Source organism: Lactuca saligna, chromosome 7, assembly GCF_052625555.1.
Source record: "Lactuca saligna cultivar CGN05327 chromosome 7, ASM5262555v1, whole genome shotgun sequence".
Classification (NCBI taxonomy): domain Eukaryota; kingdom Viridiplantae; phylum Streptophyta; class Magnoliopsida; order Asterales; family Asteraceae; genus Lactuca; species Lactuca saligna.
Genome location: NC_136423.1, coordinates 53,689,907 through 53,834,085, shown reverse-complemented (window position 1 = coordinate 53,834,085; position 144,179 = coordinate 53,689,907). Strand labels below are relative to the sequence as shown.

The window sequence follows — 144,179 nt, the reverse complement described above, 5'->3', positions numbered from 1 at the left end:
TACCAAAAACAATAGGTAGTTTGAAGAAAATAACCAAGGAAAAACACATTTCAGAAAATGATCAAAGGATCCGCAGACCACCCTCTGCGGATCTATTAAGCCCTCTGCGGATCCGCTACATCTCTGCGGAATGTAGTTTTTTTTTTTGTTTTTTTTTTTAATTTTTGACCAAAGGATCCGCAGAGCACCCTCTGCGGATCTATTAAGCCCTCTGCGGATTTGCTATACTTCTGCAGAATGTAGTTTTTTTAAATTTTTTTCATTTTTTTTTTCATTTTTTTGCGTTAATTTTAGTTTATTAATATTATTATTATTATTTTAAATACACTAATACATTATGTTATTATTATGTAAAAAATTTGACAAAAAAAGGTTTTTTTTCCGTTTTTTTGCGTTAATTTTAGTTTATTTATATTAATTTTTCTTTTAAATACACTAATACAAACAAAATACATATAAATAACGTAATAAAAACCGGTGCATATAAATAACCTAATTAAAATTATACAAATATTCCATGTTTTTTATAGGTTAGAAAACATACCTTAAAAAAATATAAACATACAACCCTCATAATAAACATACTTTTAAATAAACTTTATTCATTCAAATCGAACCACGGAAACTTTGATCTGTTTCGTATTCTGTCCATGGGTTATCTGTTGCTTGTGTCCCTAGGTTTACTGTCTCTTGCGTCCATTGGTTATCTGGCTCTTGTTGCCATTGGTACTCGGTGTAACCCTGCCATTGGTGCTGTGGCTCTTCCTGCGGTTAGTATTCGGTCTCTTACGCCCATTGGTTATGTAGCTCCTGCTGCCATTGATGTTCGGTCTGTTGTGTCCATTGGTTGTCTGGATGCTGCTGCCATTGATGTTCGGTCTGTTGTGTCCATTGGTTGTCTGGCTGTTGCTGCCATTGTTGTTCGGTATATTGTGTCCATTGGTTCTCTGGCTCATTCTGCCATTGGTTTTTGGTCGCTTGCGTATGTTCCTCTTCTGTCGCTTTTGTCCCACTCCCTGAAGCCCCAGCACGTTTTTTAGTTTCACTTTGGTTCTTTGGAACGATTTCCTTACACGTCCTTGCATTATGAGTTGTGCTATGGCATCTAGTACACCTTTTTATTTTTGGTTCCTCACCTTGAGATGGAATATGATTGGTGTTTTTTGGTCTACCGGCTTGACGTATTTCCATCACAGGAGGGTTAACAACCATAAGGTCATCCAGAACCTCCCAATCACTAAGTTCTGAAAGAGGGTATACGGTCTGCTCGTACGTTCTTCGATATGTTTCAATTTTATAAGCATCTATAGCCACATGCCCACAATGATCATTTTTCAAGTGCATTAAAACCATTATCACATGACCACATGGCAAACCAGTTAGTTGCCAATATCAGCAAGAACAAGTCTTTTCCCTCAAATTCACTATGCCACCACTTTTGAAGTCATGCACTTGATATGTTGTATTGTCAACACCGGATACCGACCATCCTTCAATCCCCTCTTTATTTTTTTTAACCATATCTTCAGCCCACTTCGTAAGTATTGTTGTACGTTTTTCTATTAAAACAAACATATATTATTATATATGACATTTATCATATAATTTAAAATTAAACATAATCATACCTGCAACCATCCACCGCTTGTAAAACCATTTCTGCATAAGTGCACGAAAGAACTCAAGAAGTGGTAATAAAGGTAACTTCTTTGCTTTATTTGATATAGCATTCATGGACTCCACACTATTTGAGGTCATATAATCATACCTCGTGGTAGGGCAATACGCTCTGGTCCGTTTCTCACGTGGAATTTGACTAAGATATGTCGCTACATCATCTCTTATATTACGAAGTCTCCCCCAATAGAATTCAAACTCAATGGTTTTGTAAGCTCTTACCAGCTTCCAAAACAAAATTGCTGTTTTTTTTTTCCCAAAGGTTTGGACTATGTTTCCTATTATATGAAAACCACACAATCCTTGTTGAGCATTTGGAAAAACATTTTGAATACTTACAGCAATTACAGGTGCTCTATCTGTGACCATTGACAGACCTTGCACATCACCAATGCATTCATGTAGTTTTTCAAGAAACCATGTCTAAGAATTTGTAGTCTCTTTTGGGCAAATTCCATACCTAATAGGCAAGATCTGATTGTTGCCATCCATGGCTACTGCATGCAAGATGGTGCCTTTGTACTTTCCCTTAAAATGAGCACCATCCATAATAATAACTTTTCTACAACACTCTCTGAAAGCACGTATCTGCGACAACAATATAAAAACCATTAATATATCAACAATATAAATTTTTTATAAACATTTAAGATAATAGCAAATATATTTAAAAATATATTACCGCGCATCCAATAGCAAAAAAGCAATACTCAAAACGATCATCCGAATCAGTTTTTATGTACGCCACAGTACCGGGATTATGTTTCTTCAGATTGTGAAAATAAATTGGAAGTTTGGAGAAACTTTCTTCGGGGGTCCCCATCATCAATCCCAAAGCAAATCCAGTAGCATGCTACGCTTGTGAATAACTCAAACTTCCTTGACCTATAATGTTATGTATTATGGTTCCCACAACTTCGCTATTTACTTGCCTATGATTTGGGTGTATAAGCAATGAAGAACATGTATGCTCGTCATTAAACGTCTTAATTTCAAACATTTTTGTTCCCTTAATGACACATGCGTATAAACGCCAATGACAGTTTTCTTGCATACAAACAACCTAGTACCGAGATTTTGAAGATTTTTCAACCTTTATCTGAAACTTTTCTCTAGCGGCTTTGAATTTAACAGCAAATGCTAGCTCTTTTTTGGTGTTATAGGTTTGATTGACAATTAATTTATCATTCGGACCTAAACTGTGAAATGGTCCAGGTTCAAGAATAGGTTATGGACAATCAGGAATAGAAGGAATACAATACCATGGATTAAAAGTAGTTTTTCATTGCGTGTACTCATCATCCGACCACCCTTCATTTGATTTTTCCTCACATCTTCGATCATCAATTTCAGGAACTTCTCCAAACTCGAACAAACTTTCACGTTGTAATTCAGTCATGCCCACTTTTGGTTCTTTATCATTATCTGATAGAAAAGTTTCATTTCCTCTTCCCCTTATACGGTTTCCATCACATTGGCTTTCTCTACGACCTCTATTAGTTTTTGTTGGATTAAACTGGTTGTTAACCACTGCTTGTTCTTCATCTACCACCGTTAAATAGAAATGCACCGTCTTCTTTGATTCAGACATTACATGTCTCAATTGAAATACATCAGTTTTATCTCCAAGCTCCATGACATATCCTAACTTCGGGTGTTTAAAAGACAAACATATATGACTATTTAACACACCCGCCTTACTTCTAATCATTTGTAATAACATTTCATGGTCAATGTTAGGAGGAAGATTTAAACCATAGTTTTTCACATTATTTCTAACGTAAACCTCAACTCCATTAACTAACTGCCACGACCCTCCCGTACACAAAATAACAAAACTTATTTTACAAATCACTCTTACAAACACAACGAAAAAACAACTTCTACTAGTAATTGAAACTCACAAACTTACAAATAACCACTTAAATACGTCTATAACTTCTATAACTGATCCGCAGAGGTGTACACTGATCCTTAGAGGTGTGCACTGATCTGCATAGGTGTACACTGATCTGCAGAGGTGTGCACTGATCCGCAGAGGTGTATACTGATCCTTAGAGGTGTGCACTGATCCTTAGAGGTGTACACCGATCCTTAGAGGTGTGCACTGATCTGCAAAGGTGTACACTGATTATGTATTACGTTATTTATATGTATTTTTTTTGTATTGGGTTATTTAGAAAACCAGTTGAGTTAACTGTTACTTTATTCCATAAAACATAAAATACAAAACAATACAAATACATGAAAAACATACATTAGCAGCAAACGTATTACATAAAATATTTCATTATTTTTAACCTTTTTTTGGTCAAATTTTTTACATAATAATCACATAAAGTATAAGTGTATTTAAAAAAATAATATTAATAAATGAAAATGAACGCAAAAAAAACAAAAAAAATATTAAAAAAATTAAAAAACCAACATTCCGCAGAGTTGTAGCTAGATTCACACAGGCTTTAATGGATCCGCTGAGGGTGGATTCCCAAAGAGTTCTGTGGACTGATATCAAACATAAGTTTATTATTTTTAACTTTTTCTTGTCAAATTATTTACATAATCACATAAGGTATTAGTGTATTAAAAAAAATTAATATTAATAAACAAAAAAAAACGAAAAAACGAAAAGAAAAATAAAAAAACAGCAATTCCGCTAAGCTGTAGAGGATCCTCAGAGCATTTAATGGTTCCGCAGAGGGTGTACACTGATCTGTAGAGGTGTGCACTGATCCGATGATAATGGTTCTGTGGATTCCTAAAGAGCTACGCGGACTGATATCGATCATAAGTTCATTATTTTTAACATTTTTTTTGTCAAATTATTTATATAATCACATAAGGTATTAGTGTATTTAAAAAAATATATTAATAAACAAAAATGAACGAAAAAAAAAACAAAAAAACGAAAAAATAAATAAAAAAAGAGCAATACCGCAGAGGTGTAGCGGATCCGCAGAGCAGCTAATAGATCCGCAGAGGGTGCTCTGCGGATCCTATGGTCATTTTCCAAAATCCATTTTTCTTTGGTCATTTTCTTCAAATAGCCTTTTCTTTTTTGTTATATCACAAATTTTCTCAATTTATAATCCTATATTTACATATGCATGTTTTATAATATTACTAAATTTTATTTCACAATTTGAATACACATAAAAAGAAAAAATTAAATAATTACAGATTTTTTTAAATAACTAAATTTTATTAGCTAGCAAGATGCATGGACAAAAAATAATTACAAAAGAATAATAGCCAGAAATGATTTTATAACTAGAGAAATCCAATTGAATCTTAGTTAGAGTTTTAATTCATAAACCAAAAAATAATGTTTGGAAACTATTTTATCAAACACACTAACACAGTATCTTTCATTCGTTTTTTGCGACCCAAAGACCAAAGACTATATTTATGCTCCACAATATTCGTAAATTTGTTAAAACAGCAGCCTCAAACACCGATCTCTTACATATTGTACATATTTGCCATTTTCACCCAAGACAGCCACTTTATGACATTCACATTACAAGAATATGACAAGAATATGAAGCAGCCTTCAACGACAAATCATAGACCAAATATCCAATGCCGCCTCACACTGAATCACCACATGATTTTGACAAATTGGACACATAAAATATGTCCAATTAATTTCACATGAAACCATGATTACATCCGATTATTGTTTGAAAAAACCCAAAGTTTGAGTAGATTATAAACATGTAATTTATGTTCTTGAACATTAATTTTAAATATATTTTCTAAAACATAAATCGATTTAAAATGTCATTTTTTTATATGCAATTCACTTAAAAATTATATTTTTTGGGATTTTATTAATTTATTTAAAATAAGGATGATCAATTTGTTTAAGCAATCTCTATTTTCAATTAGTAGGTCTAATATTTGATGAGTCACAAAGTCAAAGATCTATATCGTACCAAGCTAAATTGATCGAGTTTAATAAAGTTAAACCTTGAAATCAAGAAAAGGTCATCTTTGTCCCTTACACAAAAGGTAACCCCTAATACCAACTCAAGGATCCACATCAGACGATATAGATGCATTTGACACCCTAACATACATGAATGGATATAATTCTAACTCCTAAGATATTCTTTTATTTCTCTTATTTTATTAGTTGTAAGACATATATTATATGAATTAATAAAAAAAAAATATAAAGATCAACATATTTGAAAACTTTGAATTTATAAGAAAATAAGAAAAATAATGAATTATTATAATGAAAATGCTTTTTATCTTTTAAATTTAAACAAATAATTTAAATAAAGAAAAAAAATTAATAAGCTTTAATTTTATGAATTTTGAAATTAAAAGCTAATTTTATTAATGAAATTGATATTCATTTATTAATACATTTATTGCAATTATTATATTAAAATATATTGTGAAATTTAATAAAATAAAAAAACTTATAAAATGACATGTGAAGAAAAAAAAAATTCAAAATAACCACAAAATAACATTTAACAAATTGAATGAGAGTGTGACAAATGAATAAAAACATTTATTTATTAGAGAGAATTTTTAAAACACAACCTGAATATATATATATATATATATATATATATATATATATATATATATATATATATATATATATATATATATATATATATATATATATATATATCATTCTCTAGAAAATATAATATGAGGTTTTCTATAAGTATCCTCTCATTTTTCAATCTCACTATGTGATTTGATTTTTTGTTTTTTTATTGTTTTTTATTTCTATTTCGTTTTTTGTTGTTTTTAATTCTTTTTTTTAATTATTATTATTATTATTATTATTATTATTATTATTATAAATTTCACGCATAATTTTAACATTCGGATGACATTATAAATTCGAACGCCTATATAGAATCCGTTTTATATATTTTTTAGATTTTAATATTAATATAATATTAATATTATTATTATTCTTATTGTTATAAATTTCGAACAACATTTATAAATCGGACATTATAAATTCGAACGACTATATAAAATTGGAACAAAAACAACGTTTGTCCCTATTAATCACAAATATTAATTGGTACGGTATTACAATTGTGTGGTGGGTTATACGGATTGAAAATATTTGGTCGAACACTATACAATGTTTTCTATGCAGCCGAATGTTCTAATTCGTAATTAATAGGGACAAACTTAGCTTTTGTTCTGCTCTTTAAAAAAAAACCTTAGCTTTTGTTCCAATTTTATATAATCATTCGAATTTATAATGTCCAATTTATAAAATGTTATTCGAAAATTATAACAATAATAACAATAATAATATTAATATTAAAATATAAAAAATATTTTAAAACCGATTTTATATAACCGTTCGAATTTATAATATCGTTTGAATGTTAAAACTTTGTGTGGAATTTATAACAACAATAATAATAATAATGATAATAATATTAATAATAATAATATGTGTTAAAAAACAAAAAAAAAAATGACGTATATGGATAAAGTGGGACTTATAACACAACTCATATGATATACCCACATTGTTATGTGTACAGTCAATGCTATTAATAGCGTGCTATAGCGGTGCTGTTGCGGCGCTATAGTTTTTTGCGGTGTTACTGAACCGTTATTTTGGAATAACGTTTATAAATAGGGGTGACGCTATTAGCAGCACTATTGACCGCTATTATCGCGAACCTCATCAGCGCTATAGCGACGCTACACCCGCTTTTACAATTTCGTACATATCAGGCTACTTTGACAAAGAAAATAACGATTGTGTGTTATTGCAATTGTAAATCTTTATTTTCTTAACTAGTCCACTACATTTTTTTGTCTTAATAAGTCAAAATAATAAATATAAATTAATTGCATTCTTGTATGTTTCAATACTTAAAAACCACGAATGACTTGAGATGCGATGACAATTTTGATATTTTTTAGTTTCCATATTACTATATTAGAATATTATATGTAGATTATGTTTTGTTTTTATATGATTTTTATGATATTAATTCTATATAGTATTAATAATCTAATATATAAATTTTATATAAATATATAATATAAATTATATATAATATTAAAAACCAATATACCAATATTATATACTACCACGATAACTGCGATTTAAAATAGCGGCATGTGACCACGATAAGGCTATCCGGTATGGGACGTTTTTCACGCGTCTTGGGTTGAGGTGGCAGCCTCTCCCACGCGTGAACACCGCCCCCAAAGCCAGTGGGCTGCGTGTGAAGTGGATGGGAAGACGGGTGAAGACGACCAATAGAAATAAAGAGCAGCAGTAACGGTGGTCCCTTTCATTCATTTTCTATTTTACTGAAGTTACAAAAATGGTCCCTGAAAATGTTTCCTTTTATCTCAATTAGACAAAATTGCAAAAACGATCCTTGTGGTATGTCAAAACTAGCATGTTTGGGCCAAAACGATTTTGGCTAGCATCAATGTTCCAAAAGTTTCATTTTCTTGCAAGTTTGGTCCAATTTGGTTTGAATTTTTTGGAAAGACGATTTTGCCCTTATTATTTAATTTTTCATTTTTGTTTTTTTACCAACAATTAAAAATAAGTAAAAATAAAATACCCTCTCTCTCATACCCTCTCTCTCTCTCTCTCTATTCTCTCTCTCTCTCTCTATTCTCTCTCTCTCGTTTCTTGCTTACTACTGTCCAAAGAAGAAGAATGAGTGGTTGTCACCAGCCTAGGCTGCCCTTCCGCCTCCCTTCGATCAGGTAGCACCACCCCAAACACCTGATTCGATCATTGCTACCCTCCCTTTGAACCTAGACAGATGCCAACGAGAGAAAGGAGATCGAGATCTGAAGTTTGGGTTTCTTGACGATTAGGGTTTCTTGGCGGCTAGGGTTTTCAGATGGAGGGTTTCGCGATTGGAAATCGAGGGGAAGACACCTCAGATCGATTTTCCTCGGCTGTTAAGACTCCGACGAGATGGTTATCATCGATCAAGGGGGTCATCGATATGGGTTACATCTCCACACTACCGCCGGATCCTCTAGCTACAGACTGAGCATATTTGAAGGCGACGAGGATGGTGATGGGGTGTAGCAGTGACGAGAAGAACAAGAGAGAGGGATATGATTGGCATTTGATTCAAACATCGATTCAGAGAAGAGCAAGAAAGAGGGACATGATTGGCATTTGATTCAATAATTGGAAAGAACGCAAAAATTTATTGGTTGTAAATCGTAACCCCTTTCATCTGTAAATCGTAATCTCTTTAACCTGTACTGATTTAGGGTATACGGTGTCTGCGATTCAGGGAGGGGGATAAAAGGAGTGCAATTTACCTTCATCTTTATGTTTATTGAGTTGTTTGTGTGTTTATGGGTTTGAGTTGGGCAATTCATAGAAGCAATTGATTCCGATGGTGGTGATGGCAGTTCTTCAGAAATCGATTTCTTAGTTCGTGAATATGATGTTCTTGTTCTTGAACTCAGGAAAAACCGAGTGTTCTTGAGATTCATTTGCATATATGAGTGTGTATGTGTTTAGTCCATTCGACTTCATACAATGAATTGAAAAAAATTAATAAAAGTTAGGGTTCTTCATTTTACAAATCCACTACCAGATATGTATTAATTTTGTTTGTATATAGAGAGAGAGAGAGATAAAGAGAGAGAAAGAGGAAGAGAGAGAGAGGGAGAGAGAGTATTTATTTTTGTTTTATTTTTAATTGTTTTTTAATTACTGATAATAAAATAAAATGGAAAATTAAAATATAAGAGCAAATCTGCATTATAAAAAAGTTCATAGGAAATTGGACCAAACTTGTAACAAAACGAAACTATTAGACCATCCTTGCAAGCTAAACCCATTTTGGATCATAGGTGCTAGTTTTGACATACCACAGGAACCATTCTTGCAATTTTGTCTCTCAAGTAACCCTCAGCTATATATATATATATATATATATATATATATATATATATATATATATATATATAAAAGAAATATGATTTTATTATTCTATGTTTTTAAAATGTATATATTTATATTATAAGTTATGTTTTTTAAATAACTTAATGCTACAAAAATAAAAAAATAAAAAAAGAGAATATTGTGGGGTGGTTTTATTTTTCTATGTTTTTAAAATGTATATATATTTATGTTATAAATTATGTTTTTTAATTAATTTAATGCTATAAAAATAAAAATAAAAATAAAATAGAATATTGTGGAGTGGTAACCATTTCCAATGTTTAGTGGGGTGGTGGTAGGTTGGTTGTGAAGCTGATGTGGCACACATGTGGCAGCACTTTTCTGGTGGAATGGGTGTCATCACTCCCCGTAGCCTAACCGCTTAGTGTACAGTTGAGATGACAATAGAGCATATAGTATGGGTGTTGCTAAAATATAGAATAAAGTTTCGTAGCCAAAAAAGACACGTAATGCCATTGGAAAATTTCCAAGTCTAATTTAAGATGCTTCTGAAAGTCAAGCTGACTTTCTTATAATAAATTAAAAGATTTTGTTTTGAAACTGAACAATGGAATATTTGAATTTTCAAAATCTATTAATAAAATGTTTTATTTGAGAGTTTCCCTCACGTTTTGACAAAATTATTATAGATTATATTATATTTTCAAGTAAAATTAAATCATTATCCTATCATAAAAATACTACATACACAACCTGCTGTTTTGTTTTACTCTTATCTTATATGTAAATATTCACATATTACAATGTGACATATATACCCAGTATATATGCACATTTTTCTGCCACATTATGAATTTATTATCTAAACTCAACTCACAAAGTATAGCAATCGCTGAAAAAAAAAAGTATGGAACGTTTCTCCGACGATAATTTCGGTCAAACGTAATGAGCCTACACAAATTTTTAAAAACTAGTATCCAGATGATAATTGCATATTTGCATCCAAAATACTTTTATAAAATTTACTTTTTAAATTTATCACATAATATTTAAATTTATTTATATTTAAACATTGTTTGACCGACATTGTATACTTTGAATTTTGAAAGTCAACATATAGATTGAAAAACTTATTAGAAACTGTATATCAACAATGCATGATGGCATTGACAATAAATCCTACCTTACAAAGTTGTAATCCTATTGATACACCTTAGAAATGTCAACTTTAATATTTGTATAATCTTGATACTTTTAATACTCAAATTTTTTTAGATATTAGATGCTGGTTAAACTATTCAACTTTTTATTAAATTAACTAGTTGTGAAATCTATAATATATAAGTTTATTAAAAAAATAAATATGAAGGTCTAAAAACTTAGAATATTTGAATTTATAAAGAAAATTAATATATATATATATATATATATATATATATATATATATATATATATATATATATATATATATATATAGGTAAAGGTTCAAATGAGAACCAAAAAAGATTAAGAAACCGTAAGAACTTCTAATTTTAAATGTTTATAAAGGGTTTAGGGTTTAAGGTTTAGAGTTTAGGTGTTTATAAAGGGTTTACGGTTTAGGGGTTAGGGTTTAGAGTTTAAGGTTTAGGGTTTAGGGTTTATGGTTTAGGGTTACCCTAAACCTTTTATAAACATCCTAAGTTAGAGGTTCTTATAGTTCTTAACATTTTTTGGTTCTTATTTGAATCACTCTATATATATATATATATATATATATATATATATATATATATATATATATATATATATATATATATATATATTAAATAAATGAGAACCTTTTTTGGTTCTCATTTGAATCACTCCTTATTGAAATTGAAATGTATATTTTTCTATTAAATATAAACAAATAATTTAAATAAATAAATAATAGTTAATAACTAAAAAACACTGTATTTTACAATTATTTCCAGTTTAACCATCCATTTTTCAATAGTGTTATACAAACTATCCAATTTTTTATAAAAATTCTATTGCGAATATTGTAAATTTATTTGTGTTACAAAGCACTCATTTTAATTTTGTGCTAAAAATCACTCATAAATTGATGGTTAAATTGAACTTTTGAAAAAATATAGTGTTTTTTTGTAATAAATAATCGATTCTAGTAGGTAATAGTAGTCTGGCAAAAATGTTTTACTAAAACTTGTGGTTTTTTTGAACTTAATAGAAATTGATGGTTAAACTGAACTTTTGAAAACTATAGTGTTTTATTTTCATAATTAGTCCAATAAACAAAGAAAATAATTTGCTTCAATTTAGAAATTTTGAAAGTAGAAAGAAGGTTTCATTCATGAAATTGATATCAATTTGTTATTATATTTATTACAATTATTATATTTAAATACTATGTAAAATTTAATAAAATAGAAAAAAAAAACCATAAAATAACATTTGAAAAAAAAATTATAATAACCATAAAATAACATGTGGCAAAATAAGTGAGAGTTTGACATGGAGCAAAAAAATTTATTTATTAAAGTAGATCATTTAGAAAAATAAGTGTTCAATTAATGAAATAATAACTACCCTTTATATTAAGATATATAACAAGTCATATTTTTTTAACAATAAAGAACATAATTTAAATAAAAATCGCTTCATGCACTGTAGGGTTATTAATATTCAGATGATTATTAGTCAAATGATTAACAATTGGGTGTTTAAACATAACGAGTAATTTAATTTTATTCTATAATTAAATTAAAATTACTAAAATTAAGTTGCTATTAATAACCTAATTAAGCTAAAGTTGTAATGACTAACATTAAGTCACTAGCAAAATTGAAAAAAAAAAACACAATAAGCACTTTACAAACAATAGCATCTAAATACAAAAACTATAACTTATCAATTAAGAACTTTATCACTTCATCTTATATACACCAAACTATTAAACCCAAATATCACACAATCATACATGTATTTAACAACCCATTGAGCAATAACCATAAGACAACGGCCTGACAATTAGATTGAGTTGGGTTCGGGTTGACGGGTTGGCGGATCAGAAAACATAAACTCAACATAACCCATATAATATATGGGTTGATGGGTTGGTGGGTCACGGGTTGTTTGTTGGCAAATTTAGGGTTTGTGGTGGAGATCTGGATACCAGCTTGGATCGTGATATCACTTTCCGAACTGATATTGCTGCCCTATGTCTAGGTTACAAGAAATTCAGTATAGGATAATCCAAGCGGACACTTACGTTTCTAGGCACAGAAAACGTAAGCCAATATGCTAAAGAGTCTGTGAATGTATGATGAAAAAGCGAGAGATAAGAACGTAACCCCCTTATGGAAAGGAAGAGTTGTTTATATATTAAACACGATTAGGGTTTCATTAGGGTTGGGACGTCATTAGTTGCTTTGCATGCAAGTAATATTAATCTGGATTAGGGTTACCAAAACTAACGAGTTTAGTTAGTTTTACCATAATCACCCTCAAGAAATTGAGTTTTCCATTATGTTCCCACATGCAAAATTTGGCCCCTTGGACCCCAGCCAGTAATATTAATATTAATCCAAGCGGGACCCCAATCAGGAGCTCTCCCCCTTGGACCCCGTTAGGGGTGCCGCCCCTAGACCCCACCAAAGGGTCGTTGCCCCTTTGGAAACCCTGGACCCCCGACTAGTCGTTGATCCGGCTTCTGACTCGATCTTATACATGTGTGCACTCCGCACAACCCTGTACATAGATTAGAGTACAAATCATGAAGCCCCTTAGCTCACATGTTAGTTCTAGTTACTTAAAATGACATGGTGACACTAAAATCACCAACATTGTTGGGATGAAAACTTCTACCCAACCCAACCCATATAACCCGTTTAAGTATATGGGTTCGCAGGTTCACAAGTTAATGGGTTAAACTCAAACCATATAACCTGTTTAATAAATAAGCAACACATTTTTAAAAAATGAGGTTTTTTCAGCATAAATTCATAAAATGATTAAAATAATTAACATAAAAAAAATGTTTTCAACATAAATTCATAAAGTTAATAACATGCAAATAAAAATGAAAAATGAAAACATTCATAGAAAAGGGATGTGTTCTTCGTTCGTAACTCGTGAAAATAACGACATGTATTTTTTTTTTCTTTTTCTGATTAACGAACCGCAAATACAGATCAGTTACATACAAATACGGAAGGAATACACTGATACAGAATATTACGAATACAGATGGAAATCAAATTTCATTAATAATTAAATATCGTTTTATTAAATGTAATATATATATATATATATATATATATATATATATATATATATATATATATATATATATATATATATATATATACATATACACGGGTTGGCGGGTTGACCCGCGAACCCAAATAGAAAACTCAACCCAACCCATGAAATAAACGGGTTGGTGGGTCAAAAATATCAACCCAAACCCATCTATTTTCGGGTTGGATCACTGTCGGGTTATGAGTTGGATCGAGAGTTGACACGCCTAAGCATCTATCTAAATTTTTCATTCTTTTAAAAAAACATAAAATTTATCAAAGTATGTTTAACATCTTGCAACCACCATCTATCTAAACTTTTCATTCTTGTAAAAATACATAAAATTTATAAAAATATGTTTAACATCTTGCTCATTCTTACATTGACAAGATTACACTTGCGGTTGAATCCTTCAGTTCCTGGCTTGGAGATTTCTTCTATTATGTGTCCAATTTGTGAAAGTGTCACAGATTCTTCTTCTCATTTTTCTTTTCAGTGCACGCTTGCACGGCAGCTTTTAGACTTGTTTTGCCGTTGGTGGGACATTTCAAGACCCTCCTGGTGACTCTTTCCAGCATTGGACATTGGTCGGATTGGTTATTGGCTTTAAAGGCTAACTCCACGGTGAAAGATTATTTGGATGCCACTTTTTTCACATTTTGGTGATTGATTTGGCGTTTTAGAAGCTCTATTATTTTTAATACTCACAAGTTGTTTAAACATGAGTTGTTTATAAAATTACTACCCACTCCTTTATATGGATTAGTAATAGGAGTAGGATCTCTATATAAACTGAATTGGATGGGTTGGTTTCATAACCCCATCCTCTCTATTAATTCTTTGTAATCTCCTTTTTGTTTTGTTCCCTAATCATGCATAAGACTAGTTTAGCATAGTGTTTTTTTAAACTAACTTTGGTCAAACTTATAACATGTTAATCGGATCTTCTTGTATAATCGATATATGCAATAAAAAAAGAGTTAACATATATGGTTAATCATATATGAACATGTAATATACAAAACGCAATGGAGAAATGAAATAATAATATGTTTATATATTACAAGTACTATTTCTTATTAATCGGAAGAAATAAATAATAAAAGTTATTTTTTAAAATAAATAAAAGAGTTTATCTAGTAATTTTGTTATTGGAAATGCACGTTCCATGGTGAACATTTATAACAAGCAAAATCAATGTTATTTTCATTATATATACTAGGTGATGTATTACATGTGTTTATTTTAAAAAATATATATATATAAAATTCTAAACATTTAAAAAGTTTGAATTTATAATAAAAAAATAAAAAAATATTAAATTATTAAAATTAAATTGTTTGTTTTTCTTTTAAATTAAACAAATAATTTAGATAAATAAAAAAGGAAACTAATGAAACTTTAATTTAGAAATTTAGAAATTAAAATGAAGTCAATTAATGAAATTGATATGCATTTATTATTACATTTAAATATTATTTGCAAATTAATAAAATAAAAAAAACCACAAAATATTGTGTGAAAAAAATTAATTAAAAATAACCACAAAATAACATGTGTAAAATCAATAAGAATGTGATATGTTACAAAAAATTCTTTATTTATTAAGAATGATTGTATTTTTGTTTATTTTTACTATCATTTCTGTATAGTTGTCAATTAATTCTGTGTAAGTTATTAAATAGTTCATGTTTACATATAGGGGTGTAAGTGAGCCGAGCTACTCGTGAGCTACTCGGGATCGACTCGTTAAAAGCTCGAATCGAGATCGAATTAAACGAGCCCGAGCCGAGCTCGAGCCTAAATATGAGGCTCGTTTATTAAATGAGCTCGAGCCGAGCTTCAATTAATGGGCTCGCGAGCCTAAACGAGCTTAAACGAGCCTCTATATATATATATATACACACACACACACACACACATATATATATACACACACACACACACACACACACACACATAGAGGCTCGTTTAGGCTCGCGAGCCCACTAAATTATTCATGAGCCGAGCTCGAGCTTCATATTAAGGCTCGAATCGAGCTCGAGCTTCCTCAAATTAAACGAGCCGAGCTCGAGCTTTGTCAGGCTCGGGCTCAGCTCGGCTCGTTTACACCCCTATTTACATACATCCAAAATCTAATTTTAAATATCTTCAATAAATGCTCCAGTTGTATTGAAAATACGTTAATATAAAATTCAACCATAGTTCATCTACATGCTTTAAAATGATTATTTGAGAACAAATGTGGCATATAAAAAATAAGGTCATAGTACCATTTGCTTTATTAAAGTTATTGTTAATCTCTTGAAGTTAAATACATCAAGTTTGTAGTGGTGAAAATAGTTGATCTATAAACTAAATAGATGAACTTTTTAAAGGTTAATCGGGAAAACTAAGAAAAAATATAAACTTTGTAATTGTTAACCTATGAAAAATTCCAAAGACTTATTCCATTGTATTGTGAATCTTTCATATTCAAAAGGGGTCGGCTTAGCAGGAGGCCAACGATGATCGACCTCAGCATTAGCGGAGGCTAGAAAGGCTAAGAAACACGAACGACGCTGGAGGTTGAAGAATTAAATTAAGAGAATTTGATCACAACAATTAGTTTGTCTTAGTGGGTATTGAGAAACAACTATATATGAAGCTATTACATTTTATTTAATAGAGTAATTTACATGAATCATCCATTTATTGTGGAAAGAGAAATTAAATATCATCCTACTTTTTGTTACTATGAATCCTCATACCTAATTACATAGTGACATATATAACATTTAATAGTCATTTAATGAAATTTTAATATATGCCTCTAGTCTTTATATCTGTTTCACTAAGGGCATTTATGTGTTATTCGTTTTATCAGGTTTTTCGTTCATATGAGATATTAAATGGTTATATTTCCTTTACCCATTTCCTATTATATTTATTTATTATTATGGTTTACTAGAAAATTTTATATAATAGAAAGAAGAATTTGGGTCCCACCGGCCACCATCGCAAACACACCCCTAATCTCTTCCCCCATTACTCGTATAATAGATCAATCAAGTCTTCTTCCCCTGGTCAATCCCTCTTAGCCTACTCAAGTCATATTCTCCGATCACCCTATTTATTTGTATGAAAACTTGTTGTTGCCTCACCTATAGACTTCACTTTTCCATCGACACAATTACCTATCCATAATTTTAACCTTATCCATCATCATAAAATCGTAATATTAACCCTATCCATCATCGTAAAACCATTGAACAACTCATCGTCAAAATATCTCTCTAACCCTAGATCTACGCACCCTTCCATTTCGTCATCTCTTTCTAACTCTATATACACCTACTTTGGATACTTAATCATCACCATAAACGAAGCCACTAAACCCAACTCTCATCACTCCATCAAGTTGCATCCATCTTTAAGCCCAGCACCATTGATACCCTCCATCTTCAACCCATCATCAAAATGGTTAAATTTCCTAATTTTTATGTGCTTGGATTAATTCCTAAGTAAGGTCTGGTTATGATTTTAGTTACTTATTTATTACAGATTTATATGATTCATTTTGATCTCATATATATTGTTTCATATGAATCTTATATTTGTAGATTTATTTTTAAATTAATTTAATATCATCCGGTTTAGTTCTTGATTGATTTTGGTTATGGGTTTCAACAACTTGCATTTGGTTTTGGTTTGGTTCGGGAGCAAATCTATTTTTGTTCAGGAGTAATTAATTTGATTTCTATCAATATTTCATTTGTTCACCAGAGGTGAAGAAGTGTAGGTCACCAGAGCTTTGAATAAGGGGGAACGAGAACAGATAAAGCGGTAGGGTTAGAGTCCGATTTGATTTCGACTCAGATTTGATTATGTTTTTTTTGGATATTGATGTGGATGTAGGATTACATGTTGCATGTTCGTCATTTAACGTTAGGAAAATGGATTGGCGAAGATTTCACCATAATTTGATGAAGAACAAGGGTGGGTATGTTTCAGGAAATGGCAACGATAAGAAGGGTTGTGATCAACATGGGTGTGACTAGAGGGGTGGAGACATATTTATAAATAATATGAATAATCAAAATAAAACAAATAAATCATAAAAATCAATCATGTAACGTCCGCGGATTCGGACTCGTCAATTTAGAGACAATAAGTATTAAAAAATGACTTTTTGATAGAATATTATCTAGCAATCTTAATCAAAGTATAAATACGTCACAAGGATTCCATACATATAAAGAATGCTGAAATCCGACTTATAACAAAAAAATTATGACCCGTCGAGCTTTTGCGACAAAATCGACACATCGTCGAGTATCATAAAAAGTGAATTTTTGATAAACTACTTTTAAACCTTAGCGATCTAAACAAAAGTCGTAGTAAATGTTAAACCGAAATTGTGCATATAGAGAACATCCAAATCTAACTTCGTATGAAGAAGCTATGATTTTTATAAGATTTTGCATAGTAGTACATAACCCGGAAATCGAATTTTAGATCAATCGATTATTAGCCGACACAACCTAAATGAGAATCAAAAATACTGTTAATAGGAGCTCAACGGTATAAATACAGGGGAAAAAAGACATCGGATGACAAAATTATGAATTTTTAACGGACTTTAACTTGCTAAGTCTGTTAAAATATAACGTTAAAAATAAATTCAAAAATACCCAACAGAGTCTAAACAAAAGTTGCATATCACGTCGTCACCGACGCGTGGATATAAAAAAACGTCAAAAACGGAACGCGTATGCGAAAGCTACCGATTTTAGAAGATAATTAATGTTTAGGATTAACAAGTGAGTGACACATGGAAAGATCTGGGCCACACCTTCCTCCTCACGGCTTCACATGCGATGATGACACATGGACGAAATATCCCCTGCGTAGCACTTGGTAAACCTCATGTACTGCATACACCCATTGTACAGCTTAGTTACGCCTAACGTAACCCGATCCTTCATCTTATAAATAGAGGCGTAAATCACCTCATTTTCTCACAACTTTCTCAAACCTTCTCACGCAAACACCCCAACCCTTCTAAAATTTTCCCTAGCACTTCCTAAGTGTTAGATGCGAGTCCCGGAGCACCAGAAGGCCCCAAGAAGAATAGCTTTTAGTTTAGAAGTTCTTCCCCTGCAGAGCCTAGCTCCTAGCTAAACTCCCTTGTAAGTGAGTTATGCTTACCCTACTTTATGTATAACTTATGGTTAAGTTCATTATCTTTATTATGAACCTATAAAAACTATTTATTAGTGATTCAAAGTTGTTACACATATTGATCTACATAAGAAAGAGGTGTCTAGAATGGTCATGTTGGCTTGGTTGTTGAATTTCAGAAAAGCTATATGCCAACATGGTCTTGCCTTCCAACGAGGAACCTAGCTGATAATTACTTGATAGATCATGATGTAGACCTTGAGTTAATGATAAATCTAGACTAATAATTAGTCATAATAAATATTAGACTAAAATCTAGTAATAATGATACTAGGTTTTGTCGAAGCAAAAGAAAATTAATAGAAGGGAAGCGTTACGCGGATTTCAAATCGTCTCTTAAAAAAGTGAGTACATAATCTCTTTCATGAACATAATTTTAATACAAGTATTAATTATGTTTATGTATGAAATATTCAATATTGCCTGAAATACGTGTTAGGTGCATATATGACAATATATTATGATTTAGGATACAGAGTAAATCTAAATTAATGAAGATGAATATTCGGTAGTATCTTCATATGAGTATGAGTGAGATATACACGGAGGGTAGAACTTTAAAATTTATCATAGATATGAAAACATGGATTAGACATAGTCATTCATCTTTAGTCCTAAAGTATGGAGAGGGCATAGTCATTTGTCATTAATCTGAGAGCATGAATTAGACAGTCATTCCAAGAGTATGTAGTGTGCATACTCATTTATCATTGATCTGAGAGCATGGATTAGACATACCTGATCCGGGAGTATGGATTAGGTAAAGCTGTTAATTTTAGATCCGAGAGTATGGATCAAGTCGTTATGAGGATCGATGGGGGATGGGGTGGGGTAAAATTGCTTATATGATGTGAAATTGTATATACTGTGAGTTCTAATATACACACACACACACATATATATATATATATATATATATATATATATATATATATATATATATAACATAGTTGGATTGAAATCCCTATGTACTCACCAAGTTTCCCAACCTGACCCACTTTGTTTATTTGTATCACATGTGTTGATGCAAAGATCCATTACACTGAGAGATTAAAGGATATATAAATCATTATTGTAAATAAATGTAAGGTATGTTTATTCTTATGTTTCTGTATTGACAATGACATCCTAATGTTTTAACATAAACAAAAATATGTTTTGTGTCATCCCCAAATTTGCGGTCATTTAAAAAATTATTTATGCTTATTTGAAAATTAGGGTATTCATTTTTAAGAATAATATTGCGGAATTTGTTCCCAAAAAAACATGATAATAATATTATCAAAGCATTTCCGAAGAAATGTATTTTGTTTATATAAAAACTTTGTGATGTCATCATCAATACAGTAACAGAAGCATAAACAGACCTGACATTCATTGATATTAGTGATATTTTAATCTCTCAGTGTAATGTAGCTTCTTATCGACACCTATAATACAAATAAACTAAGTGGGTTAGATTGGGAAACCTGGTGAGTACATAGGGTTTTCAACCCACAATAATAAAGTTATCGTCAAACAATTAACCTAATTATCCATCCCCATTAACTTCTTTATTTCATAAGGGTCTACCCTAATAATCATCTATCATTCACTCATTCCTAAGGATTGTCCTAAGGAATAGGATCGAAGTCCATCACTGCCAATGGCACAACTGCCAATGTTATCTATTAGGCACATCTGCCCATATTATCATTTAGGCACAACTGCCAGGATTATGATGTTCTCTATTAGGCACAGCTACCGATATTATTATATAGGTGCAACTTCCAGGATTATGATGTTCCCTATTAGGCGCAACTGCCAATATTATCATTTAGGTGTAGCTATCAGGATTATGATGTTCTCTATTAGGCGTAGCTGCCGATATCATCCTTTAGGCGCAGCTGCTAGGATGGTTAGAGTACATCGTAGTTCAAAAACATCTACAGGTTGTGGCATAGTTGCCAATATTCATCTATATCATCTTTCATCCCTCATCATTCATCTACCCATGTTCTACCCAACATATTCGTAGATATAAAATACATATACAGTTTAAATCATTTAAAACATGTATAAATCGTTCATCCAGCATAGATATTAGGAACCCAAATAATAAGCACACATAGCATGTAATTTATATTAAATACCTCATATCTATGTGTAAGATGAAAGTAGCCATGCACTTACTTGTAAAAGAGATGATTCCAAACTCGGGCAGCGCTTCGCTTCTAACAATTCTATTTTCCTTTGACGAAACCTAGTATCATTACCACTAGATTTTAGTCTAATATTGATTGTGACTATTTACGAGCGATATTGTTTTATAAGTGTTAAACAATACTTTTCAACCACTATGTACAAACATGGGTCAGACATGAAACACCGGAGGGCATGACCATTTTAGCATTTAAGTCGTCCTGAAATCCAACAACCCTATGCGGCCCTTCATACCAGATTCACTATATCGCAAGTAGTTAAAATATATTATAATAACACTTTTTATATTATATTTTTATAGTATATATTGCTTATAAGTTCATAATAACGATGTTGAACTTAAACATACGCTATACTTAAAGTAGGGTAAGCATATCTAACTTACCGGGAGGTTTGGCTAGGAACCAACTTTGTGGGGGCATAACATCCAAGCCGAAAAGCTCTTTTTCTCGAAGCATGCGGGCACTCCGGGGCTTGCCACTAGCAATTAGAAGTTACTAGGGATTTAGGAGGGCTTACAGAGAAGTTAGAGAGAGAGAGAGAGAGAGAGAGAGAGAGAGAGAAAGAAAGAAAGAAAGAAAGAAAGAAAGAAAGAGAGAGAGAGAGATAGAGAGAGAGAGAGAGAGGCTTAAGGTGTGAGAAAAATAGGGTGCTCTCGCATCCTATTTATAGGCTGGAAAATGGCATAACTCATCGAGTTGAGTGCGAAGTGTCACCATCTGGTGGCAAGGCTTGGGGAGGAAGCAATGGTCCAAATTAAGCCACGTCAGCCCCTTCGCAGCAGAACCCTTCCGTCTTCTAAATTCTGTAAATTTCGCATACGAGCTTCATTTTTGACGTTTTTTTATTTCCACGTGTAAGTGATAACGTACTCTACGACTTTCCTTTTGACCCCATCGGCTAATTCTCGACCAATTTTAAATTTAACAGTATGAGAAGATTACACTGTTAACGACCACATAGAATTCATAACTTCTACATACGGAATCCGTTTTCGACTGTCTTTTTATCGTTGAACTCCTATTAATGAGATCCTCAATTCTCATTTAGGTTGTGTCGGCTAAACATTGATTGATCTAAAATTCGAATTTTGGGATGTACACTGCTATGCTAAATCTTAGAAAAATAATAACTTTCTCATACAAAGTCAGATTTGGACGTTCTTTTTATGCATGTTCTTGGTTAACGTATAATCTGACTTTTGTTTATATCGCTAAGGCTACAAATCAATTTATCAAAAATTCACTTTTTACGTTATGCGGTATCGTTCCGGTTTCGCCGTAAAACTTTTACGGGTCATAACTTCTTCATTATAACTCGGATTTCAGCATTCTTTATATGCACAGAACCCTTGAGACACCTACTAACTTAGTTAATATTATTTATTCTAAATAATCTTCTATAAATTAGTCATTTTTGACGCTTATTGTCTCCAACTTGACTAGTATGAATCTGCGGGCGTTACACATTTCTTCGGAAATGCTTTGATAATATTTTTATCATGTTTTCTGGGAACAAATTCTACAATATTATTCTTTAAAATGGATACTTTTATTTTAAAATAAAGCATAAATACAATTTTTAAAATGATAGTGAATTTGGGGATGTCATAGTTGGTATCACAACATTAGTTTAAGCGACCTAGGAGTAATGATTTATTTCTAGACTTAAACTTAGAATGCTAAGCGATGATCATGAGGATTGTGTCTAATATATTTTATCTAGTACACCTGAATACACACAAGCACTTGCTTATTTAGGGAAGATGCCTAAATTGATTTTATGTGCTAGATGATTTATGATGATTTATGATGCCATTATTTGATCTGATCTATGGTCTGTTGCCGACCAAATCTATAAATTTTATGTGAGAAGATTTCTAAACGTTTAATTACGATATTATAACTGGCATGTAACTTTTCAGAGTAATAAGGAGGATTACGCGTCTAAACCTTCTTTATCTTAAATTTTTTTGTCTTGAACAGTTATTACTGTGTATGGAACTTCATGATAAGGACTCGTACCAGATAGATCAAATAGAGGAAATAAGAAAGCTGGGGATAGTGAATGATACCTATCGAAAGATATCGTAAGATGGGTATCTTGCCTTTAGAATGCGTCTCATAAATAATACGTATAGCACAGAAGAAGTACACTTTCGATTTGTAGAAAGAAAGATTTTTGGTATAATCTATGAATATATCCCATCATCTGGAATTTCCTCCACCAACCGAGTTGAAGCAGAATTGATGATTGAAGATACGCATGGAACAAGTCCTAGTAGAGTCTAGGGAAAAAATTTCATGATTATTTGGACATATTCGTATGTGTTAAATGACTATGTGAAATTCTTGATTGGTGACTTGGAGAAATGAGAGGCAATACCTGGGATGAATATGAGTAGGTGTGAAAGGTAGTAGAGGCCTATACTACTAGAAGCGCATGACTCGTAATTGGATCAGGGAAAGTCACAAGGTTACCAAGGCACTAGTAACTGATTCTATTTTGTTCATGTCGGTCGTTACCATCGTTTTGATAATGAATAAGAAGATGATTATTATTATGACCCTAGTGGTCATATCATACCGAGTCCGACTAAGATATGTATTCTACGTGGTTCAGAGAACCAAGTTCGATGTAACATCCGACTTAATCCAGAAGACTGAAGTGAAAGATAGCCGAAGCGATCAATAGAAGTATCACGATCGTTGTTAAAGTAAGAACCTTGTAGCTAGAAGTGATACATGCTATAATGTGAGTATATCACATTAGAACATGAAGGAAGGTATATTCTATTCTGGAATCCGACCCAATAAGACCTGAGTCTAAGCGTTGCATCATACAATGAGAGGTCATTAGAACATGACCCATCGGTCTGTTACGATAATCGAAGTAAATAATTTATATTAAGTTAAGTCTGTTTAAGTAGAAGTAGCATTCTCCAGTAAGGATTGATTTTGTAACTTGAAGGTTACGATTGAAAGTCCAACATAGCATAAAGAATGGGTGCAATATAGCGCACTGCCAACAGTCAAGAAGGTTAAGAGTTAGTTACTCATTTGACAGGACAAAGGAGTTACGATTATTGCTTAGGATGAAAAGATAACACATGGAGTCATTATATAAGCCCTGTTTCATTGATGATTATGGGACGTAATCATCCTATGGGGGAGATAATTGCAATGTCTGTGGATTCGGACTGGTCAATTTAGAGATAATAAACATTAAAAAGGGCTATTTGATAGAATATTATTTAGAATAAATTACATTAACCAAAGTATAGTATATGTCATAAGGATTTCGTACATATAAAGAACGCTGAAATCCGACTTATAACGAAAAAGTTATGTCACGTTGAGTTTTGCGATAAAATCGACTTATAGCGATCTAAACAAAAGTCATAGTAGACTTTAAACCAAAATCGTGCATATAGATAACGTCCAAATCTGACTTCGTATGAGGAAGTTATTATTTTTCTAAGATTTTGCATAGCATCACACAGCTCGGAAATCGAATTTTAGATCGATCGATTTTTAGCCGACACAACCTAAACAAGAATCTAATATCTCATTAATAAGAGATCAATGGTATAAAGACAGACGAAAACATACTTCGGATGACAAAGTTATGAATTTTTAACGGACTTTAACTGTCTAAGCCTGTTAAAATATAACTTTAAAAAATAAAGTCAAAATTAGCCGATGGAGTCTAAACGAAAGTTGTAGATCACTTCGCTACCTATGCGTGGATATAAAGAACATAAAAACGGAGCCTGTATGTGAAAGTTACGAAGAAGATAATTAATGCTTAGGATTAACCAACGATTGACACGTGGCAAGATCCGGGCCACACCTTCCTCATCGCGGATTCACATGTGATGATGACACGTGGCCAAAGTACACCCCGTGTAGTGCTTGGTACGCCCCGCATACTGCATACGCCCAACGTAACTCAATCCTCCAGCCTATAAATAGAGGCGTAAATCACCTCATTTTCTCACAACTTTCTCAAACATTCTCTCCCACACACCCCAACCCTTCTAAATTTTTCCCTACCACTTCCTAAGTGTTAGAGGTAAGTCCCGAAGCGACAAAATGCCCCAATAAGAAGAGCTTTTAGCTCAGAAGTTTTGTCCCTGTAGAGCCCGACTCCTAGCTAAACTCTCATGTAAGTAAGTTATGCTTACTCTACTTTAAGTATAACTTATTTTTAAGTTCATTATCATTATTATGAACCTATAAACATGATTTATTAGTGATTCAAAGTCGTTATACCGATTGTGGGAGAGGTGTCTAGAATGGTCATCTTGGCTTGGTTATCGGATTTCAAAAGAGTTATATGCCGAAATGGTCCTACCTCACAACTATCCTGCCTGGCTGATCCTTACTTGATAGATCTGTTGGATTAGGTGTCTAAGCCCATAACTATTTTGGTATGTACTTGACCCGATTGTGAGCATGGTCCTTTTGGGTTGCCTTCACCATTGCAACTGATAGGATGAATCAAGGAGAAAGAGGATTAATTATGATTTATTAATATATTATATGAATAATATATTAAAAGAGAAATCATATTGTTCCATTATTATTAGTCAAGAATTAATTAAGAATTAACTTTGTGACTAAAGGGGATTAATTAAACATGGGGGACAAATATTGTAATTATAAGATAATTACATTGTGGGCTATGGATTCCTAATGGAAAGGGGATTGGATGAAATCTATAGGAAGCCCATATGGATTTCGTCTAAGGGCTTTCTAAAGGGACTCCATGGGTTACTTAAGGCCTAAGCAGAGAATTAGGGTTTCACCCAAAATCCTAGCAGCCCACACAAGTATAAAAGGAACCCTAGGGCTCCAAAAAGCATGGATAAGCATTCCTTGGAGTATCTTGGACGTTTGTGGTGCCTCCTCTGTAACGCCCGCAGATCCGTGTTAGTCAATTTAGAGGCAATAGGGGTCGAAAATGACTTTTCGACAAAAGATTATTTAGAATAAATAATCTTAACAAAGTTGGAGAATATGTCACAAGGTTTCCGTACATATAAAGAATGCCAAAATCCGAGTTATAACGAAGAAGTTATGGCCCGTCGAAGTTTTATGGCAAAACCGGCACGGCACCGGGAAGCGTAAATAGTGAATTTACGATAGAGCGAGATTTATCCTTAGCAATCTAAACGAAATTCATAGAATATGTTAAACTAAGAGCGTCGATAAAAAGAACGCCCAAATCTGACTTCGTATGAGGAAGTTATGATTTTTCTAAGATTCGGCTTAGCAGTGCACGGCCCGAAACTCGAATTTTAGTTCGAGCGGTTTTTGGCTTATGCGACCAAAATGAGAGTTGAAGATCTCATTAATAGGAACTCAACGGTAAAAAGACAGACGAAAACAGAGTCCGTATGAAGAAGTTATGAATTTTTCACGGTCATTTAACAGTCTAAACGCCTCCTACTGTTAAATTTGAGATCGGTCGAGAATTAGCCGACAGAATCTAAACGAAAGTTGTAGATCTTGAATTTACCTACGCGTGGATATAAAGAACGTCGAAAACGGAGCTCGTATGCGAAAGTTATGATTTTTCTAAGTTTGAAGGCTGATACGCGATAGGGGGTGACGTGGCACCACCAGAATTGGACACGTGGCACCACCAGAAGGCCACCACATGGACCAACTCGGTGAGTCATGACTCAGACTCAGCGAGTCCACCAGTCAGGCCTCCTATAAATAGAGGTGTCGGGCATTCACTTCTCTTCACACCTCAACCCTCTTCTTTCTCTCTCTAAACTCTCTCTCTAAGCCCCCTAACCCCCCTAAAAGCCTAGGTAAACCCCCTAGCACCCGAAGGAAGCCCCGAGGCTCCCGGAGTCCCGCGAAAAGAGCCTTTCGGCTCGGGAACGCTGCTCCAGCGAAGCCCGGTTTTCGAGAAAAAACCGCTGTAAGTGAGCTGTACCTATCCTATCTTTAGTTTAGCTTATGTTTTAATATAGGAATGTTATTAGGTCCTTAAAATAATTATTTGGGCTATTATTATGAGTTATATTGAGTGTTATTTAACGCTTATATAATAATAATAATAATAATAGCTAGACTATTAATTAGTCACGATTATCGTTAGACTAAACCCTAGTGGTATTGGTACTAGGTTTTATCGAAGGAATTTGCTTTGAGAGTATCGAAGTGCTGTCCGAGTGTTGAGTCACCACCTATTAGGTGAGTGCATAGTTACTTTCATCTTACACATAGATATGAAGTATTTTATATAAACTACGTGCTATGTGTGCATATTATCTGAATACTTGCTGTCTATGCTGGATGAACGTTTTATACATGTTTTAAAGGATTTAAACTGTATACGTATTTTATATAAACGAATATGTTGGGTATGATGATGGGTAGATGAATGATGAGAGATAGAAGATGACGTGAGTATACATTGGCAGCTATAGACTTAGTACCTATGGGACAAACACCGGTAGCTATGGACTTAGTACCTGTTAGACGTTAGTAGCTATGGATTTAGTACCTGTTGGGAATTGGTAGCTATGGACTTAGTACCTATTAGTTAGACACTGGCAGCTATGGACTTAGTACCTGTAGGAATTGGTAGCTATGGACTTAGTACCTGTTGAGCACTGGTAGCTATGAATTTAGTACTCGATAAGTAAGATATAGCAGCTATGGAATTAGTGCTTTATGAACGAATATCGACAGCTATGGATTTAGTGCCAGTCCTATAACCCTGGAAGTAAGGGACTTTGGAATAAACGAATGCAGGATAGATGACTCTTAGGAGTAAAGAAGATAACGGGGATGGGTAATTGGGTTAATTGTTTGATGATTGAACATAACAATTATATTATTGTGGGTTGAAAACCCTATGTACTCACCAGGTTTCCCAACCTGACCCACTCAGTTTATTTACATCACAGGTGGCGATATGAAGTGACATTACACTGAGAGATTTAAAGAGATATAGATCACTAGTGTAAATAATTGTAAGTTCTGTTTATGCTTATGTTTCTGTATTAATGATAACATCCCAAACGTTTTAAGATGAATAAAAATACGTTTCTTCGAAAATGTTTTAATAACGTATTTATCGTGTTTTTCTGGGAACAAATTCCGCAACCTTTTTATAAAATGAAGTACTCTGATTTTTATAAAGCATAAACAAAATCGGTCTTTTCTGGCCGTGATTTTGGGGATGTTACATCCTCCCTCTCTCCTTGTTCATCTTGTTGCTCATGGTGTTTGTGACTCCATTAGAGGTGCAACATTTGAGGCGCTAAGCTTTCAGATGTCAAGATCAAGAGGAATTGAGATTGTTATTGCTACATAGCAATCAAGGTAAGATCTAAACCCTAATTCATATGTTAATATCGATTACTGTATGCTAGATCTAGGGTTTATGAGCTTTGGATGATTATTGCATGTTCATTAGACAAACTAGATCCAAAGCTTGAGGGTTTGCATGTACACCATATGATTGATGTTCTTCTTAAAACTCATCAGTGGTATCAGAGCCTAGACTGTTTGTTTGATGTATTTGATGCTTGTATGATCATTCTTTGCCTGAAAAACCAATTTTTTTCCCTCTGCCTGACTGACTCGGCGAGTTAGTGGATGAACTCGGCGAGTCAGCCTAACACGGCGAGTCCAATCCTTAACTCGGCGAGTCCAAGGGTTAGATAGAGGAAACTTCGGGATTTTTGCTGATTTGGCTTGAGAGAATTACAAAAAAAATGTTTTTTAACTGTTAAAATCCGATTTTTTAAGTTTGGTATTGATTATCCTAATCCAAATAGTAGATAATTGTCAAAATTGAGATAATTACTTGTTTTATAAGGTAAATATTAATTATTTTTGGTTTTGATTTGAATTATCTTGCAAGAAATTGAATTAGGTCATATTTAGATAATCACCAATTATTTGATTAATTTATTGTTTATAATTTGATCTACATAGTTTTGAAAAGTTTCAAAACTTGCCCTCAAGTTTTGGAATTTAAAATTTTGATCAAAAGTTTAATTTTGAAATATTTAAATTCTAAACCCTAATGTTTTGAAAAGTTCAAAACTTACCCTCAGGTTTTGGAATTTAAATTTTTAATTAAAGGTATTAATTTTGAAAATATTAAATTCTAAAACCCTAGTATTTTGAAAAGTTGAAATTACACCCTTATGGTCTTATTAAATTAATTAAGTGCTTAATCAAAGGAGATAATTAATAAATCCATAATAATATGGTTTAAGTTAATTAAATTAAAAGTTTAATTTATTCATAGATTAAACCATATAGTATTTTAAAAGTGTAAAATACACCCTTATACTATATAGAATTAAAAGTTTAATATTATATATGTATGAGAAAAAGGTCAGTCTTATCGTTAGTAGGCCTCATTCACGAAGCTGGTTTCTAAGGGGTGTTTAAGGAAATTGTCTATAAAATGGCGATTGAATGGGTATCCACTCTTACCCACCGCACTCTTGACTAGTGGAGGGTCGTTAGTCGAATGGGTAGGATAGGACACAACTTTCCATTATAATTATAATGAAATATGAAGTAACTAAACATTTTTATAAATTCCCAAATCTTAGTTACTTTAGGAAAATGTGGATTTGGTGCTAATCCATAAAATTACACATTGCACCTTTATTGTTTGTTAGTGGAGTGTGTGTGGTTAACTGACACACTAATATGGGACCAATGAAGGATGGAAATGGGCAGCTTAATGTTTATCATAGATCGATGGAGCGTGTGTGGTTAACGGACACATTGATTAGGTGATTTGTAACATTGAGAGTACCAAGCTAATTTGCATGGTTATCCACACCTTCTTTGTGATCCTCGGCATCCTAGTCACAAATGAAGGGCACAATCGAGATTTAAACATGCCATTGAAAAGTTCAGTAAATATCAAAAGATCTAGGAGTTTCAATTTATTTAAAATTTAATTTTCCTTTTCGTTTTTCATGATGGAAATTGGTAAATCATCATTTACCTACCTTCAAATGTTCTGCGATTTGGATTACGGCATCCATCTTCCAAATTGTAGAATATTGTGTTGGGTTCTAGCCTTAATATCTCATTTGGGTATTTTATTAAGGACTCAATCAACTAACTTGAATTTTCTCCTGTTTTGTAGATGTCAAAGTTTAACAACTATGGTCTTCCTGAATCCTGTGGAAAAAGTTTTCCGCTTGAAGATGATGTTCCACGATTGGATTGTGGAAATGGAAATCATTTTCACTTCCTCCACCTCCTCTAATAATTCTCCTGGTCCACGTGTTTGAAAACTTGAAAAGTTCAAGGTCACTCAAGCCCTATTGACGAAAAGACACGAATATGGAAAGTCGGTATGCGCTCATGTCTTAGATATGAAGTTGCATATTGATAGGTTGGAATGTTTGGCGTTGATGTATTAGAGAAGTTGGGTGTTAAATTGGTTCTTCACTCACTTCCCGATTCATATGGTAAGTTCGTTAGAGAATACTATATGATGGAACACGATTTGATCATCATTGATTTGACTTATTTGCTTATTGTTGCTGAAACTAAATTGATTTGGCGCACTGGTCGAGCAAATTTGTCTGGTAAATCAATATCCCAACCTTTAATGGCAATGGCAACATTGGAAGTCCAGAAATTTTTTCTCTACACAAGAGAAAGGTTGAGTATGAGATAGTCATGTGTACCATTCCAGAAGAATTCATATGTTTCTACTGCCAAAAGAGGGGGCATTGGTTACGAAGCTACCCTAACTACCTGAGAGATCTAAGAGATGGGAGAGTCAAGATGTATGACTCCACTTCAGGTAAAATCCACTATCTAATTCTATTAAGCTCCTATTTGGAGATTCTAAATACATGATGTGATAAGATTACATTTGGTGTTTTGTAGGATTGAAGAAAAGAAAGGAAGCTAAAAGGAAGAAACGTGATGAGTCTGATCACAAAGAAATGGATTTCGATCGCATGATTCGATGATTGGATTTTTGGAGCAGCTACTTTTAGAGTTATGATAGATTGCTTGAGGATATATAGCATAGTTTTCATTTGAATTGCAATGTAAGGACAAGTTTTTCCGCACCTTTTATAAATAAAATAAATTTTGGTTTATGTCTTATGTATATATTTCGTTGCAATGGCATGTATGAAAATTGATGTCTGTGTATTTCTATTTTTAGCAATGTTGAAATGGATGTGATTCTTGGTTATGTTATTTGTGGTAATGTCGAAAATTTACCAAATAAGGAAAGATTCTTGTCGCCCGAGTTTCAATTGGATAGAAACTTGAAATCATACAACTTGTATTGTATGATGAATGAAAACCTTCATATTTGGAAAATTAAGACTAATTTCTTGACAAAGAGTCAAATGAAGGACTAGGAGAATTGGTACACAATGTTGTGCACTAGTCAAGTCCACCACAAAGAGCAATAAGATTATTCGTCATGATTTACTAAAAGTCTAGTAACTGTGGTTATGCTTACAAGATTAAGTATAATTCCGAATCATTGAAAAGTTTCAATGAATGGCATAATGAATAAGAAGAATCAAATAGGCAGAAAGATAAAAGTTTTTCCAATCTGAAAAAGATGGGAGAGTACTTTAGTATCGTGTTTTATAATCGTTTTGTTGATTATGAAACCATATCACAATTAATCATCTAAGGACACCGTAGTGCACTAGTATGGATAAGAATAGGAATCGGAAATTGTTGAAATGGTTAAATCAAAATGATAAATCATACTTTGTTCAAAAAATCAAGTCTTAGAGTCATGTTCCAAGATTGTGACGTGAGTGACACGTCTTAAGAAGTGTTAACAGACTCATCAAATGTGAAGTAAAAATTGTTTTTCTCACTCTTACACATTTGAAATTGGTAAATTGTGATGTCTTGGATAAGACAAAGACCAAATAAGACCAGTTGAGTGTAGTGTTTGTCTTGATAATAATCCTCACTAACTCTTGAATATTTGTTTGTCAAGAAATGTTTCTTGACAAAGGAATTTTATATGTCAAGAGGCCAGTGGGAGTCTAAATGTTCTTGAAAAGTTTCAAGAACTAATCAAGAGTAAACCTATTATTAGACACTAGCACACGACTTGAGGTTTGTAACCTATCGTGTTGACATATTCTTGTTTCTATGCTATTCCAGTTTGGTCAACTATGCATATGAGTTTTATGAGTTCTCAATTGATTGCATAGAGGCAAGACATCCTGATCAATGGAAAGTACATTGATAGGTAGGTGTGAGCTGCTAAATAACTTAGAAGCAATGGTGGGACCCTTGATGACAAGAAATTAAGAATGAACAAGTTATGTCCATAAGTGTTTGGATTTGTCACAAACATTGTCTTATAATGATGGTTATGACAAATTCACATGGATAGAAACACATACACCATAAAATCTAAGTGTCATAAGGTTTTTCTCCATCATGAAAATGAATTGTGAGGAAACACTTTCACTAAGGGAGATTTTAAGGAGATAACGATTGTGTAAATTTCATTCTCAAATTCGATTATGATTACAACATCCTTCTTCATAGTTTGAATTGTGAGATTTGGCAATTAGTTTAAACATTTAAGACTTATTGCAATAAGTGCTGAAATTGTTTAGACACACATATGAGCTATTTAAGGAAGGTGTATGACTTTGAGAAGATTAGATAAAGGCTTATCAAAGCATATTGTATTAGAAATATGAACTTTATAAGTCAATAAGTATTGCTTTCTAGAAGTCCAACTTTTTTCTGAATACTTATCAAAGCTAGTGGGAGCATAAATGCTATGTTGGTATAGATATAATTATCATTTTAGTAGGAGCATGATTATTATTTTAAAGTATTGCAAGTTAGCAATACTAATTATAGAAAACAAAAGTTTCACTTTGGAAAGTTACATGGGTTGAAAAGTTGTTTTGCTATAATTAATGGAGAGAATATTGTACTTTGTTTCAAAATCTAAAAGCTTAGATCGAGAAATTCTAATTAAATTTAGTCAAGGCTATATATTATTTGCATTCTCAAAATTCGATTATGATTACGACATCCCTCTTCATAGTTCGAATTGTGAGAACATGACAAATAGAAATATTATAGCAAGAAACTGGTAAAATATCATGTTTTTCATTATGGATCATGTCTTGTACGCTTCGGGTATAGGATAATTACATATGCTATAATATTCGACCATTCTAAATTTTCCAAAAGCCTAGGGCATTAAGAGAGAAAAGGGACTAGAACCAGATTTGACTAAAGTAATTAAACAACTGTCAAGGACAATCTAAGGTTCGCCAATGATTGGTCGCTTGTGGACAACTGGAAGTATAGTAATGGATGGACCGTATTGATATTATTATGAATAGATAAGACTCTATTTAGAATGAGTTATAAGTTGGGAAATATGGAAATGTTTCCATATTAGTAGTTGGATGTTAAGAATTTATGTCTAGATTAGGAACTTTTAAGCAAGAAGGATGTTCAAATAAATGTACTTTAAATGTGAGACTTCACATCTATGGAATTTTCTTCTCCAATAGAGTACTTTGTAATTTCATTGGCAAAGTCTTTGTGATTTTGGTACTGTGACATTACAAAAGGATCGTTGCATAAAATGTTAGAATCTAACATATTCTAATAGTGGGAAGAATTTGGTATTCTTATACTAGTGATAAGGATTAGGAATTGTGAAATGAGCATCATTGGAAATGTTTTCAATTGATCTATTTCATAAAGTAAAAATCATAGGTAAACATAGTGTGCATGCTTGGCGCATGGGACAACCGTGGTTATAATTCAAGTAATAAGTTGATTACCCAAAACAACAAATAATGAGTAATCAATATGGTGATTAAATAAAGGTGTCTTATTATACTCAAAAGTTTGGGGCCGAATAATAAGATTATTCAAACCCTCCACAGTTGACAATAATAAGATTATAGGATTAGTATTATTCTTATGTTTCACTTTGCATGTTTTGATATCCCGAATAATAAGATTATTCAAACCCTCCACAGTTGACAATACTTTGGAAGTAAGTATGAAAGAAGACTGTCATGAATCTGACTGGAGATTGTCTAAAGTGTTTTAGACATAGCAAAAGTTTGTTGCAGGATTCATGAGTGCTGCTATAAGATTAGAGTATTGGATTAATCCCATACTCACTTGGATCACTTCATGGATTTAATCAGAGTAATTGGTGAGATGATAATATCTTATATTCTTGAAACCGAGATGTGTGAGTTGTATTCTGCAAGTCTGTTGCACATTGATAATATGTAAACACACTAGTAACTTGGTGTTATAAAACATATTATTGTGTGTGATTTGATGAGTAGGTACAAGCGGGCATTTGAGACGAAGTTTATCCTTTCCTTTTACCCAAAGTGGGATAAAAGCGATATTTGTAGGCCCCTCGATGATTTAGTGATGACACCCTAAGTGCTTGGCCAAGCCGGGACTAAGTTGATGTGTTCAATTGTAGTCTGTTGTCAGTCGTCATAAATCGAAAGTCGAGAAACAACATATAGACATAGAAAATGATCTAAATCCATGTCTCAATCTATTCGATATCTACAATGGATGAATATATGATCCCTTATCTAAAGGACGCATTACTAATAGCGGCTTTTGAAAGCTACGATTGTTGATCAGGTTTTGAAGTCATATGCAATATAGTTATTAGACTTATCCAAGTGGGAGATTATTAGATTAGGTATCTAAGCCCATAACTATGTTGGTAAGTACTTGACCCGATTATGAGCATGGTCCTTTTGGGCTGCCTTCACCATAGCAGCTGATAGGATGAATTAAGGAGAAAGATGATTAATTATGATTTATTAATATATTATATGAATAATATATTAAAATAGAAATCATATTGTTTAATTATTATTAGTCAAGAATTAATTAGGAATTAATTTTGTGACTAAAAGAGATTAATTAAACTTGGGGGACTAATATTGTAATTATAAGATAATTGCATTGTGGTCTATGGATTCCTAATGGAAAGGGGATTGGACTAAATCTATGAGAAACGCATATAGATTTCATCCAAGGGCTTTCTAAAGGGACTCCATGGGTTGCTTAAGGCCTAAGCAGAGAATTAGGGTTTCACCCAAAACCCTAGTAGCCCACATAAGTATAAAATGAACCCTAGGGCTCCCAAAAATGTGGCTAAGCATTCCTTGGAGTATCTTTGATGTTTTTGGTGCCTCCTCCCTCTCTCCTTGTTCATCTTGTTGCTCATGGCGTTTGTGACTCCATTTGAGGCACTAAGCTTTCAAAAGTCAAGATCAAGAGGAATTGAGATTGTTATTGCTACATAACAATCAAGGTAAGATCTAAACCCTAATTCGTATGTTAATATTGATTATTGTATCCGAGATCTAGGGTTTATGAGCTTTGGATGATAATTGCATGTACATTAGACAAACTAGATCCAAAGTTGTAGGGTTTGCATGTACACCATAAGATTGATGTACTACTTAAAACCCATCAAGAGCATGACATAAATCTTGAGGTAATGATAAATCTAGACTAATAATTAGTCGCCATAAAGATTAGACTAAAATCTAGTAATAATGATTCTAGGTTTCGTCGAAGAAAAAAAAATTAATAGAAGCGAAGCGCTACACGAATTTCGAGTTGTCACTTTAACAAGTGAGTGCATAGTCTTTTTCTTGAACATGATTTTAATACAAGTATTAGTTAAAGTATTAAATATGTTTGTGTGTGAAATATTTGATATTGCTTGAAATATGTGTTTGGAGCATATCTGACAATATATGATGACTTAGGATACAGAGTGAACCTAAATTAATTAAGATGAATATTGGGTAGTATCTTCTTTTGAGTACGGGTGAGATATACACATAGGTTAGACCTTTAAAAGTTTTCATAGATCTGAGAGCATAGATTAGACATAGTCGAATTCGTTCTTAGTCCAAGAGTATGGAGAGGGCATTGTCATTTGTCATTAATCCGAGGGCATGGATTAGACATAGTCATTCTGAGAGTATGGAGTGGGCATAGTCATTTTTCGTTGATTTGAGAGCTTGGATTAGACATACCTGATCCGGATGTATGAATTAGGTAAAGCTATTAGATCCGATAGTATGGATCAAGTCGTTGTAAGGATTAACGGGGTGGGGTAAATCATTAGTGTAAATGAGAGATTACACTGAGAGATTAAAGAAGATGTAAATCATTAGTGTTAATTAATATAATGCATGTTTATGCTTATGTTTCTGTATTGACGATGACATCCTAATGTTTTAATATAAACAAAAATGCATTTCTTCGGTAACGCTTTGATAATATGTTTATCATATTTTCTAGGAACAAATCCCGCAATATTATTCTTTAAAATGGAGACTCTGATTTTCAAGTAAAACATAAATAAAATTTTTAAAATGACCGTGAATTTGGTGATGTCACAATTTATATACGATAAAACTCACCGCATTCATTTGAAACCCCTAACTTATCAATTTTTTAAAAACGAATATATTAAACCATTTTTATTGTAATTTCGATATTAATTCTTTATTTTTAATATAATATATTTAATTTGTTAATCTAAATGATGTTAAATTCAAAACATAAATGTGATATTCTTAATTTGAAGTTAAAACCTTCACTTTATCAATATTAATATAATACATTTAGTTTGTTAATTTAAATATGATGTTAAATTTAAAATATAAATTAAAATTCCAAATAAAGGTTCAAAACCTATTTTTTCTAAACAATTAAAAAGTTTAAATATAATATACTTAAATCAAAATACCAAATTAATTAAAAAAAATTGAACAAAAACTACTTCTTATAAAAGAAAGATATTCAAAACCTATATTTTCTAAATAGTTCAAAATTTTAAATATAAGATGTAAATCAAAATATCATATTAACAAAAAGTTGATTAAAAACTATTTTTTATAATAATCAATTATTTTCTTCAAAAGAGATAGTTTAAAACTAATGAAAAGTTTAAATAAAAGATTAATATAAAACATACATTTAAAGATAGTTTTAAAATTATTTAAAAATAATTAAGGTTTAAATAATATTAAAAATAAAACCTATATCGGAATTTCAAATTCACACATAACCTGTAGATATATTTCATTGAAATAATATTATCAATTTATCAAAAAATATGTTTATCTAAGCAAAACTATTTTTATTTTCATGCACAATTTGCAAATAACGGCTATTAAGATGACGTAGCTTTAATATTTATATATGCTATTATTATTTTAAAATATTTAGAATAATTTATAATAAATTAGTGTAAGAATATATATTTTATTAGTTTATTTTAATGAATATAGACCAAAATGGAAAAGAAAAACATTACCAAATTAAATGGGTAGTGATCCAAATAAACACGCACAAATTAGATCATACTACAAAGACTATTCGTGTAATTTAATCTATTTAAAATTCCATACACGTTTTTTAGGGTGCGGAGATAATCATTTAATAAATTAAATTAAAATAAAGGAAGTAATAAACACCAATTTTGATAAGTAGTCTCTTGTAAATAGTTTATGTATTGAAAATAATGAATATCTAATTAAAATTCTACATAAAAATACTGCAGTTTTTTAAATAATTAAAAATAAAAAAATTATTCTCTTTATTTGAAATTTTATTATATATAGATCATGTGGTATGGTGTATAATTCCATATTTATCACAACAATGTCTCTTTTTGCATTAATCTTTATCTTCCTCTTTACCCAATCATTGGCAACCTCAAACAATGCCAATGAAAACTTTATCCGATGCCTACTCAATTCAACCGAGCTTACTTCTCCGATAGCCGGAGCAATCTACACTCCAGCCAACTCTACCTTTCCCGCCGTCTTGCAAGCTTACATTCGTAACCTCCGGTTCAATGAATCCACCACCCCAAAACCTGCAATAATCATCACCGCTTTAGACCTTTCTCATGTTCAGGCCTCCATAAAATGCGCTAAAAAGCACAAGTTATTGATGAAAACCAGAAGCGGTGGTCATGACTACGAGGGTCTATCGTACGTCGCCGACCAACCCTTCTTTATCCTCGACTTGTTCAACTTCCGATCAATCAACGTCTCCATTGAAGAAGAAACTGCATGGGTTCAAGCTGGTGCAACCCTCGGCGAACTTTTCTATAGAATCAACGAAAAAAGCAACACTCATGGCTTCCCCGCCGGAGTTTGCCCTACGGTTGGCGTTGGTGGTCATTTCAGTGGTGGAGGATACGGTAACATGATGAGAAAATACGGTCTTTCTGTTGATAATATCATCGACGCTGAGCTCGTTGACGTTAATGGAAAACTTCTGAATCGTGAATCAATGGGTGAAGATTTGTTTTGGGCTATCACCGGTGGCGGAGGAGTAAGCTTCGGAGTAGTTATTTCATACAAAATAAACCTAGTTCATGTTCCCAATAAAGTAACTGTCTTCCAAGTGAGGAGAATATCGGAACAAAACGTCACCGGAGTTGCCCACCGGTGGCTACAAGTCGCCGACAAATTAGACAACGATCTCTTCATCCGAATGGTTTTCGACGTTGTGAACAACACAAACGGGGAGAAAACAATACGTGCTTCATTCCCAAGTTTATATCTTGGAAACGCAACAAACCTAATAAATATAATGGATCAAAGCTTTCCCGAGCTAGGGTTACAAATATCAGACTGTCAAGAAATGAACTGGACTCAGTCAATTCTATGGTACTACAGCTTCCCACCTGGTTCACCTGACACGACTCTACTCAGTCGAATCCCTCGAACGCTGACTCATCTCAAGAGAAAATCCGATTACGTAAAGAACCCTATTTCAAAACAAGGATTAAGGCTCATCTTCAGAAAGATGATAGAGTTACAACTTCCAGTTTTAACTTTTAATCCTTATGGTGGACGAATGGCTGAGATTTCTGAGTTTGCTAAACCATTCCCTCATCGAGCTGGGAACATCGCGAAGATCCAATACGCAGCGGATTGGAGTGCAGATGGTGTTGACCTAGCGAACCGTAACGTAAACCTAACTAGGGTTTTGCATGAATTCATGACTCCATTTGTGTCGAAGTTTCCTAGAGAAGCTTTCTTGAATTATAGGGATTTGGATATTGGTGTCACTGATAATGGGAAGAATAGTTATCTCCAAGGAATGGTTTATGGAGTCAAGTATTTCAAAGAGACAAATTTTAGAAGGTTGGTGAAGGTGAAAACGATGGTGGATCCTGATAACTTCTTTAGAAATGAGCAAAGTATCCCAACTTTGCCGTCTTGGAGGAAGTAATTGAGTCATTATGTGATTCATGAATCATGATTGGCATGTAAAATATATATAGCTTGTAATTAGCTTCATAGAATCATAATGATTTGTATAATAATTCAGAATAAGACATGAAATTGTTTGGGTACTTACTTTCGTTCTAGGAATCGAAAAATATGCATGCCATGTACTTAACTGTTTATTATTAAACTGGTGATGATTGTTTCTCCTGAGATATATTTTTATTAATAAATTAAGAAAAATACATATAATAGATAAAATCAACGCTTTGATTAGTTTAAAGTCTAGAATTTTAAAATGGTTAACCAATAAACTGACCAAAAAAATCTCTAGATAGACATTTTATGTCGCAAAATAATTATTTATTTTAAAAATTACATTTTATAAATAAAAATTGCAAATTTGCTTAACGCTAGGTTGCAACTATTTTTTTTCGGAGCTATTTGATGGTCCCAAGTAGTTAAACACTTAGGGCAAACTTCTTTGTGCGCCGGTGTTAGAAAACTAGCCCTTTCGACGGCATATTCCATCAGTAACAATTTATATAAGCATATAAAATTAAGATGGTGGTGGAAATGTGTAGGTAGTTCTTAGTGAAAATTTTTCAATTGATTTTACTAACAAAATAAACTGTAAGTTGGCAATTAGTGATATATTTCAGACAGGTTAGTTTTAAGCAGTGTTTGGGATTTTATTTAAAAATAAATTATTTACTTGATTTTTTAAAAAATCAATAAATCTAAAAAGTGTTTGACCATATTAAAATGACTTTCAAAATAACTTTTTATTAACCTTTAAAAATTAAATTTCAGTTACGAGTTCTAATTTTTCAAAACTTTTTATAACTTTTTGGATTGTAAAAGACAAATAACTCTTAAAACATGTATAAGCTAAGACAAGCATGTTTTAAAAAACAACTTTTTGGTTTAGGTGTTGTTTGTTTTTCTGAAGCAAAAATTTATAAAGTTTGGGAACCACCTCTGCAGCAAAAAAGGTGGATTGAACGGCTGTAGACTGTAATAAGAAGTGTGTATCTTTTTGTTAACTTCTGCAGACATTAAAAAATTAAAATAAACTAATTTAATAAACCGAAAATAGTTTTTAAACACAGAAAATTTAATAATTGTAGTCTTAAAAGATTGAAATAAATTTCATACAACCAAATTAGTTTTACAATAACATTTTGCAATAAAGTTCATACAATCAAACTTTAATAATTCTCATTCGATATTTTGCATCAATTGCTCGACAATTTCATTCTGTAATTGGGTCCTATATTCACGGTCCGCTGTAGTACTATGTGTTGGAATCTCATCTTCATCATCATGAACGATTGCATTATTATTCCGAACTGATACATTTGGTTTATCATATCGTGCAAAATACTCATCACGTAGTCTCTCTCTTCTTATAAAATTATGAAACGCGAAACATGCAAGGGTAATATTTCGTTGTGTAACCAACGAGAATGGTGTCATCCTCTTCAATATAGGGAAACGTGCTTTCAAGACACCAAAAGCATGCTCAATAACGTTTTGAAGTTTTGCATGTGCATAGTTAAATTTTTCTTTATTCGTTAACGCACATCTTCGACGGAAATCTCCAAGCCAATACCTCACATTACGGTACAGTGCCATAAAACTTCGAATATTTGCATAGGCGACATCACAAAGATAATATTTATCTGTAAAAAAGAATAAATAAATAAATAAATAAAAATCATTTCTTTTTCAAACTAAGATAAAACTATTTAAATAACCATAAACTTACATGATGTTGGTATCAGGAATGGTGCATGTGGATTTGCTAATGCTTCTGATAATATTCTAGAATCGTGTGTTATCCCTTCCCAACCGGCCACAACGAACGTAAACATCATGTTAAAGTCACATATTGCCAATACGTTTTGGTAACAATTGCCTTTTCCCCTACTTCTATATAAATCTCGTTTGTTTGCATGGAAAACAACATGTATCAAAGTGTCAATAAGTGCACCAAGTGCTCCTTTGAATATCCGTCGTAGCCTCCTATTATGTCCCGGAATGTTTGGATCCGGATTAAAAGAAACTGGTACTATAATGTCATGTGTGAAAAGCAACATTTTGTCCAACACTTCATGAAAAAACTTATGAATCATTTGCTTTGAGTGTTGAAATCTCCGCTTGATAATCACATAACGTTGGTTATGACAGATCATCATCAAAAACATAGCCATCTTCTCCTCAACCGATACATGTTTTCTATCCTTTAACGTGTAGTTTACTCTATAATGGGCACATAGTTGGACAAATGATTCACGGGACATGTGTAGTACTTCAACACATTGTAGAGGATTATGGTAAAGTAACTCTAATGTAAATTCATGTCCCGTCATTTCCGAATCGTTGTCCTGCACTCGTTTGACACCCCTCTTCCAAAAGTAGCGGATGTACAAGTACATTAGAATGATAAGAAGTATCTTTTTGTCGTGATCCATTAAGAACCTATTAATCAACACAAGTACCAAATAGCATAAAATAAAACTTAAGTACCAACTAACATAACATAACATAAATCTTAAGTACCAAATAACATAAGATTCAAGTACCAAAAAACATAACATAAAAGTTAAATACCAAATAACATAAGATTCAAGTACCAAAAAACATAACATAGAACTCAAATACCAAATAACATAAGATTCAAGTACCAAATACGACAAATAATATCCTAGTAGCAAATAACCAAAAAAAACATAACCATATAGTTCCAAAACATGCAATTAAAACCTAAACAACTCAAACATATAAACTTAACGAACAATCTTTCTATCCTTTAAAACTCCTAAACTTGTAGTTGTCATCTCGATCCATCCTCTTAATATTTGTGGATCATTGGGCAAATTTACCCACAACTCTATTATATTCATGGTCCCTCCAAAATTTTGATACGCAAAAAATCGTAGAGGGTCTACTAGGCCTAACTCGAGCAACTCAAGCTTTTTTAAACATTGAGGAATTGTTGGACCTTGAGTCAAATGGCGTAGAGCTTTTTGCATTTCCAGTGCTGAATCATCAACAGTAATAGAAGCTTTAGGCGAGGCACACGAAGGTGGATCTGGTGAGGCACTAGGAGCTCGAGGTCTAAGAGTTGAGGGTTTAGCCCTTTTGTTGGGGTTACCAGAAGGTAAAGCGGCAGAAGGTGAATTAGCAGAAGATGAATCAGCAGAAGGTGAAGCAGCAGAAGGTGGTGGCTGAGTAAAATGCTCATTAGTATGATTGGAAAAGTAATCATCTTCATCTATGTTGATGGAAGGGGCGTCTATAAGCTTTACGTGTGAGACATGGAAACAAGATGATCCCTGTCCCGATGGTGTTTGGGATGTGGCATAGCTGAGATTACCAGATGCAATGTTTCCATCAAAGAGTTCTGCACAAAGCTCTAGAAATAATAATCGGACGGTTTTCAAAGAAGCGGCTTTCGGATGTCCCTAAACCCAATCAATGTAAAAAAAGTAATATAAGAATAAATGGCAACTATATATACAAAATACATATAAATATATGTTTGTGTGTCTATATATATATATATATATATATATATATATATATATATATATATATATATATATATATATATATATATATATATATATATATATATATATATATAAAGGGGTGTTTAGTTGTTTATATAACTATAAGGTCATTAAATAATTATGGATGGTAGTTTTTGTGAATTCAATTACTATAAATAAGAGGCTTGGGCTCTAATATTTCTTGCACCATTCTCTTGATTCAAGAGTCTTTCTCTCTTTATCCCCCGAGCATTTCGGTCCCTCGTGATTCGACTTCTCTTTTTGTAGTTTTAGTATAGTAAGGTGAGCGCTGAAGCGTTGTACGAATCTTTCTTAAAAAGATTCAGCGACGAAGTTCTGCCCCTTCAGAGCTCGACTCCTAGCTGAAATCCCCTTGTAAGTAAGTTATGATTACCCTATTTTAAATATAGTTTATATTTAAAATTAGTATTATTATTATAAATTTATAATATATATTTAAGCTATTATTATGACTTATATAAGTGTCGTTATAATATCTTTTTAACTACTCGCGGTATGGGGAATCTGGTTTAAAGGGCCGCATAGGGTTGTTGGATTTCAGAAGTGTTATACGCCATAATGGTCCTGCCCTCCGGTGTTTTATGTCTGGCCCCTGTCTGTACATAGTGGTTGGAAAGTATTGTTTAAACGTTTATATAATAATAAAAATAATAACACTAATAATTAGTCACGGTAAATATTAGACTAAAATCTAGTGGTGATAATACTAGGTTTCGTCGAAGGAAATTATTTTAAAGTAAACGAAGCGTTGTCTGAGTACCGAGTCACCACCTTCTCAAGTGAGTGCATAGTTACTTTCATCTTACACATAGATATGAAGTATTTTATATAAACTACGTGCTATGTGTGCATATAATCTGAATACTTGTTGTGTATGCTGGATGAACGTTTTTTATACATTTTTAAATGATTTGAACTATATACGTATTTTAAATATACAAGTATGTTGGGTATGAGATGGGTAGATGAATGATGAGAGATAAAAGATGATGTGAGTAAGCATTGGCAGCTATAGACTTAGTGCCTAACAAATAACATCGGCAACTATGGACTTAGCGCCTATTGGACAAACATTGGTAGCTATGGACTTAGTACTTGTTAGGAATTGGTAGCTATGGACTTAGTATCTATTAGATAAACACTGGTAGCTATGGATTTAGTACATGTTAGGAATTGGTAGCTATGGACTTAGTACCTATTAGTTAAACAGTGGTAGGTATGGACTTAGTACCTGTTAGGAATTGGTAGCTATGGACTTAGTACCTATTAGATAAATACTGGTAGCTATGGATTTAGTACCCAACAGCTATGGAATTAGTGCTTTACGAACGAGCATTGGCAGTTATGGATTTAGTGCCAGTCCTATAACTCTGGAAGAAAAAGACTTCAGAATGAACGAATGCGGGATAGATGACTCTTAGGATAGATCCTTAAGAGTAAAGAAGATAATGGGGATGGATAATTGGGTCGATTGTTTGATTATTTAAACATAATAATTATATTATTGTGGGTTGAAAACCCTATGTACTCACCAGGTTTCCCAACCTGACCCACTCAGTTTATTTATATCATATGTGTCGATATGAAGTGACATTACACTGAGAGATTAAGGAGATATAGATCACTAGTGTAAATGAATGTAAGTTATGTTTATGCTTATGTTTATGTATTGATGATGACATCCCAAATGTTTTAAAATGAATAAAATATGTTTCTTCGGAAATGCTTTGATAACGTATTTATCGTGTTTTTTTCTAGGAATAAATTCCGCAACATTTTTATTCAAAGATGTACTCTGATTTTCATAAAGCATAAACAAAATCGGTCTTTTCTGGCCGTGAAAATGGGGATGTCACAATTTGTATGATTCTAAGTTTCTATCAAATTGAAACTTGGGCAACAAGAAATCTTTCCTTATTTGGTAAATACGTTATCAAAACATTTTCGAAGACAAGTATTTTTATTCATTTTAATACATTTAGGATGTCATCGTCAATACAGAAACATAAGCATAAACATAACTTACATTCATTATCACTAGTGATTTAGATCTCCTTAATCTCTCAATTTAATGTGACTTCATATCAACACCTATGTTATAAATAAACTGAGTGGGTCAGGTTGGGAAACGTGGTGAGTACATAGGGTTTTCAACCCACAATAATATAATTATTATGTTTAAACATCAAACAATCAACCCAATTACCCGTCCCCATTATCTTCCTTACTCTTATGGTTCTACCATAAGAGTCATATATCCTGCATTCGTTCATTTCAAAGTCCCTTGCTTTCAGGGTTTATAAGACAGGCACTAATTCCATAGCTGCCAATGCACTAAATCCATAGCTACTGAAGTTCATTTATCAGGTACTAAATCCATAGCTACCTGTGTAGGTACTAAGTTGTGACATCCCCAAAATCTCGGCCAGAACAGACATGATAAAACAATGTTTACCCAAGCATTTCATAAAAGAAATGTATTTTCATTATATAATCAAAACTCGGGGTGTCATGTTCCGATACAGACCAATAAGCATAAACGATAACATTACAAGTCATTCAACAAATATATACATATGCAGACTTGTAAACAAAACAACTTGATGGTTCATCCATCTTACGCCCTTGCGCCACTTCCTGTAATACAAATAAAACTGAGTGGGTCGGGCTTGGGAGCCTGGTGAGCATATAGGGTTTTCAACCCACAATAAATAATTAAATTAATTATTATCAACCAACAATAACCCAATTACCCATTCCCGTTATTGTCACTTTATGTCCCTAAAATAACTCACACAAGGGACCTAGTCTAAGAATATTTCATCGGGGTGACAACACATGCTTCGGGGGTTCCTCAGCAATATAAGTCAAATAAGGCAACCATGAGGGGGATGGAATACAGCGAATGAACACCCAAGTTCATTAACACCTACAGGTTATGAGCCTGTTAGCGTTCCACTGGACTGTCTAGAAAAGTCTGTGGTCGTCATCTAAATTCCGCTAGATGACTGGATCAAAACAACATCGAGGCCTCTCATCTGTTTATTTTCTACCCAACATATTAGTAGATAAAACATACATTTTTATACATAGTTTCAAAACCTGTATAGCATACTAAATCAATACATTTCCACATAACAGATGAGGCACACACACATAACACGTATTTCATATAGAAATAATCAGATCTGTAAGATAGAAGACAATGAATATGCATTCACACACATAACAACAAAATATACACATAACACGTATCTCGTATAAAATACTTCATAATTATGCGTTAGAAGAAAGTAACCACACATTCACACATATAAACAACAATATACTTAATACACTCAAATCATACTTGTATTATTATCGTGTTTATGAAAGGTAGTATACACTCACTTGATCAGAAGATGATCGGACAACACTACGACTTGCAACAGTAGTAATCCTCAGCAGATATGGAAGATCTCTACAAAAATCGAACTTCTCGCGGGCAGAGCTTCGGCTCGGGAATCGCATTTCTCGGGATCTTCGGGATCTCGGAACTTGCTTCGGGACTCGGGAATATTACTGGGGCTTCGGGGTATTTATGGCACGCAAAACGATGCAAAACGGGAGAGAGAAGGGAGAAAAATAGCAAAGGAGTCGGTTGCCCTCGCATCCTATTTATAGGAGGCTGAGGCCTCGCCGTACGCGGGGCGTACTGCTCCGAAGTCGTCATGGCGCTTGTCATCCGAAGTGCCGACACTTCTCAGCGTACGCAGGTCGTACACGAGTACGCGGGGCGTACCTCAGATCATATCAGTGACTCCCCTTCGGATAAGGCCGGAATTAAAGATTAAATTTAAATACAAATTATTTAATAAACTTCGGAAATTCATATCTTCTTCATACAAACTCCGTTTTCGACGTTCTTTATATCCACACGAAGGTGAGACTACGCTCTACAACTTTCGTTTAGACTCCGTCGGCTAATTTTGATCTATTTTTATTATTTATTTTTAATAGGCCGGGATAGAAAATTTCGTTAAAAATTCATAACTTCTTCGTTTGACGTCCGTTCTCGCCTAACTTTTTATCGCTTCGATACTAACAACGAGATCTTCGAATCTCATTTAGATCAGTAAGGCTAAATATCGCTCTAACGTAAATTGCACTTTTTACGTCATTCAGCGTTGTCGGTTCTGTCACGAAACTTCGACATGTCATAACTTCTTCGTTATAACTCGGATTTCGGCATTCTTTATATCTTCGGAAACGTTTTTTCAACTACTACAACATTATCTAAAGATATCAAGTTTATTTTATACTTAAATTTTGACGCTTATTTTTATTCTTAATTAATTAAACCACATAATTAAGCAATTAAGCACAAAACACATAATACTCAAATAATACACTTCTATTATTTCAAAACGGGTTACAAAGGTTAACCTCGACTATTACATTGCTAAAAATGGCAAGCCCAGAAACACAGGCGTTACATAAGTCCATAGTTACCAATGTTTACCTAACAGGCACTAAGTCCATAGCTACCAGATACTAAGTTCATAGCCATCCGTGTTTACCCAATAGGTACTAAGTCCATAGTTACCAGTGTTTGTCCAATAGGCACTAAGTCTATAGTTGCCGATGTTATTTATTAGGAACTAAGTCTATAGCTGACAATGTTTACTCACATCATCTTCTATCTCTCAGTATTCATCTACCCATGTCATACCCAACATATTTTTAGATATAAAATACATATACAGTTTAAATCATTTTAAACATGTATAAAATCATTCATCCAGCATAGACTGCAAGTATTCAGATAGTATGCACACATAGCACGTAATTTATATAAAATACTTCATATTTATGTGTAAGATGAAAGTAACTATGCACTCACCAGAGAAGGTGGTGAATCAGCACTCGAACAACACTTCGTTACTATTAAAACAATTTTCCTCGGACAAAACCTAGTATCGTTACCACTAGAGTTTAGTCTAATGTTTGACAAGACTAACTAATAGTCTAGCTATTATTACTATTATGTAAGCATTATACAATACTTATATAACCCATAATAATAGCCCAAATACTCCTTATAAGGTCCTAATAACATTACTATATTGAAACATAAGCTATACTAAAGATAGAGTAGGCATAGCTCACTTACAGCGGGTTTTCTCAAAAATTGGGCTTCGTTGGAACAGTGTTTCCGAGCCGAAAGGCTCTTTTCTCTGGGCTTCCTTCGGGTGGTAGGGGGTTTACCTAGGCTCAGGGGTGGTTTTGGGGGCTAGAGAGAGAGTTTAGAGAGACAAAGAAAAGGTTGGAATGATGTGAAGAATGAGGGAACCCGACACCTCTATTTATAGGCAGGAAAACAGCTCTACTTGTTGAGTAGGTCCTCCTACTCATCGATTCCATGCCACATTTCACCTTCTGGTGGCTTGCCTTGGGGAGAAAGCCTTGGCCCATATTCAGCCACGTCACCCGATTTCGCACAGCACTCTGCCGAGTTCTAAACCCCGTAACTTTCACATACGAGCTCCGTTTTAGACGTTCTTTATATCCACGTGTAGGTAAAACCAATATATACAACTTTCATTTAGACTCCGTCGGCTAATTCTCAACCGATCTTAAATTTAACAGTATGAGGAGATTATAATGTTAAATGTGTTGGATTAGTGTCTAAGTCCATAACTATTTTGGTATGTACTTGACCCGATGGTGCATGGTCCTTTTGGGTTGCCTTCACCAAAGCAACTTGATTGGAGAAATAAATAAAGAGAGAGAGGTTATTATGATTTATTAATATGTTATAAGAATAATATATCAAAGGAGAAATCATATTTGTTTAATTGATATTGGTCAATAATTAATTATGAATTAATTTTGTGATCAAGTGTAATTAATTAAACTAGAGGGGCTGATTTGTAATTATGTGATAGTTGCAAAATAAGGTAAAGATTATCTTAAATATAGGGTGAACGAATTTAAAGAGATAATGCCTTAGAATTCGACTAGGATAAGGGTTTCTAAGACTTATCTTATGGTTACTTGGTGGGCAAGCAACTAGATAAGTATAAGGACTAAAACCCTAATCTTTACACCTATATAAACCCCCTAAGGCTCATGAATTCGTGTAAGCCTTCCCAAGAAGTCCTAAGGACGAATTCCTACCTCTCTCCTCTCTCTTTATACCTTCTCCATTTGCTCTTGGTGTTTGTAAGCCATTAGAGGAGTGACACTTGTGACTCTAAGCCTTCGAAAGTCAATTCAAGGAGGAATTAGGATTGTTATTGCTACATAACAATCAAGGTAATATCTTAAACCTAATTATATGTTAATATCGATTTCCATATACTAGAATTAGGGTTTATAGTCTTGGATTCAAAGCATGTACAATAGAGAAACCTAGATCCAAGCATTAGGGTTTGTATGAGCACATAGGATGTCTTATGACCAAAACCCATCAAAATATCTGTGTAAAATTCATAACTTCTACATACGGACTCCGTTTTCATCTGTATTTTTATCATTGAGTTCCTATTAATGAGATATTCAACTTTCATTTAGGTCGCATAGGCCAAAAACCACTCGAACTAAAATTCGAGTTTCAAGTCGTGCATTGCTATGTCAAATCTTAGAAAATTCATAACTTCCTCATACGAAGTCAGATTTGGGCGTTCTTTTTTGCATGCTCTTGGTTTAAAGTATACTACAACTTTCATTTATATCACTAAGGCTAAAAAGTCCTCTATCGTAAATTCACTATTTACGTCTCCCGGTATCGTGTTGGTTTTGCCGTAAAACTTCGACGGGCCATAACTTCTTGGTTATAACTCGAATTTCGACGTTCTTTATATGTACGGAACCCTTGAGACATATTCTAATACTTGGTTAAGATTATTTATTCTAGATGATCTTTTGTCAAAAGTCATTTTTGACCCCTATTATCTCTAAATTGACTAGCTCAGATCTACGGACGTTACATGCCCAGCCAAGACTAAATTGATGTGTTCAATTAGAAGTCTTATGACATCATCACAAATCAGGAAATCGGGAAACAAATTTTGGACAATAATATTGATTCTAATCCATGTCTCATATCCATATGATATCTTATAGAATGAATGGATATCTGATCACTTATTTAAGGATAAATATCTTATCGAATCAGAGTTCAGCAGTTGCTTTGGAAAGCACCCTTCGCTGTTTGATTTAGAAGTTATACCTGTAATTTAGTTTTAGACTTATTCAAGTGGGAGACTGTTGGATTAGGTGTCTAAGCCAATAACTAAATTAGTATAATCTTGAATTATTAGCAAAGTCCTTTTAAGTTGCCCTCAAACCTGGTAATTGAATGGAATACTTTTTGGAGAGAGAGAGAGAGAGAGAGAGAGATTGATTCATTATTTTATTATATGGTTAATAAATTAATTAGAAATCAAAATGAATAATTTATTAATATATTATGAGAATAATATATTAATTAGAAATAGTACTATTTAATTAAAAATTAATCAAAAATTAACTGGAATTAATTTTGGGATTAATTGGATTAATTAAAATTCATTATTTTATTATATGGTCAATAAATTAATTAGAAATCAAAATGAATAATTTATTAATATATTATGAGAATAATATATTAATTATAAATAGTATTATTTAATTAAAAATTAATCAGAAATTAACTGGATTAATTTTGGGAATAATCACATTAATTAAAAGTGGAAGGATGAAAGGTGACAATTTCCAAAAGTTGAACATTGACCAATACTAGAACCTACCATAGAGGAAACTATTTCTAGAGGGTTTATAGAGCTTTTATTGGGATCTAAGGAAGCTTGGATGTTGTATGGGGAAAGCAAAAGGATTAATGTTATCTAAAAGGAACATGCATTATCTTTAGCATCTTTATCACCTATATAAACCCCATTGAGTTTGATTTTCATAATTCGCTTCATTCCAAGAGAGAAATCCAAACTTTCTCTCCCCAATCTTCCTCTCTCCTCTTAAGCCTCTAACTTGCTAAGGTTTGAGTATGAGCCATTAGAGGCACAAGACTTTTGATGCTTGCTTTCTGGAGACCAACAAATAAAGAATATTAGTTTATTTGCTATAATAAACTAAAGTTATGTTTTTCTAATAACCCTTTCTTAATTTCGAAAATATCAACATACTTTTAGGGTTCTTGATATTCAATAGTTGTTTGCAAATCATAGTGAGAAGATAGATCATTTAGGTTGCATGTGAACTTAAGGTTTAAGTTTTTCCGCAAAAATAAGATTTTTGTAACATATATAACCCATAACGTACTATGATTGATTTTGAAATAAATGATGTATGGATTTGATGTTTTTAAAATGAAAAAAATTATCTGTATTTTTGGGACATTACATATCCACTCTCCAAATCGTTTCTTAGAGTTTTTACGGTTTTGGGTGTAAGCCATTAAAGGCATCATACTTTTGGTGTTTGCTTTCCAAGGAAGATCTTGAAGAGAAGTTGGTTGTTATTTTCAAAAATAGCAAATGTATGTTTCAAATCCTATAGTTTTCGATTTTACATAGATAGTTTAGGTTTTTCAAGTATGTTGCTATTATGAGAAAATCCACAAATATGTAGGTTGCATGTGCCCACAAATAGTTTTATCTAAATTTCCGATGTGCAAATCATGTTGATTAAAATTTTGTAACCTAGAAAACTTATCAGATAACGAAGACATTTTTACAAAGCAATGGATGTATCGAGAGATGTAATGAGAATTGTATGTGCTGAAATGTGAAGCTTCAAGTGTGTATTTATAGCGGTTGTAAGAAAGTATGACAATTTAAATTTTATAAAAAATCACAACTAGTTTTTTTTCAAAAAAAATGGTTTGAATTGTATAATAAATGGTTGGTTTTTAAAGAAACGATTGAAATTTTGTTTGAATCAGGTAAAAATCGGGTCAAATAGTCAAAAGGGGCCAACAACCATTAATCTTTCATTATCTCTTCTCACGAGTGAAACAACGCATGGAACATAGCAAGCCCCCTTAGCATGCGTCGGGGAGCAATGTTTGGTGTGTGTAGCATGCTTGGCGAGTGGGTTTAGCGCATGCACTCTATGTAGTCTTGTGGCGTAAAAACTACATAAAACAAAACAATTAAGCCTAAGCAGTGTGGATCACCTTCTCTTAAATTTTTTTCAAATCAATTCATCATTATTTTCTCTCACCCTTGGTGCAACTAATAGGACATATCATCTGACACATGTCCTTATTTTTATTTTTTTTCTTTTAAAATAATTATATAAAAAAATAATTCTATAATTCTATAAAATTAATAAAAAAAACTATTTCATTAATTAAAAAAAATTACATAATCGAACAAAAATTACATAACTAAAATTCAAATGAAACTAAAACATATCAAAATAGTATGTCTTGCATCATAGTCGGTCATATTGTTATATGAATCATCGCCCGAATCATCCTCAAACATTTTATCCTCATTTGTATCGTCCAATAAAAATCCTTTTACAAATTATCGTCGACAGTATTTAGATTAGTGTTACAAATATGTTGCCCCAAATCAACACAATGATTGTGATGTTCAGCTTGGTCATATACTTTCCTTTTTCTCGTTGTATATTACAGTATAGGGCATCATGTCATATACTTTCCTTTTGCTCGTTGTATATTATAGTATAGGGCATCATGTCACATCGACAAAGTAGCATTTGTACAAGATGATTGTGTCTAGTCACACGCCTTCTTTGTAATGGACTTTATCTTTTTTTACACGAACTTTTGACTTCGTTTTTTTTTTTTTTTTTTTTTGTAGATAAACGAGTGGTCTTTGCATAATGTTCCGGTAAACATCGATTCCCTCAAAGCCAACATATATGACGAAGTGGAAGATGATATTGACATTTTGAATTTCATATATAAAGAATATAAAGATGTTTATTTATAGATATTAAGGTATGTTGTTTAATGGAGAAAAAAATCAAATTTTATTAATTGTAATGATCAAAAAGTGAAGAACCACACGGTGGAATCATCTCTTATGGGACTTCACCAAGTCCCACAATACACCCACACACCGCTAGATGTGGTGTTCCCCACACCACGCACTAGCCAGCTCAACCCATTGCGGTGTGCGGTGGGAGTACACCCATCCGCTTTAAGGTGCATGGCAAGATTAGAACCTCCACCCCATGATAACTAAGAAACGACAACTTTAGTTAGCTTGATCAAAAATTTTCAAACAACATTTGTTTATTATAACGTTTACTTTCATCATGAAGAATATCATTTTTATTTGTTGAGCAAGAACTTTAGTACAACATTCAAATAAGTCCAATTTTCATGTCTGAAATGAGGCCAGCCCAATTCAAATAGAATTTGGGCTTTATTCGAGAAAGCCTAAAAATAATTAGGTCAACTTAGACCAAAGGGTGACTTATAATGGGGAAGCGGATCTGAACATTGCAAAAATCTCATTAGTTTAAGAATGAGGCAGGAAGAAAGAATGAAAACACGCACAGAGATTCCGATTGGTTTCTTCTGCTGATGATTTTAAATCTCAAATTCTGTGTGTGTGTTTTTACGGAGGCTGTGACGATTGATTTCATATTAAAAATCGCAGACACGGCGGCGCCGGTGGTCATAGGGAGGCGACGCCGGGCAACTGGGTTCGCAGCCATGGCTGTCGACATCTCCGATTTTTGTCTGAATAAAGGCGAATCTGAGCCTTCTTTCGTTATTCGTTTATGACTTCGTTTATCGATGATTAAATTCATATGGATTCTTGTATACTTTACCAATTTTCTTGAAAACTTTTAATATGAATTTTTGTGAATTTGAAATTATAACGATTGGTTGCTTAAATGTATTCATGAAAATATTTGAGTAACAACAAAATATTAGAATTTATAATATAATATGTTTACTTGCATGGTTTTTCTTTGAATACAGAAATTGAAAATGGCATTCATAAGATAGTTGTTGTTGTGTAGTCGCTCTTTCTTTTTCTTTGTGACTAATAAGATCAACTTACCACTAAAAATATATTTTAATATTATAATATAAACTATAACAATTAATAAAATTGTAAAAGTTATAGAATCTAATAAAAATAATATTAAACAATTCAAAAAGGTGTTTTGGTGTAATAGATATAATTACACAAAATACAAAATATAGAGTCTTCTATTTAATCATTTTTTTTTGTTTGAGTTTAATGATTTATTGTAATTTACTTTCCCACCAAAACATTAGTTTTGTTTATCTATTGGAGTTAGATCTAAGACATATAAATCACACATTTTAGTTTTAAATTCATAACTTGTTTATCGTAAGGTAAATAAAGAACTGTTTATTTTAAGGTAAATAAAGAACGTAATAATTTGATGGTCTTAAAAGGGTATTTGGTTAAGTTTTTTAAAACAACTTATTAAGATTCCACATCACTATAAGTTAAAAAAAATATTTGGATGAAAATAAATTATTCCGGTGGTAACCTCTGATAAATAATTTTTTCATAATTTACTCTACACATACTTAATTTTCCTATTCTAATAAAAGAATATTTTTAATACACATACTTAATCTTCATATTCTAATAAAAGAATATTTTTAATCTCATTTTGACATGTCTCATCTTATTATGCCTTTTAATAAATACATATTTTATTCTACTTTTGACATGTATCACACTATTAGTCTTCCTAATTAATTCATGTCATTTATTAACATATTAATTCTTAATTTTAAATTTTAAATTTTAAATTTCTCATTCTAATTATATTAAATTAATAACATTACAATAAAATTAATATAAATTATAAGATGATATAATTTATATATTTGTTTAAATTAACAATTATAACTTTATATAACTAAAAAATATCTTTTAATAAATAATTTATTTAAAATATTTGATTAATAATTTTGAGTTTTCACTATAAAAGTTTAATTAATTTTGTAACCGTGGTTCCCACAGGTTATAAACTAGTAACTTATAAGTTAATCTGCTATCCTAATAAATAAGTATAATAAGTCCACGTGTCACTCTCCCAGCCCCCTTAAATCGTGTTTTCCCACTTCTTTTCTTCATCTACATTTACGTATCTACCCTCCGAAAAAATCTGCACCGATCAAATCAATACATTCAACAAACGGAAATATAGATGAAAGATTTCCAAATAATAATTGAAAATAATATGCAGAAATCGTAAATTCAAATTTCAAATTCGTTCATATCCAATCCAATAAAATATGAAAGTTTGTTTATTCTTATTGGAAGTTAATTAATTTTCAATCATTAAAACCCAAAAAATCTGCACCAAATAAATGCATACCAAAATATATACCACTATACCATCTTTACGCTTCTATTTTGTTCACGATTTTGCTTCAGAGAATTCATTACAAACGGTATGCTTCTTCAGCTCTTCTTTACTGTATCTTCTCAGTTTTACTTCTTTTAACATAATTTATTCAATAAATCAAGTTGTTAACATAAGTTCTTCAATCCGTCCTGTCGGTACCAGTTATAATTTCCTTGAATTTGTGATCATTTATTGCATATTCATCCTCCACGACACGAACAACTACACAAGATTAGTAATCTGAAAGTTTGTTTAGTCTTTCTTTTACAGTGCAATCTGAATTCATGCATTTGTACAAATTCAATAACTACATATATTTTTTAGAGTTTTTATGTTTATGTACTCAATTCTTCCTCTTTAAGAAACGTAGAGTGTTAATCTTCTATTCTTTCCTATTAAAAATAAAATTCAATTTATTGTTTTTAAGGTTGATTCTAATTTAAACCTATGTACGGACCAATTTAGTATGTATTATTTTTAGTGTTTATGTTTTATTACATTTGACAATCAATTAGTACACCAAAATGACCATTTATGTTGAAACGTTTCCCACAAGGATAATTTATTCATGTTTAGAGTTCAAATGCTGATATTTTTTTAACTCCTATTTAGTTATTACTTTACAAAAATGCCAATATTTATTTACAAAAAATTTTATAGGGATCAATAATGTAACACTATAACTTTTCCATAAAACTGCTATGTTTGAAGAAATTTTCAAGCACTTTTTTTTTAATCTTATTTGCTATATTTCTACTAAATAGGAACCATTTTAGTATGTATTTGTATATATTCGATAATTGCATATATAACTTTACAAAAATGCAAATATTTATTTACAAAAATTTGTATAGGGTTCAATAATGTAACATTATTAATTTAGATATGCTATATTTGTACTACATAGAAATCATTTTAGTATGTATTATTTTAACTATTTAAGTTTTTTACATTTGATAATGTTGTATTACACTAAAATGACCAATTATCTAAAAACATTTGATCCAGGGACCATTTCTGTAACTTTTCCAAAAACTGTTATGTGTAAAGAAATTTGCAAACACTGTTTTTTTGTTATCTTATTTGCTATATTTTTACTAAATAGGAACCATTTTAGTATGTATTTGTATAAATTCGATAATTGCGTATATTACTTAAAAAACACTGCAAACATTTTTTTACAAACATTTGTATAGGGATCAATAATGTAACGCTATTAATTAAGATATGTTATATTTATACTACATAGAAACCATTTTAGTACGTATTATTTTAACTATTTAAGTTTTTTACGTTTGATAATGTTGTATTACATAAAAATGACGAACTATCTAAAACATTTGATCCAGGGACAATTTCTGTAACTTTTGCAAAAAACTGATATGTGTAAAGAAATTTTCAAACGCTGTTTTTTTGGTGCATATATCTTATTTGCTATATTTGTACTAAATAGGAACTATTTTAGTATGTATTTGTACAATTTCGATAACTACATATATTACTTTACAAAAATGTTATTTGCTTACATTTATATATGCTTTCAATCGTTTTGCAGGAAATGGATATAGAGAATAAAGTTTACCAAAAAAACATTGAACAATTTGATGATAATTCACATATCATGGAACGAATGCTGAAAATGTGGAACTTTACCAAGAATAATACGGTTTGTTCAATTGAAATGATCCTGATGGACGAGGAGGTTTGTTGTATTTCGTATATTTTTTGTAGCCCATTCAATATTACATATGTTTCAACAAACAAATAATTCTTATTTATTTGATTTAACAGGGTACAAAAGATCATTCTCGTGTCTTCTATCAGAATTTCTCTAGATTTGGTCATCTATTAAAGGAAGATGAAACTTAAGTAATTCTAAAACCCTATATCGCAGTTGTTATTAATGGTTTTAGTTATATACAATTTATAAACAAACCATAACATTGGATTGGAAAAGTATCCTCGCATTTGTTTAGGATATTTTTCCAATCCAAAGTTATGGTTTGTTTATGACCTGTATAACTAAACCGTTAAAAACAGCTGCCATATTGGGTTTTAGAATTACATAAGTTTCATCTTCCTTTAATAGATGACCAAATCTGAAGAAATTCTGATTAAAAACACAAGAATGGTATTTTGTATCCTGTTAAATCAAATAAATAAGAATTATTTGTTTGTTGAAACATATGTAATATTGAATGGGCAACAAACAAATATATGAAATACAAGAAACCTCCTCGCCCATCAGGATCATTTCAATTGAACAAACTGTATTATTCTTGGTAAAGTTTCACATTTTCAGCACCCGTACCTTGATATGTGAATTATCATCAATTTGTTCAACGTTTTTTAGGTAAACTTTATTCCTTATATTCATTTCCTACAAAACGATTGAAAGCATATAGATATAGAAATGTAAGCAACTAGCATTTTTGTAAAGTAATATATGCAATTATCGAAATTGTACAAATACATACTAAAATGGTTCCTATTTAGTACAAATATAGCAAATAAGATATATGCACCAAAAAACAATGCTTGAAAATTTCTTTACACATAGCAGTTTTTTGGAAAAGTTATAGAAATGGTCCCTGGATCAAATATTTTTAGATAATTCATCATTTTAGTAATACAACATTATCAAACATAAAAAAACTTAAATAGTTAAAATAATATATATTAAAATGGTTTCTATGTAGTACAAATATAACATATCTTAATTAATAGTGTTACATTATTGATCCCTATATAAATTTTTGTAAAAAAATGTTTGTAGTGTTTTTAAAGTAATATACGCAATTATCGAATTTGTATTGACATACTAAAATGGTTCCTATTTAGTAAAAATATAGCAAATAAGATAACAAAAAAAAATAGTGTTTGAAAATTTCTTTACACATAACAGTTTTTTGGAAAAGTTACAGAAATGGTCCCTGGATCAAATGTTTTTAGATAATTGGTCATTTTAGTGTAATACAACATTATCAAATGTAAAAAACTTAGATAGTTAAAATAATACATACTAAAATGATTTCTATGTAGTACAAATATAGCTTATATAAATTAATAGTGTTACATTATTGATCCCTATACAAATTTTTGTAAAAATATATTTGCATTTTTGTAATGTAATATATGCAATTATCGAATATATACAAATACATACTAAAATGGTTCATATTTAGTAGAAATATAGCAAATAAGATAACAAAAAAAAAGTGTTTGAAAGTTTCTTCAGACATAGCAGTTTTATGGAAAAGTTACAGTATTACATTATTGATCCATATAAAACTGTTTGTAAAAAAATATTGGCATTTTTGTAAAGTAAAAACTAAACAGGATTTAAAAAAATATCAGCGTTTGAACTGTAAACGTGAATAAATTGTCCCTATGGGAAATGTTTCAACATAATTGGTCATTTTGGTTTACTAATTGATTGTCAAGTGTAAAAAACGTAAACATTAAAAATAATACATACTAAATTGGTCCGTACGTAGATTTAAATTAGAATCGACCTTAAAAACGATAAATTGATATTTTTTTAAGAGGAAAGAATAGAAGATTAACACTGTACAGTTCTAAAAGAGGAAGAATTAAGTACATAAACATGAAAACTCTAAAAAATATATGTAGTTATCAAATTTGTATAAATGCATGAATTCAGATTGTCCTGTAAAAGAAAGACTGAATAGACTTTCAGATTGCTAACCTTCTGTAATTGTTCTTGTCGTGGAGGATGAATATGAAGTAAACGATCACAAAATCAAGGAAATTATAACTGGTACAGACAGGTAGGATTGAAGAACTTATGTTGGCAACTTGATTTATTGAATAATTTATGTTCAAAGAAATAAAATTGAGAAGATACAGTAAAGAAGAAATGAAGAAGCATACTGTTTGTAATGAATTCTCTGAATCATAATCGTGAACAAAATAGAAGTGTAAAGATGGTATGGTGGTATATATTTCGGTATGCATTTATTTGGTCCAGATTTTTTTTGGGATTTAATGACTGTAAATTAATTAACTTCCAATTAGAATAAACAAACTTCCATATTTTATTGGATTAGATATGAACGAATTTGAAATTTGAATTTACAATTTATGCATATTATTTTCCATTATTATTTGGAAATATTTCATCTATATTTTTGTTTGTTGAATGTAACTGCTTTGATCGGTGCAGATTTTTTCGAAGGGCAGATACGTAAATGTAGATGAAGAAAAGAAACGGGAAAACACAATTTAGGGGGGATGGGAGAGTGACACATGGACATATTATACTTATTTATTAGGATAGGGGATATACCTCTATATGTGAAATCCATCTTTATGAAAATTCAGATTCGTCTTCTTCGTCTTTCAAAAGCATCTGCGAAACTTCTATCATCTTTGTTACCTCAAACTGCTTCATCAACTTTTTATCCATCTATTCAGTTCACACATCAACTACTATTGAATCCTTCGCCCTCTTAATCCTGCAACACTTCCATAATCACATATCAAGTTAGTGTTTTCAAACTAATTGGTAGTATTCTTTTCATCAGTTTCTATCTATATTTTCTTTTACTATACCTGATGTATAAGAACAAACACCATTTTTATAATACAATAAGCCATAATTACTATTGTGTAACATAATATTAAATGATCGTTTTTTTTTTTCATGATTTTCCTGTCAAATAACATATTTTTTCTTACGCTTACGTTTCAAACTATTACACTTTCAGAATCTACCCTTATTATCATCCTACTTTTCAAAATTTACATTCAATGGCTCTCACTTAAGATGCTTTATGAATATAGAAGTTACCATTTTAATAATAAAAAGGTATTTCAGTACTTCTAAGAAAAGAAGAATTCAATTATGTTAATCAAATGTTTGAAATAGAATTTCATATGTTTTAAAATGTAATGTTGAAATCCATTAGTCAAATGATTTTCTGGATCTACAAAAACAAAAACTAGAATGGAATTATATTCCAATTCTGTCTAAATAAAATCAAATCCAGCAAACAGAAAGCCCCCTCATCCCTTTGCATTTGTCAAATTTATCTTTTTAAATTATATTTTATAATATTCGTTGAATGAACATGTTTTCCCCTGTATCCTTGGACTCTGATTTTGTGCCCAAATGAAAACCCAAAACAACCACATCAGCCCATTTTTGTTCTACTTGCAGCTCATTATCCCCAAATGAACATCAATAGTTGATGTTGTTAAATACTTTGTCAATTCAAATAGTGTAGAGAAAACGTTTATCAGGTTATGTACAATAAAAGTTGAGCAAATACAATAAAGTTAAGCAAGACATTCCTCTGGAATAAAATAAACCCCTTTATTCCAGCACAAAAGAATCAAGCAATGAAATTTAGAAAAAAGAACATAGGCGTATGGAATTTAATATTTTATTGTTTACATTAGAACCGTTTGAAATTGCATTTTGGGAAAGAACACAAACCCATAGCAATCGAATCGAGCTTTTGAAGGGTTTGCATTGATGCAAAGCCACATCGGAAATTGCATCTCTAATCGGCGTACATTCCGTCAGCCTCTGTAAATCTGGATACATTACAATCAAATTCTCGATCGATTGAATGTACGCCATTGTTTTTCCGTATGAAGATTCTGGAAAAAATCTCCCTTGCGCTTTACATATCTTTGTTGGTATTTTTTTCACAAGTTAGTGATGATAGTATCTACATACACACAACAAAAACAGAGAAATTGAGAAAAAGTACCATCTTATAACACTTTAATCATAAACTTATTATGTACCCAATAAACAAATTCTATCCAGAAAATTGTAATCTCATTCAATGAAAATGAATTAACGGAAACATGGACAACAAATAATCGAAACAGTAAGCGAGATAGGGAGTCCGACCTATGGTTACGAGGAGACCCAGGTAGTGTTTTTCCTAAAATTTGATTCAATATTCCTCTTCGATTTCTTTGTTTTTTGCTGAAATCATGTTTAGGGTTAGGGTTCATTCTCCTCTTCGTATCCTGTAACTTCGATTTCCCTCCAGGTTGTAAGGCCAAAATATGTTTCGCATTTCATATGGTGTATTATTCATTAAAAGTATTAATTCTAAATTATTAACTTTAATATTTTAAATTAAATTCACACAATATAAACAAATATCAAATTTCGATTTTACATTATTTAAAAATTTTAAAAATTTTCAATTGACTTATTTTAAAAAAAAACTAATACATGACTAAATTAATTGTTATTTATAAAATCATTCTAACAAACGAATTAAAAAAAATTACATAATCTTATTGAATTGTTTTTGCCAATCCTTGACAAAAAATACTTAAAAATACTACCAATTCACATTCTACACATTTGTTCGCTAGATAAATATTATATGAACTACTGATTTGCTATTTCTTAACCATTTTAATTTTTAAACTAATCTCATTTATCTCTTAAGGTTGCAGACATATAATGCATTCTCTTTCTTCTAAAAATACTAGAAAATTAAATAGTTTATACTTGGAAAAACTGCAATAAAGTCAAAAGGTTAAATTGAATATGATTACCAGTATTTGAGACTTAATTGAATAAAAAAAATATATAATGACTAAATCGATTATGAGGCCAATATGTAGGGACTTTATTGCACTTTTCCCTTTATACTTAGATAATACAAATAATATAAATTTGGGTACTACATCAACACATCTATCTTCAACAACTACAGCTGTTAATACTTCAATTTATAAAGGTAACTTTTTTCATAAATTTACATTATTATTATTTCTTATTTTTTAACTAGCATAAAATTTATTTAAATAAAATGCACATGTATTAATATAAAAAAGTAGATAAATTGTCAAGTTCTTTGCCCGCTGCAAATCAATATTCTTCAAAATTGGTAACTAATGCTTACAAATGTATGTTTATTTATTCAATATTATTATATAAACATATTATTTACCTTATTGTACATTTCATATCCTATCCTATTATCTCTTATGCAGAAAACAACAATAACATATACCACTCGCAAGCCAGAGAGAAAAAAATGAAAGACCTCAACTTTCGTATTTCTAAAAGACCCAAACTTACATACTATTCCAACATCACTCTTAAGTTACTTCCTCAAAACATGCTACATGCATATTTATAAAACAATATTTTATATTGATAAAGTGATTACAAAAGATTGGATACAAACCGATTAAGTTTTATTACATTACATATCTACCCAGGAATCTGCTATTCATATAAATACATGAACATAAAATACAGAGAAATAGTATTAACAATTCTAAATCTTTCAGCAGTATAAAACTATATTGGATACTCATCACCTGCAATTGCTAAACATTGAGAGGGATAAGCGATAACGCTTACTGAATTCAATAAATAGATACAATATAATCTTATGCCTTATATATATATATATTATATATATATATATATATATATATATATATATATATATATATATACACACCAATATGACAGAAGCAAAGAGGAACAAGAACAACAATAACATATGCGTATCATATGTCAGGCTTTCAATATCAACTCAAGATTTGATTCAAAGATTTACGATCAATGAGACATAACGATTTAATACTTGATATGCATCAATAAAGCTTTGGCCCAAATGACACAGTAAACATAAAATTTATGATTAACATTTTGGTAGATTTCAGGCTTATAGCTCTGTCTAACCATTTGCTAATACCATAGAATAGAGGTCATTCTCTTACGGAGTCATGCTCTACATGGTCAGAGGCTACATACCAGTCCTATCTAACCTTCTGCAATGCCATAGAATAGAATTCATTCTCTTACGAGACATATTGTACATGGCTAGAGGCTACATACAAGTACCACCGTGAATCTAAGTCCTTTCACTGATCACGTGGTCAAGGTATAACTTTGCTACAAATATAGCATGAAATAACAACAGGAGATAATAACACGGAAAAAGCATATAGCAGATACAACACATAACATACAATTGCTCCTACATATTGAACACACTGTGAATTAACCGTGGGTTAAAATAGTAATTTGTGCAGCACTTAGTTACTATAAATAGCTTTCTTCTATAAAAATCGGGAGATACATTGAAAATCGGGCTCTGCGAAGGTAGAGCTTCAAACCGAAAAGATAAATTTCCGGGCTCTCCGGGCACTTCGGAACGTATTTCGGGCTATAAAAATGATATCGAGGCTTTGGGGGATGTCAAAATAACAAAAATATTGAATTTAGGGTGAAAAATGCCAAATTTCCAAAACTACCCAGGAAGGCTCGCATGCCTCCCTTTTATAGGCCGCGAAAGCGAGGGTTCAGCCGATCAGAGGACGCATGGCAGTAATGAAGGCGAAGCGTGTGGCAGCAGCTGGCGGTCTCGGATTGGACCGCGCTTTAGACAGGCGAGGAGTCATCGGGTGACTAAGCAGCTTCGGACACGGGGTGTACACGCGTCGGATCTCAGCTGCACAGCTCATCTTCGTTGGACACGGGGCGAGCCTGACGTGGCTCGCATCGGATACGTGTCGCGCGAGGAGTGAGGGTGACGTGGCCGAACTCAGGCCATGCGATTTTTCTCAGGTTTCACAATTATTCTCGATTTTTGTGCCAAAAACTTCTAAAATCCATAACATTCGCATACGAGCTCCATTTTTGACGTTCTTTATATGCACACGTAGGTAAAAGTATGTTCTACAACTTTCGTTTAGACTTCGTTGGCTAATTTTGAATTTATTTTTTTAATATTATTATTTTTAACAGACCGGGACTGGTAAATCTGTTAAAATTTTATAACTTCTTCATCCGACGTCCGTTTTCGTCAGGCTTTTTACCGTTATACTACTATTAGCGAGACCTTCAATTCTCATTTAAGTTGTGTCGGCTAAATATCGTTCGAACTTTATTTCGAGTTTTTAGCGAGACCTTCAATTCTCATTTAAGTTGTGTCGGCTAAATATCGTTCGAACTTTATTTCGAGTTTTTAGCTGTTTACCGCTATTCTAAAACTTAGAAAAATTATAACTTCTTCATACAAGGTCAGATTTATAAGTTTTTATATGAAAGTTCATTAATTTCACGAGTTCTACAACTTTCATTTAGATCACCAAGGCTAAAAAGTAGTTTATCGGAAACTCACTTTTTACACGAATTAGTGTTTGCCGGATATGTCGCGGATCTTCGATTAGTCATAACTTCTTCGTTATAACTCAGATTTCGACGAGGTTTTCGCCTAAACTTTTCTAACGAGATTCTTTACAACATTAAATAATAAAATTATACTTATTTCAAATTTTATATATTCGCTAAAATTTCACTATTTGGCTTTTAATTGAAATCCCATAAGATTTCCAATATTTTCCGAGTGATTCTAAACATAATTTTACTTCATTTTTAGTAAAAACTATCTGTTAGAACTCAACACTCAATATTATTCACATTTAATAATTACATAACACGATAACAGAACGTGTTTGTTACAAAAAAGACAATATATATATATATATATATATATATATATATATATATATATATATATATATATATATATATGGAAAATAAAAGATCGAAGAAAATGAAAACAAGATCGAATGTTCCAATTACATCAATACCGCATCTCTTAAAAAATATAATTAATTGTTACCTTATTATTATTTTTTATTCCATGTTGTACCGTTATTTTACATTTATATAAAATAAATGATTTCTAATATTTTTTTAATTATCCTATAATATTATATGATTACAAGTTATTACTTTGTTTTATACAAATGTTTTCAAGTTTTATAAGTTTTTGCTATTTGCAGATCAATCAACCAACATTGTTGGTCAAACTCAAAATGTCAATTCGTTTACTTCACCTCGAATCCATAATACAACCATACAATACTCTCATTCATTTACAGATGTTAGAACCCCGTTATCTAAGATTAAAAATGTTAGAAATTCATTATCTGACATTAGAAATGGTAATTATTTATTGTTTTTAAAATATAATATTATCCATTTTGTATATAATCGGGATATATATACTTATTTTATTTATTACGGTCAGATAACATCAGTTTCGATAAATACGTCACTTCCAAGTTACCAAACAAAAGACAATACTATGTACTTTTAAATGATATGACATTGAATAACGCATATACAGTAACAACTTCATCATCATCAATCAAGTTAAATTCAGGATGTCATAAATTAAAAACGAAGATGAAATATTTATCCCCTATCCCTTTGATTGATTTGATAGAAGATGTATTTAATATACATCAAGTCATAAATGAAAATCTTATAGTTGGTATCTCAAATGGTAATCAAAAAATAATATCCATTTGACATTTCAAATAGTGTGTTGTATATACTTATAAAATTCATTGATATATTTTTTTTACACCTTTTATTTTACAAAATATTTTGATCATGGTGATCAAGATGTTGTATGTCAAACATGTCATGCAAAGTTATGGAGAAATGAATTCATTAGAGGTAAAGAAAAAGGGAACACGGATTATTCATTATGTTGTGCTTACGACAAAGTTCAACTTCCAGATTTAAAGAAAGCACCCCCAACTTATGAAAGAATGTTTTGAAATATGGATTTTAAAAGCAAACACTTCATGAAAAACATTTGACGTTACAATTCAATGTTTTCTTTTACGTCGATGGGTGGTAAAATTGATTATTCAATCAATAGAGGAAACGCCCCATACATTTTCAGATTAGGTGGTCAAAATTATCATAGTATTGGAAGCCTTTTACCAGCAAAAGGATCGGAACCAAAATTCTCTCAGTTATACATTTATGATACTGACAACGAAATTTAAAATAGACAAAGTGTAATGATCCAAAATACGACCCAAAAATTTTTGTTTTAATATTACTAAAAATCGCAACATCAACTATTAGATAATAAAACCATGGATCGTATGTCTCAAAATGCCATAGTAAATGTATCAATTCAAAACTGAAGTTAATATCATATCAAAATATCTAAATAAAGCTCCCAGAACTAAACTGCAACTGTGGTGTGTGCCATGCCATCAATCCGAGCTCTTCCCCTTGCTTGCGGAAGTACTTGAAACCAAAACTGAAACTGTAAGCACAAAGCTTAGTGGGCTCCCCCAAACTACCACATACCATACAATAACATATAAAGCACATACTGGGCCTTGCCCACTGCATCGGACCAAAGTCCGGACTAACCGGGGCCTTGCCCCCTGCATCGGACCAAAGTCCGGAAACTGCATCGGGCCGAAGCCCGGACTAACTGGGGCCTTGCCCCCTGCATCGGACCGAAGTCCGGCTAACTGCATCGGACCGAAGTCCGGACTAACTGGATGAACATGGCATATCATAATCATAACTACTAGCATAAACACATATACTACATACTGCATCGGACCGAAGTCCGGAACACATAACACAAAAACATGCTTGAATCACAAAGACATCAAGCACACTGAACTACTGCATCGGACCGAAGTCCGGAAACTACTGCTAGACGGGTTGGCATTGTGGCCATAGACCCGTTCATACTGGAAGGAAAACTCACCTGAACTGCTAAACTCGGCCGATAACCCTCAGGATGCTAACTGACAACTCTCCGAAATGCTGCTCCTCTAGCTCCCTGAGCAACCAATACCAATAACAACACTTAGACTAAACTGTCTTCCCGGGGTCAATTAAGTCAAATTTGGTCAAAGTCCTGGTCAAAGTGAACCTTCCTGATTGACCCTACTCGCCGAGTCAACCCGTCGACTCGTCGAGTTCTTATACTCAGGAAACCCATAACACGACTCAACTCGCTAAGTCGCCCCAGGACTCGTAGAGTTGAACGATCTCAGAATTCTGTCTTGAACAACTCACTGAGTCGACAACCGACTCACAGATCTGAAGCTTAACCAAAAGAGGTTGGGGTTCTGCGACCTGACTCGCTAAGTCCAAGAACAGACTCGCCGATTCCAAGAAATCTTCAATAGACTCGCCGAGTTGTTCTTCCAACTCGTCGAGTTCCTGCCCATCTTGATACAACTCGCCGAGTCCACCCATGTGACTCGCCGAGTCGCTTCAGATCTTAATCAATATAGTGACTTTTCGAGCCATGCAGGGGCTCCAAATGGTAGATCCACTCTTCTAAGACCCACCCTTGATATAAAGTTGCAAACTTTACGTGAAACCAATGAGCTATAGGCTTAAAACACTCTAGGGCTAGGGTTTAAGACAAACATGCTTCAACAACACACCAAGGGCTGATACTTTACGGGTTTTTGGACCAAGAAAAGCCTAGATCTGAAGTAGAAACCTCAGATATGGAGTTCTAACTCGAAATGGCTCCTTAACATGCCAAAATGGCCCCAAAACATCATCCAAGAAAAGATCTAGAAGCAACAAAGGCAAAGTGACAGATTGTTACCTTCAAGCTGATGCTCACAACCAAAGAGTTAAATCCTCTAGCTCCTTAGTGGTCAAATCCTCCAAATCTTTCTCTTGTAAAAGCCCCAAGCTCACTTTCCTCCTCCTCTTATTCAAATTAGGGTTTGGAATCTCTTAAAGAAGCTTTTGGACGACAAGGGGGCTCAGGAGAGGACACAAGGTCCTTCAAATAGGGTGAAAACCCTAAGATTAGGGCTTTTCTCGTCCAGAACAGACTCGCCAAGTCCACTCATCGACTTGCCTAGTCGGTCACTTATTCTATAACCCGGATCCAGCTCCGACTCGGCGAGTAAGTATACCTACTCGTCGAGTCCCTTCTTTAATCTACACTTTAAGCTCTTAACTCAAACTTCTGAAATTTAGGATGTTACAACTCTCTCCCACTTAAATTAGGCTCCGTCGTTGAATCCGACTGCAAGATACGCTTCCGAACTAACCACTTGCACTGCAAACTCCGAATTCCTAAATAACGCAGTTCCTTCCAAACCCTACCACTGCACCCCTTTTTAAAATAACTTCTTCTCGCGTGGCAGCCTTGCCAAAACTCCATGCCGACCACCGGCCTCAATGTCATCACATAACAACCAAGTATCACCTGAGGATATTGTCCCCTTCCTGATAAGAACACACTTTCATTACTTGCGAAAGTTATATACCATAATAATTCACGGGGTCCTCTCCCGGTGCCAAACTATCCTCCCTTTTTCCATATCTGCTGATAACCCGAGAAACTCGCAAGGTTGGAACTCATTCTGTCCTCTTCATGAATCCATTCCTTTCATGCTAACTACCCCAGGTTCTCGCTAGAACAACAGAATCCATAGATCCACTTATCCCAGTGATTCACTTATACTTGGCCATAAATCAGATAATCGTGCTATGAGTGGCTTGCCACTCCACAAGCTATCCATAAAAGTCCAAAATACCATCACCGCTGGAGACCCAAGACTTTGTGAAAACACTGAACTTCCTGAAAACATTGAACTGCCTGAAACACTGAACTGTCTGGAATACTAACTACCCGACACGCTGAACTGCCTGAACACTGAACTGCCTGAAACACTGAACTGCCTTGTCACACCCCAAAACCGATAACAGCGGAACACGTTTCGGGGTGGAGGACGTCATGTACAGTATCATCACAATTGCATAATATTAAAAACAAGAACCATACAACCATTTCATTACATAGTGAGTTTAATTACAAGTGTGTTCTAAAAAGTTTCAATAGACACCAAAAGTAATACAAAAACAAAAGATGGATCTTGTATGCTCCATCGTCTCCAAAATGTTGCACCTGTACCTGTCTATCTTTGACCTGAGGATACAAGTTATTTTGAAAACGAGTATCAACATAAAGCTGGTGAGTTCATAAGAATTTAGTGTAAATTTTGTATAAAATGCATTAAAACTTATAGTGTGAAAAACTGCAATTTACATTTATAAGTAGTAGAAAATCCTATATTTTCCAGAAAATACATCGCAAGTGAAAAAAACTCTAAGTTGCATGTAAGTTTTTATCATTGAAAACCGTTTTTTGTAAAAGTGTGGTACTAAAATCTCCAGTATGTAGTGTAGATAGAGGAAAAGTTATGCCTGTTGCCAGTATTAATGGTGCAAACTCCCATTAGTAATAGATACTTAATAACTTCGGGATATTAACTTAGAATTTAGTCTTAGTATTTTAGTGCAGATACCGTGTATTCCTTTTATGTGACCAATAGTGTGAACAATAGAGGATCCCATGACCTTCCCGGTCATACATAGTGTAATGAAGTAGTGCCATCCCTGGGCCTGTTCGACTCGGACTGAGGTTAACAGTCGGGATATAATAGTGTCTGCCCCGTATAGATCTATACATGTAGTGTCGCCTTCCTTCCGGAAAGCTCTGGTCACAGTAGGTAGCGCGTAGAGTATCTTGTAGAGAGTTAGTGTGTTATCTTCCGGATTAGTGCTTTCTCTTGTAATATAGTGTAGTAGTCTTTTATATAGTTCATAGTGTGTTCTCTTATTCGTGTATTGTTTTGTAATAGTATGAATTATACTATGTATAGTAGTAGCGGTAACGAGTAGTAGTGGCCTTAACTATACCTATTATAGTTAACTTAGTGTGTATGTTTCTTGGAAATTAAGTAATATAGGCATCGAATGAGATGAAAATACTCGTACCTAACACCAATATACATGATATATAACTAAGAAATCAACGACAGTCGGACGGATAACAAATACCCTAAACCCACAATCAAACAAGAATAGGAAATAAGGCGAGCTATCGGTCCTAAGTCCTTCAAGTCTTACTTATATAAATATATTAGTGTAGATACATTTTATAAGAAAAGTAATTTAATAAAAATCTTGACCAAAGAAAGCATTTAGAAAATAGTTTATTTATCCAAAGTAGTTTTGAAAACGTTAAGTTCTTTTATAAAGCATAGTGATAAATCACATGTGATTTGAACTACGGGTAGTAAATCACATGTGATTCACTTCCATAAAAATGTATATTTGACTTGTATCCCCCCCCCCCCATAAAACATATGAAAACATTAGAAAGGTTCATTAAGGGGGTATGAACTCACCTGAAATCGAGTAAATCGGGTGGAAGTGTCGGTTGAGCGTTTGGTGTCAATTAAGGACTTGTACACCTTTTAAGACCCTATTAACATATGAGATATATGTTTTACAAGTAATTAGTCACTTATACTTTTTATTAAAACATTTACGTATCCTAAAATCGATTCGAGGTCTTATGGGTTAAAAGTGGTTCTCGGGGATTGTAAAAGACCAAAAAGAGGGTACTAGGGAGTCCAAGAGTTTACTCCCTTGGAGTTTACGGCCCAAAGGCCACTCCTTGGGAGTTTACGGCCGTAAGCCTCATGGCTTGGCCATGAACTCTTGTTCACTCCCCAATTTTGATGCTAAGGCCCTTAAATCAATCCCTTTAATTTTCTAGTGAAGGTCTAGGGCTAATTAGGGGGTTTAAACCCTCATTTGGTGAGGTTTGGGGGAGTTTACGGTCTAAGCTTATGCTTGGGCCATAAACTCTAAGTTACCCCACAAATCATGAAGTTTTAATTCCCAAAACCCGGATTGGAATTCCTTTAAATCATATCTCAAGCCTAAAATGATTTGGAAGAGTGTTTGGGGCCTTTTTACATGGAAAAAGGGTGTTTACGGCCTAAGCATGTGCTTGGGCCGTAAACCCTCTTTAATGCCCTAAAAGTTATGGTTTTGATGACTAAACACCCCTAGGTAAATCCCTTAACTAGTATCTAAGCTTAATTGAAGAAAAATCGGGACTTTTGGCAACTTTTTGGGTGTTTACGGCCTAAGGAGATTCTTAGGCCGTAAACTCCTTGTTCATGCCCCATTCATATGATTTTTGAGCTATAATAACAATAACGCATGTTTATAACAAGCTAGGGAGGAAAATCTTACGTTTGGGAGCCGGAAATTGCGGTTTTGGAGCCGAAAACGAGCTAGAGAGAGAAAGTAGTGAGAGAGAGAGAGAGTGTGTTTGAGTGGTAAAAGAGTTCAAAGAGATGTTCACCTTCCTTATATATGCCTCGGGTATTGCACCCGGTACACGACTACCCGATGCTAAAGTTTAACGGGGTTTAAACTTTTTACCCGGGTTAAGTGGTTGAAAAATAATATAACTTTATTTCGTTAAATGGAACTAACATTAACGAGTTATATTTGTTTTTACTAAAATGATAATCACATGAAATATAAATAAATAATTAAATATTATTTATTATACGACTCCAAATTACGGAACTTTTTATAAATGACCTATTCTGTTAGCGGAAACGGAATTATATAACGGATGAAACGTTGGGTTGTCACATGCCTGAACAATGACTGCCTGAAACGTTGAACTGCCTGAAACAACATGCTGCTACATGGCTTCTTTCCTATATCTCTCGAGACCTTCCTGGTCTTAATTCCCTCGGCAGTCATCTGAAATATCGGGTTCCAACCCGGCTGCGGAGCCAAAGGACTCCCTATTTTTGTCGCCTCACACGACTTCCGAACAAAATCCTTCCCTACAACTAGTTGCCACTAGTTACCATGTTACTGAGGTTCTAACATCCTCCTGATCCAATCGATCGGGTTCGAGCGTCAAATCCTGATGTTACCAAATCGCGACTAACGTGATTGCTACGAGACCAATTGTTGCCTTATATAACAAGTAACCTGAAGCAATCTATTGCTTCCTCGATCTCAAAACTGCAATGACATGCCTACAATCTTATCTCTGGCTCAACTAGGTCTAATCCATCCAGATAATCCCAAAATCCAATTCGTGGATTTCCATATCCTTACTGCTACGCCCGATCTGGGAGCTAATGTTTCTTCCACGTCCTAACAACGTGCTCATGCTATCTACCAACTTGGTGGATGCTACGGCTACACCCGCGGACTTACAACACTCTATCACTATCTGGCTGCTAGTGAATGCTACGGCTACACCCGCAGACTTACAACACTCTAATACCATTTTGTTGCTAGTGAATGCTATGGCTACACCCGCAGACTTACAACACTCTATCACTATCTGGCTGCTAGTGAATGCTACGGCTACACCCGTAGACTTACAACACTCTAATACCATCTGGCTGCTAGTGAATACTATGGCTACACCCGCAGACCTACAGCACTCTAATACTATCCGGTTGCTAGTGAATGCTACGACTACACCCGCAGACTTACAACATTCTAATACTATTTGGCTGCTAGTGAATGCTACGGCTACACCCACAGACTTACAACACTTTGCTACTATCTGGCTGCTAGTGAGTGCTACGACCACACCTACAGACTTACAACACTCTCCCTGATGAATTTATCACTAACTACTATTCTGAGGGCACCCTGACTCACCCGAGTCCTGCTAGCGATCCCCCAACCTGATTTCCACAACCAGCCCTCAGTTATCTAATGCTACAACTATCTGGTAGTCTTACATCCTTGCGACATTTGCTTTCTGTCGAGAAATTCTTCAACTTGGTTTCCCAAACCAATCGTCTACTAATCCCTAATACATGAAACCGACATTAGGAAGTTTTCCAAACTCCCAACTCCTGAACTCCTGAACCCACTAGACCCTGCTTTTCCTTCCTACACAAGATTACCAACCCCTTCTAAGTTTAGCATACTACTGACCATGAATCCATGAAGGATTCTCCCCCACTTTTGTCTGGCTAATTCTTACAACTCACAACTTGAAAAGGATTCCCCATACTTCCTATCCTCTAAAGGGGTCGATCTGCTGAAAACCCACGTTTATCTCTGTTGGCGCTTCAACTAACCCTTCATCAGACCTACCAATCTTGTCAACGAATCGATCACCTTTAAATCCTTGATTGTTCCTGCTTCAGTGACTGCATCCTGATAACCTACGCTTAAGGGGGGGACATCTTCGAACTACTATCCTATCATCCTCTGGTTACTCCACTGGGAACTCAAGCTTATCATTGCTGCAAATATAATTGATCTATACACAACTAATACCTTCCCAAAAATAGTGGGACACCACCGAGTCTCACTCACACTTTGCTACAATTACTGCATCCGAAGTGACCTTCTTACAGGGAACGTCCTCAACTATCATTATACATTCCAAGGTATGCAGATGGCATATGACTCAATCCTAAATGGGTAATAAAATATTCCAATATAAGTACTTACTAAATCGGTGCAGTAACATAACAATAGCATCAAAAATCATAATTGACAGGAAGGTAAAAGATACGTACCCCCAACATCCAGTGCTGCTCGAATCCTTGTTGAAATCAACCAGAATACTCTGCTCCGAGCCGTGGGCACCCTTGCCCGACCCTGATGTCTGCTGGCGGTTCTCGAAGTCCCAAGGGCAGGAGCTGGCACCTGCCCTGCTATATACAAACTCGGACAGTGGCCTTCTTGTGGCCCCTCTGACTACAACGGAAACATATCGGATCAAGCCCCTGAGCGATGGTAGTAGTACAATCTCTGCTAAAATGACCAGTCTGGCTGAACTTGAAATAGCCAGGATCGCCACCTCTACTACTCCTACACGCACCCGCGTGCGTCCTGCCACACTTACCGCATCGGTTGCGGCCCTGGAAGTCTCTCAATCTCGAACTAAACCCTTTGGTTCTTTTACCCGAACATGTGGGCCACTGAACCTCATATGGTTTCCTCTTCCTTTCTGACTCCCGGTAAATCTCTCGCTCCTGCGCTACCCCGTCGTCCCCATCAATCGTCTGAACAACCGTTGTCTGATCCTGAAGCTTCTCGGTCAACCTATCAGTGACCCTCTTGACGATGTCGGGTAGCTCCTTGCGAACGACTCGTGAAACCTTTGCAACGACCAAATCATACAGGGGACTCTCCTAGGGACAGGGTGCCCCACTCACTCCCAACCACTGATGGCAAGAGCTAAAAATATGATCTCCCTCCCTGATGGATCCCTAGGATCCATAAGAATCAGACTCTAAACGAGCCCCAAACTGCCCTGAAACTATCACGGCCCTAAAGGCCTCAAGACGACTGTCCAAAAGCTCCATGATGGCCTCCCTAACTAAACCAAATATCACAGGAGTCTGATCAATGATGTTGTGCATAATCTCTGCGGAAATGCAATCTCTCATCTGATCATCAAACTGTCCGGCTCTAGAGCCTGAGCCAGATCCCTCCCCGACACCTGAACTGCCAACTGATATCTCACGCAACGTCACTATGCTGAAAACATATCACAATAACAATCAGAATACTCATTGCTACTGAGGGATCTCACATATACTCCACCACTCCCTGGTTTCGTCTTGGTCCCTCTTGAATTGAGTATGGATCCTCTGCTTTTGGTAGTACGGGTCCATACTACCTTCCACATCTATCCGTACTTTCCTCAAGAGTTACCTTAACTCAACCAAGTCCCTTCTACTACTACGGATCCCTGCTACTCTCATCCTAGGCTTGCCCTAGGGAAATCTCTGACTCTATCCAAACCAGTCATCAGCTGCTGAAGGCCTCCTTGTAATGCCAATTAGTTATCACCTGAATACCATCACATGTGACGAGGCTCAGATAATCCTTCGAGTAAAAGACTCGTTTCTATAACGGTTGGACTCAAACAAGAGCTACGCAGTAGGGCCAAATCCAGCACTCTAAGATTATTCAACCCTGATCACATGTGATGTGATGTATTCACTTAATGGCTAACTCCCATCACTCGGAGTCCCACAAAGCACAAAGCAAGCAACATTCAGACACAGGAAACTATTCAAGCAATTCTATCCTCATAACAAGAAATTGTACTAGCATACAATGCTAAGCTCATAATATAAGGCATAACCTAAAAAGGCTATCCTATTGCTGCCTACTCAATACTAGCATGTAATTCTCATAGAACATAAACACATATATAGCAGGCACATAAGGCATCCTCCTAGATCCTTAGTCCTATTCTAGCATGTTGTTCTACTAAAACTGGAACTGATAATCATAACATAAACTTGTATGGGTAATTTGGGAGTACTTACTTGAGCTCGGCTGATCGCATGCACCACGCCCTTTTCTCTTTTTAAGAAAACTCTTTTTCTTACTAAGTTCTTTTTTCAAAAATTCCATTCAAAAACGTTTCTCTCTTGAAAATCTTTTACCATTTCCTCAGTTTGAGTTCAGACATGCTCGAAAGCGTGCCCAAATCCCTCAAACCAAGGCTCTAATACCAACTTGTAATGACCCAAAATACGACCCAAAAATTTTTGTTTTAATATTACTAAAAATCGCAACATCGACTATTAGATAATAAAACCATGAATCGTATGTCTCAAAATGCCATAGTAAATGTATCCATTCAAAACTGAAGTTAATATCATATCAAAATATCTAAATAAAACTCCCAGGAATAAACTGCAACTGTGGTGTGTGCCATGCCATCAATCCGAGCTCTTCCCTTGCTTGCGGAAGTACCTGAAACCAAAACTGAAACTGTAAGCACAAAGCTTAGTAAGCTCCCCCAAACTACCACATACCATACAATAACATATAAAGCACATATTGGGCCTTGCCCACTGCATCGGACCAAAGTCCGGACTAACCGAGGCCTTGCCCCCTGCATCGGACCGAAGTCCGAAAACTGCATCGGGCCGAAGCCCGGACTAATTGGGGCCTTTCCCCGTGTATCGGACCGAAGTCCGGCTAACTGCATCGGACCGAAGTCCGTACTAACTAGGGCCTTGCCCCCTGCATCAGACCGAAGTCCGGCTAACTGCATCGGACTGAAGTCCGGACTAACTGGCTGAACATGGCATAACATAATCATAACTACTAGCATAAACACATATACTACATACTGCATCGGACCGAAGTCCGTAACACATAACACAAAAACATGCTTGAATCACACAGACATCAAGCACACTGAACTACTGCATCGGACCGAAGTCTGGAAACTACTACTAACTAGACGGGTCGACATTGTGGCCGTAGACCCATTCCTACTGGAAGGAAAACTCACCTGAACTGCTGAACTCGACCGATAACCCTCAGGATGCTAACCGACAAATCTCCGAAATGTTGCTCCTCTAGCTCCCTGAGCAACCAATACCAATAACAACACTTAGACTAAACTGTCTTCCCAGGGTCAATTAAGTCAAAGTCCTGGTCAAAGTCAACCTTCCTAATTGACCCTACTCACCGAGTCAACCCTTCGACTCGTCGAGTTCTTATACTCAGAAAACTCCCATAACATGACTCAACTCGCCGAGTCACCCCAGGACTCGTCGAGTTGAACGATCTCAGAATTCCATCTTCACCAACTCATTGAGTCGACAACCGACTCACAGATCCGAAGCTTAACCAAAAGAGTTTGGGGTTCTGCAACCTAACTCGTCGAGTCCAAGAACTGACTCACCGATTCCAAGGCAATCTTCAATAGACTCGCCGAGTTGTTCTTCCAACTCGTCGAGTTCCTGCCCATCTTCATACAACTCATCGAGTCCACCCATGTGACTCGCCGAGTCGCTTCAGGTCTTAATCCATACAGTGGCTTTTCTAGCCATGTAGGGGATCCAAATTGTAGATCCACTCTTCTAAGGCCCACCCTTCACGTAAAGTTGCAAACTTTACGTGAAACTAAGGAGTTATAGGCTTAAAACACTCTAGGGCTAGGGTTTAAGACAAACATGCTTCACCAACACACCAAGGGCTGATACTTTACGGGTTTTTGGACCAAGACAAGCCTAGTTCTGAAGTAGCAACCTCAGATCTGGACTTCTAACTCGAAATGGATCCTTAACATGCCAAAATAGCCCCAAAACATCATCCAAGAAAAGATCTAGAAGCAACAAAGGCAAAGTGATAGATTGTTACCTTTAAACTGATGCTCACAACCAAAGAGTTGAATCCTCCAACTCCTTAGTGGTCAAATCCTCCAAATCTTTCTCTTGTAAAAGCCCCAAGCTCACTTTCCTCCTCCTCTTACTCAAATTAGGGTTTGGAATCGCTTAAAGAAGCTTCTGGACGACAAGGGGACTGAGGAGAGGATATACGGTCCTTTAAATAGGGTGCAAACCCTAAGATTAGGGCTTTTCTCGTCCAGACCAGAATCACCGAGTCCACTCGCCGAGTCGGTCACTTATTCTATAACCCTGATCTAGCTCTGACACGACGAGTAAGTATACCTACTCGTCGAGTTCCTTCTTCAATCTACACTTTAAGCTCCTAACTCAAACTTCTGAAATTTGGGATGTTACACAAAGATGTTTTGGGTATTTTTTCAAACTTCTTATTCATAATTTATTATTATTATTATTATTATTATTATTATTATTATTATTATTATTATTATTATTATTATTATTACTATATATATATATATATATATATATATATATATATATTACTAATATTATGTATATATTGATTTATTTTAGTAGGGAAAAGGATCAATCAACATCAATTGATAGTGATATTATTGAAGATATTATGGTGATGTTGGATTCAAATAATGTCTTGGTTAGATCTTATGGGATAGTAAGAGATACTTTTTTGAAAAATCTAGAAGTTAATATGAAATTACTACTTATTGGGAGAAGGGAGCAAGATGGAAGAACATATAACCTACCGGCTGCTTCTGAGGTTGTCGCTTTAATTGTTGGTAGCATTTCTAATTCAATTGAAAAGAGGAACATTGTCGTTCAAACAAAAAATGGTTCTCTACAACGATTCTGTGAATTGCATCATTCGTACCTTTCTCTCCAACATCCACTGCTATTTCCATATGGGGATGATGGTTACAGTGTTGACATTCTTCATAGAGGTGTGTCATTTATGAACAACAACAAGCGGGAGAAATGTTCAATGAGAGAATATTTCACTTATAGAATTCAAGATAGAGATCATTCGTTCTCTCTCATTCTTAATTCAAAAAGGTTGTTTCAACAGTTTCTGGTTGATGTCTATACTATGATGGAAACGAAGAGATTGTACGACATACATAGGCAACAAGTTCTTAGATGTGAGTCTTATGAAAATTTATGCAACCAAAAAGCTCAAGGAACGACTGATATCTCCAATGTCGGCCAACGTGTCATATTACCTTCGTCCTTTACCGGTGGAGCATGTTATATGTTGCAAAACTATTGGATGCCATGTCACTATGTAAATGGTTTGGATATCCTGATTTCTTCATAACCTTTACGTGTAATCCCAAATGGCTAGTGATTAAAAGGTTTCTTAAGGATACTTCACTTCAACCAGAAGACATGCCTGATATACTATGTAGGTTGTTCAAGATCAAGCTTGATGCATTCATTAAAGACTTAAAGGAGAACCACATTTTCGGCAAAGTTCAAGCATGTAATTAAAACTATATTTTTTAATTATTTATAAAACATTGGTCTTATTATTCTATTTTTTATATGTTTTTAAAATCTAATCACATTTTGTTTTTTTTTTTTTGGAAAATTCTTTTATAGATGTTTATACCATTGAATTTCAAAAGAGAGGTTTGTCGCAAAGTCATATATGTCTATTTATGCATTCTGACAACAAGCTACCAACTATTGAATTTATCGATTCGATAATTTCAGCCGAGATACCAGACAGAATTGAAGATCCTGAATTGTATTCACTTGTGAATGAGTTTATGATTCATGGTCCATGTGGAGCTGAAAATATGAATTGTCCATGCGTGGTGGATAAAAAGTGCTCTAAAAGCTTTCCAAAACAATCTGTAATCATTCGTCTGTTGATCAAAATGGTTTTCCGTTATATAGGCGAAGAAACGATGGTCATTTTGTAGAAAAATCAGGTGTAAGTTTGGATAATATAAATGTTGTTCCATACAACAAATATCTATTAAAAAGATACCAGACACATATTAATGTTGAATGGTGCAATCAGGGTCTTCTATAAATTATTTGTTTAAATACATAAATAAGGGTCCTGATAGAGCTACAGTTGTTGTTGTGCCAACCAAAAATGAATGTGAAAATAACGATGTGGTCGATGAAATAGTTGAATATTACGATTGTAGATATTTATCAGCATGTGAAGCATCATGGCAAATTTTTAAATATGATTTTCATTGCAGATATCCTTCTGTGGTCAGACTAACTTTTCATCTTCCTAATCAACAACAAATTGTATATGGCGAAGACGATGTTATTGATGATGTTCTTGACGAACCTTCTATTGCTGCTTCAAAGTCCACATCTTGGATGGAGTGTAATGCAATCAATAGTGAAGCACGAAAACTTAAATATGTTGAATTTCCTACAAAGTTCGTTTGGATATTAAATGGTCGGTTTTAGAAGCGAATGAAAGTAGGAAAAGTCATCGGTAGAAATCATTCAGTTTCACCTAAACTAGGTGAAGCATATTGCTTAAGGATCCTTTTAAATAAAGTAAAAGGTCTGACATCATTTGATGAAATTCGCAAGGTAAATGGTGAAACGCATTCTTCTTTTAGAGATGATTGTTATGCACTCGGGCTATTAGATGATGACAAGGAATACATTGATGCAATTAAAGAAGCAAGTCATTTTGGATCTGGTTTTTATCTAAGCTTCTTATTTTCTACATTGTTGATGTGCAATAGTATTTCTAAACTAGAGGTCGTTTGGGAAAATACATGGGAATATTTGGCAGAAGAAATTCTATATAACCAACGACAAAGATTTAAGTCTGCAGGTATTGCATTTTTTTCTTATTTTTTATTTAAATTAATTTCTTTTTATTATTTAACACCCATTAAATAATTAGTAATAAAATTATTAAATATCGACCACATATTTTCTAAATTATTTAATATTTTTGTGTAGAATTATCACTCAGAGTAGATGAACTTAAGAACTTAACTTTGTTCGAAATGGAACAAATTTTACTTCGAAACAACTCTACTCTCAAAAACTTCACAAAGATGTCATACGAAGATGTTGAATCGGTTTCTTCTTCAAACAATCGACTTATCACCGAGGAGCTAGATTACGACATTCTCATTATAAAGAATGACTATGATCGTATGTTTCTTGCATTAACAAATGAGCAACGTAACATTTTCCTAAACATCATGAGTGTTGTTGAAGAAAATAAAGGAGGTGTCTTCTTCGTTTACGGTTATGGTGGAACGGGTAAAACGTTTTTATGGAAGACAATATCTGCATCAATTAGATCTGATGGTAATCTTGTTTTAAATGTTGCTTCAAACGGTATTGCTTCCTTATTATTGTCCGGTGGTAGAACAGCACACTCTCGATTTATAATTCCATTTGAACTTACACAGGATTCTTTTTGTAAAATAAATCCAGATGGTGAGTTTGCTAGCTTAATAAGAAAAACCTCTTTAATAATTTGGGATGAAGCACCTATGGTCCATAAGCATGCATTTGAAGCTTTAGATTGAAAGATTTATTAAGGTGCGGAAATCCAAGCATCTCAAATATTCCATTTGGAGAGAAAGTTATTGTCTTTAGAGGAGATTTCAGACAGATTCTACATGTTGATCCGGGTGGCAGTAGACAGAACATTGTAAATGCTTCTTTGAGTTTTTCATATTTATGACAACATTGCAAAGTCCATAGATTAACAAAAAAACATGAGGCTAATTGTTGGAAGAGATCAATCTGGTATAGAAAAAATAAGAGATTTTGCAAATTGGCTATTGGATTTAAGAGAAGACAAACTTGGTGGTCCGAATGATGGTGAAACAATTATCAATATTTCGGATGATATTCTCATTAATAACTCACATGATCCTATAGGTTCCTTAATTAACTTTGTATATCCTTCAATTTTAGAGAACTATATCAATATAAACTATTTCCAAGAAAGAGCGATACTTACTCCAAAAAATGAAGTTGTTAAGGAAATAAACGACCGTTTGCTTAAGAAGTTTCCAAGAGATGAAGTTGAATATTTAAGTTCAGACAGCATATGTGAATCCGAATTTGTCCATGATCAGTTTGATGCAAATTTATACTCTCCTGATGTATTAATGGTCTCAAAGTATCCGGTTTACCAAATCATAAGTTAGTTTTAAAAATTGGTGTTCCAGTAATGTTACTGAGAAATGTTGATCAGAAAAACGACTTATGTAATGACACAAGACTAAAGGCGATATCATTGGGCAAACGTGTTATTGAGGAACATATAATAACTGAAACTAATATTGGAAACTGGACTTTTATTTCAAGAATGTCTTTAACTCCATCAGAAAAAAAAAAAAAAAAGTCCCTTCAAATTCACAAGAAGATGGTTTCCTTTAGTTGTATGTTTTGCGATGACTATTAATAAAAGTCATGGTTTGTTTCTCAAAGATCCAGTTTTTTTCACATGGACAATTGTATGTTGTCTTATCTAGAGTTCAAAGCAGATAGGGATTAAAATTATTAATTTTAGATAAAGACGACAAAGTCACAAATAAAACTTCCAATGTTGTTTATAAGGAAGTTTTTCGAAATTTATAGCCAACTTTTTTTGTAGCATATTTTATTCATTTTTAACAAATCACACTTAATCCATCATATTACTTTATTTATTTATAACTAGGTTATAACTCGTGGACACTACAGGGAGAAACAAAAACATTAAAACTAAATAACAAACGTGATCATTAAGCAATAATTAGAATAAATTTATTAATTTATCACCTTTACCCAATAAAGCACCTTGAGCATACAATGTTAAAAAAAACTTGTATTTAGCTGAAGACACAAGCAAAATTGTACTTCTCAAACATAGTCTCCACCTAAAATCAAGGTTAATCCAAAATTAAGTTTGCATACTTCATTTCAAACTGTAACGTGAAAATCATTTTTAGGGGTATATTGTTTGCACATACCATCTCAACCTCGCTCCTTACAAGATTCGTAGATTATACACGTAAACTCTTAATTTTGTTCTTCTTTCAAAGTGAAGTGAAATGTGTACCAATAAATGAAATCATGTATGTTTTGTGTAAATGTTCCAGGATGTCAAAATTGGAATTCAATAACTTAAAAGCATGCTAGGAATGGAGTGGTGAGTTAAAAATCTTCCGGTTTGTTTAAATTGATTTGATATTTATTTTTTTCGTAATATTTAAAATTTGTCATCTTTGTCTTTATGTTCAATTATTATGCATTGATTATAAAAAACTCCAAATCCAATTACAAAACCAAATCGAATTCAAGATTTTGGTGATTGTGTTGTAAATACAAAAAAACACCAATCATTAAAAAAAATCACACAACAAATATAACCAACACATACACACATATAATGAGAAAATTACACAACTTAAATGAAAGTACATTGCTATAAAGACTAAGAAAATTATTGTTTGATTACACAAAACACCCATACTTGACAAATACACAAAATTGTTTTTCAAAAAAAAATATGATGCTATAATATGCTAATTAGACATTAACAAAAGGACATTGTTGTTTTAGAATTTAAAGGGATGTATAAATAAATGAAAAAAATAGCATGATACTTTTGTAAAGTAAATTAACGGGGACAATTTCTTTTTAAAAAAAAAAAAAAAAAAATGAAAGGACCAAAACAAAAAAAAATGAAAGGACCAAATTGTCCTTTTTGCCCTTTTATTCTTTATATTGCATATATATTAAAAGACATTATTTTATAATCAAGGTTAAAAGAACTACCATTATTTTTTTTAAACTGAAAATGACAATTATGACATTTTCTATTAATATTGTGCCTTATCAAGAGAAAGAACCAGTCACGCCAGTGACACCAAGAAATATCCAAAAAAGACCAATATTTCCGGAATACCCATTCTCAAACAAATTATGAATCAAAACAAAACATACTCAATGGAGGATGTTTCTCCAAATTATGAATCCACGTGTTTCATGATTATGGCAATAGAAACCATTAATAACACCAAAAGTCGTCAAATGTTTGAACCAAACAAACCATAATGTTAAAAAAACGGCAGAAAAGAACTCATAATTGTACTTAAAAGTAAAAATCAATTACTTTTCAACCTTCACCTTCAATCTGTTCTCCTGGTGATGTTGACGATTGTTTTGACCTTTTTGCCTTTTATTCTTTTTATTGAACCCGATCATCCATCAATCAAAAATCGATGACTAAACACAATATATGCGACAAAATGTCAAAATGGTCAATTTAAGTAAAAAACAGAAAAAATAAAAACTTAAACAAATGAGTAAAAACATAAAAAATAGCATTGTATTTGGATTGAATGGTTGATGATTTGGTAAGAGCTATCAAAGGACCAAATTGCCCTTTTTCCTATTATTCTTTTTATTGCACCAGATCATCCACCCTTAGAGTAAAAAGAATGAAAAATCTAAAATTTACGTTATAAAAGTTTTACATAAGAAAAGTATGATGCTATAATATACTAATTAGACATTAACAAAATAAAAATATTTGAGTAAAACACATCCTTGTTAAAAAGAAACGAAATATAAAAAAGGATTCATACTTTCAATGATGGGTAATTTCACCATCAATCAAAAATAGACGACTAAATAGCATTGTACTTTTGTAAAGTTATTTAACAGGGACAGTTTCTGGAAAAAAAATACTTTTAATAGATGAATAAAAACATAAACAAATAGCATTGAAGTTGGATTGAATAGTGGATTTGAGTAATAAATCTCAAATGAAACAAAATAAACAAATTTATATCAGGAAGAAAGTATTAATCTTATGTTCTTTTCATCAATTCTTCTTAGTTTTGGTGGGTGTTCGAAGTTATGATCAGCCAGAATAAATTGGTATGGGTAGGTGAGAAGCATCACAACAACGATTGGAATTTGTGGCAGAAGACCAAATTAAACATATGTATATGATTTATTTTGACCTTGATTGTTTTGGATTCAATCGAAAATTATATGCATTTCAGTTATTATTTACATAAACAAATTCTGAAAATTTTGGTACAGCAGAAAAGTTGTCAAAATCGGTGGCAAAATTTTAGGGATTAAACGCGTTTCAATTATATATGATTAGAGGTAAAATCTGGTTGCATTAAAAAGAAGATGATATGAGAGGTAGCGGAGCTCTTTTAAATCATAATAGTCCCAATCAGGGAGTGTTTCTTACTATGATACTCGAACAACAGCCAAGCCTAGTTTGGAAAACCTAGTAAAAAACTACAGATTGAAACCCGCAATCGTATAAAAACATTCAAAATAAAGAAAAGATGTACCATTTTTACCTGGAAAGAAGTGAGGGTGACGGTGAATGGTGTTGTGCGATAGTCATTGTGATGAAACCTAGGGTTTCTCAATGGCATCGTCAGATAGTGGTGGGGTGGTGTCTCAGGCAGTGGCGACTGATATTGGTAGTGGTGATGGTTGTCCAATTCAATGTATATATAAAGTCGAGAAAAGGAGCAGCCTATCCGATTCAAATTTGACAAAGACTTCCTGATTTATTAGGATTACCTTGAAGAATCGGTTCAAGATATTTTGATAGATGGTTGCACCAAATTCGGCGGCTAAAGTTTAGGGATTTAGAACTTATTACAGATTTGATATAGATCCATGAATTGGGCGGGAGAAATTAGATAGAAGTGTTGGAGAGAATGACATGCGGCAAAAGATGGTCTAAAATAAAAAGATATGTGGCATGTAGGAGAGGTTTTTATTAAGTATGGAGATTACGTATTGTTTTTTATGTTAATTTCATTACACACATTGGTAATGCATTATTTGCATATGTTCAACGAGAATCATGCACCAAAAATAAGGGTTTTCAAGAATCTCTATTTCTAATTAAATACTTACCATTTACTGTGTAATTAAATACTTACAAATCAAAAAGTTACTGATAAATAAAATATTACAATTCATAAGTTTTCTAAATTAATGAAATATTATTTTATTAAAAAACTTATTGTTTATTTGTTTATAACTTATTAGCTTACTAGGTTAAAACCCGTGGAACCCACAGATGTTGATTTTTAATTGAATTTAATAATTAAATACTTACAAATCAAAAAGTTACTGATAAATAAAATATTACAATTCATAAGTTTTCTAAATTAATGAAATATTATTTTATTAAATAAATAATTTTTAAATTCAATTAAAAATCAACATCTGTGGGTTCCACGGGTTTTAACCTAGTAAGCTAATAAGTTATAAACAAATAAACAATAAGTTTTTTTGCCAAACACCCCCTTATAAGATTAATTTCTTATTCATTAAACATTAGATACATTTTAAATATGAAATCATTTCTCTAACATACCTTTTAATCCATTTTCATATACCAACATTTCCGAACACAACCACTACCCTTACCATGACGCCTTCACAACCACAAAACTTCACCACTCCAGCCTTCACAACTATATTTTAAACCATCAAGTCCCTTGGATTTTATAGCTGAAACAACTAAAACAATTCCGTCGAACAAGGAATAAAGGGAAAAACTCCCTCTCTAAAACTACTTAAACCAATCAAAGTGAGAGGGTGGGTCTAACAAAAGAGGAAAAAAACAATTTAGCACAGGCGTGGATTTTGGCTTCCCAATGCCCCTTAATTGGAGATGCTCAAACATCTAATTATTTTTAGGAAAAAGTTCGAACCATTTTCTATAATTTAATGGGAAATATAAGTCGAAATCCTTGCCAAATTACTTCGAACTGCACGATGTGAGGCTAAAATGTAACGTCCCAATTTTCAAGACTAAAAATTTCTTTTATAAAACATTACATGAACACATTTATCAATCTATAACATAATCAGAGTAGTAATTCCAAAACATATTTTCATTATCAGAGTAAAACATTCTCAGGCTGTCTAATCTATGGTATGTGCCATGCGATCACCCCGAGCTCTTCCCTCCGCTACCGGAAGTACTTGAAACCAAAACTGAAAACCATAAGCATGAAGCTTAGTGAGTTCCCCCAACCTACCACATACCATGCATAAACACATACTGCACATACTGGGCCACGCCCGCTATTTTGGGCCTCACCCCCTACCTCGGGCCTCGCCCGCTACAACGGCCCCGCCGCTCCAGGCCTCGCCTGGCTTCGAGCCCCGCTCGGATACAGATCTGTTTCACTTAGGCCTCGCCTGTCACTGGGCCTCGCCCGCTAACATATAATAACACATAAACATATCACAACACATAAGCTAAACATATACTAATGGATCTTGTCCTAAGGCCTCGCCTATCCTGGGCCTCGCCCTTGTCCTGCTACTGATGAGTCATGGAACCCCGTCCACACTCCTACTGATAGTGAAATACAGGCCCAACCCACACTAACTCTTTCCCTAACTTGGGCCTCACCCCTGTTCTGCTACTAATGAGATGTGGAACACCATCCACACTCTGTTACTGGTGAGATACGGGACCTCACCCACACTCACCTCCCTACCAGGCACATACAAGTATCACACAGACAACAAGTATACTCTATCATGCAAACCATTTCTTAGGCACCCACCCGCTATCAATGGACCTTGGTCCTAAATATCATACTGGCATACAGTGCCTAAGGCTAACCCCTGGGTCTTCCTACTCATATCTACATGGGTCGGCATTGTGGCCTTAGACCCATTCACACAAAGGGAAACTCACCTGCACTTGCTGAACTTGCTGATAACCCCTCTAGATGCTGCCCGACAACTCTCTGAACTCCTGCTCCACTAGCTCCCCGAGCTACCAATATCAATGCAACACTTAGTCTAACTGTCCCTCGAAAGCCAACTAAGTCAACTTTGGTCAAAGCCAAAGTCCTGGTCAAAGTCAACCTTCCACGTCAACCCTACTCGCTGAGTCTGCCTACTGACTCACCGAGTTCATATGCTCAGAGTCCTTCCATTCGCAACTCGACTCGCCGAGTCAAACCATGACTCGTCGAGTCCACCAATTTTCAAGTCATGTCCTGTCCAACTCACTGATTCTCCACCCGACTCACTGATTCGAGTCTTACTTTGAAGGGTTCAGGGTTTTGCAACCTGACTCGCCGAGTCCAAGGCAAACTTCAACAGACTCGTCGAGTTGTTCATCCAACTCGTCGAGTTCCTCATAATCTTCATACTACTCGCCGAGTCCACTCGAAGGACTCGCCGAGTCTATTCAGTCCTTCATGCATTCAGAGGCTTTTTGAGTCATGCAGGGACTCCAAACTGTAGATCCACTCTTCCAAGGCTTATTCCTCACGTAAAGTTGCAAACTTTTCCTCACGTAAAGTTGCAAACTTTACGTGTAGCTAAGGAGATCTAGGCCCAAAACACTCCATACTCGGGTTTAAGACAACCATGCTTCACCTACACCCCCCAAGACTGATAGTTTATGACTCTCTAGGCCAGAATACACTTAGATCTGAAGTAGCAACTTCAGATCTGGACTTCTAACTCCAATTGGCTCTAGGACATGGCATAAAAGCCCCAAATCTCAAGACAAAAAGGAAACTATGAGCAAAGGAGTGAAGGTAATGACTTCTTACATTCAAATGCTCTGAAAAGTCACACCAACTCTGGATCTAAGGCTTCCTCTTGCACCACTATGAAGTTCCTTCTCTTCTAAGCTTCAAATCGCAACTCCAAGGCTAGATCTTTGCTCAAAACGGATATGGTGGCTAGGGTTCGATGTTCTGGATGAGAAAAGGTGTAAAGGAACCCTAAGGAAAAGAATAAGGTGCTTAAATAGTGCACAAAGTCCCGGATTTAGGGTTTCCCTCTTCAGACCGGACTCGCCGAGTCCATACTCCGACTTGCCGAGTCGGTCACTTACTCCTCGACCTGGATCCCGCTCGGACTCATCGAGTTGCTCCTTGGACTCGACGAGTTGACCCCCCTTGACTTAGGGTTTTCTTTCCTTTCTTGGTCTTTCTGATTTTCGGGTGTTACATAAAATATACTGAATTTCGTAGAATTTACAACAATCTTACCAACCTACACAAAAGTGGGTCAAACGATTTTGATGTGCTTAACACGACCATGGAACAACATGCAAAATCAATAGTAACCTGCAAAGCTTTTCCCTATGTCAAACTTTGGCTAAATTTACATGATGCTCTAAAATGGATACGTATGACACAAAGGACTTCTTCTGGTTCGAAACCATTGGAAGTTCGAAACAATCAGACGGTCGAATACATATTGACATCATTGATGAGTCGGTAGATGTTGAATATGAACAACCTCTTCGTCGACCGATAAGAAGAAACTGAGCAAAGAAATCAGCTTCCTATTCGGGTTCAAAAAAATCGAGTTCTAGCGTTATCGATCATTTTAGAGAAAAATTTGATTGATATGTCCAAATACAAGCGAGCAAAGCCGCGATGATGAGTTGGGTGGAACAAACAATGATAGACGTGCAAACCTCGTTACAAACGAAAACCGATTTTGAGATATTGAAAATGAAAGATGAAGACCACAAAGACGAAAAATTGAAGATATTTCTCCATCCAAGCTAGATATAGGAATAAAGATTAGTTTTTTTTTCTATGGATAGGATTTTTATGTTCTTTTTTTAGTTCTTTGGACTTTTTTAATAAATGTATTTGTTTTTAGTTTTATAAATGAAAAACTAATTTAAAAAATATGTAGGTATTTTATTTTATTTTTTATTTAGTTTTAAATAAAAACGATGATCAGTAGTGATGGCTATAACAAATATAATGTAGTTGTATGTAGTGATAGGGTATCACCCATTGTATTTGTGGTTATTGATAAGTACTCTACAATGCCTTATGCGACTCATAAGACTGTGTATTGTATTCTTCTTTCATTTTTCACCAATTATGTAGAACGTTAGCGCCATGATCTGATCCAAACCCTTAAGAATTATATGGGTTTGCATATTTTTTGATTTTTTTACCCATTAATGATCATACCCGCTAACCCTTTTTTCAAAAGGGTTAGGTATGGAGCATCACTAATCTATTTTATTTATAACCCTCCCCGTATAAATTTTAGAATTATACATTTATATTTTATACCGCCTAAAGTTTAATTTTACTTCCATTTGAAAGTCAAAATAACAAAGACCAAATTCCAAACTGTTTTTATATAGGACTCGAGGAGTCGACTTCCAAACTTTCAGTCTTCTACCAAACATCATGATGTCATTTCATTTATATTTCATCAAACAATCATCAATTTCATGTATATGATAAATCAATAAAGTCATTTATCGTTTGAAAGAAATTTTGCAATTGCTATTCTCTATCACTGCAATCGACGGTAAAAATTCAATCCGAAGCTACTACAATATTGATTTAATTCCAACGATTTCTAAATCAACTTTTGTTTTATTTAAGAAATGTGATATATAAAGAATTAAGTCAAATGTGTTTGATTATTCAAAAAAACATATGGGTTATATGACGGGTTTGGATATTTGTTGATTCGATGAACAAAGGTATGAGTTTGATTATTCAAAATCTTTTGAACTATGAAACAGATTTGGATCATATTTTGAAATTTGTTAAAATGATTTGGATCAAGATTCACCCTATTGCCAGGTCTACCCATGTCACTCTACTTTTGAATTTTAATACTCATAAATCATGTGATCGACATAAATTAATCAATTTGATATGCTCAAAGATACGAGCAACGATTAAGATGGAAATAACATGGGCATTTATAGAGAATGCACTTCTAGCAAAATAATGATAATCCATGAAGCACACCACATATACATTATTTTCTGTAAGATGAATGTACCTTTGGGAATATTTATAATCCCAATTGATCCTTTCTATAAATGAACTTAGGTCATCTCTAATACGTTAAACTCTTAAGAGTTTAATGGATTGCTACATCAACGTTCCACTAACTATATCATTTTATTCATTAAACTCTACACTCCATTAAACCCTTAAGAGTTTAATGAATTTCCACATCAACATTTAATTATATATTTTTCTAAATAATGTTGTAAAACTATAATATTACGTTAATTAGAAATTAAAAGTTACAAATTGTAAATTATTAATTAATGATTGTTGTATATGTTATTGTTTTAAAATATTTTTAAGATTTAAATATTTTTTGTTTAGAATATTATAATATAAATTACCTTGATAATTTAAATTATTCAATATAACATAAAGTAAACTACAAATATTATAAATAAGAAAATAATGACATATACCTTGTGTATATAAATAAGAAAATAATGACATATACCTTGTGTATATATCGTAGGGTGTAATTATTTAAATAAAAAATTTTATTGGTGAAATGGTTTAAAAAAAAAAAACAAAAAAAAAACAAATTGCTTATTTAAATAAAAAAAAAAAAAAACAAACTCTGGGTTTATGTATTCAACTCTCTTTTTCCCCATTAAACTCACCATTAAATCCCCAATGTAAAATCGAATTTGATACAAAATTTATTCATCATTCGTTGGGTTTGATAAGAAATCCAATAAACTGATATTTCAAAATAGACAATCAACGTATAATTTTACTCCATATTTATAATTTGTAATTTATTCATCATTCGTTGGGTCTTACATTATAATTTGTAATTATAATTTGAGTAAAAAACACACACGTGGTAGATAGTACATAAAGTTAACATAGTTTCGGTTAATGTTTATATTATGATATGTAACTCATATTATAAACTAAACTAATAACAAAGTACACTTAAACGTTGGTTTGAAACTTGTATTTACTATAGTAAGAATTAGTCTAAGGTATGTCTTCTATTTGTAATATACTTATTTATAACTGTATATAGATATAGATTATACCAATTTGTCTAAGAAAATAGAAAAACAATTGATCAAAATATTAGGGTGCAAAACTGTAACAATTAATAAAACAAAGGACCATAATGACAACTTTGGTGTGACTAATATACACCAATCGGGACTCGTAAGTTCCCAAGAAGAAAGGGGATTTGAATTTGATGCTCAGACAGACATGAAAGAGGCTCCGGCAAGTGAGATCGAGGTTTTCAAGGGTGGTTGCCTCTCGTTCTCCGCCGTATGACCAGATCAATGCCATTGAGCGCCGATCGGATCATACGAGCCAATGATTTCATTTTCCCTTTTTTCATGAACCATAACAATCAACAACTTGTATGATCGAACACAAAAGAAAGCTAATTTCCACTCACCAACAGGTGTGTGAGTGTGAAATTTCCAATCGCTTCTTTTGTTTTTTCTTCACGCTCTTTCGGTTCGCTTTCATTCATCATTCTGCTTCCATGTTCCTTTCTTATAATTTGTCCCCTGTAGATTGGATTTGGTTATAAGGAGGCTGTGATGATTTCGTTTTTTTGTAGTTGATCTGAGCATCAGATTGGAGAAATGGTGAAATTTCAGCCCGTATCTTGGCGGGGTAACCGTTGTTGCAGCCATGGCGGTGCTGGCCCATTTTTTCCGATCAAAATAACAGATCTGAGCCTCAAATGTTAATTCTACCTTTGTGCCGATGATTTTCTGTTTCAAGTTTTGTGGGTTTTTTAGCGGCTGTGACGATTGATTTAAAACTGGAAAACTCCGGCGCGGCGGTGCCGGTGGTCACAGGGTGGCGAGTTCAGGAATCATAAATAATAACCCGTTATTATGTTTTTATTTTTTGAACATCAAAATGAGTTATATAATACTATTGGCATGATTTTGTAAGATCATTTTACTTCAAAATTTATAGGAAACAAATGTAACTCAAGAAATGCAATTCAAACTTATTTATTGTTTTTAAGTGTGGGTTCAATTTCGATAATAGGACATCAAGAAATAATTCAAGCAATCGTTCATAATAACTCGGCTATAAAGAAATACCCAAACAATAATTCAAATATTCTTTCCAATAAAATGGAAAATTTACTCATGAGTTTTCCTATCCAAAATTTATCTTTTGATGTCTTAATATAAGAAATTATATGGAAAAGTTTCATGTATTTGAAACTATACCAATAAAAATTAGGGTGTGATTTTGACTCAAGACTTGATTAAGTGTAAATTTTGAAGAAATGAAAAGAGTCATACTTGAACTTTAATTTCTTATATTTGTGATTTAATCATTTTAAGAATGTAACTAGGGATGTAATTTGTACAATTTGATGTTGGAACAGAGTTTTGAATTCAAATTAGACAACTTATAGAAGTATTTTTTATAGTTTTTACTTGTTTTTGAGAGCTTAAACTTTTAGCTTTTAAAAAATATCAAATCCTTAAAACTTTTAGTTAAAAAAACATTACAAATAAAACATAAACATAGACATCATGAGTAGTATTATGGTACATGGGATTTAGGCTTTAGAAATAGTAGACACAAATATTACATGTAATTTATCTCCAAATGATTCAACACATGAAAGTGAAAAACCTTTTACTTAAAATCAAGTGAAAAGTGTGTCATAAGAATTTCTATACTCATAATATTGTGCAACATTGATTTGTCTTCTTTGCTTGCTTGTAGAACATCTGTTTATCACAATCATCACATTTAATTTGATTAAATATAGTTTGAAATATTAAACTATATGCATTTCAAATAACTAAAAGTAAAAAATTATTCATAGTTATTTTTGGAAAGTAATAAACATGTACCTGTGAAGCTGCACTGAGATCTGAACTCTTTTCAACTAAACTGTCAAGTTTTACCCCTCTTTCAAGAACACTATCAATGGTTTTATGCTGTAAAAAAATACAACAAAGCAAAATAAATTAAAATATCTCACATGTTTATATATAAAATATGACAATAAAATACGAATATGCTTACAAGGATAATTTTGGTTTCATCTAACTCCCTCTGAATTTTCAACAGCTTATCTGCCTCAGCAGGATCCTAAAGAGATAAAAAAAAAATCAATTAAAGAAGCTTAAAGATTAAGATTAAGAAATTAAAGTCTAAAAAGTAGAAATTTACCTGAAATTTGGTTAAAGCTTCGTTTAGATAAGGCCAAGGTTGGGTGCTATCAGCTTGTATTGTCCTCCATGAATCACCAAAACACTTTTGATACTCATCTATTACCTGATCAAGAACAAGTAGTATAGTCATCTGAATCTTCTGAAAGACAATTTGTTCTTAAGATGGAAGTGATATGGATGATTTACCTTATTCAATACAGAGAAAGCACTTCTAACAGGGTAGTGATCATCCATGAAGCCCACCACACATAGACCATTTCTGTTGTATGAATGCACCTTATACTCTTTACCACAGATTAAACAAATTCAATTAGCTAATAGTCAGATCATTTCTTCAACGAAAGCAAAGATCTATAATTTAACCTAATACTAGTCCAAATCCAAACTCCAAATCTCATATGATATCGAAATTGGTAGAACAATGATTGGTTAAAAACTTAAAATTATCATCAAGTGATCAATTTGTTGAGAAATCGAGTAAGATGAAAGTGAAAGACAAACCTTCGTGTTGGACGGATTGGCGTTGATCGGGAGGGGTGCGTTTGGCGACGGTCCGACCAACGAAGACGATGAACTGCTTGACGGTGACCCTCTGGAAGTACCCAAAATGACTCACATCTGTCGCGTTTGCTAGTATCACGGGTTCCGATCCGTCGGATCTCGCGTCGCACTTCAACACTAGTAACGCGGTGATCTTCATCTTCTTCCCCCTTTCTTCGGCAAATGACTGAATCTAATTGAGACAAATCAGAGGAGTAGGGTTTCAACTACAGAATTGAAGATGGTGAGTAGGTGGTCTATAATGGACAATAATAGTGCCGAATTCGTGGGTCGATATGAAGGATAATAGTGATTCTAGATATGAATTTCTGAATTGCGTTGTAATGACGATCGAATATAGGGGAACAAATCTTTAGGTTTTTGCTTTATGAACTTAAAAAAAGGGGGTTGGATTCGTATTTTAAATCTACCGACTTCGCTTCAAAAATCATCCAGCCGTCAACACTACAACCGGACCAAGTAAAAAGTTGGGGTGTCTAGACGTAATCTTTTTTAGTCGACAAAATTATAAAGGGATAACGACCTAATTTATTTTTTGAATTTGTATATATTTTGTAAGGGAGTTTTTTTTTTTTTTTTTTTTTTTTTTTTTTTTTTTTAATTAAACTATACATATTCAGATTTTATGACTTATTATTCCAGATTAACCGAAAAAAATGATTTAATTTCTCATTTTGTACACATTTAATCCTTAAAATTTTTGTACGCATTTAGTCCTTAATATTTTTTGTTTCAATATATATATATATATATATATATATATATATATATATATATATATATATATATATATATATATATATATATATATATATATATATATTTGTACTCATTCAGTATTTATGAATGATTTTTTTAGATTTTTCTCACGACATTTTACGTGGGACAATCATTGATGAGGTGTTTGAAGTTGTTGATGTTTATGTTCAGCGCGATCCCGACTGCTTGGTTGTGTAGGTCTTGTGGTTTGGCTTAGGTTTTATGTCCTGAATGTCATAACTTCTTCATATGATATCAGATTTTAACGATCTTTATATCAACGTATTCGTTTTTCGAGTCTACTACAACTTTCGTTAACATTACTGCTGTTAAAATGTAATATATTTTTACTTACAATTTTATTAAAAAAACATTCATAATAAACGTATGAATATAAATATTGTAAGTAAAAATATATTACTTTTAATGGGGGTAATCTGAACCAAAGTTGTAGTAGACTAAACTATGAACGCATTGATATAAAGTTCGTTAAAATCTGAGATCGTATGAAGAAGTTATGACATTTATAACACATAACCTAAACAACAAAGTAGTCGAGATCACGATGCACATAAACATCAAAAACCCCAGACACATCGTTAATCAATATTTTAAAAACCGGTTTTTTAATTGAACCGGTCGGGTGATGTTTTCCAGTTTAACCGGTTCAACTGGATGGTCAAACCGGTTCTATATATGTATATGTTTTTAATTATCCTGCATACATTAATTACAAAACTTGTCATCTTTTTAGTATTACAAACGTAAATAGAATGCTAACATATAAAAACAATCACTATAAAAGTCAAAATCAAACAAAGAAGCCAAAACAAACACAAAAATCCAAAAATGTCCGGTTTAACCGGTCCATTATGGTTCAATTCAGCCGGTTGAACCGGTTTTTTACCAAAACCGGCCGGTTCAATCCGGTTAGGAAATCATTATAAAACCGGTCCAAATCGAACCGCCCTCACCTCCGGTTCCTGGTTCGACCGGTTCAATCGGCCGGTTCGAACCGGTTTTTAAAACACTGTCGTTAATGATTGTCCCACGTAAGATGTCGTAAGAAAAACATAAAGAAATCATTGATAAGTATTGAATGAATACAAAACAAAAGAACTTATTTTGCAACAAAAAAAATATTAAGGATAAATGTGCACAAAAATACTAAGGATCAAATGTGTATAAAGTGAAAAATATCTTTCCCTATTAGGTCGTTTTTACTGGCTAACCTAGAGTAGCCGGTCATAAGAACTGAATATGTACAGTTTAACAAGTTGAAGAGGTAAATGTGGAAGGAAAAAAAACTCAGTGACCAAATGTGTACAAATCAAAAAATATATTACCCTTTTAAGTCATTCAAATAATAAGGCATGACAAAAGTAGCTGATAGCGAATAACTTCTAGTTGGTAGCGTCTTGTTAAACAGCACATGAATTATCATTGGGATTTGACTTAAACTAAACGTTAGAAGCTTATGGTGACAAACGAGACTTTCTGTATAAAACGAAATGTTTTGTCAAACGTTAGAAACTAAAAGCTCTCAAATGCTCCGTATCGACTGCCGAACACACCCTTAATGTTTTAATGGTTTAACTATGGATATCTTACATAGTTTTTGGTCTCTATCTTGTTCTAAGATGCAGACCTGTCCCAGAGGTGGACGACAGGGGCGACCGTCCAGGACTTATCTTCAATTTTTTTTTAATAAGACAAAACTTTATAAATGGTCCACCGCGTAGTGAAATGACGGAAATTTCATTCATTTAACGGACAAATACCGACGGAGTAAGCCACAATAACTTTTTTTTTTTTTTTTTAACTTTTGAAACCATAAGGACCATGCGTGAAGTTTTTTAAAGTTAGAGACAAAACTTCAGATTTTCTAAAATCACAAAGACCATTTATGAAGTTTTGTATATTTTATTTTTATCCATATTAATGTTAATAACTTAATATAAACCCTCTTATTAACTCATTTAAATAAATTGTTTAAAACTTTAATAAATTCACATGCTTATTAACTTAGTAAATAAAGCTTAGTCAATGAGGGTGACGTTTGGTATGGTCATATATTTAGTGTTGTAAAATTAAAATTATCGAAAAAGTTTTTTAAGTTAAAAAAATTATTATCTTTATATAATTTACAAAATTTAAAAAACAAATAGCTTTTTTCTTACTGATTGCAAATATTTATCTCACATCTTTTTCTGTAGATGTGGTTGATAGACTATATATGTTTACTTATTCAAAAACAAAAAACACCTTAATCTTTGATGACTTCCTCACATTGCTACCAATTTAATTTTATTGTTTAATTTATTTAACTAATAATTTATCCAATCAGCGTATTTTATTAGTTACCAATAGCATCATTATTTTATAATTAATTGATAAAATTTAATTTATTAACACCACTAGAGGATCGGGGAAAAACCCGAAATTATGCCTGACAATCGTGTCGTGTTCGGGTTGGCGTGTCGCGGGTTGACGGGTTGGCGGATCAAAATATACCAACCCAAACACGACCCATTTAAATATACAGGTCACGGGTTGGCGGGTTTGGAACATAAACTCATATATGACCCACCAACCCATTCATTTATACGGGTTCACAAGTTGGTGGGTTCGCGGGTCAGATTTGGGTTCGTGGGTCTAAATTTTAGATATTTAAGTCTTAAACATCCAAATGAAAATTAAAAACATTGATAGAAACATGTTACAGACTTAGCCTTATAAGTTACGACTTATGATCTTAGATCATCCACCACGAGTAATAATATCAAAACAATCAGATGGTTTATAAATAAATGGTATATATTATATAATACTTATTAATATTAATACTTGACATATAAATACATTTAAAAATAAGAATATAAACGGGTTGGTGGGTCAACCCATTTATTTTTTGAGAAACCCATATATGACCCATTTAATAAACGGGTTGGCGGGTTGAAAAACTCAACCCAAACCCATTTATTTCGTGTTGTGTCGCGGATCGTGTTGCGTGTCGTGTCGAGAATTGCCAGCCCTACCCGAAATGAATCAAAAATCCGAAATCCGACGGGGATAACCTAAATTAGTTCACACATTGACCGAACTAAACCCAAAAAAAACCCGGATGATTGGACCCTTTTGATCCGCATCTAATGGATCCTATGGTTATGGACCATGGCAAACGAGTCCAGAATACAATTGGGCTTAAAGCCTAACCCACACAAATGAAACCCTAGCTATATAAACTAGTCTCAAAGCTTTGCCTCCGTCTGTCGTCTGAGCACACCACACCAGGGAAAGAAGCAGGAGGATCTCCATTCTCCGCCATGGTAATATCTCTCCCCATGGTTTTTTTGTTTACTGTTTGTTCCTTACGAATTACAAACCCTAATTCGCTTCTATCTGGCATTTAGAACTTTTACATTTTAGGTTTCGTAAAACCGTAATACTTGGTTAATTTTGATTTCGAAGCATCTATATTTCGTCTCTGGGGCATTTGCGGTTTTGGCTTTTAAATGTTTAATTGCTAAATCGATTTGCTTTGATCCAAGCTACTTTAGTACGTCGAAAGCTGAGATTTAGTTATTGAAGATAGAAAGCGTTTCGATTATGTACAAATTCACAAAATGAGAGTAATGAGAGTTGGAATTCAATTCCTTTGAATCCCGTATTCGGGTAGGTTTCAAATGAGTATGGAATTCAATTCCGGACTCCACAAATCTACTTACCGATAGGTTTCATCATTCCTTCCAATATCCCATGGAATTCGATTTCTGCATCCCGTTGTTAAATAAAGCTACCTTTTTAACCCTAGATTGATTTCAGTTCTTAGAGATTCCAATTCCACAAGATTTCCCTTAATTGAATTCAACCAAACACAGCAAAAACTGTATTTTCTAGATTTGATATTTGAGTTTTCTTCTTTTAAATAAGTCGATTTTTTCGTATACAGCCGTCACACAAGTCATTCATGATCAAGAAGAAGCTTGCGAAGAAGATGAGGCAGAATAGGCCCATTCCTCACTGGATTCGCATGAGGACTGACAACACCATCAGGTCAATTTTACGTTTTTACCCATGATTACACTTAAAAATATCATCTTTGGTTAAAACTTTAAAGCGATAACTAGTGAAACTGCTTTGGGGTTCTTACATGCTATAAATTTAAATCAGGTACAACGCAAAGCGCAGACACTGGCGTAGGACTAAGCTTGGATTCTGAGGTGTTTACGATTTTGAATTATGTGTTTTTTTATTATTGTAATAGGGATTTTGATGATACCCTTGTTTATTGACAAATTAATTTTGTAGTTTAACCTTATTTTTGTTTTGGTAAGAAAATGTTGTGTTATCGTTGATTGCTTGTTAATTTGCTTGAATATATAATTAAATTATAACAAAAATAAGCCAACAAGAATAAAATGGTTGATGTATTTCGGACTGAAGTCATCAAACACTTTCTTTTAAGTTAGCATTGTGGATGAAAATAGACAAGTTTGAAGCACTTTGTTTGTGAAAAAAATGTAAACGACGATTAAGTGCTACAAAAGATAAGGTTGCATATAATTTTCAAGTTTGTAAATTACCGGAAAATCATGCTCGATCACACAGTCATAATTGATCGTTTGAGTGTTTATATTTCATTGAGTGCTTATATTTCATACAGTCAAACATGAATAGCAAAAGTGTGTTCTAGATTTGGGAGGGTACCCCGAAGAAAACTCTATAAATTTTTCTGTACTGTTATAATTGATAAATTTCTCTATATTGTTATAATTGAGAGAAGAATGATGACCGTTACACATATAAAGACAAATGCCAACAACAAATAGAACAGTTTTTTCCTACATAATATAAAGGTATTGGATCTTATTACTAATATATTATTTTGTAGATTCGTATGTTTCAAACACATTTGCGTATTCTTTGTAACACTTGTTATCTGATATGTATTTGTTAAGTTATTCCTTTTATTTTAATTTGAGAATTAGGGCTTTGCTATGGGGCACAAGACGTCGTTTCTTGGTCGTGTCGCAGTTATGCCACACAGGGCGTGATACGCCTAAGTGTTATGCGTGACATACTACCGCAAAGCGCTAACCCTACTCTCGGGCATTGAGCCCTATTTAAGGGCACTAACTCCTAAGGTTTTGTCTTTCATCAGTCTCCACCCCCTGACATCCAAAGAACAAATATAAGGCCATTTTCCTTCCATCTTTTAGAGTTAATACTTTATGTTTTTCCTTTGGTGAAGAAGCAAAGAGTTTGTGACTCCAAGAAGCTAGATCTAGAAGCATTTCAACCTTCTAAGCATGTTATGTACCCTTATAAGTATTCAAGCTCCATGATTTATGCCATTTGGTTAGTAGATCTAAGGTTTTTAGCTTATTTTGGATCCCTTTATGTTGATTGAGTGGAGTTTGGAAAACTCCTATTCCAAAGGCTATGTCTTGTGATATTTTGGATCTATTGTGGTGCTTAGAAATGAATCATGGTTAGTAGATCTAAGATTTTTAACTTGGTCGAGGTTGACGCACCAGCCGCTGATGAGGACCCGAAAGAGGGTCAAGATAACGGTGAGGAAAATCCACGATTTTTATGGTCTTTTGGGTTGGGGAAGACCCTCTGGAAAGTCTCAAGGAGTGGCTTCAGGGCTTAAGAGATTAAGAGGTTAATGCTCAAAGCTGTCTAGAACAGATCTCACAACATGAGAAATAGCATGTCACGTCGTAAGATGTGGTGTTCGGGACTAGTTTGTCCTTTTCCAGTCATGACGTGGCCTATTAGTGGTCATTACGTGACCATTGACTTTTGACCATGGTTGACTTTTTGGGTCAAGATAGGTTTTTAAGAATGTAGGCTGATATGATATGAATTTACTGTTGTTAGGTGTCTCGTTGTTCATGTTTACCCTGTGTGCGAGAGTTCTCGTATTTCTAGTTGCTATTTGCAAGGCGAGTTCTCTCACTATACTTGTCTGTGTGGTAGTATGTGAATGTTGACTACTGACTAGCTGGGTGTTAATTGTTGATAACTATTACATGTGAACTGAGTTGCTGATAACTTCTGGGCTGTTGTGAGTCCATGGGACTACTGATAGTCCCTAGGGTTAATGTTAATCTGTGAGGTGTGCTATTAATCTATAGGGCATACTGTTAGCTTACTAGGACTACTGATAGTCCTCATGGTTGTTGATAACACATAGCTGATTATTATGTTGTGTTGTATGAGATATTTTGGGGAACTCACTAAGCTTTGTGGTTATAGTTGTGAATTAAATATTCTGCAGGTACTTATCGAATTGCGAAGGCGTGACTATACACACACATCAACAACTTTATGATTCGAGATTCCGCACTGTCTTCATTGTAACTCTAATTTTTGAACAATGGTTTATGAACAAATGATTTATTCCGAATGTAACTTTGCATAAAAAATGGATGTTATATTATGTTAAAAACGAAAACTTTATTCTAGGTTTTTGGGATGTTACATAATAACATAGTAACAAGTGGCCTTCTACACTCATCGAGACATTGATCAACCTACCAAAAAGGCACCTAGAAAAGTGTCGCTTATGTCGAGGTAGGCTACAACCTAACTATAATTTCCTGATCCAATTATGGTTTAAATGTTGTTGTGAGAATCACATCATATATATTGTCATGCTGCAAAAATTATATATTAGCATCCCATTTCAGACAAGATTTTTGTGTGTTCCATAAATGTTTGTTGTGTTTCCAGACTCGTCCTTAGTGTTTCAGACTAGGGGTGAGAATTTGGACCGAACCGGTTTAGCATAAATTAGTGGACTTTGGACCAGACCTGTTGAGGCATGTCCAGGTTTGGGTTTTCCGGTTCTTGTACCCGTTGGATTAATACAATTTTAGGTGCATATGGTACAACTCGTAGAAGCCCTACCGAAAGTTAATTTATCTATTACGACTCTAGGGGCAAGTATTTAGACCGAATCAGACCAGACTGAATCGGACCTAGCTCTTGGATCAGATTGATTTAGTAGAAATTGGTGAACCTTGGACCAGACATGTTGAGGCTTACCAGGTTGAGGTCCTGGTCCTGGACCTAGACGGTCCAGAGGTCCAAATGCTCATCCTTATTTCAGACAAGTTCTTCACTTTTTGGACATGAACTTCGTGTTCTAGATATTCTTTTTTCTAGCTCGGTAGATGTTCTAGTTGCTCTTAACATAACTATTACTCATACAAAAGGCTTAAATAGCAATAACCACTTCAAAGGAAATATTTTATCTAAAAATGCATTACATTACTGACATGTTGTGCATGTTCCTAATAAGATATTTGTATTTTAGACAACATTTAAATATGTAATGTGCTTAAGTTAATGTAATGTATATGTAACTGCCCATAAAACTTCGAACTATTCACTATCAGAAGACATTCTCTTTAAAAAGAAAAAAGAACTGTGAAATGACCAGAATGGAGATTGGCTTAAGTCTAAAATACCATTTGAACTTAAATCTTCGAAATGTGATATATATATATATATATATATATATATATATATATATATATATATATATATATATATATATATATATATGGGATCTCAGTAACGAGCCAGTTTTACCATGCTAACGATCCAGTCAAATTCCGATCCGGAACACAACATTCGAGGCTAATCGATTATTTTGCAAAAGTAAAATTTTGGGTTATTTCCTTTAAGTTTACATGAGATTATGTTAATTTTACTTAGGGGGTGTTTGGTTTAGCTTTTCAAAGCTAAAAATTCTTTTTGGAAAAGAAAAAAAAGCAAAAGATGTTTGACAAACTAGTTTTAGAAGTTACTTTTGAAGTTTTTACATAAGGAAAATCAACTTTTTGGAAAAGTCAGGAAATCCTGACTTTTTGTAACTTTTTCAAAAAGAACTTTTGAGGTTTGAAAAGCTAAGCCAAACACCTCTTTAATATCCCTTATTTTTTTTTTTATCTTATTCATCTATTTCTATCACTTCTAGCATTTATTAGTTGATTCATTTTTTACTAGACAACTATCAATCTTCAAAAAATACAAAATAATAAAACCATTGGATTATTTTTAGATCATCTTAAACCCGCTAAGCAAGATTTATCTTAAATTCTAATGGATATATGATCTAAGGCTATAAAGATTGGGATGCAATATAAAATCGTTTAACATAAAAAACTTATTCATTCATCAATTAACAATAAATACTTTGTAACATAAAAAACTTATTCATTCATCAATTAACAATAAATACTTTGTAACATGAAAAATACATTTCTAATACACCATTTAACAATAAACAATTCAAAAAAGTTTTATACGATTCATATTAGATTCACTTTACAAACAATCTTACGATCATCCCTCTGATCCTAATATGATCGGGCTAGATTTACCTAGATGAAATCATATGACATCACAATTTTAATAAATAATAACCTTGATAACAAAAAATAATTTTAAACAGAAAAGAAGATATAATCGCATTTGTAGGTACATGACATATACTTTATTCATGCTTTTTCACCAGGAAGGGTTTTACCCTAGTAGCAAAGTGAAAACATCAACTTAGGATCCGAAAATACAATTCAATAAAGCAAAATGATCAACTCACCCAAAAAGCAAAACATACACGAAAAGCTGTAAAAACTACTATTTCATGTTTTTTAATCAATGAGACCATAAACAATTTATCTACACCATAAATTCGCAACATATAACATTCTAAAACAAGCAAAAAACAAAACCATTTTAGAAACCACATATCAACATTTTTATAAACTAAAACCCTACTTGCAAAACACTAATTAAATACACAATCCATCTTTAATTCCTCATGGGATTTATTATTATTTCAATCGTGAAAGAATCTTTAGAACTTCTTCCATTGAAGGCCTATCAGAAACCTTGCTTGTAGTGCATCCAAGAACAACTTCAAGAACAACCTTTATTTCCTCTTGAGTAGACTTTGAAGAAGAAGAAGCACCAACTTCATTTTCATTATATATTTCCTTCAAAATAACATCTTTCGGTGTCCGTTGTACACTCATTCCCCATTTTTTTCGTTTTCCATTTGTTAAAATTTCAAGAACGAGTTCTCCAAAGTTAAATATATCGTCTTTCAACTCGTGATCCGTGACACCGTTGTATTCGCCTGCCATAGATAAATGATGTTTAAAATATATTCAGGAAAATGGTTAAATGCAAGAAATTGCAATGTGCTTTTTAAAAAAGTATTTCACGAAACCCATGCATGAAATGAGTGGTTATTTTGTTATAAAAGATAAGAATGTGGTCATTTTGTGATATTAACTTTTTAATTTTGGTTATTGTTGTGATTAGTCCAAAATAAATGAAAGAAATTTGTAAAAGGTTATGGACTTAATCGGAAAAAAGCTACTTTGTCTAACTTTCTTTATCAAGACTGACTATGTTTGACGTATTAGCTGAAAGATAGGTGTTAGCTGAAAGAGTAACTGTTAACTAAAAAACTAACTACCAACTTACTGAAAAACTAGCTGATATAAAATGACGTTTGGTAAAAACTAATTGATAAGCTAGCTGGAAGATATAAAATGATATAAAAAATTGTTTAAAAATATGTTATTTATAACTAATTAATGGTATATTTGAAAATTTTTAAAAAACTGAAAAGCTAGTTTAAATAATTTTTTTTAAAAGCTAGCTTATAAGCTACTTCTTGATTTGCCAAACATAACAACTTAAAAAAACTCAAAAAAAAACTAGCTTATCAGCTAACTTCTGCATTAACTAAAAGAAACACTCATATATAGCTTATTACCTGATTCCATTGCAGATATTGTTTTGAATGCGAATTCGGCCAAACGCGGCTCCATATTTTCATCAAAAACAACATTACTTGCCTTCAAATTTCCATGAGAAATAGCCGGACGACAATCATGGTGAAGAAAACATAAGCCTTTTGCAATATTAACCACAAGCCGATGTTTCGAACCCCAATCTCTCTTGATTCCAATCTTTTCATCAAGATTCCCATTAGGCAAATACTCATACAACAAATACCCAAGATTCTTATCATAACAAAAACCCAACAACCGGATCACATTCTTATGTCTTGCATTCCCGATTCGGTTCACAAAATCCATCAAAAGATTCGAACTTTTCGCCCCCCATTCGATTTTCCTCACTATTACAGTCATCCCGGTTAGCAAAACCGCTTTGCAAACGGAATTAGATGAATGTGGGGATTCCATCGCTTCAATGGAATCAAAACTTTTTAAAACATCGGAAGCCGTGAGATTTGGTAATCCACCGAAGGAATCGAGATTCCAGTTCCGGTTTACGTTTTGTTTTCGGTAGTAAATGATCCCGAAAAGGGAAGCCAAGAGTACAACTACTATTGCACTTAGTATAAGTACCCAAGCTATTTTGTGATTCCGGCTTCTTAATTCCATTCCGGTGTGTATTCCATTCCCGTTGTGGCATGGGGTTACGAGGGGTGCACCACAAAGGTTTGGGTTTCCAAGAAATGAAGTAATTTCCATTGATGTAAATGGAATTGGACCTGAAAGATCGTTGTTTGACAAGTTAAGAGATTTCAACTTCATGGAGTTTCCTAACTTCGCCGGAATCTCGCCGGAAAAGTTATTTCCGGCCAAATTTAATGTTTCGAGGCTGTTGCAAACGGATAAACTTTCTGGGATGATTCCGGATAAGTGATTCTGGTTCAGTTCAATGGAGTATAACGACTTACAGAACTGGAATCCGGGGATTTCGCCGGAGATATTGCAAGACGAAGCTGAAAAGTTCTGGAGCGCCGGCGACGACCATGTTTTTTCCGGGAGGGTCCCACCAAGTTCGGGATTATTAGAGACGCTAAAAAACTCGAGATTTGAAGCAAGAAATATATCAGAAGGAATCCCATTGGTAAACCTATTCCCAGATAAATCGATATAAGAGACATTACTAAGAAGCTTGAAATCCAAAGATATATCACCGGAAAACGAATTGTCTTCGAGGCGAATACGAATAAGAGAAGAACAATTGGAAATTGACGAAAGGGAACCCGTGAAATAATTCGAAAAGAGCATTAATTTCGCTAACGCACCTTGTGAACATATATCGGGAGGAATCACACCCACAAAACCATTTGATGAAACATCGACAGATATGAGTTTAGAGTGTTTGCCCAATTCTTGTGGAAGTGTGCCACTAAAGAGATTATCCCAAATAAGAAGCGATTCGAGCTCTGGAAGCTTCGCGATGCCCTCGGGAATCGAACCATTCATGTCGTTATACATAAGGCTAAGCAATTTTAGGCTTTTCAAATCTGAAAAACTATCTGGAATAGGGCCGGAAAGCATGTTGTCGGAAAGATCTAGGCTTGAAAGAGTCAAAATGTTGCCGATTTCCACTGGGATTAAACCAGAGAGATGGTTTTTGAAGAGGAAAAGTGTGTTAAGTTTGGTTAATTTACCTAAATCCTTTGGGATTGGACCTGAAAGATTAGCTCCGGCTATATCGAGATACTGGAGCTCACTCATATTACCAAATTGCCATGGGATGTTTCCTTGATAAGAATTGTATCCGATCTCCATGTGAGTGACAGTTTGAAGGTGTCCAAACTCGATTGGTAGATACCCAGTTAGAGAATTGCCTGCGAGGTGAAGAAAATCGAGACTTTTGCATGATCCGTATGCTCCTGGAATGGGTCCACTGAAATAACTTCCAGCAAAGTTAAGAACTTTCACAGAGGCAATTTCACAGACATCTGACGGAAGTGATCCCGAGAAGCTGTTGCTGAAAGCATCAAGAACTTCCAAGTTCTGGAGATTGGATATTCCAATTGGGAAATCGCCGGAGAAATTGTTTCTGCTAATGTCAAGGGTTTTCAAGCTGGTGAGATTGAAGATCCCGATAGGGAGTTCGCCGGAGAACGAGTTGTGACTTATGTTTAGATCAATTAGGTCAACAAACTGATTGAACTGAACCCCAGATAAAACCCCACTGAGATTTTTCAAAGAAAGGTCTAAGCCGATGACTTTTGTCGAGTTTTGATCGCATTGTACACCCGTCCAAGAACAAGCATGAATATTTGGAGATGGGTTTTGTTCTTGAGGGATAACCCAATCGTTTAAAACATCTGGTGGAACAGTGAACTCTGATTTCAAGCTCAATAGTGCTTCTGAGAAAGGATCGGAAGCAGATGAAACGGAGAAGATGAACATGAAGAAGAGATAACAATAAAGAATCTCCATCTCAAACCTACAGCTGGAGAGGGGAAGAAAGGTTGAATCCAAGAACTCGATTAGGGGTTTTCTTGTGAACGGATTGAATTACACACATCGAAGAAAGTTAGGTCAATTTATGCTCGTCGTAATTATGATTTATTAATGCATTGGGACTGCAAAAAAGTTGGCAGAAAAGGAGGGAATGGCATCATACTGTGAAGTCGTAAGCTGGGGTTTTGAATTGCTTTTGGAAGTATTGCCAATTGCAATGGCCATGGGGTCGGAAGATCGGATAATAACTCGTGAAGTACTCTATACTCCTTCCACAAAAAGACATTATCAACACAAGTTCTAGTTCTATAGTGAAATTCTGTTAACCAAAATCAAAAAAATAATAATATAAAAGTTAATTTTATTAGAATTATATGACAAATGACATAAAAACCTTTCAATTTTCAATAAAAATATCGGTTTTATCTTGAAAGTGTTTTAGTTCCGATAAAACCAGATTTTTTTTTAAAAATTTTTTTAATTTTAAATTTGGTCATTTATATACTTTTAGTCGGTTTTCATGTAACCTACTTGTTACCTGATGTGAGTAAAGCCTTTAGTTTAAAAAAAATATTCTCAAGAACCAAAGCTAATGAATTCATTGTGTAGTTGATCAAATTATAATGGTGCATACAATAAATAATAGAGTTTTGGATAAGTGATCAAACTGATTTGGAGTGTTTGATGTATGTCGTTTAAAAAAAAATATCATTTATGGACTATTTGGATGTACTAATTAATTGCAACTAATGTTTAGAATCATATCATACTATATTATAAAGAAAACATATTTTCTTTCACCATATTAATTTGAAACTTCAAACTTTTTATATTTCCATACAATATACTTAATTTATTAACTTAAATATATTTTTAGTTGTAAATATTATAATAAATAGAAGAATTTGTGACTTATCAATATGATATACTTAATTTGTTAACTTCAATATATAGTTAAATAAATAACCTACATTAATATATCAAATAGGCTTAATAATTTAGTGTAAAATTTAAAATCTAAAGTAAAATATCAAATAATGTTTTAAAAGAATTCAATATATATATATATATATATATATATATATATATATATATATATATATATATATATATATATACCGTAGTTAAAAGGAAAACATTAAATATAATAATAGTAAAAGAACCTAAATTGATTAATTGAATTAACTAAAAAGTGTCTGAAAACTATATTTTAACAATATATTTTTAACTTGCGCCGCGCAAAGCGTGTGAATTCGTCTAGTAAATTATAAGGGATACATTAATTGAATGCGAGCAAATAGAAACATTAAAGTTTGTATCTATACCTTTTAAGAAGTCACCAACTTATGAGAATATGTTTCCAAAAAAATAACTGGAAATTTTAGACATATTTAAATTGTTGGTTTAAATTTTTAAAAAATGATACACAAAAAAATAATAATAACAAGCAAAAAAGGCCATATGGTTCGATACATACATGCTTTAGTAAATAGACTTACGAGAAAAAAAAAAAAAAAAAAAAAAAAAAAAAAAAAAAAAAACTTGACCTAGATTTAAAGATATTTTCAATGGATAAGAAAACCAAAAATGATGAAAATAAATATAGAATCATTATTTCAACTTCAAAATTCAAACTTTAAACTCATGATTCAACTTCATTTACATGTGTGTATGCACCCCTAAAATAGAGCTTTATAATTTTTCAAATGTGTGTATGCATCCCTAAAATAGAGCTTTATAATTTTTCAAATAATCTTTTTTCCTTCGTTTCATTTTTCAAAATTTAACAATCTCTACCTATGTGAAATAAAATTTGATGTTTAGATAAAATGCTCAACAAAATTTTAGATTTAGACAAAAAAATATAAAATTAAAAAGCGGGGTGACTAGTTCAATTTGAGATAGCAACTAGATTATGACCCGCGTTAAACGTGGGGAACACATAAATAAAATACAAATTTATATATATATATATATATATATATATATATATATATATATATATATATATATATATTACAGAATAATTATAAAAAAGCAGAGTTATTGGTATTATTGATATGTGTAGAAATTACACTAAAATTGGTATATATATATATATATATATATATATATATATATATATATATATATATATATATATATATATATATATTACAGAATAATTATAAAAAAGCAGAGTTATTGGTATTATTGATATGTGTAGAAATTACACTAAAATCGGTATATATATATATATATATATATATATATATATATATATATATATATATATATATATATATATTACAGAATAATTATAAAAAAGCAGAGTTATTGGTATTATTGAGATGTGTAGAAACTACACTAAAATCGGTACATATATATATATATATATATATATATATATATATATATATATATATATATAACATTTTTTGTTTTATTAGTTCAATGACCTTGCTCGTCACATATAAGTATCTTCAAACATTTTTTACTTGTGCACGGAAAACAACTATATATAGCCAACCATGTGTGAAAATGGGTCTACACAAGTATAATCCAACATTTGACAATATACTTTCAAAATACATTGTTATTTTATGGCTATATTGCGAAATAAAACTTTTTATTTCAAAAAATAGCAACTTATTTATGTTCCTTCAAAATGAACCACATAAAACCTGTAACACCATAAATTTCAAAACAAAATTTTCAATTTTTATAAAAACATAATTCACTTAGTATTCATAAAACAACCATGTTTGAAATTCAATCCAAGTAATACAAAAATCCCAGATCTCAAAATCATAAATCCCATGCGTGTGTACTGATCAAGCCGGCGCCTTCCCACGGTCGTCACTAGTACCTGAAACAATAACACCAAACACTGTAAGCACAAAGCTTAGTGAGTTCCCCAAAATACCACATATAACACATATTAGCCACTCGAGGCTATAACTCTGTGGGTCCGTGCACCCAAACTCTGTGAACCCTCAGGTTCTAACTCTGTAAACATGCACATCATAAATCACAAAGAATAATGCAGCGCAACACATAACACATATATAGCATACAAACACTGTATCACATAACTCTAGTTACCTACTCAAGGTAAAGTATAGTGAGAAGACTCACCTCACGTATCTCGGTAACTCGCAAGTCCCTGAAATCACTCGTGCTCGATCTCCCGATCTATAGTCCTCCTATAACACAATACATCTCTAAATAACACTTCACAACTAAGGTTGACTATCCCTTAACAAGTCAACCTAGGTTAACACTGGTCAATGGTCAACGACCAACTTTGACCGGACTCGGCGAGTGCACTATAGCGACTCAGCGAGTCTATGCACATACACTGATTTCCCTGGGATCCTCACTTGACACGACGAGTATTCTTCTAGCTCAACGAGTTCCACCTGGCATGATTTGTGGGGCCTCCACGACTCAACTCGCCGAGTCTCAAGAACAACTCGGCGAGTTCCAGCTTGACTCAGTCCACATGTCAACCCTCTATGACTCTCCCTGACTCACCGAGTCCATCCCTTAACTCGGCAAGACCACTCGCTGAGTGGTGCTGGGCAGTCTTCATGCTACTCGCCAAGTCTGTTCTTCAGACTCAGCGAGTCCATGCCATGCATTAACTCAAACTCACTCCTGAGGTCAGATCTACTCCATACATTCATAGATCTGGCCTCCCCAAGCATGATAATCACGTAAAGTCCAAACCTTGGGGCTCAAACAACAACTATTTGCTCATAAATGATGTTTTAGCCCCATATCTCATAACTATAGGCCAATACTCTCATGAACACTCATAAAGCTTAAGGAATACAGCTCTTCTGGACCCCTATGGATCTCATCTCAAGCCTTATCATGATTAGGGACGAATTGGACATCAAATCTAACCAACAAAGGCGTCAAGAAACCCTAAACCCCCATGTTCATCATAAAAACCGAGAAAGGAAGCCAAGATATACCTCCACGATGATGCTCTGAGCTCCAAAATCGAAGAATGTCCACTTCCCTTGCCTTCTCTTAGCTAGAATCTCCTTTGCCTTGCCAAACCAAGCTTCAAAGATCAATAATGGCCTCTTTTCTCTCCTAAAACGCTCAAATCTCTTTAGGGTTTCTCTCTAGGGGTTGCAGATTATCGAGCCTCCATGCAAAGCTTACAACATAATGAAAAAAACAAAAAACCCTTATGAGGTAACACCAATTACGATTCCACCCCTTTTACTCTTGTAACAATTATCTCACTTCAAAACTTCAAAACATCTGTTTTTGTGTTTCAGCGTATTATTGATAGCATGAAACATCCAAACATTGTAGCATTTTGGTTAATCACAATGCCTCAAATTATGGGTGGATTCAAATATGATGATGAGGTCAAACATACAATATGGTGGTAATACAAGGTTCTTCTTCTTCTTCTTATTTATTTATTTATTAATTTTTTTATTTCAACTTTATTACAAAATTAAATAACTTCTTTTGTTGATATTAGTGTTTCTTATTTAGAAAAATATGCGATATGATCAACTTCGTGATGTGGTAGCAATGAGACAACTTGGATGAGCAAGAAGTGAGATAAATTTATAATTTATTAACTTCAATGAGAAATTAATCAATTACTGTTTTGTTATTGAATTTGAAATACATCAGGAATTATATCAATGGATGCTGAACGTGCAAGAAATGATCTAGTGGTAGTAAAGAACATTCCTTACTACAAAGCAAAGAGCAAATTAGAGATAGAAGTATTGAAGCTCAATCCACCACCATGACCTCAAAACTAGAGAGTGGAGGGGGGGATCAGTATAAACAAAAGTTTTTTCATTTATATTTAGTAATTTTCATATTTGGTCCCTCTGTTTAGTTGATTTTTTTAGTTTTGATCCCTGAAAGAATCAGGTTGCATTTTTTGGACATTGTTTCACTGTTTCATAAAACTTTTATAATTGCCTAAGTTAACAGCTTAACTGTTAGTGTTTTTTTTAAATGACCATTTTGCCTTTGGACCAAAACTAAAAAAAAGTATAGCATAACAACAATATATATATATATATATATATATATATGTATGTATGTATGTATATATAAATTAAGTTTAGAGTAGATTACACTTTTGGTCCTTGAGTATACCTGATTTTTTTCAGAAGGTCCTGAGGGGTGTTTTTGGTATCTCAGGGTCAAATGTTGACTCTAGTTGAGTACACACTTCTATCATACCATGCATTCTTACCTGCCCATGTATGGGACCAATTCTTTTTGAACAAAGAATACGGGAGCCTATTTCATCTTTCACAACATGCTTATATTTAACTTTAAAGCTCACATAAGTTATTGAGAAGGTATATTTTTTATTCTTGTTCTGTTACTATCGGAGACATAAAAAAACTTTTTAATAAGGGCGTTTATGTCTTTTGTACAACCCGTCTGTTATATTATGTCATGTCCTCTCTTGTCTTGTCTATTGATTTTTTACAAAGGTATACACACATGTAACATCATAATTTGATTATATATAACATCCAATTTTAACATTGAGTTTACTGTTTTCGAAAATATGATCATAGTTACCGATTAAAAAGATGGAGCCAAAAATCAAACACAACATCAAAAAAAAAAAATCAAAAAAAAACAACAACATTATACATCCAAGTTATAAGTATTTAACAAAGAACCATATGAATGAATAAAACATATAAATTCGAAAACAATATCAAACTTACAGATTAAAAGGATTTAAGGAAGAAGTACATATATTTATTCGACTAATCAGACTGATGGGAATTTTGATGTTTTTTTTACCTTTGTTTTATGCGGAGGAATTATGTCAGAATGTTTGTGTAAATCAATTATTAAAAAGGTTTAAAATATATATACAAGTCAATATGATGAAAATTAGTAGGTAATCAATTGAAATCACATTTAAACTTAAAATAGAAGATATAATGCTTGAAAGGGTATTGGTTCATAATAATATCCGAAACTTTTAAAATTTAAAATTAATAGTTTTCGAAATTTCAACATACAATATATTTGGAAATCAATTTTGAATGGAAATAGAGCCTAAATTTAAGGTTTATAGTAATAAGGAACCAATTTTGTAGTTGTAAGTTTGGAAAGAATTCAAGTATCATTTTCATTCAATTCCTACATTTAATTTTTTAATATAACGAATAAAAATTAAAATTGGTAACAGATTTTGATTTTGGAAACTTCAAAATCATTGCGTGAGGCTTCAAAACAAACGGGTTGACTTCTTGTTTGATCAAGGTGATGCAAACAAATTGATCTAAGGGTGTAAAACCTATAAAAAAAACACAATCAACAATCCAAATTGTTTTTGATGATGTCATAAAGTTTATCGTTTAATAATAATTAGAGATGTATTATGTAAACTTAAAAAACATTTTGATTTTTTATTTTCTCAAATCTAGTGAAATAATTTACGATTATTATTACTATTATTATTGATATATATATATATATATATATATATATATATATATATATATATATATATATATATATATAACATAGTTTTTGTTATTATTTCATTTTTATTGATTAATATAATTTTTTTGTCGATAGTTTTTATAATAAACTATTAAACTTTGAATGAGTTTGCTCCTGTAGATAAATGTCTAAAATTAAGCAAAAGGATAATTTTTTTTTTTATAAATGCACTAATATTATTTATGTAATGACTTTTGGACGTGCTTAATATAAAATTGCATAAATATGACAAGGTGTTTTTCTTGCATAATATGTTTTACATGAATGATGTTTGGTTTGCACAATTCAAAGAGATTATGCATGTCTAAAATATTTTTCTTATATGAAAGCGTGATTCTTAATTTTCAAAGAGTCTATGCAAGTCTTGGTGTTTATATGTATGTAAAATTTATGTGATTATATTATTCATTTAATTATATATCTAATTATTGCAAATATGATCTATGAATATTATTGTGAGATGATATGCTAAGTTTTAAGATCTATATCCTACTTTATTTTTTACCCAATTTTTACCCTAAAAAAATATATTTCTAATATATTTCATTTTTCAAACTTATATATATTGTCAATTATACTCATTCTACTAATTTAGTTTTAACAAATATATAATCTATATTTTTTTTCATTACAATATTATTAAATAAATAAGATTATATTTATAACACGTAATTATAAGTTTTTGTAAAATACGTTATCGTATTTTAAAATTTCAATATATATTTAAATTTTCATATGAATTTGATAAACAAAAAATAAACTTTATATTTATAAATAATTAATATAATTTAATACATAATACAATATTATGAGTATTAGATAATAAATTTACATTATAATTAGTAGATAAAATAAACTAATAATGTATAAATATATAAAAATAGGGACTAAAACTGATAACTCAAAGTTTATCCATATTTTGGAGGAAATGAATAGTATAACACATAGTGTTATACTATTCATTTCCCCCAAAACGAGAGAATAAATAAGGTAGGGTTGGAGAGAAATGGGGGAAAAAATGAAAGAAAAGTTGAAAAATGAGAATGAAATGGTATAACACATGGTGTTATACCATTTTTCTAAGAATATAAACAACTTTTTTTTCTGGTTTGGCTTAGTTTCTTTGATAATTTATAATCTTACTGATTTTTTTACATAGTTCGACACTCTGGACAATTTCGTAATTTACCCTTATAGTTAAATTGATACGCTATTTACAATCACGAGGTTGGAAGTGATGGGAAAAATACTTATCACACACCTCGTGAATGTATGTACTCCAAAGGACCCATCAATTTATTACTTGTTAGGACTTTCAATTTGAACCTTTAGTACATAGGGAAAGGGAAAGGGAAAAGGTAAATGAGATTACTATTTTTGTTTAGATCCAAAGACAGATCCAAAGACCAAATTCTAAAATCTAACCCCAGACAGATAAACATCACATATAACATAAATACTACACTAAACTACATAAAAACTCACAAGCATATGACAGTGTAAAATATGAAATGCATGACATACATCATATCTATCATTACCTCAACTCCAAGCAACGTACAAAGTTTTAGGAATTGATTACACGTACTAGAGACTAGAGGATAGAAAGGGGAGAGTTCATCACATGTACTCAATCTTATAAAACCATATAAATGGAAGGTATAAAAAAGTGACTTGCATGCCTGTCATTAAATTTATCAAAATCAGCAATGCGGTAGTGACCAACCTTAATGATTTTTTATTTTTGGACATTGTTGTTTTCGCTCGAAGCGGCGCGATATCCGACTAAAATGCACCGAATTTGGAAGAATTTACAACAACCTCCTAAACATACGAAGAAACGGGTTAAACAATTTCGATGTCTTCATGACAGATTTGGACAATTTTGAAAAAATAGCGCCAACCTGTAAAGCTTTTTAGTATGTGAAGCCGTGACTAAAGTTGAAAGATGCTCCAAAATGAAAGAGCAAATGGAAGGAACTTCACAATCTTTCGATTCAAAACGTTCACGAAACCTTGATGTAACTTCCTAACAATCGGATGAGCGAACACAGATTGACATCAATGATGATCCGCTTGATCTTGAAGACAAGCAACCTGTTTGTCGGCCCGTTGGAAGAAATAAAGCAAAAAAGCGACTTCAACGACTTAGGACTCTAGTGTTATGGATCATTTTGGAGAGAAATTTGATCGATATGTGCAAGTTTAAGAGACAAAGGCGGAGATGATTACTCGGATGGAAAAAAAATGAATGAAGCACAAACGTCATTTCAAGAGGCACAAGAGATGCTTCAAACAAAAACCGATATGAAAATCTTGAAAATGAAAGTGGATGACCTCGATAGCGAAGATTTGGAGTTTTTTCTCACGATAAAAGAGTTGATTCAAGTCTGACGTAGGAATAGGAGGTATTTTATTTTACTTATACTTCGTATTTTGAGATTTTTTTAATGTTATTTTTATTTTTTTATTTTAATTAATGTAATTATAATTTTAATGAGATTTATCTTAATTAATGTAGTTTTATTTAATTTAATTTGATATTTTAATTTAATGAAAAGCTAGTATTTTAAAAAAGTTATATGGTTTTTATGTATTTTTAATTTAAATTTAATTAAAAAAATAAGGTGGAGTGGTGTGTATAGTGATAGTTATTCCATGGTTAATGCTAAGGAGTGTGGGGTGATCATGTAATACCCACCACAATAGTGATTAGTGGTGAGTATAAAGTCATCTGTTATACCCATCACTAACCACTATAATGGTGGTGTCACATCATCAACACACTTTTTACCACTAACCACAGGATACCTACTACTAAACACACCACTTCACATCATTTTTTTAAAATTAAATTTAAAAAAAATACATAAAATCATATTTTTTTTAAAGTACTAGTTTTCATTAATTTAACATACCAAATTACATTAACTAAAATAAAATAAATAAAAATAACATTAAAAATAAAAATTACATTAATTAAAATAAAATAATAAAAAACATTAAAAATAAAAAACTTAAAATTATCAAGCTTAACTAAAAAACTATCCCCTATTCCTACGTCGGACTCGAATAGACTTCTTCATCGTGAGAAATAGTTCTAAATATTCGCCTTTGAGGTCGTCCACTTTCATTTTCAAGATTTATATATTGGTTTTTTTTATCACCAATTGTGTTTCTATCATTTTTTGTTCTACCGGACTCAACATCTCCGCCTTCGTTTCTTGACCGTGCACATAACGATCAAATTTCTCTCTAAATTGATCCATAACACTAGATCTCGAAAACGCTTTTTTTTTTTGCTTTATTGCTTCCAACGGACCGACAAAGAGGTTGCTCGTCTTCAAGATCGAGTGGATCATCATTGATGTCAAAGTGTGTTCACTGTTCGATTGTTGGGAAGGTACATTGGGTTTCTTGAACGCTTTAAACCGGAAGATTGTGAACTTCCTTCCGTTTGCTCTTTCCATTTCGGAGCATCTTTCAACTTTAGCTAATGTTTCACACACGGAAAAGCTTTGCGGGTTGGTGCTATTTTTTCAAATTTGTCCAAATCCACCTTAGAGACATCAAAATCATTTGGCCTGCTTTTCGTATGTTTAGGAGGTTGTTGCAAATTCCTCTAAATTCGGTGCATTTTAGTCGAATATCGCACCACTTCGAGTTAATTTGATCAGGATTTTGGTTTTCACTTCCCGTTAACTCATAAAACACCGCACAAACTTTCTCCCAAAATGTAACACCCGCAGATTCAGGCTGGTCAATTAAGAGACAATAAACATTAAAAATGACATTTTGATAGAAGATTATCTAGAATAAATAATCGTAACCAAAGTATAGTATATGTGACAAAGATTTCGTAAATATAAAGAATGCTGAAATCCGACTTATAAGGAAGAAGTTATGACCCGTCAAAGTTTTGCGATAAAACCGACACGACTCCACGTATCGTAAAAAGTAAATTTTTGACGAAATATTTTTAGCCTTAGCAATATAAAAGAAAGTCATATTATATGTTAAACGGAGAGCGTGCATATAGAGAACATCCAAATCTGACTTCATTTGAGGAAGTTATGATTTTTCTAAGATTTTGCATAACAGTATCCAACTTGGAAATCGAATTTTAGATCGATCGATATATAGCCAACACATCCTAAATGAAAATTGAAGATCTCATTAAAAAGAACTCAATGATATAGTCGAAAACGAACATCAGATGACAAAATTATGATTTTTTAACGGACTTTAACTGTCTGAGCCTATTAAAATATAACTTTAAAAATAAAGTCAAAATTAGCCGACGGTGTCTAAATGAAAGTTGTAGATCATGTCGCTACCTACTCGTGGATACATGAAAGAACCTTAGATCAAACAATTTATCAAACAATGACTATCAATAAAAACAACGAAGTTTCACAAAGAACTTACACTAAGAATGATAATCTCACAAAGAGATTATAGTTTGCACAAAGCGGCTATTGGGGTTTATGAAAGACGACGTCTCACAAACTTGTAGAAAAAGACTATATAGAACTATTATAGACAATCCCTACAAATCAGGGATATTCCAGCTAACTAATAAACGATAACTATGGAAACAAGATAAAAACTAAATCTGTTACAAAATATTGAATATAAAAATATACACTAAACAACTTGTATGCTGATGCTGATGCTGACGCTGGATTACGTGCTGATGCTGAGCGATCAGTTTCAAACATCATCATATTATAAGGTTCGACCTTACAATCTCCCCCAATATGATGATGTTCAAAATACAGCTATACTAGAACACCTCTGGACATAAATTCTTCATACTCAGCTTCAGCTTCTACTTTCACTGGCCAGTAAGGACTATCCAGCAGCTCTTGTCTTCTATTCAGTAACTCCATAGCAATCAGTATGTGAAACTCTCCAGAGAGATCTTGATGACTCATGCACATTTGTCTTAAACCAACAAGATGTTCTGTTGGAGCTCTCGGAATTTCTGTAGTGCGCTGAAAAACACATTTTCCTATTTTAATCAAGATAAAACATTCCATGTTCAGGAACAGAGACAAACTTATGTTGAACCGGCTCAACACCGATAGGAAGAGAGTTGTTTATTCCTTTAGCACCAAAATTTAGAACCAATACATCTTCACTATCAACTTGAAATCTAGTTCTTCTGATTCTTGGAACTGAGGAACTTGGGCCTTGCTGCTGAGGATGCTGTGTAGGAACAAGATCCAGACGCTGAACTTTCTTGATCAGTAAATGAAGAGCACAGGTCAGTTCTGAAGAGAGAGCTGAAGTTTGCTTGGATGCTAATTCGAGCAATTCCATCCATTCAGAGTATTCGTATCTGATCAGCTCATCTCTCTTGACAACTTCAGTGTACGGATGTTGAAGACCTTGATGAGTGATCAACAAAGTAAGAATTTTCTTGTTATGAGGTTTTGAGGCTTTAACTTTGATGATCTTATCACTGCTCACTCTTCGTGTAAAAACATCTTGAAACCTTTTGCGATCAATCCTGTCGAGAACACTATCAGTCCTTGACTTACTGCTACTGGGAGGAGGCTGTGAAGATTTAGATTTGGACTGATATTCTAAAAACTTTTGCATTTGAGCTTCAAAGGATCCTTTGGCCTGAAGTTTATGCTGAATGAGGGATTCATCAGCTTAAGAAATATTCTTTAGAAGCTGAGCTTTATTGGCTTCATCAAGAATTTGCTTAACTTGATTAGGAGACATGTTCCATTCAGCTGCCAAATTGGATATGCTGACAATGGACTTAGGTTTCTTGCTGGGAAGAGAAGTATCAGTATGTGAAACAGCCAATTTAGTATCTGCTGCCTTGCGCTTGCGAGATAGAGGTTGAAGATCCTCGCTAGCTACATCTGAGTCTTCTCCTTGAACTGGCACAATGGGATCAATGAAGTTCATGTCTAGCATCTGACACTCATCATCATGTTCATCTTCATCATCATCTGAGGCTTCTCCTTGGACTGGAACAGTGGGATCAACGAAGTTCATGTCCAGCATCTGACACTCATCATCATGTTCATCCTCATCATCATGCTCACTATCTTCAGCAAGCTTTTCTGTATTTGCGGTCTATCAGACTCGTCAGTAGGCTTTTCAATTTTTGCCATTTTATCAGACTCGTGCACAGGCTGTGGGGGCTCGGTCTGGTTTAATATGTTATCTTCAGATACAAGCTCAACAGAATTAGTTTCTCCCCCTTTTTGATCATCATCATGGATCAGGCCAGGGGAAGGAGTTGACAAAAGAACTCCCTTCAGTTGGTGGACATTAGCCTCAATTCGTAGAAGATGCTGACTCATGTCGCGAGTCAGTGTAAGAAGCTCATTAAATGCTGAGGCCGGGATTTGAATGAACTGAGTACCTGGAAGTTCTTGTGAGCGATGTTGCTCCCCCTGGGATGGTTGCTCCCCCTTGAGCTGAGTGAGCCCTTTCAGTGACAGAAAGAGTATGATGAGAAAGTTGAGGGGAGAGATGACCACCGTCCTGCGTTTCAGCTTGTTGATCAGCATGAATTTCGTTGTTACCATCAGCTCCTTCATCAGTATCAGCGGTTAGTGAAGGAACAGTATATGGATTTGCGATCCATTCTCTCATTCGATCAGGGATTCCGATGTCATTTTCCATTGGATCATCCTGATACATTCGTACTGACATGCGTGGGCATTGGATGGGGTTTCCAAAGTGGGAGTGGTAGGCTTCAGCAAAAAAATTATCTAGGACAAGAGCAATCCAGCGTGGAAAGGGGACATGATCAGCGCGTACATTGGCACGAAGAAGTTGGACAAGCTGATCAAAGAAGAAAGCCCCATAATCAAGACGTTTGTTGAGAGAAGGGAACAGACAACTTGTTGCTCATAAGTACTCAGTTGATCACCACTGCGAGATTTGTGACCCACACATTTGCACAGTGCCCCGGTGAAGAACTTCCATCCTGGAGTCATACATTGATGCAGAATGAGAGCTGATCGAGCACCAGCCTTTGAGTGATCATAGCCCAGTTGATCAAAGAGGCGTCGACAACGTTCAATAGTTTGAAGCTTAGAGAATGGTTCAAAAATTGGTAACCTGAGTGCAACACTGAGGAGATCAGCGGTGATAAAAACTGAGTGTCGGCCACGCCCAATAGTCCCGGAGATGACGTTGTTTTCATCATTAACCGTTGCGGTGTAGTAGAACTCACATACTTGTTCGGGAAAGAACTTTGATGGAACCTCACTGATAGCGTATCGAAGTCGGCAGGAGACTAAGAAATTGAGAAAATATCAAGTCCGAGACCGCAATGAACATCTGGTATATCAGGGTTGAAAACAACATTTGTGGCTTTGATGTATATGGGAAGAGGATGAGAGTTTGGAGCTGGGATGACTCTTCTTGAAGTGGAGGAGAAAGTGAACAGTGATGCCGCCATTGAAGAGAGTTAGGATTCTAGGGGTTTTTTTTTTTTTTTTTTTTTTTTTTAAAGAGAGAGAGAGAAGTTTGAATGATGGGAGGAAGGTTTGGGAGAGAGGTGAAAAGGTTTAAATATGGGATTAAACGGTTAAAAAAAAAGGTAATGATTATCTTTATCGAAAATAACTGCGTATCTTGATAGGCTGTCAAATCAAAAAAATAGCCGTTGGGTAAAAAGAGCCGTTGTACTGAAGAGGAAACTACAATCAGTGTCTGCGGAAGCGCTGAGATCATTGTCACGAAAAGTTACATGCTGAAAGATAGTTTGTCGTCAATTCAAGGTACAACTTGCTTGTTTAGGGTTAGCAAGGTGATTGGTGCGTGTGATAGATATTGGTTTAATTATCTAACCATCGGCACAGAGTGTCGAGTCTTTATCAGTGAGTGGTATTTCTTACTGAATCATTAGACACTGAGTGAGAAGAAGGTGAAGAGAGGATTGTTGCGTGTGATAGACCTTGGTGTTTTGGTCTAACCATCGGCAAAGACTGTTAGATTCTCATAAGCATGTGTTTTGTCACGCTGAATCACAGAATCAGTGTAAGATTGGTAAGAGGGGATAGTTGCGTGTGATAGAGCTTGGTGTTCTTTCTAACCATTGGCAAAGACTTTTAGATTCTCATCAGTATGTGTTTTGTCACACCGAATCACAGAATCAGTGTAAGATTGGTAAGAGGGGATAGTTGCGTGTGATAGAACTTGGTGTTTTGTCTAACCATCGGCAAAGAGTTTCAAGTTGTTATCAGTGTATGGTTTAATACAGTGAATCATTCAACTTTAGTTTAGAAGATTTGTAGAAGAGATAGAGATAAGAAATCATACAATGTACTCAGCATGCTAAACATCATCAGCACATCATCATCAACAAAAAAACATTAGTTTATAAGACAATAGCAAACATTAGTAAAACATTTTCAATCCAGAGTGATCATTCCAAGTTCGCCAATAATGTGAGCATTAGTTTGAGTATCCAGGGCCTTGGTGAAAATATCAGCTAGTTGATCGGAAGTCTTGACATGTTTTAGAACAACCTTACCCTTCTCAACATTGTCTCTGATGAAGTGATGTCTAATCTCGATATGCTTTGTCTTTGAGTGTTGAACAAGATTCTGTGTGATCTGAATGGAACTGGTGTTATCACAGTATATAGGAGTCTTTGTGAATTTAAGCCCATAGTCTAAAAGTTGATTTTGAATCCATAAGATTTGAGCACAACATCTCCCAGCTGCAACATACTCAGCTTCTGCAGTGGAGATAGCTACTGAGGTTTGTTTCTTGATGGACCAACTGATTAGTCGATTTCCAAGGAAATGACATCCACCTGATGTGCTCTTCTTGTCTAAGTTGCATCCTGCATAGTCGGAATCAGTGTATCCAAAGAGTTCAAGCGCTGAGTCACGAGGGTACCACAATGCCAAGTTTTGAGTGGCCTTTAAGTATCGAAAGATGCGTTTGACTGCAATGAGATGAGACTCCTTGGGATTAGCTTGGAATCTAGCACAGAGAATGGTTCCAAACATGATATCAGGGCGACTTGTAGTGAGGTAGAGAAGAGATCCAATCATTCCTCGATAAAGAGAGTGATTAACATCAGTGCCGGTGGGATCAACGTGTAGCTTATCAGTCTTGGACACCGGAGTAGAAGCTGGTTTGCAGTCGCTGAGAGAGTACTTAACTAGCATGTCAGCAATATATTTACTTTGACAAATTGAGATACCTGATTTTTGTTGCTGAACCTCAAGACCTTAGAAGAAAGTCATTTTCCCCATCATGCTCATTTCGAACCTTTGAGACATGATCTCAGCGAATTCTTTGCTCAGCTTCTCATTTGGAGATCCAAAGATGATATCATCGACATAGATTTGAACAAGAATCATTTCTGAGCCTTTCTTTTTGATGAAGAGAGTATTGTCAATTGCTCCTCTTTTGTATCCATTTTCAAGAAGATATGATGTCAGTGTCTCATACCAGGCCCTAGGAGCTTGCTTCAGTCCATATACAGCTTTATCTAGTCTGTACACATAGTCAGGGTGCTCTTTGTCTTCAAAGCCTGGGGGATGTTTGAGAAATACTTCTTCTTGTAACACACCATGAAGAAATTCCGTTTTGACATCCATTTGGTAGACAATGAAGTTCATGTATGAGGCATATGTGAGAGACAGTCTGATTGCTTTAATGCGGGCAACTGGAGCAAAAGTCTCCTCGTAGTCGATGGATTCAATTTAAGTGAACCCCTGAGCAACAAGTCTTGCTTTGTTGCGAGTAATCATACCATCTTTATCAACCTTGTTGTACTTCTGCTTCCAGTATTCATCCGAGCTTTGGGTTCTTTGCTTGCATTCTTTTGCAAAATGATCAGTGCTACCACAGTTAAAGCACTGAGCTTTCCCTTTCCTTTTAGTAGCATGTTTCTTATCAGCATCTGATCTTTTTGAAGATTTCCCACTCATCTTTTACTGAAACTTTGAGAAATTTCGGCCTGATTTCTCAAAAGTCTTCACAATTAAAGCCGCACTAGCAACAACCTTTTCCAGATCATCAGTCTCACTTTTAGAAGAATCAGTGTCTGAATGGTTTTCAGTGTCTGACTCTGACACTTGCTTTTTGTTTGAGAATAATGCCACTGATGACTCACGCTGAGCATCCTTCATCAACTCCTTTCTCTGAAGCTTGGATTCCTCATAGTATCGAAGGTTTCCATAGAGACTTTGTAAGTCCACTGTGTTGATCTTCTCACTATTTTTCAGCACATCAACATGATTCTCCCAACCTGCACCCAGAGAATCCAAAAACTTCTGCACTAGAACAGTTCGATGCTTCAACTGATCTAGTCTCCGCAGATCATTAACAAGAGTATTAAATCTGTTAAAGGTTTGAGTCAGGGTTTCACCTTTCTTTGCAAAAAAAATGTTCATACCTTCTGTTTAGATCATTTATTTGAGTAGCCTTGACTTCTTTAGTGCATTCAAAAGATACAGTCAGCGTGTCCATCATTTCTTTTACTGATATGCAGTTCTGAACCAGCCCAAAGATATTGTATGGCAAAGCATAGCTGATTGCAGCCCGAGCACGAACATCGAGACCATTCTCTCTTTTGTCATCTGCTGTCCAGTTTTCTCTATGTGTTTTCTTCATGACACCATCAGGAACATTGTTTTTCAAGGGCTGATACATCGGAACATATGGACATTTTTCGATGATGTCCAACATGTCTTCATCTACAGATTCTAATGCATATAGAGCCTTTATTTTCCACATAGCAAAATTGGTTTCATCAAACGGAGGAATTTTAGCAGAAGGATGATTTGATGAGTTTAAAGAGGAAGATGATGAAGCCATTTGTTTGATAAAAGAAACCTGTCCTGATACCAATTGAAAGAACCTTAGATCAAACAATTTATCAAACAATGACTATCAATAAGAACAACGAAGTTTCACAAAGAACTTTCACTAAGAATGATAATCTCACAAAGAGATTATATTTTGCACAAAGCGGCTATTAGAGTTTGTGAAAGACGGCGTCTCACAAACTTGTACAAAAAGATTATATAGAACTATTATAGACAATCCCTACAAATCAGGGATATTCCAGCTAACTAATAAACGATAACTATGGAAACAAGATAAAAACTAAATCTGTTACAAAATATTGAATATAAAAATATACACTGAACAACTTGTATGCTGACGCTGGATTACGTGCTGATGCTGAGTGATCAGTTTCAAACATCATCATATTATAAGGTTCGACCTTACAATACAAAGAACATCAAAAACAAAGCTCGTCTGTGAAAGTTGCGGATTCTAGAAGATAATTAATTTTCCTATTAAACCCTGAAGTGACACGTGGCACAATCTTAGCCGCACCTTCTACCTCAAGGCTTCGCATGCGATCTCGACACGTGGCACCGGTACGCCCCGCATAGCGCGGAGTACACCCAACATATAATAGTACGCCTCATGTACGTCTTAATTACCCCCGTGTAAGGCACAAATCACTTGTTTTCTTCATACCCTTCTCTCTCAAACACCCTTAAACCCTCTAAGCCTTTCCCTAGCACCTCCTAGGTGTTAATAGTGAGTCCTGAAGCGCTAGAAGGCCCTGAGAAGAAGTGGTTTCGGCTTAGAAGTTCTTCCCGTGTAGAGCTCAGTTTCTCGCTAAACCCCCTTGTAAGCGAGTTATGCTTACCATACTTTAAGTGTAACTTGTGTTTAAGTTTAGTATTTTTATTATGAACCTATAAATAAGAATTTTCAGTAATTCCAAGTCGTTATACTAGTTGAGGTGTTTAAAGTGAGATTTCCAAACAGTATACTTCGTATACCAAATGGACCCTACCTCCAATATGATCCTACCTGGTTGTTCCTTACTTAATAGATCATGAAAGTAGACTTTGAGTTGATGATGAATCTAGACTAATAATTAGTCGTAATAAATAATAAACCAAAACTTAGTAATAATGATACTAGCTTTCGTCAAAGGAAAAGACAATTGTTAGAAACAAAACGTTGCCCGAATTTCGAGTCGTCACTTTAACAAGTGAGTACATAGTTACTTTCATCTTACACATAGATATGAAGTATCTGGATAATTACATGCTTATGTGCTTATTATCTATGCCGAGAATATTATGTGTTATATAAGATATTACGTGATGATGTTTAACTAATTTAATCATATAAGTATTATATGCTTACAGATATGTATTGGGTAGCGACAGGCGATGAGAGATAGGTGATGATAACTAGGTGATGATAGATATCTGGTGATGGATAGGTGATGCGAGATAATAGATGATTAGGAGATGCCATAACCTTGACCTGTGATGTTGTGATGTAGTCATCTACCGGAGTATATATGACGACCGCCGACTAATCTAAACCAGTTATGTGGAAACACCAACAGACTCATAACTTGTAGGTGATGAATTTTAGGCGATGCATTAACTACGTATTCATGCGATGATACTCTAACTCTTACTGGACAAGTATTGAGGGACTAATCCCCGAATCAATACCGTCTATGCGATGATCCTTCGGAAAAGTCCTTTGGAACAAACATATAAGGAAATGCGATGTAAGAATATCAGAGGTAAATACGATATAAGAGATGACCCTTAGGATGAATCTTTAGGGAAGAATAAATAAAGATAACAGGGGTGGATAATCAGGTTAATTGTTTGACATGAAATATGCGAAGAAAGAAATTAATTATATTATTGTGGGTTCAAAACCCTATGTCCTCATCAGATTTCCGAACCTGACCCACTCAGTTTATTGTATCACAGGTGGCTATATGAAAGATATATTGTGCTGAGAGATTTATGGAATATTAGGCAACTAGTTTAATTATTGTAAGGTTTGTGATATTTCGTTATACTTATGTTTTTGTATTGACGATGACATCCTAATATTATAATATAAATAAAATACATTTCTTCGGGAATACTTTGATAATATCATTATCATGTTTTCTGGGAATAAATTCCACAATATTATTCTTCAAAAAAGTTACTTTGATTTTTAAATAAGTATAAATAAATCAGTCTTTTTTTACCGTGAAAATGGTGATGTCACACAAAAACAACTGAAATTTTGACTTTCGCCTTAGATTGGGTCTTGATAAGCCAAAATCCATGCTTCCACTTGTTTTTCTTCTTCCTCTTTTGTCCATTGGACCCTTTCTTGGGTGGTGTTGGGTCGGGTTGTTTTTTTTTTTTTTCCTTTTTTCTTTTTAGGTTGAGGTGGTGGTGAATGTTGAGTTTCTGAAATAAAAGTCGGCGAATGAGGGGGTTGTGATGGTTGTGGTTGGAATTGTTGGAAAGTTTGATATTGTTGAAGTTTTTTTTTTTTTTTTTTTTCGAAGGCCGGGAAAGCTTGATATTGTTGTTGGAAAAATGTAGTTTGTTGGATAGGGGAACCGGTTTGAAGCAAATTGACAAAACCACATTGAGGTGAGTCCATGGTCGGGAATTGACGAGGGGTTGTGTCTAACGCAAAAGCATTATCGGGTTTGCGATTTTTGTTTTGTTTGGGTGGGGTGGTGTTTTTGATCGATATGAAATTGTTGTGTGTCTATTGTGTATAGAGAAATAAAAGAATGATGTAAAGAAATGTGTGTAAAAATGTGATATATAGGTAAAAAAGAAGTTATTTGAAAAAAATTGTTTAAAAAATGTAGCCATTCAACGGCTACTTTCTTCTCCTTTTCTCCCATTCTTCGTTGTCCCTCGTCCTCCCGAGCACGAAGCTCCACAACCACGACCGACCACGATAAGCCGGGTGGTTTGCATGGACCACTATCGTGGCCACGTTGACCACGAACCGGCTCGTGGTCGGTATACCGTGTGGTCTAATGGATGCCATAAGTTGTAACATGACGTAAAGTCCATTTAAAAAGTGAAGTAAATTGCCAAATTTGTGGTATACTATATCGTACTAATAAATCTTAAAATCATTGTTTGAGCTCCGTGTAATAAAATTATTTTAGTGATCATATCCTATCCTTAGTTTTCAATAAAACACTGAGACAAATTTCGTAACTTACTCCACAAATTATTAGATTAATTTTGTAACTTCAAACTTACGTTGTCATGTGTCATTTGGTTTGTTAAGGTCAAACCCTTATTAACAGATTCTATGTTTTTCTTAAAATAAATTAATTAAATTTGGAATTTTGCATTTGTTCGATTATTCTTTTCTTTATTTTGGCCTCAAGTCAAGAGCTCATGAGACATGAAACCAACTCCCCAAATAAACAAATCACAAAGTTGGTAGAATGATTAGTTTAAATCCTTGTCAACTAAACAGTTTTCTATTAAATCATTAAACCTTTTATATATCTCCATAATATCTATTATATAAAAGTTGATATAGATGAACAAACTGTTAATATATGCAAAATCAAATAATATAAAAATATTTGATTTCTTTTACCTAAAATGCTTTGTAATTATATATTTCCATTAATGTAAATTGATTTCAAAATAAGGCTCTAAGCAAGCCCAATCTATATCAAATAATTAGAGCTATTTTGACTCAAACTCTATCAATCTCAATTTATAAATTAATGAGTTCATAACATATAACACGCTCACAGAATGACAGAATAAGCTCATAAATATGAGCTATGCTTGATTAACTTATTACCCTAATTCAAGGATCAAGATTGATTTTAAAGTAGTCTGATACTAAGTTTTGAAACAACGAAAGTACATTTAAGTAACACAATTAGGAGACATCTTTCAATCAAGCTTTAACTTTTCCACAAATTCTAGAGGCACTAATTAGTAACAGCTCCCACTAATAACCTGATTGGTTTTAGAATTTTATATTATCCCTTATACTTTTGGTTTTTATTTATTATCAAATATTTTTTAGAGACAAAGTCTTCTTTTAACCAATAAGTGCCATCAACTCTTTTGTAAATATGATAACAAATTGATTCAAAAACTGAAAATTCCAAAACACATAAAAGGTAAGGAAGACTGGAGTTACGATATTCATAGGATATCATGCAACATGTTATTACATCCATCTCGATATCAATGTTAAATTTTGCTCGATAGCCCTAAACTAAAATGAAATACATTTTGATGTAAAAAGAATTTGAAGTACTATCTACCTTTAAAAGAAATGGCATATGTAATATCTTAAGAAGAAAAATGAATTGAATTTGTTAAATATAGTCCTTCTTTGATATATATATAGACACACACAAACACATACACACACCAGACGTTTATCCGCGCTAAGTAACGGGTGCGAATAATTTCTTTCAGAAATTAGTTTCCAAAAACAATTAGTTTTTTTACACAAATAATATTCTACATCTAAACAATTATAAATAAAACATAGCAGAAACAAAATCAATAAGAATTAAACATATAAATGTACATTGTTACCTTGGATTGGAAATAAACATATATTGTTCTTTTGAGTTATTCAACAAATAACATAATATTTAAAAGATGAGGGTTAGAAACACAACTTTAGGAGCATGAGACTCTTTTTTATCATGGTGTAAAAAGATATACACTTCTAATTAGATTATAATTTTTATAATTTAAATTGTTTAGCAATATTTCACTTTTAGATCTTTATTGCGCATAAATACTTTAATTTGATACTAGAAATTTTGAAATATAATTTTTCTATCTTTTCGTATATTACAACATACTTTTAATAGTTACAATAATTTTTTAAAAAACTTATTAGATTACATAATAAATCAAATATTTAATTCAATTGTTTTCGAAAATAAACAATTTATTTGGCTGAACTTAATCAATTTTTTATTTGATATTCGGCGAGTTAAAGATAAATGGGTATCTAGTGATGAGTTTAAGGGTTTATGATTTAGGGTTTCGACTTATGTATCTTAGTTTAAAAATACGATCCAAAAAAACAAACCTAACAATCTATTATTATAACTCATCCTATGAAAATGACCTACAAACCAAATTTATTGGAGTGAATATTTTATTTTGTTATTATTTATTGACAATTGAATATACTATTAGAGTAATACATATGATCCCTTGCTTTAATAAAATACTATCAATGTTAAATTTAATTTCTATAAACTTTGTTTAACAAATACGTAAATTGTAAAGGATGCTTAGCCTTTTTCATGACCCCACATGAATTAATCTTCATTTGCTCAATTAAATGACCTCAAAGAATAATGCTTTCTTGTAACATCTCCTTTGTTGTAGAATCTCACGTCGTGAGATATTACATCCCACGTCGTGAATGTTGTCTATGGCTAAAGGTTACCATTTTAAGTTCTTAATCCATTAAGTCCTTGAACCCATTTCATCTAGAAGATAAAGGGGACTCCTAAGGTCCATAAAAATGTTTCCTTTATGGTCATGCATGCACTGTGCATCATCCAACCTCTTTCTAGGTCAAAAGTGAAGAAATGAGCTTCAATCTTTCATACATGCCTCAAATCAATACCATCTTTCAGATCTGAATAATATCATGGTCTAAGGACTCTTAGAATCCATACAATTGCTAACTTTATGGATTTACTTCACTCAAGCAAGCAATAACATGAATATGACGGACATAATAAGCAATAAAGTTGGAGCCTTTGATACTTACAAAGGTCTAAAAGCAGGAAAAGATGGTGATGATGATGATACTTTGCCCATCCTACCACTAGAGTACTTCTTTCTTCTTCTTCTCTTCTTCTTCAAGCTAAAAATGCACCAAAATCTTCATAAATGGATGAAAGAGGAGATAGGAGGCTAAAAATGGTGAAAGGGAGGCTAGGGTTTCTCTCAAGATGATCTAGACATGATGGAGGTTCATAAAATACCCTAAAAACATAGAACCAACCCTTATATATGTTGAAAACCCTAAAACTTTATAGGCTTAGGATGCACAGTTCTCATGTTGTGAGCCCCTAATGCTCACGTTGTGAGCACAATTAAAATCAACAATTTTATTTAATCGCTTCTCCCTTCGTGAGCTCCAATTGCTCAAGTCGTGAGCTCGGATTTCCCCAAAATCCTTGCTAACTTTGAACAGTCATAACTTCTTAATTTCAAATCCGTTTTCGACGATTTTTATATCCACAGAAAAGTATTGAAGAGATATACAATATCATCTAGCTATCTTGGACTAGAAACTTCTCGAACAAAAATCCGTATTTCATGCAAGAACCCGACCTATGACTTTTTCCTTTCTACCCTTCGATCTAAAACACAATTCAATGGTTAAATCTCTTAACCAACCTTACATCCTTCCACAAAGACTAAAATTTGCCTCCTTAAGGCTCAAAGCCTTACACAATCGAGTTCCGACTCACGACCCAGAAATGGCAGGAAACAGGATGTTACAATATTTGTCATGTTTTTCGTGTTTGTCGTGTTAAGTATGATTAAATATTAATTAAATAAACTAAGGTCCCGTTTGATAGTTCCTGACTTAGAAAGTGCTGACTGAGAAAGATCTGTCTGGGTAAGAAATCATGACTGAGTAAGAAACCATGTTGTTTGATTGCACATCTGAATATGTTGACTGATGGAAAATGACCATTTTACCCTGCTGCTTCATGTAGAAATATTTTTAGAAACGTATATTTATACCAAAATCATAAGTAGATTTAATTAGAACACTATATATATATATATATATATATATATATATATATATATATATATATATATATATATAATTAGGGCAACACATATTGGAACCAATGAAAACATGACAACACATCACTTTGGAATAACTACATAAATAATTTCCATACTAAATTGCTTATGAATAAAGAAATGAACACCTGTCACTTCATCATTGGTTCCAACCTATGTTACCCTAATTATTCATTTTCCATTGAACCTACTTATATATATATATATATATATATATATATATATATATATATATATATATATATATATATATATATATATATATATATATAGAGAGAGAGAGAGAGAGAGAGAGAGTTAGTTTCAAATGTTTTCAACAAATATTGTGTGCCTAAATGCACTAATGAGAATTCAAGAAATAATAAATAATTAAATAAATCTTTAAAGGGTATTTTGGACCTTTTGTACTTTTAATTAAGGAAATCATTTAATTGAAATCCTACAATTATGAAAATAAAGTAAATATATTTGACCTAATAACCTTATACAACATATCACATACACCTCCTCCAACGACGATCATCTGCATCGAACGATCAATCTGTTTCAACCTAGGGTTTGTGTTCCTCTTTGCGTCCTTTCGCCAATCGAAATAGCTCCTCCCCCTCCACAATCTTTACTTTCTAGCTTCCATTTTTGATGAATCGTTTCAATCAAATCAGGACTTCAGCGACATCAGGTGGGAACGATTTCCAGCAAGGATCGACGGAAGGAAAAGAAAGGTTGGAGGATAGATTGTTCGGAAAAGAGGTGGCGGTGTTGCATCCATGGCCAACAGGTGATCTTCTTCTTCATCTTATTTTGATTTGAATCCATGTAAATTTGGATGTTTGGGTTTTTCTGAAAAAATTTATAATAATGGATGGGATATAACTCATGGTTGTTTGGGGTTGTTTCTTGAATTCAAGAAACTGAATTGGTAAGACTATCACTAATTTTTTTTTGAAGAAATTGAAAAAGCACACCACATGTTTGATAAAATGCATAATTGATATTCTCTTAGTTTTGGCTAACTCAGGTGTGTGTGTGTGTGTTTCAACTGATCAAAATTTTCTTTTTTCCACCATTAACGTATGCGGTTAACAGTGTCTGTCACCTTTGCAGCTACATGTTTCAATGGGTCACATTTTCGTCCATTGATACCTTTGTTAGAAGCCATGCTAAAGGAACTTGGTGCTAGCCTGCATGATATGCTTAATTTGATCACAGGTAATTTCTTGAAACAACATTCTGTCATGGCCTCCATGTGTTCGATAAAATGCCTCAATGAAAAAATAGTTAAAAATCTTTAATGTTTTTACTTCAATTTGTTCCTTATTCTTTTCAGAAGTATATAACTCAATTTAGATTGGGTTGGATGCCATTTTCATAACAATAGGTTGATGCTAGTTCCTTATTCTGTCAGAATTTGCAGTTAAATACATTGAGCATATCGAGAAGAAACACAGGGAACCCGAAGAATGTTAGTTCCTTATTCTGTCAGAATAGGTTGATGCTAGTTCCTTATTTTGTTTGTTAGGTATATTCTTGATAATACAAATTCTTAAAGAATATTCTTGCAGAATAGTTTATTTTGTAAAAATATTATTTGTTGTATTCTGATAGAATTGTAGTTAATTATTTGTATGTTTAATGTGCAGGTTTTACAAGTGTATCACTACAAATTACTTGGCAATGAATTTCTGGTAGAAATGGCTTCAAGAATGGCTTGAAGACCTGATGGGAAAGGGTTGAAGAATGAATTAAAGAATGATCACACTCATTTTTTAAGAATGTTGTTATTTTTTAAGAATTATACTTGTTATTCTTTCAGAATGTTTGTTATTATTCAATGAATCACAATCATACAATGTAATTTTTTGATATATTATTAGTTCAAGAATAGATTTTGTGTATTCTTTCAGAATGTATTTACTAGTTTATGTTTGACATTCTGCCATTCTGACAGAATAAAATCGAAAAATACATTTATTGGTTTATGGTTGACATTCTATCATTCTGACAGAATAAAATCGGATTTTTAAATTTGAATTAATTTAAAATATTTAGATTTTTAAAAAATAAAGGAATTAATCATCCCTAAAAATCCGAAAATTTCCTTTTTTAATATAGGTTAATTGACTAAAATGCCCTTATGCTGAAATTTGTGTGATTATATGGTACATGCTATCCTATTCTACTACCATAGACCCTCAAATCATGACATTTGATTATATTCCATCTGATGATCCAGATCTGTGCATTCTGGCACACAATAGTTAGTAAAAACAAAATAACCTAACCCTATATATATATATATATATATATATATATATATATATATATATATATATATATTCAGTAGTTACATGCACAATATAACCACAAAGTTAAAATCTCATGAATTGAACTCACATTTTTTTAACCAAATAAAATAAAAAACCAAATCCCTAAAGCGTATCTAAGGTTCTTCCAATACTTAAGTTGTAGCTGAAAGAGCAAATAAGGTGGCGGTTAACCTATGTGCCTATGAATTGTAGCTGAAAGAGCAAATAAGGTGGCGGTTAACCTATGTGCCTATGTAATTCATATTATATTAATTTTTTGTGATTAGAATACATAGCAACAACATGGTTGGTTTGTTATAGCTTTGACATTTTACCTAGATGGCCATGGATCGATTCTTGCCACAGACGTGATTTTATTTTGCCACATTTATACATCTATCCCACATCGCCTATTGAATCAAACATTTGCTGTTCTCGTCAGTTATATAAAGAGAGACTACTGTATCCATTTTCATCCTCAATCTTTGAGAAGTCCCACAGCGCTTCTGGGATAAAATTTAAGCACTGCTCAGGCCTATATAAAGAGTTTCCTTAAAAATTAAACAACAATGATCATTCTCCTGGGTTGAACCACTCCGAGTTGGTCCTTGGGATGGACTAATAGAGGCTCTGAAAGAGAATGTGAAGGCACAGGGGTAAAGATGGAAATGTATCCCCATTTCCTCAGTCAGCTAGTTTCCCCCTTCTATCTGAATCAGACGTTTCTTACCGAGTTAGATGCCCGAAGTTGGATTATCAAACATGTTTTGTTGACCGAGTCAGCCAAAAACGTCTGACTAAACTCGGTCAGACGTTTATCAAACAAGACCTAATTGTTATTTTATGTTATCTTTGTCGTGTCATGTTGTGTTTGTTGTTTTTTTAATTGGTTCGTTTTCGTGTTAGTTAAAAAAAACACGGCATCATGTCGTGTTTGTGTTACATAAAATCTTGTTGTGTCGTGTCGTGTCAGACAAAAACACTACACGATGATCTGATTTGTCACCCCTATCGAAAACCATGAAATAATCAGCTTTCACTACCTTTCATTATATATATATATATATATATATATATTACAAATATTATACTCATTTCATAGAAAATTACAAACCATGAATTTAAGTATATATTTTGTTAATATTTTTTTAATAATAATAATAATAATAATAATAGTAATAATAATAAATAATTAAAATTTTGAAAAAGAAAAAAAGCCTTTAAATTTTTGTCTAATCAGGAGAGGAGAAAGAACGCAGGGAGTATACCCCTCACATTTAAACCGCACCCAGAATGTGATGTTAGTAAGTTCGGTTCCCGCTTCCTTTCACAAACATCGTAGTTATACCGTCCAGCCTAACAACGTAAAAGTTGATGATTGGATTTCTATATTAACATTAAAATAATGCTTTTAAACATTTACGACCTAAAAAAAAGTGATGGTCCGAAATCCAAATATTCCATACTTTGAAAAAAAAATGAAATGATGGTTCAGAATCCGAATGTCCCATGCTTTGAAATACAAAACGGTTGTTGAGAATGACATATTCCGGACAAAAACATCATTTTAAAAAAATCACAAATAAATTTGTTATTTCGATCAAATCTTTCATTTCTAGTGGTCATTTTTGTGAATACCCATTAAAATTTTAAATCTTCTTCATCTATTTATACAAACAAATTGATAGTTTATCCATTAAATTAAATGAATTAAAAATCTCATAACTCGATAATTGCCACCAAAATAATTTGATGATAGGAATGACACTTTAACGGTCTTATAATACTATAAACACGAACTAGCACTTTCATGAGAAACTGAAAAAGACAGTCACCCACCGTGGGGCTTTGGGGCAAGACAAAGAAATCCATAATCACTTCTTTTTAGGAAAATTAAAGTTATTAAAAAAAAAAAGAAAAAAAAAAGGCAATATTCGTGGATCAAAATTTACCCTTTTCTCTAATATCAATCTCATGTATATCACTACACAATAACAAAGAAAACAATAACCGATTTTTCAAAATGGTAAATCGGTGCAATGATACCTTTTATGTTATATTATTGAATTTGACCGTTAGAATAAGATCAAATTTCATAAAAACTATTTTAGTTTATTATTATTATTTTTTTGGTTTAACCGCATCACAAATATATTTTTCTGATAGAATAAAACATTTGAGATTTTTCATATATCTGATAAACTAAATCAGTGAGATTTTGATTTTTTTAAACAATGTTTATAACTTTTTGTTTCATAAAAAACATTTTAGTTTGGAATTTGTTCACTTTAACCATCTAAACTACTTTTTTTCTACATTAGAAGTTTGTATTTCAAAACAACATTAACCAATAATTCAAGAAAATGACCTAAGTTTGATAAATTAATGAATATATAAATAATTTTTACATTTTAGTATGTTCAACAATGGATATCTCTAGACAATAGAGTAGATTCATAAATACCAAAATTACCCCTTAACTTTCAAGAGGAACAGCAGACTCAAGCCTCACTCTATTTAATCGTACAGTTCCAAGAATGTACTCTGGAAGTTCTGCTTGTTCCTTACCCTGAAATTTATAAACAAAAGATTACGAATCACAAGTTTTCAATATAAAAGGGTAAAATCGTAATTTTGGTGTATGGGAAGCAACCGCTTTTATGACACGAATATTTCCAACGAAAGTTGAAAACTATCATTTTTTTTTTTTTCAAAAAGTACAGATTCTTATTGCTAATAAAATTTGGATCCACAAAACTCATATGTAGTGAAGGGTATTTTAGGTATTTAACAAAAGACCTCTATTAAGATAGCAAGATCAACCACGATGCTTGTCACATATCCAAGAACTATTCCCACGACACTCCTTGCAACCGATGAGGATCCAACATCCACATCAATCTGCAAAAACAAATTTACCAAATTGCCCTTATGCTGTTATGCATAGTCACGTTTCACAGCATAAAAAATGTCATTCGCAGTCAACAAGATTTTCCCAATTCATTGTTAGTAATAGTAAGACCTTTTTGTTTTAACTAATTCTCATCCACAAGATTTACGCTTTTTATCATAAGTGAAGGGTAATTTAGACATTTACCTCCAAAAAATTATCTTGTCTTAGATAGTTGCATGTTACAGCTTTCCCTAATAGACAAGCTTTTGATCCAACTGCACGTTTGACCATCCAATACCCCTGTTAAACAAAATCATCATTCAATATCATATTTTTTTTAAAAAAAAACTAGTCAAAAATGAAAAAAGATAAAAATAAATACATCGACAATGCTTGGAATCAATTTGAATCTTGAATCACGAAAAGTGTTTGTTCCATTAATAAATCTTTCCAGCAAAGAGTCTTTGGCTATTGGCCTATCAGCAGCAAAGTAGAGAACTAAGCTGTAATTCGGTTTCGCTGGCACCTGAAAAGAAAAACCAGGGTTTTCACTATTAGCGAAAAGTCTTAAATGCCCTGAAGGGTGGATAAATAATCTTAGATCGAAAGTGTTTCCAAGGGAGGGCAACATGGTAATTTTACATCATACGAGATGTGTTTATACTTCAGTTAAAGCTTAACTCATACTTGCAAGTTCATGACCAAAACAAATGGAAGTTTTTTCCCGGCATCCGACTGTAACAAGAAAATGGAAACTATATTAGGTTTCGAGTTGTATTTTTACCATTTTACCCTTTTACCCTTTCTATATATGGAAAGATACCTGGACAAGGCATTTAGGATGCAAAGCAACCTTGCCTACTGGATTCTCAACTTTAAACCAATCAACTGCTATGAGTCTCAAAAGGGGATTTCCTCCAGCTACCTGAAATAGATTTAACAAAAATGTGAAATTACATATCTACCCTTAACATGACAAGACTAATGAGATGTAAAGTTTGACCTTAGCATTATTTTGCAAGTATGTCTTTCCTCTTATCATAAACCCTTTCCCATTTGGAGATGTCCAACAATTTGTATCACTCTCACTCTTTCCTTCGGACATGGATCCAGGAAGCTGAATAGGATCAACTGTAATTGGGGATGAAAGTGGATCTAATTCACCATCAGCACATGGATCTGATCAAATTAAAGGAAACGATTATATTATTATATATAAGTAGGCGTAATCTATAGATTTTCTATTAGTTAGAGACCATTTTTGTAATTTTTTAAACATGTGGACTGTTTCTGTAAAAAAAATAATGCATAAGGACCTTTAATGTAAAGTACATAGACAATTTTTGCAATTTATTTTCTACACAGGGACTAAATCTGCCAACTTACGAAAGTCTTAAATACATGGACCGTTTTTGTAAGAAAAATCTACACAAGGACTTTTTTTGTAAATTACAAGGACAATTTTTGTAATTTATTTTGTACATAAGACCAAAATTATCAACATACAAAAGTATTGTGGTCAAAATGAACATTACACACAAAGGACCAAAGGTGCTAATTTTCTAAACTTATTGTTAAGGTCATTTGTGGTTAAAGTGTAAAATAAGAAACTTTTGTTTGTGGCCAAAGTATGTAAAGACAAAAGTATACTATTCATAAGCCAATTGGTTTTAACATAATTTATTTGGATAAGATTAAAATTTAATCTAAAAAAAATGATCCGAAATGAAAATTGGCACCTGGGACCCTATTTGGATTCGAGAAGGAAGCTGTCTGCAACATAATACTCGATCCCTTGTAAAATTAAAAAAAAAAAAAAAATGAATTAGTCAAATATTGAATGAGTACGTTTTTGTAGAAATTGAAGGAAAAAAAAAAAAAAAAAGAAACCTTGGTGTCAAGTGGAGCATCATCATAATCACTATCATCATCATCATCATCATCTGATGAGTAAGCGGAAATCGCATCATAAAATTGATCAGCAATTTCATCTTCTTCATATTCACTATTGGGTGACGAAACATCATTTTGTGAAACTATGGTAGATGATGATGATGATGATGATTCATGTTTGCGTTCTTCGTCAGGCTTTGCATTGGGTACATACTTTGTGTCAAGGTACGCCTTTAAACCTGAAAGACACATAACACAAAATTAATTAATTCAAGCTAAAATCAATTATCAATGAAAATTTCGCTTGTATATAATTATAAGTTGTTGAGATTATTGATATGAGAAATTAAAAAAATACTAACCCGATGCTTGGTTCAATAATGCATAGGGAATTGTCTTTTCAAACTTTGAAGATTGATTATTCTTCCATTTCGACCAGCTTTTAGAATGTACTTCTAACATATGTGTTACGAGACATCTACCACCATTTGAAGGCACATTTGTGCTTAAGTTCTTGATTTCCCATGTTGATGCTGATGAAAATTTCAAAATCCATTAATAATAAAAACCGAATTCACCTTTGTAAAATGGTAGATAGATATGATATAAAGTTTCTTTTTGTCAATTTCTGTGAAATAATAAAGTAATAATAATAATAACAATAATAAAAATAAGTTTCTTACGGCTGACTTTTGTTCGACGATATCCTGATCGTGGAGGTTTCTTTTTATGTGCTGCAGGGAAGTGTAAGATTGCTGCAACATAAGTTTAAAACTCAGTGATTAGAGAATATTGCATTTATAATTTTATGTATCTTTTTTTATAAATTTGCTGGTATTTATATTTTTTCTTCGATGTCCTCAAATAATTTTTTTATAATCATTTACTTTTTACTTACCATAAAAAGTAAAGAAAATTGTACTTACTGTATGCTCCATCTTGATCACGAAACCATTGCCTCGAGAAGATGAAATCACGCCTACATTTCCACCTACAAGAATACACCCGAGTTGATGCTAATAATATATAATGGCAAAGTATGTTGATGTAAAAAAATATAATGAATTTATAACATCCGCACTTAATTTTTTTTTTATTAAGCATGGCTTGATTGTTACCGATTATATGTAAAAAGATCAATGAAATTGTATTACATATATGACTTTAAATATCTAGATCATTGTTGAAATCGAAGCAGTTGATACATTTTGTACATTTTGTTTATTATTAGAATGTGGTTTTTATTTGGATTTGCAAGACACTTATAGACGGAATTTAGTTTGTGTTTTCAAATTGGATCAATTTGTAAATTTTCAATTAGACATGGGCTATTTTTCTAATTTTTTTAAACATATGGACGAAATAGTATACCATTTAAACACATAGACCATTTCTATAAAATAATACGTAGGGATCTTGATTTACAGAGAGAGTTTTTGAAATTTATTTCTACACAAGGACCAAATCTGCAAATATACGGAAGTATTATGGCTAAAGTCTAAAACCAAAGCGTAAAAAAAAATGCACATGGACATTTTCTATAAATTAAAAGGATAACTTTTGCAATTTATTTACCACCAACATATGAAATTATTATGACCAAAGTCTAAAATCCAAAAGTTTACTATTCATATGCTAGTTGCTTTTGATAATATATATAATATTTTAGTTTGTCTTTGAATTCAAATGTTATGTGGACTGGTTCTTAAATGTGTTGCGACAAGTTATATATATATGTCTAACACTCTAACTTCATATAAAATAAAAGTGTACCTATTTATATGTCTAGGATCATAAGATCCATAAACAACATCAGAATTTGCACTTATAGAATCTACTAACTCCAAATCACTTGTCAATGCATCCCACCTACATATATACATAAAATCAGAATTCCATGTAACAAAGGCAAACCTAAATAAATCTTGAATACAAAGTAACATTCAAAAAATAAATTATTTAGCATACTCATATCTTTGATGTCGATGAAGGCTCAATATCACCTCAAAGGCAGAATCTGAACTCACATCCATAATACCAACAGCCTTCACTAGGACACCTTTATTACCCTAAAAACATATCCATAAGGTTTAGTATTTAGGATTTAGGGTTTAAGGTTTAGGGTTTAGCCACCTTATAAATAGATGCATCCTCAAAGATTCTGACACCTGAAATCCAACATATGATCAATTAAGATTTCCCATATTTGAAATTTTTGTAAATCCAATATTCAAGAGACTCTAGGGTACCACGGAGTGTGCGAACACATTTCCATTCATGCCCTTCGATGACATCAGCAGCATCGGCATCACAGAACTCAACATTCTTATTACTTCCACTCAAGCTTAATGATCTACGAACAAGTGACTCGCCTATAAAAAAAATGAAGAATGAAAAAATAATTTTTTTATTATGTAAGGGGTAATGATGTCATTTTCTAAAAATCATACCGCGTTTTATACTTATGAGCCTCTTTAGACCACTAGCGTATCGCTTTACCCTATTGCGATGACCCTGTCGTTCAAGATCAATCCTTTACAAAATAAATAAAATAGTGAGACATTAAAAAATATATGGAAGAGAATAAAATGGAAATAATTATATAAAAATGAAATGTGTGTTTTTAACATACTCGTTCTCCTTGCTTAATTTGTTTCTTGTATTAGAGGTTTGAGAAAGCTCTAATTCGGCCTATTAAATAACAAAATATGAAATGATTTTATTATATTGAAATATTTGTAGTAAATTTGGCAATTATATTTACCTGTTTCTTTGCTTGTTCTAATGCTTCCATCCATTTTCGGGTTTCATCAGCTGTAGCACAACCAATCTTGCAAAAACATTATGAAACAAATTGGTTATTATCACGTTGTACTTTTTAAAATCTACCCAATTATAGCCTTCTACTTTTTTTTTTCTTATTAACATTTAACTCTATAATTGTATTCTTCTAAGTTAGAAAGTGTAAATGTAACTTACTTCTCCTTTTTTCTCCTCATCTAGTCGATTGGAGAACTTCAGAACATAAAGATCCTGAAAATATGAAATTTAAAGTAACAAGTCAATTCAACTGATAACTTGAATTACAATTTACTACTATAGATAAGAGAAATTAATAAAAAAAAAACGAGGTCAAATTATTAGCAAATAAGGAACATGGTTTAAGGTGCTTACACCATCATTGACCTTACGACATCCTAGCTCCTCCAACTTAAGTGTGTGGCCAACAACACCCCTTCGTATTGGTTTCTGCATGAACATGCTAACATGAATATAGATTCTTTACTAACTATGATTTAATCCTTTTATGGGTTTTATTCGTTGCAAAAAAAGTGAAACCCTAACGCAAATATAATGCAAATATGTTGTTTTCGAAATTCGAACCCTAGACAATGGCTACAATGTGTGTATATAATCAGGATATGTAAGGAAACGAATGAAAATGGGGTGAAAAGAATTATAGAATACGAGATTGTGTAAAAACATACAGTGCCTGAATGTTCATGAGGATCGCGCTTATACATCATGACGTATTTTCCCTTAATGTGTAGAAATCGACGATTACAAGATTCGCGTTTGATGGAATTGGTGCCCAGATGATAAACCCATCCGGAGTGTTCAAACTTGGAGCGACTACTACCAACATTCTTCTCCTCCGGTCCACTATCTCCGCCACTTCCCGACGATCCACCACCTCCTTCGCTCGTCCCCATTTCTTCCGCCAAAAATTTGGGGCGTATTTTCAGATCCTAGAATCCGAAAGTATGACAGAGAAAGAGACTGTGTAAACTTTGTACCCGACGTGTATGGTGGTTGTTGTTGTTCATGAAATCCACCGATTCCCATGGCGGAGGGAAGAAAAGTATGGATTTTTATGGACCGTTGGAAGTTAGTGCATTACAATGGCGGAGAATAGTGGTATATCAATGAACGGGGTAACCGCTGTCTCCGGTTTAGTCATAAAACCGGTTTGCATTGGGCAAATTTATATTTGACAAAATTATATAAATTGTCCTTGAGCTTTACGAAATATCACAACTTTAGTCCCTATTAATTTGTTTGATAAGAATGGTCACTATGGTTTCTAAAACTTACAAGGTTGGTGCTAGATCATATTAAATGATCTTTTTATCCTTTTTTATTTGGGAGAATTTCATTTATATCATTGGAAACTTTAAATATTACATATATATCATTGCAAACTTTAATCCTAATTAAATTGGTTTAATGCTAATTTTTAATTTGGGAAGGGTATTTTAGTACAATCGCATGGAATTTTGATTACTAAATAAGTTTTTTCATATCAAATTAATTTAAATCTAATTAAATTATGAGTTAGGATATATACGTGAGTTTTATAGTTTGAAATGGATATATATGTAATTTAAAAATTTGTAAGGACATAGATGTAATATTTAAAGTTTCTAAGGATATCTACGAAATTTTCCCTTTATTTGGTTCTTTTGGATTTTTCTTATATAATTTCACTTAGTTTTAATTAAAAAAAAATGAATGTCAAATTGGGTCCACCAAACCCATTTCTCTCCCAACCTTTACCATCTTTCCGTTTTTCTCTCTTCTCACTATCTCTTTTCTTTCTTTCTGGATCAAAGGACAATCATGCAAGTATCGTCAATGCATGATGTTTCCCCGTTATCTATTGACGACAAACCTTCCTTACAACATCATCGATGAACCAACACACACCCTACTACTCACCAAAAGTCACAACATCATCCATTGATTTCCAGCAAAACTTACCAGTTGTATACTTTCGATCAAAATCATTAAGATACCCAAAAACAGTGAAGTTTTGATTTCTTCTTCCCCGTTTTTTCCTTTGGAGTTCAGTTCCGATTTCCACTTCCCTATCTCTTAGAGAAAATCTAATTTCAGTTCCGATTTTAACAGCAAGGCGATGGTGTTATCCTCTGGAAAATATGAAGGGCAACTATCATCTAAGAATTCCAAAACCCTTCCCGGTGAGCGATGAATCAAGCGGTGACAACTGGGTTTAGTTGGTCTTCGTCTATTGCATGATAGGTTTCATCGATGGCATAGGTGGTGCTGGTTTATGAAATTTTAGGTTGGTTAATAACCTTTGGAGAAGAGAACGAGACGAGGGAGGATTAGGGTCTTTGGAAGTTTCATCGTATAGAGTTGGAAAGAAAAGTTATGTAGGTTGATGTGGTGCGATAGGAGAGAGAGAGAGAGAGAGAGAGAGAGATAGAGAGAGAGAGAGAGAGAGAGAGAGATGAGGGAGAGGAAGGATAGCCAACAAAGGTTGAAGGGTAGCGGTTGTTGGCGGTTTAGATAAGTTAGATTCAGATGGGGTTATAAGCAAGAAGGGAAGAAGGGTGGTCGGTAGGTAAGAATGAAAGAAAGAAACGTGAGGTAAGAGATGATGAACAATGTTAGGGTTGTTATGTATTTTCTTTTTCTTTATAAATAGATGTTGTTAAAAGAAAAGATAAAATAAATTAAATAGGGAAAAAATGTCATGTCATGTAGCTCAAGGACCAACCACGTAAGATTTAGAAACCGTAATAACCAATCATGCGAGTTGTAGAAACCATGACGACCATTGTAACAATTGGTGAAAATAGGTCAAGGTTCGTCGGTCAAACCACCGTGAACACAACTGTAATAGGACCTATTGTAGGCTACTTTATGTTATGAATACAAAATATCTATTCATTTTGAGAAGCAACCTAAAAATTTACTGATTTCTCTTAAAATAGAAACTGAAACGACACATTGAGGTAATTGCACACCTCATTAGAAAATTTCGAGAACATTTTGAACTCAGACATATGTATACGATTGATTTCATTTTTATAATATTTTTATCTCGAAGTTAAACCAATTTCGTGAAAACTATCAAATAGTACCCATTTAAACAACTTTAAACAACTTTAAGTGTTGTTTTAACATAGTTTTGAGTATCTAAATTGAATTCCGTTTACGTTTTTAGATTCACCATGTTAAAGACTATCAACACGCATGCTCATAATATTTTTACG

The 144,179-nt window shown here is 33.2% G+C and overlaps 8 protein-coding genes, 1 long non-coding RNA gene and 1 pseudogene across 9 annotated transcripts; 5 read left to right on the top strand and 5 right to left on the bottom strand.

Annotated features, from left to right (window-relative positions):
• Nucleotides 1–37,985: 37,985 nt before the first annotated feature.
• Nucleotides 37,986–39,715, top strand: LOC145005773 (berberine bridge enzyme-like 8 pseudogene; annotated as a pseudogene).
• A 1,093-nt stretch (nt 39,716–40,808) lies between these two features.
• LOC145006951 (uncharacterized) lies at nt 40,809–41,962 on the bottom strand. The gene is made up of 2 exons (XM_078965963.1): nt 41,359–41,962; nt 40,809–41,272 (listed from the first exon to the last, which is right to left on the bottom strand). Exons 1-2 carry the CDS (start codon nt 41,960–41,962, stop codon nt 40,809–40,811), a joined length of 1,068 nt encoding a protein of 355 aa, XP_078822089.1.
• Nucleotides 41,963–78,050: 36,088 nt separating this feature from the next.
• On the top strand, nt 78,051–79,795 carry LOC145006950 (uncharacterized). Its single transcript, XM_078965962.1, has 4 exons — nt 78,051–78,603; nt 78,702–78,839; nt 78,959–79,272; nt 79,424–79,795. The coding sequence occupies exons 1-4, from the start codon at nt 78,051–78,053 to the stop codon at nt 79,793–79,795; spliced, it is 1,377 nt and encodes a 458-aa protein (XP_078822088.1).
• A 6-nt stretch (nt 79,796–79,801) lies between these two features.
• On the top strand, nt 79,802–80,886 carry LOC145006948 (uncharacterized). Its single transcript, XM_078965961.1, has 2 exons — nt 79,802–80,174; nt 80,306–80,886. Exons 1-2 carry the CDS (start codon nt 79,802–79,804, stop codon nt 80,884–80,886), a joined length of 954 nt encoding a protein of 317 aa, XP_078822087.1.
• Nucleotides 80,887–81,078: 192 nt separating this feature from the next.
• On the top strand, nt 81,079–81,516 carry LOC145006947 (uncharacterized). Its single transcript, XM_078965960.1, has one exon. It carries the CDS (start codon nt 81,079–81,081, stop codon nt 81,514–81,516), a length of 438 nt encoding a protein of 145 aa, XP_078822086.1.
• A 1,780-nt stretch (nt 81,517–83,296) lies between these two features.
• LOC145005646 (uncharacterized) lies at nt 83,297–85,039 on the bottom strand. Its single transcript, XR_013662641.1, has 2 exons — nt 84,682–85,039; nt 83,297–83,581 (listed from the first exon to the last, which is right to left on the bottom strand). It is a non-coding gene; the product is annotated as an uncharacterized LOC145005646 (long non-coding RNA).
• Nucleotides 85,040–92,610: 7,571 nt separating this feature from the next.
• On the bottom strand, nt 92,611–94,245 carry LOC145005317 (VAMP-like protein YKT61). Its single transcript, XM_078964397.1, has 6 exons — nt 93,825–94,245; nt 93,510–93,607; nt 93,322–93,426; nt 93,175–93,240; nt 93,000–93,086; nt 92,611–92,873 (listed from the first exon to the last, which is right to left on the bottom strand). Exons 1-6 carry the CDS (start codon nt 94,021–94,023, stop codon nt 92,823–92,825), a joined length of 606 nt encoding a protein of 201 aa, XP_078820523.1. The 5' UTR covers nt 94,024–94,245; the 3' UTR covers nt 92,611–92,822.
• A 3,622-nt stretch (nt 94,246–97,867) lies between these two features.
• Nucleotides 97,868–99,001, top strand: LOC145003955 (large ribosomal subunit protein eL39z/eL39x). The gene is made up of 3 exons (XM_078962854.1): nt 97,868–97,972; nt 98,596–98,699; nt 98,817–99,001. The coding sequence occupies exons 1-3, from the start codon at nt 97,970–97,972 to the stop codon at nt 98,863–98,865; spliced, it is 156 nt and encodes a 51-aa protein (XP_078818980.1). The 5' UTR covers nt 97,868–97,969; the 3' UTR covers nt 98,866–99,001.
• A 4,289-nt stretch (nt 99,002–103,290) lies between these two features.
• MOL1 (Leucine-rich repeat transmembrane protein kinase family protein) lies at nt 103,291–107,176 on the bottom strand. The gene is made up of 2 exons (XM_078963709.1): nt 104,452–107,176; nt 103,291–103,803 (listed from the first exon to the last, which is right to left on the bottom strand). Exons 1-2 carry the CDS (start codon nt 106,886–106,888, stop codon nt 103,499–103,501), a joined length of 2,742 nt encoding a protein of 913 aa, XP_078819835.1. The 5' UTR covers nt 106,889–107,176; the 3' UTR covers nt 103,291–103,498.
• Nucleotides 107,177–135,783: 28,607 nt separating this feature from the next.
• Nucleotides 135,784–141,903, bottom strand: LOC145005156 (protein ENHANCED DISEASE RESISTANCE 2-like). The gene is made up of 22 exons (XM_078964207.1): nt 141,645–141,903; nt 141,331–141,405; nt 141,136–141,189; nt 140,921–140,986; nt 140,789–140,847; nt 140,607–140,689; nt 140,406–140,528; nt 140,290–140,324; nt 140,125–140,225; nt 139,930–140,025; nt 139,083–139,147; nt 138,840–138,911; nt 138,519–138,689; nt 138,154–138,395; nt 138,003–138,057; nt 137,267–137,442; nt 137,087–137,188; nt 136,951–136,998; nt 136,646–136,789; nt 136,468–136,563; nt 136,170–136,271; nt 135,784–135,939 (listed from the first exon to the last, which is right to left on the bottom strand). Exons 1-22 carry the CDS (start codon nt 141,867–141,869, stop codon nt 135,847–135,849), a joined length of 2,283 nt encoding a protein of 760 aa, XP_078820333.1. The 5' UTR covers nt 141,870–141,903; the 3' UTR covers nt 135,784–135,846.
• Between the last annotated feature and the right edge of the window lie 2,276 nt (nt 141,904–144,179).

Excerpts from the sequence above, each read along its gene's own strand:
- LOC145006950 (XM_078965962.1), top strand. The coding sequence starts at position 78,051 with ATGAAATTACTACTTATTGGGAGAAGGGAGCAAGATGGAAGAACATAT. Across the intron at positions 78,604-78,701 it reads GTCCTTTACCGGTGGAGCAT|TGATTAAAAGGTTTCTTAAG; the intron begins GTTATATGTTGC and ends CCAAATGGCTAG. Across the intron at positions 78,840-78,958 it reads TTTCGGCAAAGTTCAAGCAT|ATGTTTATACCATTGAATTT; the intron begins GTAATTAAAACT and ends ATTCTTTTATAG.
- LOC145003955 (XM_078962854.1), top strand. Across the intron at positions 98,700-98,816 it reads AGGACTGACAACACCATCAG|GTACAACGCAAAGCGCAGAC; the intron begins GTCAATTTTACG and ends AATTTAAATCAG.
- LOC145005156 (XM_078964207.1), bottom strand. The coding sequence starts at position 141,869 with ATGGGGACGAGCGAAGGAGGTGGTGGATCGTCGGGAAGTGGCGGAGAT. Across the intron at positions 140,529-140,606 it reads GCTCATAAGTATAAAACGCG|GCGAGTCACTTGTTCGTAGA; the intron begins GTATGATTTTTA and ends TTTTTTTTATAG. Across the intron at positions 136,272-136,467 it reads GACAAGATAATTTTTTGGAG|ATTGATGTGGATGTTGGATC; the intron begins GTAAATGTCTAA and ends TTGTTTTTGCAG.
- LOC145005317 (XM_078964397.1), bottom strand. The coding sequence starts at position 94,023 with ATGAAGATCACCGCGTTACTAGTGTTGAAGTGCGACGCGAGATCCGAC. Across the intron at positions 93,241-93,321 it reads AAGCTTTAACCAAATTTCAG|GATCCTGCTGAGGCAGATAA; the intron begins GTAAATTTCTAC and ends TTATCTCTTTAG. Across the intron at positions 92,874-92,999 it reads ATCTCAGTGCAGCTTCACAG|ATGTTCTACAAGCAAGCAAA; the intron begins GTACATGTTTAT and ends TGTGATAAACAG.
- LOC145006948 (XM_078965961.1), top strand. The coding sequence starts at position 79,802 with ATGAAAGTAGGAAAAGTCATCGGTAGAAATCATTCAGTTTCACCTAAA. Across the intron at positions 80,175-80,305 it reads ACAAAGATTTAAGTCTGCAG|AATTATCACTCAGAGTAGAT; the intron begins GTATTGCATTTT and ends ATTTTTGTGTAG.
- MOL1 (XM_078963709.1), bottom strand. The coding sequence starts at position 106,888 with ATGGAGATTCTTTATTGTTATCTCTTCTTCATGTTCATCTTCTCCGTT. Across the intron at positions 103,804-104,451 it reads AATATCTGCAATGGAATCAG|GCGAATACAACGGTGTCACG; the intron begins GTAATAAGCTAT and ends TATCTATGGCAG.
- LOC145006947 (XM_078965960.1), top strand. The coding sequence starts at position 81,079 with ATGAGGCTAATTGTTGGAAGAGATCAATCTGGTATAGAAAAAATAAGA.
- LOC145006951 (XM_078965963.1), bottom strand. The coding sequence starts at position 41,962 with ATGACGGGACATGAATTTACATTAGAGTTACTTTACCATAATCCTCTA. Across the intron at positions 41,273-41,358 it reads ATTCCTGATACCAACATCAT|ATAAATATTATCTTTGTGAT; the intron begins GTAAGTTTATGG and ends TCTTTTTTACAG.